Here is a 144,179-nt window from a genome sequence, read left to right on the forward strand (position 1 = left end):
ACTTCTTACATACTTCAGCTTGTTAATCCCTCTCATTGGAGCAGAATTTTTTATTGTTATTTTCTCAACAAATTCTCATTATACTGTTATTTCTTCAATCTGATTTCATTTTAGAGCTGACTGGAGTTTACAGATTTTACTTGCTTCAAGTGCAGAGAATATGAGCATGAATTGCTGTAAGCTGAGGCTTCTTTTGCATAGCAGGATGAAGTTTTTGCTGTGTTTTCCCACAGTAGATCCTCTTGGCTTGAGACTATGCAAAAAAAAAAAAACAAACTGGAAGTGATGATGCTAGATGTCAGGCTGTAATCCTAACTAGAAATGATAATTGGGATGCAAGGTTGGAACAGAAGACACAAAATTGGTGAAAAGTTGAGAGGCATCCTCCTTAAATGATTTTCCTTTTGAGCAGGAGACACGAAGTGCCACCACCTTTCAAGCTGACTGAGCAAAGTGGTGGTTTCTGTCCCACTTTAGTGGTTCCATGCCTATAATTTGGTGTGTGTGTGTGTGTATACATGCAGCTGTGTGGGCACACATGCATACATGTAGCTACATCCAGTTAAATGGTCCAGAAAGAGGTGATTGACCTGCTGTTGTGTATGCTCTCTGTCAGATAGAAGATCTGAACTTCTGTGGCTTTTTCATTAAAGCCATAGATTAGTGTCTTTACCACAAAAACCTCTGTATTGTAATGTAAAAAAAAAAGAGACTTAGAGGTCAAACATTTTTTTTTTTTTATCCTGCACAATGAATGTGTGTTTCTTGCTGTTATTGACCAATATGTTGGTGGAAACCTTTGATGATGCCATTCCAAAACAACTCAGATATTACAACATTTCCAGGCTGGGGAACAAACTTTTCTCATAAGTCATGTGATGTTCAGAGTGCATAGCTAAACTTAGGAGAAGCCTAGTAGGAAAAAACCCTGCCTTATCTAGGGAAAGCCTTGCTGTGGCCTGAGGCTTAACTGTCTGTGAGCTGGTGAGATTAACCCTACTACAGCTGAGAAAAGTGTTCCTTCTTTAAACACATCTGCTCACCTGATTTGAGAGGCCTCTAGAACTCCAAGAACTTGTATCAGTTTTAAAGCCAAGCAAATAATAATTGAAGCCTGAGAATTTGGATGTTAGGTATGTGAGATTGTGGGGGGAGGAAAATTGCAATTGCTACTTATTAGAAATCAGCATGTATAGGAAGGTGCCTTGCTGTACAAATACCTGTATTTCTAACAAAATCTGAAGAGTTTCTCATGCTGGCTTATTTGCAGGTTAGTTATACACGTGTGCTGATCAGGAAAGGCCTTGGACCTATTAGTAAATTCTCCTTTTATGTAAGCACAGTGTTTTATATTTTGTTGGATTTGTAGTGAGGTTATTTTTTGTACGTGTGTTTTGTTTGTTTTCTAGCATGGTGCATTTTTATTCCTAATACACTAGGAAATATCCATATGTCCAACCATAGGTTTTATGGCAATTTTATGGCGAAACAATGTCTCAAAATACCTAAAGAGAAGTGAGGAAGGGTGTTAAAGTTACAGCAATATACAGAAAGCTGCTGTTGAAGCTATCAGCAGTGAATGTGATCCTTGACTGTTAGTGGAAGCAAGGAGATTATTCTTCTTTGAGTCTTGCATTCCGTTCCTGGTGCCTGTACTTGAAGATGTGCAACAAAGATTTTGGAAAACACTTCTAAGATAGGGACCCAACTTAAATCTCCTTAGTGTTTCTCAGTAAACAAAGCAGTAACTTGATTACTATGCATAGCTGCACACTGATAATGGAAGACAAATTCAGATCTGTTTCACTTACTGGCAGAAGAAAGAAAATACTCAGTGACTAGACATTGGTCCTGAGACAGCTGCTAAGAATTCAAACAGAAGGGCTTATGCAGACAGCAACACCATGATCTGTTCCTAACTATTGAGATATGCTTTCAGATAGCTTGGATAAATAGTTGGGCTGAGCAGGAGGAGATGACTGAATGAAGATGACTGGAGGTGCTGAGGATATGTGCAGTTCAGCATTAAGGCAATAGTTTTTGGTGCTTAGACTCTATAATTTGAGCTGACTTCTCCACAGATGGTGTAGCCAGTTACTCTCGGAAGTACTTGCTACTCACATTCCTGTGAACATGTGCTCAGGCATGTATCCAGAAAGTGTCATTTCTGGATTCCTGGCTGATCCCTTGCTCCAGGCAACATGGAACTGAATGCAGGGCAGGGAAGGAATGTCCGCTGTCAAATTCTACCTTCCCCTGGAATTTGGAGTGTAATCTCCTGCTAAGGTCGTTCAAGTGTATTGCACTCATTGTGGGTATTCATGGAATCTTAGACTTCCTTTCCTATTTTTTTTTTCCTTGGATATGCCCTCATTTTACCCAAGGACTGATATGCCTTAATATAGCTGAAGTTTTTGCATTTGATAGGGGATATGTTTTGACTTAAATCCTGTGATACTGTATTTGCACAGTTCTAGAAGCAAGTTCAATGGTTCTTTAAACATATGCATAAACTTCTAAGAATTATTTTATTTCATGATACCACAACTTCAGTTAAAAACCCCACCAACCTACTGAAAGAATTTATAGGATTTGAAGGAATTTTATTGCATTCCTAAAATATCTTGTGAGTGATATTCAGTATGTGTGTGTATGCATACAGAGAAAGAGAGATCTCATACACACAGTACGGAGACATCTTGCCTTCAGATTAGCTTCATTTCTTTTCTGTTTTGTTGTCTTTCTGTCTTCCTAAAGTGCTTGCTGTGTCCTTGGTCAGCATATTTACACACATGTCCTTTTAGTTCCTAACAGCATCTTCCCTGAACAATCTGTTCCTTTTGTGGCAGTGCAGGTGTACTCAGGTGTCTGCACTGTGCGAACCAAGACTGCAGGGGGGAAAACAGAGGGTAGAGGGGGGGAACTCAGGAGCCCTGCCAGCTCTCAAAGCAGTTCTGAGTTGAGTAAAGCCCAAGAACTGGAAGTTCTCTCTGCTTGACTGCTGCAGTTCTGTGTCCAGCACTATGGGAGCTGCTCGTGCCTCACACACATGGCTGCCTCCAAGGACAAACCTGAGATGCTAAGCAAAAGCAGACTTACCCAGAACCTTGGCATTTTCACCTCCAGAGCAGAGAGTGACTGAGAAAATAAAAAGCACTTCTTGAAATCAAAGGAAAACAGTGTTACATGCTTTTCTAGCAAGGCATGTTATGCAGTGTTGCAGTTAGCCTCTCCCCCTGTGAATCTTTAAGCCAGGTGCTGTTTAGTGTCACCAGGAAACAAGCCTATTTTAGTGACCCCTGATAGTTCCTGAGTTGTTTGTACTCCAAGGAACATCTCCCTGCCAACAGCAGCTGCTCAAACTCACTCCTGAAGTCACAGATTGCTGCATTTCAGTGAGCAGTCATCCGAGGTCTGCTCTTCAGAAAGTTGCTCTGCTGATTGTCAGCTGAGAAATAGGAAGCATTTCTTTGGTGTTCTTATTTGCTTTTAGGATAAAGTCTTTATCTCTTGCTTGCCCGCCTCCAAGTGATGCTGTAAAAATTAAGGACAGCTCGGTTGTATGTTAATGAAGTTTGCACTTAGCCTCAGCCTCCTGATCCAAGGATCTTAGATAAGGTAAAAGCAGCATTCAGTGAATTTTGAGAGAAAAGTCATTCTGAGGTTAGGAAGAGCCTATAACAATGCCTTAAACACTTTAGTCTACTGGCCACTTAACTGTAGTAAAAAGCTGATTTTTCTTTTTGTTAGAGCTGAACCAGTGACCCAGTAGAGCAGTCAAGGAGATACTGAAGCTGTTTTACTGTACAGATAAAAAATTTAGGCCATTGCCACTTCACAGTCTTAAAAATCATCCTTTTTCCCTATAGGGAAGGAGTCTTATATTCACATTCCCTCAGATACGATTGTGGAGTTCTCCAGAAGTCTTTTAAAACTTTGATTGTTTGGAAGGTTTTTTTTAATGGGTATCAGTGGTGACTACAAAGCTCCAAGGAGGATAGGATAAAATAAGAGACTTGTGTGGGTTGGCTGATTTTAAAATACCTTTCCTCAACAGTTTAAGTATGTGGCTTGCTGGCAATCCATTTTATAGAGCCTTGCTTCCTAGAAGCTCTAAGTTTAGGAATGCAGCTAATGTGAAATTAAGAGCTGTCCGTGCTTAACACACAGCTAACTATGGAGAAAACCCAAGGAGTACCAGTTGAGCTGGAAGAGACTGGGATAAATATAAACCGAGTGTGATGTGGATGGATGGACTCTGACAAACATGGTGGGTCAATCTTCAGGGTACAGTTTTGTGCTTCACTTGACACCATCTAGGTGTGTGGCAGTGCTGAAAAGGGACTCTCTTGTGCTTCTTCCTGACTCCAACTTTGCTCTTTGGATCAGATCATGAGTTTATCCCTTAAAACAGTTCCAGTTGGCCTGAGTGCTTCTTCAGCTGGTTTGTTTAGTCTGGCTCTAGAGTGACTTGGTCAATGCAGTCAGTACCAGCAAGTTGCTGGGGAAGACGCATGGTATGTCCTGGAAATAACAGTGAACTGCTGGACTGGCTGACTGTGCACCTGCAGTGTATTTCTGTATTTAACAGGAGTCTGGAGGAAACCAGTGTGTGTTCATGTGCATCTGAACTGTGGCTTTTCTGCAGGGGCAGCTGGAGAGGGCAGAGAGCACTGCAGGAGTTCCCAGCCAGCTGCTCAGCCTTCCTGGCTGCTCTGAGTCACCAGCCACGAGTGAGTGAGGCCACAGAAGGGAAGGAAGGAATGCCCTTTGGAGCAGTGGCTGGGGCCAAGGCTGTGTGAGTGTCAGTCTCTGCTCTGCAGCAGGTGAGGTATGCTTGAGTATGTTGTGATTTACCAGCAATGCATGTGGGCAGCAGCTCACAGTGGTGAGTGATGACGGCTTCTGACTCGCCTTGTTTCACAAAGTCCCCGGGGGTGCAGAGGTCTGATTTCACATATTGCAGTTTTTACCAGTGATATTCCTAAATGAACACTTAAAAATTCTGGCTAAAGCTAGGCTTTTATCCCTTAGCCTGAAATCCATTGGCACTAGTTTCTGTTTGCAGAAATTGGTCTGTGCAAATGACAATGTCCAAAGCAGATTGTTAAGTGAAGTGGATGGAGACCTCTCAGAGCTGGTCACCCACTTCAGACACAGAGGAAATTTCAGGAGTTGTCATAATTGACAAAAGATGTCTGACCTCTTCAGAAGGTCTTTCCCTCATTCCACAAGGGAGGAGCAAAAGCAATTGTAATTAATTAGACTAATTATTGCTACTCATCAGTGAAGCTGATATATGTAAGCAGTGAGCTGATCCTCCCTCCAATGTACAAACCCTTAATAGTTTATTTCCTTATCTCTGTCTGTCACCAGTAGTGAATTGATGTGGATTTTCACTCTTGCAGAGGAAAAGGTTTGCCTGACAGCCTTCTCTGCCATGAGAGAGAGATGCAGTTTTCCTTGTTTCTCCTGTTTGTAAGGGTTTAAGTTTTACCGTGGACCAAGTCTTTGTGAGGTGGGTAGGAATTTCTGAGAGTATTAATCCTGACTGCCTGTGGGTAGTACGAGTCACATCATAGATCCACTGGAGAGATTTGTATTTCTGTTAGCATGTGTAAATTAGGTCAAGAACAAAAATATACACTGATTTTCAATTTGGGGGGAATGGGGCAATAAGGATTAACCAGAAGAACAGCTTGAAGGCTGTACACTTAGTTGTATTTCTGGTATTTCAGCCTGACCCTAAAAAAAAGCACCCAATTGTGTTGATTTTCCTATTTAAAACAAAACCAGATAACAATAACAACAACCCTCAAACCCCTAATGCTTTGTTTTGCTGTTCAGAGTTTTAGGAATTCACTATGGTCACACAAAATATTGTTCTGTTTTGTGGAGGGATATTTTTTTTTTTAAAAAAGGAAAAGGGAGGACACAACCCCCATGACTCTTAACTGTGTTGCAATGCTTCCAGTAGTTCAATTTGGCAAGATAACAAAACCAGTGTAGAACTTAAAAGGCAATTAATGCTTTTGAGAAAAAATATTTTTAAATGTGATGCTGGTGAATCTTTTTGTTTTTTCAATTGAACCTTTTTTCAACAAAAACCAGTGTTGCAGATCAGGTACTCATGTTCAGGTCTGCCCTTCAGTGATGTGAGTGTACTAAATGGCAGATGGGAATGTTGATGATTCACTCAATATATTTATGTGTCAACACTACCTCACCAGAAAACAGCTTACCTAGGGGATATGGAACTTAAAATTTGTTTTCAGTGAAGCCTGCTCTGTAGTACAAATACAGTGAGCTCTTGCTGTGAGAAGACAGATGGGAGAGCCCTCTGTGATGCCTGTCTAATCACCTGAGAGGTGCCTTTCTGCTGCTCTTTGTGCTTTCTGGGCACTGCCCTTCCAGTCATGGCTAATAACAGCACTTAGAGGCTGTGCTGGTTTCGGACATCCACTGCCAAGTCAGCCCCTGTTTACCTGTGATGTGGTTTTCTGATTCGTGAGTTCTCACCTGTGTGTGACCACTTATCTCCTTCTGGCAGAGATGAAAATATTCTCTGCTATGAAAAACTGCTGGGAGCTTGACATTCTCTTCCTGCTGTAAATCTTTGACCGCTTCCAGCAGCTTCAAGGCAGCCAGGGAGAAGTTGGCATTGACCACCTCAAATACTCTGCTATGCAATCTGAATAAATTTGAAAAATGCCACTTTTAATCTCTTGAGCTTTTACTTTCAGCTGCTTCTCTACAATCATGATAGCCATAAATCATGTTTAGCCTAATCTCATTCCTCATTTTTATTTTTAGTATATGACTCCAGGAAGTGTGGCTTAAAAAAATAAATTTAAAAAGGGCCAAATGCTCAGTAAAATCTGTCCTTCCAGAAAAAAAAAATTAAAAATCTGTCCTTCCAACAGTATTGTTAGGCGATTCAATTAGTTTTGGTTTGACCTTCAAATGCCCAGTCTTGCTGTGCCTGACATTTTGCCATTCAAGGAGTAAAGGATTATCAGCACAGGAATTTAACAGTAGTTTTACAAGTCAAGTGGCTGCCGCTCCATCCTGTGGGGGGACTTGGGCAGCATTTGTGTGACTTGCAGTTGACAAAAGTTGATGGCAAATTAGCAATTTAAAAATTTATCACTGTAATTATCAACTGTTTTATTTCCTCATCTCCGCCCTTTGGAAGAGATAAAAAACCCCAGCATCCTCTGGTTGTGCTCACAGAAATGATTACAAGTAATAACTTCTTTACTTATTACACTAGAGTATAGAAACACTGAGATCACAGGTGAATAAAAACAAAGCTCATTTTGTCCTTTATCTTTCCTTCAGGAAGACTTTGACCAGCGTTGCAGAGAAGCTGTGGAGCCTGGGTTAGTCACAGCAGTTCAGCTGTTTGGGCAGTGATTCATTTGTACCCATTCTTAGCTCTAGCTGTGGTGTTGATAATGAACAGCTTACAGGCAGAGGTGGAAAGGACTTTGTCCAGCAAGAGAGCAGCAATCTACAGCTGTGCTGCCTGAGATATAATTTGTACACCAGTGATTTGATTACTCAACAGTCTACATGGATTCACAAGCCATTCACAGGAAGTGATTTTCTAAACAGAATGTAGACAAAAGTTTCCTTTAATGGAGGACAAATCCCTGTAACGCTGTAGTAGGGTTGACACAGGACACAGGATCTCTGCCATAGTTTTGTGTTGGACTGCTGTTAAAATGAGGTGCATAATTCATGCTCAGCACAGGCAGTTGAGACCATGACTCATTTGTGCCTCTCTAAAATATTAAAATTCCAGGCCACTTCAATTACAAGCCTGGCAAGACACACAACCTGATACAGTAAAATATTTATCTGTGTTATCCAGGCAATGGCAAAAGAATCCAGTCATTACAAAGAATGCTACTTGTGATTAATTATTTAATTAGTTTCTTTGATCATTTTGGTTACCTAGGAATAGAAGGAGCTGCAGTTGCACGGACATTCCACTTACTAAAGTATTTTGGAGATGCATGAAAGCTTTGTATCTTCAGGAATATAAGCCTTTAAAGTATTTGTGCATGTGTAAGCGACTGTTACTCTGAAGGAAGGTGGAAGATAAGAGAAACTGGACAAACTTACACTTCTGTAACAGCAAAGATTAAAGACGAATTCTAAAAGAGAATCTGAACAAGATCTCGAGGTATTTGAGTTTTGGGGAGGGGGAAATACTAAAAGTGCATTTAATAAATGCACTTAAATAGCACATGTTAAGTAATGAAGCTCTACTGATTAAAGACCAATTTAAATGTTCTTGATGATTAGGTCTAATTTAACAGAATTAGTGCTTCCGAATTGCTAAAACGAGAACCTTGTCCATGAGCATTCCTTTTAATCTGGCTGGTAGCAGTAGATAGATTTTTACGTGCATTGTATCACAGATTCAAAATTCAATTTTTTTGTGTTTATATAGGCAGCCCTGTTGAGCTCTGTTTGCAGACAACAGATGTACTTAGCAGTGGACTTTGCCTGGACCTGAATGCATGCAAATGGCTCTATATGTGAAACTGTAGAATGCACTGAAAAATCTGAGTATTCCGGCTCATGTTTCCCTGCATAATGAAGTCACTGACTAGCATGATCAGATTATAAAAAGTCATCTTTGGTGTTTATATAATACCTAGGTTCAGCTGAACTATTTTTAATCAGGAATTCATATTGTTTATCTTGTATGTTTATTTATATCCTTTCATTGTGCATTTGCATACATTGTGATGACCTTTTGTGGAAACCCTTCAGGGTTTTTATAACAGTTTAGCTGAAATTCGATGTGAACTTAATCAGCTGTTACAGGCTGGGTAGCATCTCAGCAACACAGCTCACAGGGTGCTTCTGTGAACAAGGGTACAGAGAGTTTTTCTGTGATACTCATTGCTTTTCTACTGGAACAGAATGTTAATCCATTTATTTTGTAGGGATATCTCATTTTTCATCTGGTTTTAAAGATGGTGACCAGAGACTGTAGGATTTTGGCAGCTGCTGATCTCTGAGCTGCAGCATTGCAAAATTAAAATTGCAAGTCAATGTTTTTATCTTTTTGTTTTGATCATCCAGTCAAGTAGTGGTGTTTTGTAAGGCCTCTGGCAAATACTGGTGAAGAGTGACTGCTCCTGGGTGTGTTGGTTACAGTAGTGATTTGCAAATCTTCCCGACTTTCTGCAATGGTTAAGACTTCTTCAGAGTGTATTACATAGTGTATTTGAGCAATCTTGATCAACTTTTTTTCCCTGCAATCTGCTGCCTTGATTCTGCAAATTCACAAATGGATTCCATTCAGCTGTATTTTTATTTTTCATCCCTCTCCTCAAGACATAATCCACAGTTTCTAACAGGTTCTCCTGCAGAGCAGTGCTTGCACTCAGTCCTTCCAAATGTACCTAGTGATTCTTTCTGTAACTCCCTGAAGTTATCTTTGCAAAAGTTGTGATGTTTGTGAGTTTCTGTCAGAGAGTAGGAGGAGCAGAATGAACTGGGCAATGCTGTGCATATGTGTGCTGGGGCAGCAGTAGAGATCACCCTGGCTGCTTCACAGTCAGGGGCAGCCTCTGCCTGACCCTGTCTCAGGGCTGCTCCCTTCCCTGCTCACCTTTCACAGCGAAAACTTAGTGGCCAGGAGCAAGTGTGAAGGTGTCTGGCAGCATAATGAATGGCAGAGATTCCTCACCTGGAATGTGAGCCGTTCTGCTGTACATTTGGACATGTGTAATTTATGTTTGCTCATGTAATTTATGTTTGCTCACAGTCTTAGATGCTGCTGCTGCCGTCTAGGAGAGCGGGGCCCAGGGAATGTTTTTGTGCACTCATCTAACGACTGATGTTGGTTTAGGTTTGGGGTTGGTTGGCTGGGGGTGTTGTTTGTTTGTTTTTAATGTGCACCACATCCTTAGGGGAGAGGTGATCAATATTTAAGGAATGTAGCAACTCCTATACTACCTCCACTTGGAGACAGAAGTTACCACAATAAGAGTGTGTGTTGTAGGGAGTGGAATGTGCAATATAATTTACATACTCCAAATTACTGGCCTCCACCCCAACTTGAGACAGCAATAGCTGGTGTGGAACTAGAAGGTATCAAGCCTCTGCTTCCATTCCTCCCTGCCTTCAGGAAAAGAAAGAGCTTATCACTGGGCATGGTAGATACTCCTGGAGATGCTCATGTCTGAGACATTGCCTTGGCCAGGGCTGCTCCCTGCTAGGTTGTCAGCTGGTAATCTCAGGCACCAAGGTAGTCTGGAATTCAAGTACCACCCCATGGTATGTCCTGTTTCTTCACCAGTTCTCTTACTGAGAAGCTGTCACAAATGCACCATAATGTGTTCTCCAACTGTTGTTTATTTTTGTGTTCATCTTTGGTAGCTTTGCCTTGGTAAGAATCTAACTCAGTCAGTCATCACTAAGTATTAACAATGGAAGAGAGGATGCAAGGCTGGGTTTGGGAGGAAAGTTCCTTGGAATATACAAGTACAGAGAAGAGAACATTAAATAGTAAGTTAAATACTGATGCCTACGCTCTGCTGTATCTAGCTCTTTCTCCAGCATATTACTGCTTTGATCCATACTTACAGTTTGCCAATCAAGACACATTTTATAACAAGATAACATTTTACTTACTTTTTCACATTCTTGCTCTGACTGGGACTTTCTGCTTCTCTGTAAATGTTTAGCCTAAAAGGTTTGAATTAATGTCTTCTCTTCAGACAGATGCTGCCATTTAGAAGTGTTATCTGAAAGACATGCAATTAATTCTTGACCTCAATTAAATCAGTACGCCATTCTCACAGCTGAGTGTGATAAGCAGTTATGGTTCTATGATACTGAATTTGCTGTGATGTATCATTTGGCATTAACACAAGGCACATCTTGTTTGATAATTTTTCAGAACCTCAACACATCAGCCTCTTCTGTCTTCTCCTTCCTCCCCCCCTCCAAATCTAATTATAGTGGCTTCCACTGATGTCTGTCAGTCTTGACAATTCTAAGTGGAAGCAAATGGAAAGATCTGAACTTTACCAATAATGAGACTTCATTTATCAATCTCAAAACTGCTTTTAATGCCATTTTTCAACCCTCAAAGCTGGAGATGGATCCCCACCTGAACAACGTGGTGAGTGTCCTGCTCAGAGCCTCCAGCTTCCATTGGAAACCTTGAGGCTGTAGAGCAAGGAGGTGAAAGCTGGGACCTTAGAGAAACTTGCATTTGAGACTGTGAGATGAGGAATAAAACACTGGTAGGTCACTTGGATCGACAAGGGGTTGTACGGCTCCAGAGGAGCTCCATGAAACTGGGACTACTGATATTTCTATATGGAGAAATAGAGATAAGAGTTGAGCAGATGGTTGAAAGGGTTTTTATCTTCCACTTGCATCACTTCTGTTGGAAAAAGGGAATTTCTATTTTGTTTTTACTTTCTTCAATTTTTTTTTTAAATACATAGTACTACAAAAATAGTATTACAGTTATATCTTATCATTAGGAAACTGTATAATTTTGAAACCTTAGTTTTCTTCTGCCTTTTTGTTATGAGACTTAGGCTGAACAAATCAAACTATGTAATCCCTTGTGGTCTGGCTGGATTCATCCATGCCATTAGGATTGCTTTTCTTAGCCACAGTTAACAATGGTGTAATGGATTTTACAACATTTTATTAAGTTGAAATGCATCAATAGCACTAATGATAAACAATTGTGGTATTTCAGGAAGAACAATTTCCAGCTCTTATTGCACATGCCAACCTATGGAGCTTTTGGGCAGCACTTGACTCTGTGGCATAAAAATAGGGAGTAATTGTCCCTTACAAACATGTTTGTGCTGTGGCATAGACTTAAGGAAACTGGTCTTGGATATCTGTGGTAAAAATATATAACAGCATTACTATCATCTAGATGAAAATTCCTCTTTGACTGATGACTTAAGTTTGATGTTGCTTAAGTCTGTGCTGTTGGCTGGTGTAAATCAGGATAAAGTGGTTTGGATTGGCTGTGGGGAGGACAGGAAGGGGCTTTATTGTTAACGCCAATCGTAGGATAGGGTGTGGTGCCTCCCTTCTCCTTCCGAGCACATTGGGCCTGTCCCTGGCTTAGGATGATAATATGAAACTACAGATAAGATGTATAAGGATTTTCTGGAATTCAGCCTTCTCCTGCATCTATGGAAAAAAGAAGGCTTCAGTTAAGACCTAATTGTGGCCTTGCAGTAGCTGAAGGGAGCCTATGAGAACGATGGAGAGGGACTTTTAAAAAGAGTCTGTAGTGACAGGACAAGGGGGAATGGCTTCAAACTGAGTACGTTCAGATAGCAGGAGGAAATTCTTTGCTGTGAGAATGGTGAGGCACTGGCACAGGTTACCCAGAGAAGTTGTGGACGCCCCATCCCTGGAAGTGTTGAAGGCCAGGTTGGATGGGGCTTTGAGCAGTGTGGTCTAGGCAAAGGTGTCCTTACATAGAGCAGAGGGGTTGGACTAAATGATCTTTAAGGTCCCTTCCCATCAAAGCCATTCTGTGATTCTATGATCTCTCCCTGGAGGAAATAGAACCAAAACAGGATATCTCTTAATGCCTAACTCATAGTGTTGTCTACTTTAATTAATTATTACATAACCAGTGCCAACAGTGTCTTTAATTGAAGTTTTCCTAATGAAATTATTAATTGCTGTTAACAGTGGACATCAGTATTCTACACTCAGCAGAGAGACAGCAACAGCAGATTTCAGCAGGTAGCAAGGGTGCAGAGGATGTGGGTAGCTTTAATGCAAATTGTGGTGTGACTTCTTCTTTTGGGTTTCCCAGTGTTGCATTATTTCTTCAGTCAGCTTGAGCTTGTGCAAAAACTGTATAAGCAGCTTGCAACATGGATATGTTCATGACCTTCTTTGGGTAATCAAGTTAAACAGTCTTGAGGAAGCTCAGCAAAACAGTTGCAAAGCTGCACATGGCATCATAAGACAAGGAGGTTGCATGCTGCACTAAACTGGGGGAGGGAAGATGAGGAGTTTTTAAATAGACCTCTGTCCTGATCACATTTCAATGATGGTATTTATCTTACAATACCTGCTTCCTGGAAATGCACAGCGGTCCTTGGATCAGACCTGATTAGTTTGTCCCCAGGTCTTCAGTCAGCTCAAACAGGATGGATCTTTGCACTTTGACCAGTGCTGTTTGAAATTCATTGGAATTCAGCACTGGACAAACAGACTCTCCCACAAAGGCAGCTGTTGTTACATTGGACTCTACTTTCTTTTTGAACTTGAAAATCACCACTTTCCTGAAACATCAATATTAATTTTAGATTGTAAGGATACAGAATTCAACAAACATAAGAAGGATAAAGTAGTGTGAATAACTCTTTAATTTTGTAACAAGCTGTTCACTAGCGATTTAAGTGTGATAATCACATTTAATAACAGTGATAAGTATTTATTTAGTTCTCTTATATTTACAGTTTGATCTACAAACACTGACTTGGTGTTAAGAGTTTACCAAAACCCAAGTAGGTCAGTCTGGTAAATGTTGACTTGAAGTGAACTTGAATGAAAATAAGAGCTTCATCTGATCTTTGTGCAACATATGAGCTTCTTGATCAGGACCATACAGTGAAGTGCTTAGTTTGCCAGTACAAATCGAGAAAAATATTAGAGATTAATTCAGGGCAGTCAAATTCCTGTTTTTTTCTATATATATACTTCTAAAATGGCTAATCACAAAACAGTGTGATAACTAGAAAATGTTAGGAGTCCCATCTGCCTAAAGATGGCTTCATCTCTGTGTTTATTCCATGCTTCCTTATGCAAACTTAATGGGCTTACAAAAAAGTCTTGCAAAGTGCAAGCTTATATAAAATCAGCATGATATCATTGCCTGAAGTAATGAGATTCTGTAGATGGGATTGAATTAAATCAATGTTATGGAAAGAAGATTTCATAACCAAGCTAACAAAGAAGTTAAAGATTAATTTGTTGGAGTAACTCTAGAGCTCCTTTCTTTCAAAAAAATCAACAAACCAACACAAAACAAGATGCCACAGTAATCAAAAGCAAACCCTCAGCTCAAACTTACCTTGGTGACCGTAGTGTCATCGGGGTGAAAAAAGCACCCATGTAACTGAGATGAGAAGCCAGCTTTGTTGTGCTCTATGTAAGCTGCACATTGACTGACACAGGGAGTATGGCAGAAACACATTCCATACAGCAGCAAATGGAAGCAAATGTTGCTCACTGACCACCTGGTTGCATTGTGCTGTATCTGTTATCTATCTTTAATAAAAGGCCTCTGTCAAAGTCTTCAGTTTAGCTTTAATGAGAAATCAGACACCTCAAAACACCTGAATTATTCAGCTCACAATTACAGGGGTTGGTACAAAGACTTTATTATGGTATGAAAAGGCATTCTAATAGCAGGAGCAACCTCTCTGGTTTTTAAGATTATATTGATTTGACCAACTGTGAAATACATTATGAGTAACCTTACCAGGTCTGCATACGAGTTACAGAACATGTAGCTGCAATAAGAGGCCTTATATTCCTCATATGCCGGACCAAGAGTAACCCAAAAAATTATAAATATGATGCATACATCTTATGTAAAACAGATGGAATGGAAAATCCATGAGTGGCATTGTGAGAAGGTTAACAAGCTCTGCCTAAGTGGAAAATTATAAAATTTGCATACAGCTGGTAGAAGAAAGGGAGTGATGGCTACAGCTGCCTTACCTTCTGCTAGTCTTGACTAGCTGGCAAGTTGTTCAAATGTGATATATTCTGGGTTTAGCTTGTCTTACAAATGGTGAAGGTCATGAACAAGATGACTGTACTGTTCTTAATCAGCTCCAAAATTCCTTGATTTGTTCCTGTTATACTGTAGAAAGAATAAGTACATTCAGATAGTAATGTACCCAAATTCTTTTAAGAGATCAGTATAGCCTTCATTGAAGCATTATATGGCTTTGCCCCGCTCTGTAGCTTATACTTAGAGTCTCTTTAGGTTCTTTGTGGTGGCAGTAGTACAGATGCTGGTTATCACACTGCTCTTGTGCCACAAAGGAAGTAAATGCATCTAAAAATAGTTACAAACAAACCCTTGACAAATCCTAAATAACAGAGTACTTCTAAATGTTAGAACATAATCTCCACCTGGAAAAGTTTATGAAATATTGCTTTTTGTGCGACTATACCCAGTAAATCTATTTTGACACTGCCTTGGACTCAGCAAACTATTGGAAAGCACATGATAAATAAAAATCAAGTATTAAATGGGACAAAAATACCTTCCCATAGAGAAAGCCCAACTGTGCTGGCCAATTAAATTGAGCAGCAGCCATCCACCAGCTGGGCTCCATCTGAAATGGAGAGCAGGGAGGATGCAGTACACGTTCTTGACAATCTCACTGCATGAAGACCCAATTTGGTGCAGGACTTAGTAGATGGAGTGATGGGACCACAGCCAGCCCCAGCATTAGATATGAGCTGTCTTCTCCCTTCCCCAATATTTTTGTACACTGATATTTTTGTACACTGATTTTGCCTAGCTTCCCTGTCGCACAGCCTCCTCGGCTATGCCTTGGTTTGCTCTGAGAACACCCCAGAGGCTGTGCGTCAAACTTTATTTTTTAATTTATGTTGGACAGGACTTCAGGCATTGCATCGGAGTTGCCTCACTGGAGCCAGAGTTTCTTCTTCTGTCTGTGTCTAACTGTATAAAAGTCCCTTGGGCAAAATTACAAATGTAATAATGCCTGGTTATAGAATGTTTACTTGGTCTCATTTAGGCTTACAAAATTTTTGGAATGAAATATTAACTTAAAGAGCTATGTAACAATCCAGCTTGCATAATATTTAATGATTTCTAGTTAAAAAAAAACAAACAGCAGCAACAACAACCAAAAACCCATTTCAGGTCAAATGCTGCTACTTGAATCCTACTTTTTATCCACTCAGGAAAAAATACATTTTGTTTAGTCTCTCTTACACTAGCGATAAAAAAATGGCACTAAAACAAATCAAGACCTTAACTGGGCATCCTGCAGTCTTGTTAAACAAGCACTGTCTAAGATCTGATGTCAACTCAAGCTAGTAAAAGGGAGAAGAAAAGTGTGCATTTATCATGAGCCTAAAATTTTTGGTCATGCTTGTGACATTTTCTCTGAGGCCTATATTTTTTTTTTACATGAAAAAACTTAGCCTTTCATCCAAGGGTTTAAATATTAGAGAAAATGAGCAAAAATGACAACCCTGTATTCTAGAGCCAAGGGAACTGGCAAGGCTGCAGCTGGCTGATCTTGGTGAAGGGATCTGGAGGTGCAAGCAAAGGAAGGGAACTTGTCAGGGGGCTGAGATTCAGCAGCTCAATTTTCACATAAATTCAGGAATATGACAAGTGTTAAAGTCAATGCCTCAATTTACTTCCTTTTTAACTTCTGCTTCATGTTACCCTGAAGTGTCCTTAAAATAATTAAAGTTGAAAACAAAAGCATCTTTGACCAAAAGGTCAAATAGGCTGATAACATTTACTTCCTGGAGAGAAATGACAAAAGGCAAGTGGCCTGGGTTTTTACGTTTTGTGTGTGATAAATGAAGGTGAGCCTCCAAAAGGAACTGGTGTGTCTGAAAGATTACTGAAAATAGATCTTTGTAAAAGCATGTCTGCTCTTGGATGACTACGGGAAAGAACATGAGATCAGCTTGCCACTGAAGTTTAAGGGATTTTGACAAGCATACTTCCTCCTGAGGTGCAGCTGGTGGAGATGGAGTAACTGATAGTGGCCTTTAAACTTAAGAATTTACTTGGAGAATGGTAGTATTTTTGCCTCTCTTACAGAAGTTTCTACAGAGTAGAACCTACTGTTACAGAGTATTTTGGAGGTTGAACTGTTGTAATGAAAATCTTAAGTGTTCTGAAGACAGTAATGCAAAAATCTTTCACAACTGGTTATTTGACACTGTAAAGCAGCTCAGAATTGAAGGTTAAATGTAATTTATTTTTTTCCAGATCCTAAAACATCCTTCTTTTTGTGTTTTGGTGTGGGTTTATCTTTTTTTTCCCCTTTCTTTATTGCAGATTATAGAAAACATAGGTTCTTGATGCTTCTTTACACTGTGACTTTTCCAAATCTAATGCTAACTACTTAATTCACTTGAGATGCTTTCTCTATTTATGCTCCCCTGAGTATATTCCCTATTTCATATGAGGCATCTTCTAGCAGCCTGTGCTCTGCACGTTCCCATCTCTGTAGTTCCTCATGGCAGTTTAGTCTACTTTCATGTCTTCCATCCTTCTCCTTTTTTTTTAAATAAAATTTTATATAATTCCCCCAAGTAGCCAGTTGTTATTTCTCAGAGGCTGGAATCAGTAGTTGTTTTCCACTCTGTAGAATTTCTGAGATTTCTCGGAAAATTTATTTTCTTGTCCTGGCCCTCTGTATGACAGAGCTTATGATTTGTAAAGGCCATTTTGCTTTTACTGTCATCAGCACACAAGTGCATCTTCCTAACCTTTTTTTCTCCAACCACATGGCATCAGCAGCTTCAGTTTGCTACAACGACAGCAAGAAGGGAGAGCTGGTTGAATCTGGTCGTGACAAATGAGCAGCTTTTGATTTACCAATCTTTGACCCAGACTGAGGTTCAAAACCATTCCAAAACTTGCTGTTTCCTAACTCCAGAAACCAATCCTTCAGCTAGCTGGTGTTTATAGCTCCAAGCCTAGATTCTACTCTGGCTGTGACTCGTGGACTGCTTGGATGTCTGCACTGCATTTCCTCCTTGCAGCTACACTGGCAGGCAGCTCTAATGCTACAGCAAAGCTGGGATGCAAAGATGAGCCATTGAAGGGCAGAGTATGACAATGACAGTGGCTTAATCACTTCTGGAAGTGTACCCAGGCATGAGGAACATTACCTTCTTCAAAAGGCTTTTGAGGAATTTATGACTGACTCCTGACTGGAATCATGCAGCCAGATCCAGTGTTCTGACCCAGCCTATGCAGTAACCTGTGTACTCTTTAGGATAACTTGTTAAAGTAGTAAAATAAAACAAATGTTTGTTTACTACTATGTCACATTCACACCTCTGAACACACTTTCCCTTCTTACTGGCAGGAATAAGTCTAATCTTCTGTGTTTTTGGTCTGTAGGTTTTTATGAAGGTTAAGTGGGAGACAACTCCAATACTTATTTATCTGCTCCAGCAATCACTGACATTGGTTAATCACTGAATTTTACCAAAGTTCGTACCTGTAGCTACCAGTAAATAAGCATATTAAAATGTATGTAAACTTTAGAGAAATTATTAAAAAGGCCACAAAGTGAGAGCTGCTTATATTAATACTTTACCCTTTTTTAGTAAAAAGATAAACTATATCTAATGAAAGCTCATGAAGCTCAGAGATTGAGGAATGGCTTCCAGAAATTGAAAATCAAAAACCAAAAATCACTCGTGATACTTCTGGGCTTCAGAGTTATTGACCTAATAAAAATTTACTGCTTTTAGTTGTCTCCTTTCTGTTTGCAATAATGGCACACATGCAAGTTTGTACTAGAAAGGATTCTTCAGAGGCTCAGACTGGGTGGCAGAGCTGGCTTCTCAGGAGCAGTAGGGTTATTTGATTGTGCACACTTCCTAGGACTTGGGTTGTCCACGGGAAGGCCAGGAAATGAGGAATAGGGGTGGGTCTTGCTACGAGCTCATTCAGCAGAATGCTAAACCACAGCTTCCTAAGCTCTATGGCAGTCACTGACAAAGAATGAATGCTTTGTACAGCTGCTTCCCCATGTGCAATTCCTTTCTGCAGGATAAATTGCCTAATTCATTACTTGTCTAACATCATTTCTGCAGTCCCTCACTGGATGCATCAGATTTCAGAATAGTGTTCCAAACTGTGCATTATGAATAAAATTAAGATACATAAAATTTTCTATAAATTCATTATAATTAATATTTTTAGCCTAGGAATGATACATAAATTAAGCTTTATTTTGCTGTTGGATGTAAAAAATTAAAACGTATCCTTAATTATGGACTAAAAACTGTCCTTCTACCCGAGGATTCTGGAGCAAAATTTTCCTGAGAATAACTTCAAGTGTATACCCAGAGTGGTTTTTATGAGATATATGGAAAAAAACCCCCCAAACCAACATAAAACTCAAGTTCTACTGATGCTGGTAGCACTTCAGAATGGCTCAAGCTAACTGCATAATGATTACTGAGAACAACTGTCAGGTTTAACCTAGGAATAAAAATAACACAGGCAAAAAACCACCCAGACTTGGGAACACTTATGCAAGATGTGTCCTTTTTATCAAAAAGGTCAGAAGTTTAGTGTTGTTTTGTTTTGCTCAAATAGAACATGATGGTATTATTTGGTTGCTTGCATTTTTAAGTTCTCAAATTAAATTTATCTGCAATAACAACTTTGTTTGCTTCCTGGAATAGAGGTTGGGATTTAATTTTGTTGATGGTACAGTCATCTCTGAAGCCTCATTGTCTAGGAAACAGTAGACTAGCTTTACACATGGCATGGTTAGTATGTGAAAGCACTATGCTTTTCAGTCCACATATTACAATTTGAACATTTTTTTTTCTTTTTTCAGCACAAAAGACCTTCTAGCATGTCTTTTTGTTAAGGTGGTTTCAGCTGCTGCTCTTCCTCAAGAACACAAGCACAGTTAAAATCACTTGCAAAGCCATTCTGCTCAGTGTAAGTATTTTAAGAGTTCAAGTAAGCAGAGAGAACAGCCTGGTCAGGCCAGAGAGGGCTGAAGGAGGTCTGGCAGTGCTCCTCCATCACCACTTCAGCAGTTCCAGGGAAGACAGGAGCAGACCTGTGTCTGAGAGGCACAGTGAACAGATAAGAGGCAACAGTCCTGTATTGCCACAAGGGACAATGCAGTTACACAGAAGGCAAAGAATCCTCACCCTGCAGTGGTTTAGTAAAGGTGCAGGTTCTCTGGATGGGGCTGTGAAGTCTCTGCCCTGAGCTGCTTCAGTGCTGGGGTCAAGTGTCTCTGTAGGCTGGTCACCATCACAGAGTTGGTTTGGAGTTAGATAATGTTTGTGGCTGCTGAGGTGGGATAAGAGAGAAGGAAGAAAACTGGAAAAGTTGATCTATAAGAAAGCATACACAATAGACTTATGACTACAAGGACAAGACAAAACGCAGTTGCTGTCTGGGCCCAAAGGGTCTTTCTGGTGGTGGTGAGGGAATCTGTGGCAGCATCCTCTTCTACCTTCCCCGATTGCCCAACTTTAACCAAAAAACAAGGGTGAGCGAGAGTCGTGGGGCTGAGCCATGCTGCTCCCTGGCCACAGAACCACAGTTCTACGGGATGCACAGGAGCCATCGAATCTAACTCCTGGCCCTGCACAGGACACACCAAGAGTCACACCCTGTGCCTGACAGGACTGTCCAAAAGTTTCTTGAGTTCTGCCAAGCTGGTGCTGTGACCACTGCCCTGGGGAGCTGTTCCAATCACCCTCTGGGTGAAGAACCTTTTCCTTATACCCGTCTTAAACCTCCCTTGACACAACTTGTGGCCGGTGTCGGCCGGCCCGGCTCCGGGACGGGCACAGAAGTCCTGAGGGCTGCCCCGCCTGTGCCCCCTCCGTGGCCGCGGGCCGGCCCGGGATGCGCTGCGGCGGGGGCGGCTGCGCTCCGGCATCCGTCCCGCTGTCTCTGCATGTCCGTCTGTCTGGGTGTCTGTGTGTCTGTCTGTGTGTGTGTGAGAGCGGGAGGGTGCGGGGGCTGCGCGCTGCCCGAAGGGGCGGCGCTCGCTGCAGCGCCAGCCCCGCTCCCGGGCGGTCACGGCGGACGCGGCGGGGGCGGGGAGCGCGGCCCCAGCGCCCGGCATGAACCCGCGTCGGGGGCTCGGAGGCGGCGGCGGTGCCGAGGTACGAACTCCCGCCCCCGGCAGGTGCAGGGTCCTCCTCCCGCCCGCGGCACCGCCTGCCCTTGCGGAGCCGGGGCTCGGCGCGGTCCCGCCCGCGGAGCGCCGAGCCGGCAGGGAGGGGAAGGGTAAGAGAGGGGAGGGGAAGGGAAGGGAAAGCGAAGCGTGCCAGGCCCGGGCGCGGGAGAACCGAGGTGAACCCGCGGTCTGCGCCTGCCCGCCCGGCCCGGCGCTCCCGCCTCCCCCGCGCTCACGCCGCCCGCCCCCCTCTCTCCCTCCGCAGGGAGCCGCAGGGCGAGCAGCGCTGCCGCGGCCGGGCCAGCCACCTCCGGGTCCATGAGCCGCCGCCAGCCGCCGCCGCCAGCCGAGACCGCCGCCGCCGGGCCCAGCTCCCCCAGCCCCGCCGCTTCCGCCGCCGCTCCGCCGCCCCGCCGGAGGTGAGTCCCGCGGCCGGGCCGCCGCCGCCCGCTGCCTGCCCGCCCCGCGGGCCCGGGCTGCTGTCAGCCGCGCCGGGGCGGGGGAGAGGCCGCCGGCAGCCGCCGTAGCGCCCGCCGGCTTTTCGGGGAGGGGGAGATGGAGAGCGGCCGGGAACACGCGTGTGTGCCCCGCCGGGAGTGTGGGCTGGCGTCCCCCGGAGCCCGGGGACGGAGGCGGCGCCGGCCGGAGCCCTCGTGCCCCCGGGGCGGGGGTCGCTGCCTGCCCGGTGACTCACGGCTGAGGCGGGAGCGGGCTGGGGCCGGGGCTGGGGCTGTGCCGGCGCCTCGCCCCCTCGGGGAGTGCTGCCTGTGCCACCTTGTTGTGGCTGTCCCCGCTCCGGGAGCGCTACCTGTGCCACCTTGTTCTCCCTCTGCCCGCAGGACGGTCCCGAGCCATCCGCTGCGAAGAGCATGGCCATGACTCTAGAGCAGGCCCAGAGGGTGGGCTATACCTGCCTGAAAGCACTCCTCAGGTTCGCTTTTATGGTCGCCAATAACCTGGTTGCTATTCCGTCCTACGTCTTGTATTTAATTGTGCTGCAGCCTCTCCGAATATTGGACAGTAAAAGCTTCTGGTATATCGAAGGAGTGTTGTTTAAATGGCTTTTAGCTATGGTGGCTTCCTGGGGCTGGTGGGCAGGATACACAGGTAAGAATGTCTTATTAATTTAAAACATACCAATATGTTAAAAAACTGTTTTCATAAGAGGATGTATAGGGGCATATCTGAATGTAGTAGATATGCAGGATGTTCTTCTTTCAGGTGTCTTACACATGTGTTCCTGGGTTGAGATGCTGTTTACTGAAACGTTTTTTAAATCATAGCTAGAAACTTTATATGTTTTAAGTGTTTTGCAGTCAGTATTTTGTCCTAGTAAAATGGGAAATATGACTTCTTGCTATCCGGTCACGTTATTTTAGTGTTTCATGAAAAAGGTACATTTCCTCTAAAGAGAGTTGATTCGTACTGTGCATGTAGCTGGTAGAACTAAACTTTTCTTATATTAAGCATTTGCATCTTTAAATCATATCCCCTTAGAAATATCAGGAGACAAAGCTAAGAAGTTTGACACGAAGCTCTTCTCAGAAGAGTAGGTCTTCAATTCCTTGCAACAGCGACTGTCTTTTCTGCTGTCTCAGAAGGGAGGGAAACAGAGGGAACCTCTTTCATTCAAGTAGTGATACGGAATATTTCTCAACCGTATGACTCTTCGTTTACTGTTAGCAGAGCTAATTACAGTATCTGTAGGGTTTTTCCCTCTGCATGCTTGCTTTGTGGTTATTACTGAACTTGTTTTTGCTCGTTTAGTATTCATAGGCTCATCAAGGTGATGGACTGAACTGAAATATTAAGGAAGGCTCTGGTCTTGTCCTCGAATGCACTGATTTTCATCCCGGCTACTGCACTTTGTGCAAAAAGCAGCCATCAGTTCTTTGTATGTGCTTTGGAAAGGGAAGAAATGAATCTACTGAGTGCAAAGTATGAGCAGCCCTCCTAAAATTCTTTCCTTCTCTTCTGCCCAGGCTGCATCTGCAGGTCTTGTGTAAACAAGAAAAACAAGGAATGGCAGCACACAGCTCTGGAGTCTGGTCAGACTCCTGATTAGTCAGAAAGTCAGTGTTGACCCAGACGGAGTCTTGTTAGGCAACGAGAGCTGACGCCTCTGTGCCAGTGTGGCTTTTGGTACCCTGTCGTGTGCCTTTCCAAGATGCACAGAGTTTCTGTGGATACTCTAGGTGAGCTTCCCGTTCTTCTTAAGGAGATGGTGGCAGCAGCAGCAGCAAGCTAGACTCTGATCTGTTGGGCTAGAACTGTCGCAGCGTTGCACTGCTTCAAAACTGCCTTGCCTGGTACAGCTCAAGCTTATCCAGATATGCTGTTTAAAAACCTTTTTATATGTTTGCTCATTAAAAGAAGTCCACATGGTGTTTGCAGTGGCAGGTACACTTGTAAAAGTCTGCTTTATGTCGTAAAGTCCAGAGGCCTTCCAGAAGGAAGGATTGACTTTCAAGGTGTCTTGTGTACTATTAATTGGAAATGGGAAAGTTTATGGACATAATGGTGATGTTAAAGTCATACAGCTCATGACCCCGAGGATTCACTGTGTGTACTGAATGTGCTGGTTAAAATTCACTGTCCCATGACAATTTCTGAAAGCTATTTCCTCAGGGTAGTTTTACTGCTGACTGCAGAACTGTGTGGTTTCTTTTGCCTATTGCTTGGAAGGTGGTCTTAGCATGATCTGCATATTCTAGAGTCTTCCTGAAGCATCTGTTGGTTGGTGTTGCTGATGTATCTTGACAAATTGAAATAATTTCTTTTACAGTCTTGAAATGTCTTAGTATATTTGTTTGAAGTATTTATAGACTGCTATTTAGAAGTGTTTTATGGGATGATGTACGGGTACGGAGGCCCTTCTTTTTGCTTTTCACAATGAAGCATGGCTTTTGGGGAGGATTTTGAGAAAATGCTTGTATGAAAGTTAAGTTTAAGTGCATTTTATTTGACTTGAAGGTGTTAACATGTTTTATACTGAAATTATATGAATTAGAACAGTTTATTTCTTTGTCCTTTCTTTAACCTCATCAGTGCTCACTACCACTTGCAGAACAAACCTGGAAAGTCTCTCAGTCTGGCTTCAACATAAGCAGACAGGGTAATCTGTGTGTCTTTTTTCAGATTAATAGATATATTAAAAAGCTGCCAGTAGGTCCCCTGTTTTTTGTACAGTATGACATAACTAACTCAGAACTGAAATACTGCTTTATTAGAATTGATGGCCAGGACTTGCAGTGGTGCGTCTGAAAGAGACATTACTCCGGAATTCTTCTGTTTAAAATTCCAAAAAACCTAAGTCAAAGGTAGGCTTCAGTGTGTTCTATCTTTGCAAAAGTAAATACAAGTTAGTAGGTATGCATGGGTTCATTGAAAATATTAAGGTTTTTTCTTTTGAGTAGTAGAGGAGGTGGTGAGGGGTTTTTTGTTGGTTTGTTCGTTTCTAGGAGGGTAACCATATAAATAAGTTTACTTGCCTTTTAATTGGAGGGAGTGGTCTGTTTCAGTAGTGTTGCAAGTATGTTTTAGTTCTTTAGTTTATTTATTTTTTCCCTTTCCAAGCTTGGGTCATCTCTTGGGTAAGAAGCAACATAAATCATTTGTAATTAGGGACTTAAACTCAGTCTGCAAAATAGATTCAGGGCGGACTTTTTTTGCTCCCGTAATTTGTGTGTGATGTGTAGGAGAAAGCTCGACACTAAATGAAGAGAATATGGTGAGTGCTAGCTTATCCTTCTGGGCTTTGCTGCTGTTGCATAATTGTTGGTATATTTTATTGAATATAGCTGGAAGAGCTGAGGAAGAACTCCTGAGCTATGTCTGCCCTTCTCTTCCTCTCCTCTGTCTAATCCTGGAGGTTTTTGTTCGGGACATAGAGGATTTTCTACAGAAATTACCTGATCTATGTCTGTATCAGTAGCTCTAATCTGTGCTTTTTGATAAATGTAGGTGTTCCTGTTTGCAGATGTACTTGATATTATGTAAAGAGATAGCATATGACTGGACAAGCAAAATAAAGGACTGGGTAGAGAAATTGTAAAGGTCGCTCTCCTCTCCCTAATCTTTTTCTTCTTAAGATGCAAGTATGAGAGAGAACTTGTGCATAATTGGTTTACTTTGATTTTTAAAGGGCAGAGTATGATAAATATCTCTGTTGTTCTCTTGAGCTCCATCGGGTTTCTTACAAAAATGAAAACTGAGTATCTTTTTATGAAGAGTGTACAGACAGTCTCGTTATGTTATTTTATTTTTGTGTGTTTTCAGAAAGGCTTTTTTATAACTCTTCCAAATTTTCTTTTGTAAAAGACTTTTTTTATAAATGCATTGCTCCTGTAGGAGCTGTTCAGCCAGGGCACTTGGAATCTGTATATTAGTGTGATTTGAAAGGCACCTTTGAATAATACTTCTAAATATTTTCCTGCATTTGTTGGAAGATGCATTCTAAATAAAGCAAACTCGAGAGTGCTTGATCCTTTGTTGGCAAGTACCTTTTTCCCCTGAACTGTAATTTGTCATTTAACGTATGAGTACACCAGATAGCACTAAGTGCAGTAGATGGGAGGGAGATGGAGCATGTCTCTGGTGGTGAATTTCTGATGACCTTTTGCTCACCTACAAAACTGGTTTTAGAGCAATCATCTTGCAGATTTCATCTTCTTTAGTCAAGCATTGCAGACTAAGTGTAATATCCATGTACCTAATCAAATCACCAAAAATAGGACTGCTAGAGAGAAGCTTGATTGGTTAATTACACATAAACGAACTGTTTTGCTGCATCTCCTGCTGTCTGAATGCAGGAGTCGGTGGGAGCCTGTGATGGGGTGGTTGCAGTATTGCAGTGAGGAGTCTCTAGGCCAGCAGGATGATCAGCTGGCAGTGCAGTGCTGACCCTCAGGGTGCTGATGTTGTGCTCCAGGCAGCTCGGTCCCTCCGCAGGGCGCGGTGCTTGTGCCCAGCCTGCGCCTCTGGCTGCGGAGGGTGAGTGTCCTCTGGCTGCAGCAATCACCAGCTCTGCTGTCAGCACCAGGGGGGACAGGTCCTGGGCTCTGCAGGCTTGTGTGCACCTGGGGAGAGGGGTTCTTCTGAGCTGTGTCTGGAGCATTTCATACTGCAGCAGCAAAGAGGACACCTTGGCAAAACCTTGTGTTTCAAGCAGTCAGTGAGGTACAGAGTCTTGCAGTAATGTTGGGTAGGTCAGTGGGCTATGGGCAGGTGGGAGAGAGTAACACATCTGTTACCACACTCTTAGTGCTGTGACTGTGCTTGCTGGTGTAATGATGCAGTGCCTAATTAAAAGTAAACCAGTCCTATGGTGTCACTGTTCTGTGTCAGCCAGGGTGGTGACTAATTTTAAAGAGTGTCTGTAAGAATTGTCAGGTTTTGTCAAGTGAGGAGAATTTCTCTTTCTTTCTCCGATCAACTAAGTAAAGAAAAGCTGAGATTGAGATTTTGATTTTTAATTGTCCTCATCTCCTCTGCTCCCAAGTAATTTAGCTTCTTTTGGCTGATTTATACATGTGATTAGGATGTGACCACTCTTTTTTCAGCAGTCATACTTTTTTTTCCCTTCTAATGCAAAATCTTTTTTCCGTTTTATCAGTCAACAGCCTTAACTCCTCTGATCTTCTAAGAATGCAAATATTTTTGTCTTCCAGAACTGTAAAAGACACAGGTGGAGTTGCTGTGACAACACTTCCTTGGTGCAGACAACATTTGCTGTCTGTGCTGCTTCTGATGACAGGTTGGCCCCTCTCCTCAAGCAGGAAGTGCAGCAGAAGCTGAAGGACAGCAGATGAGATAAAGTAAATTCTTTGTCCCATATAAGGCAGGCAGTGTTATTTCAGGAGACCTATCTATGCCTCTAACCCTGCCATTGGTTCTAGTCTCCTCAGTTCCTACAGTCTGATTTTTCACTGGCAGTATTTTGCTTTTGGGTCTGGTCACTACTCTGAAGACTGGGCAGGGAGAGGCATGGGGAAACAACTTCTGGTTTTGAGGTTAAGCAGTGTGTGAAATGGAGGAAGAAAATTGTTCTTAATAATGCTGTTAACGTTTTCTTAGAATGTGCAAAAATACTTGATGTAACTCAGTAGATTTGGGTACTGCATGTAAACTTCTGGTTTATGCTGTGGGCATGCATTGAGTTTCTAGGCAATCTCTGACTTAAATGAAGCTTTCCCTGATGTGTAGGTTATGCTGAGATCAGGCACGACTCTTTGCATTCATTTTGCTGCTTGTAAGAGCAAGTTTGTGTTTACCTTTTGAACTGTCATGATAAGAAAAGGTCAGAGAGTTGAGTGAGGTGGGGACACTGGAGCTGTTTCCGCCATGGCCTCAGAGCAAAGGGCCAGTGCAGCTTTGCATAAGAGAAGGGAAGGTGTGCAGTGAACTTGGTGTCAACTTTTGTGCATGTGATGTGTCTGTAAAGAATGCTGTCCAAAGACCCTTGTCCTTTCCTGATGGCATGAGAAATCACATCAGGAAACCCCATATCTCCTTTTGGGAGCATGGGTTACAACTACCATACTTCTTTGTAGTTCATCTAATGCCAGCAAATGTAATCTAATGTGTCAAAAGCAGTAAAGCTTATAATTCACTTTTTATTGTATCATTTCACTATAAAGGGTAATTCCAAAAGATTAGATAATGAAATATTCTCTGAGTTGTTGTTTTTTGGGCTTTTTTTCAGAAAGCCACTGCCTCCTGGCACAAAGCTTAGAGTAAAATCATACACTCTTGTTTTTGTCGTTTGTTGCTATTTAAGTTCTTTTTAATTTTTGTTTTTTTGGGGTTTTGGGGTTTTTTTCTGCTTTTTTTAGAGCAGGTTAGTCTCTGTTCCTGTTTCACTACTCTGGATAATACAAGAACTATTGCAAGCCTACCAAAGCATAGTAAAGGTGAAATTATTGATGAATACATATACAGAAGGGTGTGATTCTATAATTTTAAGTCCAGCAATGGCTGTGGAATGCTTCTAAAGTAGCTCATTTGCTCACAGCCGAAGGAAAACAAAGTTTTAGGAATTCTGGGTTCCATTCCTCCTTATGGCTGAGTTTGCTATTTTTAGCATGTGTTTTTATCCCTCCTGTAGTTTATCTGGGCCTTTGTTTTTAGCATATCTATTCTCATTAGTCTTCTTACTTTTCCCTTTATTACTGAAGGAATATAGCTAAGAATAACTGAGACATGAGTCTCTGTTCTCTTTACCTTTTCCTGTTCTTCTCCTTGGTGGTAGACTTTTAGGAACCCTGTGAAATAATTACAGGAATGGTTTTGTCCAGCTATGATTTGGACAAGCAAAATCTTGAGAGAGTTAAATACTTTGTCCACAGATTCTTTGCAGTGAAATTTTTTTGCACTTGATCAGTGTCATCATGTGTATTGGAACGTGTCAGAGATGATGCCTTTATGTCAAAGATGCAAATTTTTTCTAACTCTGTTCTAAAGCATGGAAGTTTTAGAGATTTTTCAAGAAAGCTGGATTAAAAAATTGAATGTTTAATGTGGAGAAGAAAACTTATTTTCTCTGAAGTTTTGTTCTGGGAAAATTACTTCTTTAGAATGAGGCTCAAACGGATTAGCAGAATACATCACTTTCCCTTTTTCCCTCATGTGTGAGGGACAGAAAAGTCTTGCCAAAGGTTGCAAGGTTTTAAGGTGCTGAAAAATGGAAGAGTTGTGTAACCTTAATTAGACAGGGTAGTTAGTAAATCCTTTATGGAATATAATCTTAGTGGTGTAACTCTCCAGCGTGAGCTGAGCCAAAGTACAGCTCCAAGATATGTAATCTGCTCATGTTTGTTGGAGTAGGATGTAAACTCTGATGCTGAGAATGGACATGTCAAATGCATGATTGCACAGGCATGGAATTGCACTGCTCTTGCAGCCAGCATGGCTCAGATAATAGTCCAGCCACTTGGTGTGCACTCACTGAAATAAATAAGGCTAATATGTTTGCATTCCCAAAAACGTTCCATGATACCAGTGAGGGATTCTGTGTTTTTCCTCTCCCCCTACAAAGCATTTTGAGCAGGGAGTGCCACGGAAGAAAGCCAGTCCCAGCCTTTCAGACTCATCCTACCACTGCTTCAGTTTTATTGGCCAAATATTCGAAGATGTGTGGTGATCTGGATCACAGCCAGCTCTGGCCCATGCTAAAACTACCCATCCACCCCTTTTTTTGCTGGGTGATGTAGAAGTCCCTAACCCAGTTCCATTTGTGGGTGTGGTGAGAGAAGGTAGGTACACACAGCAAAGACCAAGAGGAAGGAAATGCATCTTTTGGTGGCAGCAGCAGCAGCTTGGGTGTATTTTTTAACTACTGCTTATGGCCTCAATTCAAGAGAGCAGTCCTGTGCAGGATAGGGCTTTAGTATGTGAATGTTACTGAAGTAGACTTCTTCATCTTACAATTTTCTTAACTGGTTGATGTTGTTTAGACTGGAAGAGTGCCTTCTGCCAAATTCTTTTAGAGAAGAAAACTAAGCTTAGGGTGAGAATAAAGGACTAGGATAAACTGAAAACTAGTTCATAAAGAAATAAGGAGACCAGTGGTTCTGCTGCAAGCTCAGCAATGGGGTTTCTCTAAAGTTTTGTATGTGTGCTACTTAAATTTGTCAGCTACAGAGACAATTGTAGAAAACTTCAAAAGTACTTAAGCTGCATGAATAGCCAACACAATGCAGAGGTTGTTTGGTGTTGAACAATATAAAGTAATAAACATTAAAGTAAAGTAGCAGTTTAGGAAATAGATGAGTATTATGGTGGAGAGCTTGGGGAAAATTCTGTCCCAATGAACAATTATACCTTCTGTTATAAAATATATAAGAACAGAATGGAGAATAATACTAAAAAAACAGCAGCGGTTCACCTTCACAGTTCAGTAGTTTTGTCACAGTTATTCTAAAGCTATTGAAGATTTAAGACCTCTCTCTAAGAGTCATCAGCCTCATTAGTTCAGGCTGAAATCAAACCAGAACCATTTCACTCACAGCTAAACTCAAAGTAGAACCAGATTGGACAACTCAGGGACTGAATCTTTTTTATTCTGCCCAGGAAACAATCTCCTTGATTCTCTGTAAAGGAGAAGGGAATTTTTAGTGTCTCAAATAAAAGGTAGAACATTGCAAGTGCAAGTCTATGAGATTTAATAAGATAGCAGTACCTGGAGGTTTAATTTTTTTCTTAAATAATTCCATTATACCTTTTCACAAATGCTTTACCATAGAATGCCAATGGTGTGACTTCTTTTGATTCATACAACATAACCATAAAACTTCTTGTTTAAATGTTACAGTTCTAAAGGGTAAGGAATTCTCCCTTTTTAAGGAGTTTAATGGTTCATAGCTTAGAGACTCACCTCAGTTTTGTAATTTAAGTAAAGGAGGAGAGGAAAGATTAATAGCTTTATTACTGCCTCTCACTTATATGGAACTAAAAATAGGAATGGTGTTCTAAGAGCAAGGGACAGAGCTGCTGCTGTTTGGGAGGACGTGAGTTCAAGAAAGTTGACTCTTTAGGACAGTGGCATGAGTGCTTTTGGATTTGGGGTTTTTTTGGTGGCAAAAGGGAAGACTTTATCTGATTTCTCTTAAAATTTAGTTTAATGAGTTTTCTAGCATCCTGTAGTTATAAGCATGTAGAGTTTCTGTGAAAGTCCATAGTGTCTTTGCTTTCCAGAGCTGAGGGAGAGAAAACCCCGTCAGTATTAAGAACACATACTTTTGGTTAATTTAAGCATCAGTTATGTTTGAATGTGGTGTTTAAGGTGGGCCACCGAACACTATTTTAATGTAATTTTATGACCTGAGTATTTATTACCCGTGTAGATAAATGTGACCATGTTTAAGTATAGTTTCCTGATGAGATTAAGCTACTTGTTTAACAGCTATTCTTTCTCTCACCTCTCCCACACTTCTGATTTGCTTCCTTGCAAATCTGTCTGCAATTGACCAGATGGTTCTGATTTCAGGCATAATTGTGTTCTCATGAGTTGTGTGAAAATTGACAGCTGAGTGGAGGAGAGAGACCCAAGTTTGTGCCTCAGCTGAGGGTAGAACAGGCAGACTCAGCCATTGTATGTCTTGTTTGACATCTGCTGCTTGTTCAAACAGTGCATCAGTGATTCAGGGTTTGCCACAGTGCCAGCATACCTTGTCTGTCCTGTTGGGGAGAAGGAGGTTAGACAGTGGAGTTTTGGGAAATCAGCATTAGTTACTTGTGCTTCTGGAGCGACACATTAACCTGGCAGTGGCAGATGGTGCTGGAAGCAGCATCCTCTCCTGTGGGGCTTAGTGCACTTTGCTTCTCATAGGCTTTTAGATCCAAAAGGCATAGGCAGAAAACTCTTTACTCTAGGGTAAAGGCTAACTGGTAATAAACCTTTATATATTGAGCTTTCAGTACCTTCTACTCTGTATTAAACAGAAGTTCCTGTAGCCTCCTAAAAAGAGGACTGGAAGGACATCAACCTGACTGAAACTCCACCCTGATTTTGATTGGGGTAGTATTAATTTTCCTCTTAAAACCACATCAGACTCTCAAGAAGGAGCAGTGGTGCTCAAATTACTGTAGACGAAAATCAGCTGTGAGTCTGACCCAGGGCCATGTAAAAACATGATGGTCAAGGTATATTTGATTATGTTTGGGAAAACCTGGGAGAGGGCAATGATGTGAGTTGTAAGCAGCTTGGGAGTCTGTCAAGAAGGGTTCTGTACCACTGTTGAACCACTCTTGAAGGCATCACATTAGAAGTGTGGCCACTTGAGTTTTGTATCTGAACCTGTCCTGTTTTGATATGCATAAATATATATATGGATGGCCTGGCAAATCTCCAACTCCAATAGCTGCCAGTTTGCTTTCCAAATGCATTCTTCTTTCTTACCCATTTTTATTTCCTGTGGTTGTCTCTGGCATGAAATTCAGTTGTTGTTGCTTCTGTCAACGGTGTTACTTGGAAATAAATAGAACCATAGCCTGTGTATACATTAATAGAGAATGAAGGACCTCTGAGGCTCAGTTTACATTTGTAAAAATGTTTCCAGATGCAGGCATGGTTAATATAAATGTCTTTTCAACTTCTTGCATGGAGTAGATGACATAAAAAGGAACAAATGAATATTTTTTGTATTTGGAACTCTTCCATTTGTATTATCAAACCTAATACTTTAGTCTTCTAAAGTAGTAATAGAGGAGGGGAATGGGACAGCAGCAAGATCTTTGCCCAGGTAATTCTGTTCTCTGGGTTAATGTCTCAAAACGCTCAAGATGATTTGATGCCTATCTTGGGCTTCTAGAGTTTGACAAGATTTCTGTAGGCTGGAAAAGCACTTCTGTTCCTCCTCTCTTTCAAAGGGAGAAAATACTGAAACATCTTTTTTTTTTTCTTTATTGCTTATATTCTGTTTTGTTTCAACATTCTACTGAACTTTAAAAGCTCAAATGCAGAGCTGAGTTCATCTTACTACAAGTGATGTCACTGTGCATGACTGTTGGAAGGCAAAAGGTTATTTTGGGTGGCTGCTGTGGGAAGGAACTGTAGCAGGTGGCCTCCTGCCTTCTTTTCCAGTCCCATTACCACCCTTTCCTGATATTTTGCAAGAACTGCGTGGTAAATCTGTCTGTCTGGTCACCCACTGGGTCGGATCTGGGGCAGTTTCTTTGAGTGAAGTATGGAGGATTTGGTTGGATAGGTAGAATTCAATGTTTGAATGGTATCTACCAAAGCTCTTACTCTGTGAGAATGCTAGACTTCTGTAGCCTGACTAATTTTTTTTTCTTTTTTTTGCCTAGTTTTCTTTTTGTTTGGAGAAAAAGTTATTTGTAAGACTTTTGGCAAGAGTTTCAGGAGTAGAGTAAGCCAAAGCACTGGTAGCCACAGATCATAACAAGTTGCATTTCAAGGGCTTACAGTGCCCATTGCTACCAACAGACTTACGAGTATTCACACGAATCATTTAATTGTAAAGTAGAAGTTTGAGAGTCATCATATCTTCTTCATTTGTGGCACCCTTCTATATTTGAAATGGAGATGCCCATTTCCACACTGTCTTTCACAAGTCTGTTGTTCAATCCCTTTGTGGGTGCTCTGCAGAGAAACTGCTCTGCACTGAAGTCGTTTTTAATTGAAGTACTCTGAAGTCTGTTCTTTTTCTTTTTTTATTCCCCAATATTTTTCTGCTGTCATTTTCACCATTTGTTCCAAATCTCTAGAAACTTTTTTTTTTAATTATTTGAGCTGTGGAATTCTTTTTTAATGTTAGGAGTGAAAAGAGAAGGAGAAAGAGAAGCCTCAGTTACTGTCATTGCAGCAACATATTTCACAATTTGAGCCTGGGTATTTCATTGAAAGGTGCATTTGGTGCTGGTCTGTGCACCAAGGATGAAGGATAGGTGTTGGAATCATCCACTCAGAATGTTTGAATAAGTTTCTGGAGAGTGACCATTTTATGTTAGTAAAAAGTACTACTGAAGTTCCAAGTAGTGTCTGTTTGCCACAAATCTAGGGTACTTCTTGCAGTTGTCAGCAGGTGTAAGAGGATTATTTGTTTTGTAATAGTAACAGATGCCAGAGAGCTAAACTTTTTGTAAAATTAGGAACAGTAAACTTTCTGCTGCTGCTTTGAAGTACATCAGCTAGAATAATATAATGAGAGAGGCTGTTTTTTCCTGCTAATTACGTAATTTGTGATAGCCTGACTGTGCCATTAAAGGTGTTACTTCTGATGTTGTGGTGGGTTTCTGCTTACTGTCAACCTGAAACCTGGCCACAAACTTCATTCTTAAAAGTTGCTGAACTGGTATAGGATAACCTGGGGCAAATTTAATAAGACGTTTTGTTCTATTATATCATTTATTGTGTCATACCAACAAAAGTAATACTTAAATTCCCAGCTAGAACTGCTGTCATACACATTCCAGCATGCTTTTCAATCCTACTGTGGCCTCTTGTTTTAATAATGGAATTTGCATAAACAGAAACATAAAACTAAATATAGACACTTGCTATTATATTTATTTGCATCATTAGCTTCTAATTGGTTTATGATTAGATGATTTCATTACATTTGTGGTAACTGAACATCATTTCTCCCAGCCTTCCTAAAATCCATTATTTGGAAAAAATTAACCTGGTTTCTGACAAGTCCGAGGGACAGTGTTTTCACAGTTCTTGTTCACGTTAGAACTTCCTTGTTGTAAAGATTGTTTTAGCATGGATGAAAAGTTTTTTTTAAGTCCTTGAATCATAATGGTGGAAACATTTAAAGCTTCTCTTAAAAGGCTTATCCTTATCTGTATCCAGTTATTTTTTGATTCTTTGCAGGGCTTTTAAGTGTCCCCCTGCATGCTGCAGTTGAGAATGTCCAGTGTGTTCTGTGCTGTATGGCCACGCTATTCTGCTGGAACTGGAGGTTGGCACAGGAGTGTGTGGGTGGAGAAGAGAGTAATGCTACAGCTGTTGATTAGTAGCCAGTTTTATGGCTTGAGGATATCGATTTTCAGATTATGCTACATCTGCATTCTCAGTGTTTGTGTGATCATTCAGGCGCTCAGTAGCTGTTTGTTCTGTCCAGACTTGACTAAGTTGGAAAGATTTAAATGGTCAGTGTCCTTCAAGTGGAGACAAGCTCCTCAGTTCTGAGGTCACTATAAGGAGACAACAAATAAATTGGCACAGAAAGACCTTTTGCCTTTCCCATGTAAGCTATTTAACCAAGGTAATCTAAAAGTAAAGGGTTTTCCAAATACATGTGACACTACTTTTGGACAATGGGCTGGGCTGAAAAACATCAGCTATATAACAAGACATCATCATGTCTTGTTGTGGTAACTTAGGCAAAAACTGAAGAGTATGAAGAGGTAACTAAGGTGTCAATTTGGTTTAGGTAAACAGAAAGTAATGATCAGAGCTGGGATATAGGAGTGGTCTTGCCACAGTTAGAATCTTGACTTGCAGTAATAATATTGTTTTCTTGATTGAATCTTCAGCCAGTGATTAAAGTCGTGCAGTTTGCTTCCCTGAGGAGGAAGAGCAGACTAAGATCCGATTTCATTTGTTTGTATTTAATCAATATGACTTATTTAAAGGGTATATGAAATACCATGTTCTTCTGAGCCCAGCTGATTTGAACACTGAGAAAACAGTTGCTTTGCTTAGTAGTGCAATTAGATTTTTTTTTAATCATAGCTTAGATTTAGAAAAGTACAGTCTTAGTCCTTAACTGTTGTCACTCTGGCAGCTTTTCTTGATGTGAACCTTCTTGCTGTAACCCTTGCCTGCACCTGGTCCCAGTGGTGCAGTTCACAGCTAAGCAGTTGAATGCTGAGGGGCTGATCAGGCCTTTTCACCATGCTGTAAATTAGGGTTTGTATCTGGGGAGAGATGAATGCAAACTCTCACTTGCAGTTTCAGGCAAGTTCCACATCTTGAATAAAGAAAAGCAGTGTTTGCTCACTTCCAGTCTGATTGCAGTTTTCTGGTTCCCATATTTCATAAACCTCAAGGCACTTCAGAGATTTTCATGGGTACCAGAAAATCCTTGATGAGTTACCTCTCTAACTATTATGTAAGTGCACTGGAAGAGCTGTGTTTTATCAGTTTCCTAAGAGAAATTGCTTTCTCTCATTTCGCAACCCAGTGACGGTTTCCTGCATTCTGCATGCCTTTTACCTCAAAGTGCCTCTTCTATAGTGCTCTGAAAAGTTTGTGGTCCCAAATCATACAGTAACTTAAAACTTTCTGTGAAAAATGTGTCTTTTCATTGCTGACACCCCTCTCCAGTCCCTTACGCAGTATGTAATAAATAAAATTGACTGAGTTCTGCTGTCCCCAGAAAGACTTGGTATAGCATGGCTTGGGATATTTGTTGGAAAGTTGCTGCATATGACATGTCATTTTTGCAGCAGTTTTTTAGGAAAGTTTTTTAGGAAAAACTTCTGAAAAGCTTCAAGATGCTCTCGTTTCCTTGTTAGTATATTGGAAGCTTGCAATCTGCAAATCATGACAGGAGATGGCCATCTCTTCGTGGGCAGGTTCATTGCTATCTGCCACCAGTTTCTTGCTCTTTAAAGCTGTACTTTCAGCTGGGTTCACTGGAGGATCAGGATTAACTGAGAGCAGAATTTTCTGTATGGGTGGAACTGTGGCTTTCAAAATACCTCAGCTCTTCCTTTTTTTTTTTTTTTTTTTTTTTTTTTTTTCCCCCCGAAGAGTAAATCAGCAATTTTTGCAGAACTTTTTAGTGGTAGAGGTTAACATTAACATCTTAAGTAACATTGAAAACTTTATATAGTCTTTATCAGGATTTGATTTTTGAGCACTTCAACAGTTATCAGTGAATATATTTTAAATTTGTGTAATAAATTTCTTCAAGTCTTACGTATTGCTCCCAGAAGCAACCAGGACTTGAATCTGTCCACTTCAAAAGCAGAAAAATTCATGTAATGTGGATTGCATCCACCTACTTACCTATCTATGATAATAGATGATTTTTTTTCTTTATAGCCATCAGACTCTGCTCATGTTTCATTTTCTAATTGAAACAGCATTACAGATTTTTCCCAATTATTTGTTTAAAGCCTTGCTTTTTCAGTGCAAGTGCAGTGAGTCTGTCCAGTTTCCCCATTATTTCTATTATTATGGACTACACAGTGCAGATCCCATTTCTGTTACAGAAAGAAAAAAATTTGATCCCTGACAGAGTCCTGCAGTTGCAGCTCTGCAGAAGCAGCTGAAGAGTTGAATGGGAGCTGTGGAAGTGCTATGTTCCTGTATAGGGATTTGTTGATTATTAGTTTTGGCCATCTTGTTCTAGGCTGACCAGTTTACATCAGGATTCTCAGAGTGAACAGCTGAGGCTGCAGAGCAGGTTTCAGCTTTTCCCCCACTTTGAAAGAGGAAGTTCTCTCTCTGGAGGAAACAGGCCTGCAATTTCACAAGTCATTTGTTCTGCATAGACCATTACCCTAATGGGTTTTTTCACACATTTAGTTTGGATATACTGTTTTTTGGTGTTGAAGACACAATCTGAAATGTATCCCTTTAGGGCCGAAAACCTTGGCTCTCTTTTCTGGGCATTGTCTCCCCGGGAACCTGACTGGGTTTTGTCTGACTGCTTTAGTCCTGTATCTGTTAGCTTTTTAAGTCTGTATGATATATTAGCTGTACTTTCTGTGCCACCTTAACAATTGAGGCAAGTGGAGTACTTTATGAATGAGTCTTTTTGGCATGACAGGGAGTTTCACATCTGGAAAGGCAAGCAGCAGGATCAAATTAGTAATGCGTACCATTGCTAGTGACTCAAAAGGAAACTGTAGTAATGGTATTGTAGTTTTTTGGTACTGCCTCTGGGTAATTTCTGCTGTCTGGTCAGTTGATTCTGCAAAGACAGCTCAGGTTATTGCTAGGATGCAGTACTTAAATTGTGACAGAGACTGTGCTTTCAGACTGCTCTCTTACTGTCTCTGATTTGCCTTCCCCAAACAAATCCAAAGCCCACTAAAATTTAAGCAGCTGTCACCCTGTTCCTGCCTAAATAGTGGCTCTGTAGTCTCTGTGACACATGGCTACAAAAATTTTGTACTACGGATGTTTAACGTTCTCTTGTACATAAGCTTACGAAAAAGAGTGGGGAGGTTACAGGTTTTTAGCATGTTCTAAACATGTTCTTTAAAAGAACAAAACTCTACACGTGCTGTGCTTTAGAGACCACAACATGCCTAAGTTTGTTTCAGAAAGAAATTCACAGCAATTTTGAAGGTAACCTGGGTGACTCGTACTGGTTATGCTTTTCTTGTTGGGCTAACCAGACTTGCCCAGCAGGTCTTCCAGTGTAGCAAACCACAGTTCTGTAAGGATTCATCCTGGTTCAACTGGTGCTTGTTGCCCCATCATGCCATCTTCTCATAGTCCTGATTGCGCTGGCTTGCCCCTGCTAGTTTTTGGGTTTTTTTTCCACCAGCACAGATTGTCCCATGATGTTGCAGTGACTCTCTTGCTCTTACACTTGAGAAACATAACTTAGGTAACTATTTTAGATAAATATCTTGGATAAAGATAATAAGGGAAATAATTGAGGCCTTCCTGCTGGGGTTTTTTGTTTACTTGTTATTACTCTAAATTTTGTGTTTGAGTAGGTGTCACTAGCTATATCTGAGTATCAAGTAGTAATTTGAATATCTCGGTGTTTGAGTAACTTGAAGTAGCTCAGTTTCAATCTCGCTGCTTACATGTGTTACATTTGTCATGCAGAAAAAAAGTCTCAATAGAGGAGTTCAGTTTTTCCATAATAATGCTAAAGATAAGAATATGTAAATGAAGATGAAGATATCAAGACTTCCTAGTAGTGAACACAATGGCTTATTCTGGCTAAAATGCATTGTTGCCTCAAGCTTCTGGAATTGGTCCTACTTTTTTTCTTGAGTTTGATGATTCTAGATGAATCATAGTCTGCTTGTTTCATATTAAGATTTGAACTAGCTTTCAGATTTATGTCACTGCTGCAGTTCTGCAGCAGTAAGACAGAAAAACATTGCCCGTTTTTATTTGAACACGTGCTTTGTGGTTGTAAAGGCTGTTCCTTCTCATGCTGCAGGATGAAGTTGTAGGTTTTGTTATAGCTGTACATATCCACTAAGAGTTCTGTTAACACTGTGTTTTTCCTCCTGGTGTCAGGCTGTCAGAATTGTTTAGGTTGGAAAGGACTTCTGAGGATCATATAGCTCATCATATAGCTCAAAGCAAGGTCAGTTAGAACAAGTTGCACAAGTTCATGTCCTGTCAGGGTTTGAACAGCTCCAAGGGTGGACATTTCACAACCTCATTGTGCAACCTGGACATGCTATAGTAAAAATGTTTTGATTGTTGGAGGTTTTTTTTGGTCTTGTGTTGAAGTGAAATATCTTTTATTTTTTTATTTCTCTATTACTTCTCAAGCTGTCACTGGACACTGCAGGGAAGAGTCTGGCTAAGTCATCTTTACACCTCTCTCTGTGCCCCTGCCAGGTATTGGCACATGGGTACAATTTTCCCTCTGATGCCTTTTGGTCTTCGGGCTGAGCAATCCCAGCTCCCTCAGCCTCTCCTCCTATGAAATATGCTCTGGTCCCTTAATCATCTCAGTGGCTCTTTATTGTGATTTAACCCCAGCCACCCCCAAGCCCCACACAGCTGCTGGGTTGCTCTCCCCCCGAGCAGAATCTGGCAGAGAATTGAAAGTAAAAGCGACAAAACCCATGGGTTGAAGCGAAGGCGGTTTCATAGGGAAAGCAAAAGCTGGGCACACCAGAAAGCAAAACAAGGAAGTCTTTCTCCACTTCTCCATGGCAGGCAGGTGTTCAGCCATCCCTAGGAAAGCAGGGCTTCATCTTGCAAGTGTTTGCTTGGGAAGCAAGCACCGTCACTCCAAACATCCTGCTTCTTCCCCCTTCCCCCACTTTATGTACTGAGCATGAAGTCATGTGGCATTTTCTGACTTGAATGCAGGAGAGAACAAGTTCTCCAGCTCATGCAGCAGATGGGTATTTTTTATAAGATAACTGTAGTTTTTAAAGGGAAAATAAAGACAAAAGCACTGTAGCATAAAAATATTCCTGCCTGTTGGTGTTTGCTGAGTCAGACCCTGTTTGTCAGCTCTGTTCCTGCTTGCTTAGTGGCACAGCAGTAGTGATGGGCCAGATGAGTATGGGTAAAGTACTGCAGCAACCTGCTGGGTTCAATTTATTAAAAATGCAGAGCCTCAGCCAACTGTTATTTGCTTGAAAGGGTGATAAGGGTAACAATAATAGGAAGCTTTGTATTCGTAGCATATTTTCCTTACCCAGCAGCACCAGTATGTTTTTTTACTAGAGAAAACCAACACTCTTTCCTCCTCTCATGCTCTCATACTTAACCTTTTGCAAAAAAGCACGGTGGAAATGTTGTAGTGAAATGTGTAGTTTATTCCAGAAACGCTGCTTTCAAAGTAGTTTTTTAATTCTGGAAAAGCCAGACTGTTTTTCATAAAGCAGTCTTACAGATAGAGTTTTCTTTGAGATTAGGATATGTTTTGCATTTTAACCATAGTTAAATTGCTAATTAATGTAGTTTCAATATACAGTACACTGAAAAGGACTTCTGAGATACCAGCTTAAGGTAGTCCAACATCAAATTTGCCTCTTGTCAAAAGTGTTACAGGTGAAACCCTGAAATTTTGACATTTGCATTTTAAAACAATGGAAAAGCATTATGTGGATTCAGTATTTAAAGTCATGTGCTTAATTGGTGAGAATCCTTTTTCACTTGTTAAAATTATTCTTGTGGATAAGGAGACCAAAGTACAGGACCCACAGCCTTGTCTGACAACAGGTCTAGTTAAGCAAGTGCTGACCTCTGTGGTGAGAGATAGTCTGGGGTGTTTCCATCATTGTCTCTGACTTTGGACTTGAATCACAGAGTGCAGAGTGATTAAAAACAATTGTATGTCTTGGTTGTCTCTTAAAATTTTCAAATTCATGCTTTCTTTAAGGAAGAATAAAACATCTCTGGACCAAAATTCCATGGGACGTTTTTTCATACAATAGGTCTTGTGGTTAGTGATTGTCAAACGAGGTTTCTTTCCATTGTGCAGGCTTAGTAAGCTGCAAATCTTGTCTTTGTACTATGTAACAACTTAGGTGAGATCCTTCCATTCAGAATCTCTTAGATATTTCTTTTATGAAAATATGACTCTTGGCTTCTGTCACTTATGGCGTTACAACTTTTTGGTCATCCTCAGTGTTTAGAGGCTTTTGACCAGGAAAAGGCAAAAGTTCATCTTTAGCTTACATCCTTTTTTTGGTTTATGGTAATCTTAAAAGACTCTCCTATGAATTTAGTCTTTATTTCATGTTGGAAATAGACATTTTTCAACGTAGGTTGACATTATTTCTTTCCATGCTGTAACTGGGGATGACCAAAATGGTACAGGGTGTCAGCTCTGCACATAAACTGCAGTGGTGGCAGTTAATCCGATGTGTATTTACTCTTGGCTCAGTTCACCTGCCTTTTTAGTGATAGTGTGATAGTGTGCATCTAACTAGGTAACTTTTTGTGTGCCTACTTTAAAACTTGTCACAATAATTTTCAACTTTTAGGCCTGATCATTTGATTGCAGTATCCCTTAATAACCTTTACTTGTGCTGATTTTTTATTTTGATATATTCTTTAATGGTGAGAAAAACTTGCCAGACTACTCCACTATTTTGCTTCTCCTTCTGGACTTCAAACAAACTTTTTTTTTTCTCCTGGCCATTATAACATCTGCAGTATGTAAGGTTTTAGAGCATCAGGATATTAGCTCATGAATGCATTGATGTTCTTCTGGGTGGTTAATGTATTTTATCTGTCACTGGGGAGGAATGTGCTGTTCAGCCTGCTCCTTCTGCGAGTGCTCTGACTCATGAGCATGAGCTACTTCAAAAGGATTTCAGCACTCCATCTCCTTCTTCAGTCTTGCAGTTGCTTTTCTAAGAATAGAAGCAACAAAACAGAGAGTGGAGTTCCTTCTCAGCTGCTACAGTTCATCACCACTGTAGTCATGAAAGCTGACATCAATGGCAGTCTTCACATCTCACAGCTCCCATTTACCTGTGTGGCTACAAACACTGTGGCTTGTACTACTCCGTGGGAGCAGGAACCACCATCTGCAGCTGGGCTTCCAATTTGGATGATCAAAACTATGAGCTGTGGGATTTGGGGTGCTTCTACATTTCAAGCAGTGTTGTGGGAGCAGAATAAAAACACTGAGACCTCCAGAAAGTGTGGAGGGTATGTCCTGTGCAAGACATGTCCTTGTAATACTTAAGATATATTGGAACTCTTCCTCAAATATCTGCTGTGATCATAGCTTGTATATTCTGACACTATCTGTTAATTTTAGAAGTTTTCTCATCATATAAACTGCTTGCTTAATACAACTGCAAAGTGCTGAACCTCTTGAAGTGTATTGCCAGGACTTAAGTCAGTGCTAAGGTTTTGCTGATTATTGATTCTCATTCATGTATGGGTAAAAGGAGCTCTCTCTTCAGCCACGAACGTCATCTCTTGTGCCAATGAATTATAGAACTCAAGTAAACTGTACCCATGAGGTCTTGAAACGTGCACTCCAGGAAAAATAAGTCAGTCTTCAAAAGCAGTCATTGCTAGAGCCTGTTTCCAAAAGGAGCTGCTTCAGGAAAAACATGGTTCTTGGGTTGGTTAGAAAGGCGACAGAGTCAGGGCATCTCTACTGTAATTGTCTCCTTTAATTGTTTTTAACACTTCTGACTGTTGGTTAATTGAATTAAGAGGGTGGGTTGACTTAGGGGATAAATACTACTAAAATGCTCTTGTCCACAAAGCAGATCTGACTTTAAACTGCAGAAGGAGGGAATGGAAGCTAAGAAGAACTGAGAGAAAAAAAAAAAATTTGTGTTGTTTCATACTATGAAGCATAGAGCTGTGCAAAACGGTTGGTTGCAAAAGGAGAAAAAAAAAAAGGATGGTGACTGGGACATCTTAAACCCAGCTTTGGTTTATTAACGTGTATTGTAGGAATGAACTCACTTTGTTTGCAGCCTTCCCTTCCCCAGATGCTGCTCCTCCTCTGAATTTTCTATTTCAAGTGTTCTTCTTCATGGAAATAAACTAACTGCACTGGTAATTTTTTCCTTTATCATCATAAAATTCTGAGTCGAGTTATCTGTAAAGGATGCTCTATTTGTTAGCAAAATCTGGTTTGAAATTACGTGTTTACAACCTAAAGATATGGATATTGTGATAGCCTTGAAATCAACAATACTTCTGTTAGGAAGGGTACATTCTTTAATAGAGAAGGACAGTGTGTTAAGTGAAGCCGTGTTTAATGAGGTGTGATACTGTATGTGTGTTCTTTCCTTCTTTTTTTGTGCTGTATTTTTATTCATCATCTGTACCTCTTGTGTGCTATTAAAAACAAGACATGAAGTCTTCCTTGGCAGTAGGAATTTTGGAAGGAATGGGTGGGATAGGAAAAGCTATTATTCTCTTTCCAGTAGTGCATGTCTGATTTTATGTAGGTGTTTTTAAATACCTTCTGACTCTAAAATACATACTTAATAAGTGTAAAAGACTAACTGTATGATAATTAGCTTAGTCCATTGTTTGTTTTCCTTTTTTTCACTGTAGACAACCACTTCCCAGAGATAAATACCTTAACCTTTTCCTGAAAGGTTAAAAACATCTAAGTAAGTAGCTAACCTCTGGCATCACTTCTGGCATTTCACAATGCCAGCTATCAAAGAATGCCTAAGGAGAGACAAATTAGTTGAACAACTGTACATAGTTACTTCAGTTGAAACATGCTTTGAGGAGTCACTTGTGAATAATAGTGAAGCAAGATAGCAACTTGCCATACATAAATGCTTGAGTAAGAGGGGAAATGTTTAAAACAGAAACCTGGTTGTCAGGCATTAGTCATTGCTGAATACCTAACAATAACATTCTTTGTGCTAGATAGCAGGGTGGCTTTTGAGGAAGGCTCCTCTCAGTAATGCTGTTTATTTGTTGCTAAGGGTTTCCAAGCGATCAGTAAAGGTGATTCTGTTCAGTTCTAAGAGTTGCTAGTCTCCAGCTTCTTGAAACAAGTTTTCATCTTGTGACATGGATGCAAGTGATCAGAAGGGAAAATAAACTCAGGATGGGTCTGAAAAAGCAGGGTCCTGTACCTGGGGAGGAATAACCCTGTGCACCAGCAGCACAGCCTGGGAGCTGGCCTGCTGGAAAGCAGCTCTGCCTAGAATGACCTGCAGGTCCTGGTGGACAGCAAGCTGTCCTTGAGCCAGCAGTGCCTTGTGCCAAGAAGGTGGCCTGGGGTGCATTAGGGAAAGCATTGCCAGCAGGTTGAGAGTGGTGATCCTGCCCCTCAGTTCTGCTCACATTCTTCTTTGTACAGTTCTGGGCTCCTGAGCTCAAGAGAGATGTGGAGCTACTGGAGCTGGTCCAGTGGAGGTCTGCAAAGATGATGCAGGGACTGGAGCAGCTCTCTGAGGAGGAAAAGATGAGAGAGTTGACTGAGAGGAGACCTCATCAATCTACTTAGGTGTCTGAAGGGAGATGACAGAGGATGGACCAGGCTGGGACAAGAGGCAGCAGGCATAAACTGATGCACAAGAATTTCCACCCAAATATGAGGAATAATTTCATTACAGTGCTGTGAGCAGACACTTGAACAGATTGACCAGAGAGGTTGTGGAGTCTCCCTCACTGGAAATATTCACGAACTGTGTGGATGCAGTCCTGTGCTGTGTGCTCTGGGATGACCCTGCTTGAGCAGGGAGGTTGGGCTGCATGAGCAGCTGTGGTGCCTTCCAACCTCAGCCATTCAGTGACTCTGTGGAAAGTTATGCAGTGGAAGTTCTTCTCCAAGTTTCTAGAGAAAGTTGTGAATATTGTGTGGACTCAAGTCTACATAGCAAATAAAGTGGATATCCAAATGAATCACATGTTTACATATACTGTACCTCTTTGGTGATTTGTGTTTCAATAGTTGTGATTAGAATGATTAAGGTCAATTCCCTGACCTTGCTATAAAATGTCAGTTTTTTAAAACTGTGCCTTTTGAATTAATAAATTAGGACTTAAGTTGTTATGAGGCCAAGGAGATCTATGCCAATTCTTAGGGCACACACAGTAGTAAAACTACTGACTATAACAAAGAAGAGATGCTGAAAATTTCAGGGCATTTTTAAAAGTTTTAAAATACAGTATGCAAAATGTAGTGTTCATATTAGCGTCTGGGCAGTTGCACAGATCAGTAGATCGCCATTCTTCCAGGTATATTCAAAACTATGAAATAAAGAAAATAAATCTAATGAATTTTTAGTTAGGTTGGTAGTCCTTTGCTGAGCCTAGTGACATATTGTAATTAAAGTGCTTGAATATTTATTTGTAGCATTACTTCCATGCAGACGGTTACATTAAGGATATGATTGCAAAGTAGTCAAGTGTTCTGAGAACTCTCACCAGCTAGTAATAGTTCAGTAAAAATATGGAAAAAATATATTACTACTTTTCTTTATGCTCTATAAGGATTAGCTTGTAAAAAGCTAAATCTGCAGCTCATTAGATGAAATATTTTCTTGATGTTCTACATCTTGGACTTCTTTTTATGAGAGAAGGATAAATATTTCTGTCTTGGAGCTCATGTAATTGCAAGTAAACTTATCCTTTTCTGGTGAAGCCTTTTGCTCGTAACCTGAAGTCACAAGTGAAGCCTCTCTTACAATTAAGTCACTTCTGTCTTGCCACATTGAAATGATTTTCTGCTCTTTCCTCCCTTTATGTTATTTTACTATGTTAAACTGCATTTGCAGAAGTCTTGACTATTGTCACGCTGTAGACACGGAACTGCTGTCTTTAAAAAATATGCTCTGGCAATAGAAAGAAGCAGTGGAGGAAAGTTTGATGGATCTCAGGCCCCCGAGTGACAGATATTTGACTTTGAGCTGTTTTTTTGTCTTCTTACAGTGGAGCAAAGGAGTGTTGTTGGTTCTCCTTCCATGCAGCTGAGGTTTTGATTCCAGTGTTTCCAGCTGCAGTGGAGGAATGTAATAGTGCAAGTATTTCTTAAAGCAAAAGGTTCTCCTTTGTGTGGGGAGAAAATTGAAGACAAGCATTTCTTTCCCCTTGCTGAATTTCAAGGGACACCATGAACTTAGAATTCTAGAGATTTGAGGGTTTGGGGTTTTTCTTCTTTAAAAACCTGCAGTAAGGGCAGTGTTTTTTCTGTATACTTTTGTGGTTTGCTGTTCTCTTTTCAATCCAGAAATGCTCTGTGAAGGACTTGAACAAAGTGATTCTTTTCTCCTTGATAATCAGGTCAATCAATTGACCATAAAGCGTTATTAAGCACAAGAGACAGCCTGATTGCCTGAGGAGGAATGGCACAGGGGAAGAAGCTGGAGCTGATCCACTGGGATTTGATAACCCACTACCTGTCAGCTGACAGAAGAGCTCACAGAAACGGAGCTGTTAGCCTGGCTGGTTGATAGCTACAATGAGTGGAGTAAATCAGTTGAAGAATTAAATCCAACTTCATTTTTCTTTACCTTGCATTTGGAGTGGGATCACAGAGCCCACCTTTTTACTGCTTCACAGCTGAAACATCTTAGTGCATTGTGAGCTGCTTTTTTGTTTTATACCCTCTTATGTTTAACAGCAGTAGATAAAATCAGTAATGAGAGAAGTTATTTTTCCTATATTTCTTCGACTGGGCCTATCTCAAAGTTTTAAAGTCAGACATTTGTTTTCACCTAGTATGTTAAAAGTATACTTTTTTATAGCAAATTAAGCTTCATAAGTGCTCTTTAGTTGTTTTCAATTGTATGCTGCTTCTCATGGCTTGTGTTTATCAGTCATAACCTTTATTTTAATCCATTGTAAAGTTAAATCTCTGAATCATTTTTGAAGAGCTTCATTTTAAACTGTTCTACAGTTTAAATTATTAGTATTCAATTGCTATGTTCCAGAGAAATATCTACAGTAAAGGAATGCATTTATTTTCTCAGAGTGATCTAGAAATAATGTCGTTTTGTCTGGAAACAATTAGCTAGTTGTGAGAAAAGTGATTTTGTAGATATTTGATATATCTAGTACTTAGTTTTTATTACTTTTAGAAAGCCACAGTTCAGTAAGACTATTATATAGTGACTGCTTAATAGAAACACTGAACTAGTAATTTCAAAGTCAGTATGTAGTTGATTCACTTTAAAACAATTATTTCTTCTTAGTCTCTTGTTATGTAGGATACTGCCATAGTGAGATACGTGAAATATTTGGTAAGGCAGGTGTGCAGTCAACTATGATGCCATGGCCAAGCGTTTCCCAATTTTCATGGAGTTAGAGAGGGCATCACAGGGAACTTGCACATAGTGAGGAGGAGGGATAAATGAGATCTTCCAAGCTCATGGTGAGAAAAATAAGGAAACATCTGTGCTTAGCTTTCCCAGGGAAAGGAGATTGAACATAATGGAATGAGTAGTCCTCTTCACCTTCATATCTCTAGTCTGATGTTATCTACTTATGACCAAATACAGCATTTTATTTTTTTATTTTGTGTTCAAGTCTCAATTCAGTACTAACTTTGGAGCTGTTAGAAAGTAATAAAGTGGCAATTTTCAAAAGCGTGATGCTATCTGATTTCTTTAAGGACGAGCTATGCTTGGATTATTGCTTCTTGTCTTCTGTGCATAGCCTATTACCTTTGCATCAGTTAAACCATCTATTAAAAGATAGATAGCAAAGTAATTGGCCTGTGCTGAGAGTTTTTCACTGCCTGAAGAACTTTTAACAGTACGAAAGAGTCAGCAGTGCAGGAGAAATATTTCCTTTGTTGTCAGAGCTGAAAACAACAGCCAATAGGAGCCACTTAGGGTACAGGACCAACACAGAAAAAGTTATATCCTACATGCATGGGCAGTGCATCTTATTTTTCTTTTGGGACTTCATAGAGCTCCTCTGCCTGTCTATCCTTTCCCTTTACCTGCACTGCAATGTCCATCCCTCTCACTGAAGAAAGACAGACTCTACTCACTTGTCTCTTTGCCCCAGTAGCAGCATTTGACATATTCTGGTCTTTAGTTTACAGCACACATTTCCTAGTATCCCATCCTGTCTTCTTTGGGAGGCAATCTTCTCTTTCTCCACTTAGTTACTTCACGATGATGGAACTATCAATTTTAACTCCTCTTCCGTATCTCAGTGTGGTTTTGATAGTGTGTTGGATGATAAACAACTGTATCTTCCTTCTGACATCATTCTTGCCACTGGAGCATCTGGTCTGTGGTCTACAAAATATTAACTAATAGATTCTGTCATCTGAACAGCATTTTCTGAACCCACTTCCTTGCCTATAGCTAACTCGTTTAGATGTGAATGAATGAGTTTGTTTAGTGTAGCATTTGAAACCTAATGATCCAAATACAGATTTTTTGTTTTGCTTTTACTGGAGTAGAATAATAATAGCGAGTGTAGAAATGAAAAAAGCTTGCTAAGTTTAGAAAAAACAAACAAGCCCAGCCAGCAAAACCCAATAATATAATTGACAATATAATTTTCTTTTTAATCTAATGAGGTGAGATAAATGAATACGAAAGCTGGGTCAAAAAGCTTATGTAATTTTTAGACCCTAAATATAGAATGGTGTAATGACACAAAAAGATCAATCTCTGTGCACATGTTCTGGTAGAGTATTTTTGTTTTGTTCTTATTCTGTGCATGCAATTTCAAACTAAGCTGGATACCCCCTGCTTGGAAAAACAGTCTTGCTAATATTCCTGCCTTATGCTATGTGCCAGTTTAAATTGACAAGTATCATTTAGGTTTTTTATCATTATAGTCTGGGTGTGGGATCGTTTTGTTTTCTTTTGTTGACAGAAAAATTTCCGTGTGCTCATTGTTAAACGTACCTTTTTTTTTTTATTTTTAATAGTAATGGAATGGGGTGATGATGTTAAAGCAGTGTCAGAAGATGAAGCCATGGTGCTGGTGAACCACCAAGCGACGGGTGACGTCTGCACTCTGATGATGTGCCTTCAGGATAAAGGCACGGTAGGCTGCATCCGGGGCAGGGGTGGCTGCTGTGTGTGCTGGGTTCCCTGGGGGCTGCTCGGCCCTGATGGCTCACTGTGGGCTGCCAACCCACCAGGTCATCTCAGCTGGGAGCTTTTTGTTAGGATTTGGGCCGGTGTGACAGTGGCTTGGAGCAGGTATAGACCCTGAGTGTTGTCCTTGGAGAAGGTCAGGTGTGAGCTGAGTCACTGTGCATCCAGTGAAGGTTAACGCAGAGGGAAGCAGATCTCCTTGCAGGAGTCATGTACTTGACTTTTTCCTCTCACCTCATGCCCTTGTGCAACTCAAGCCAAATTTGGTCAGACCAACACAGGTCAAGCTTCTTGGTTAGGACTTTATTCCAGCATGGAATTCTTCTCAGTTAGAGCAAGCCGTGTATGGGATTTTGGTAGGAGGGGAGGGCATGCCAAAGTTAAGCCACCAGCTAAGGTCAAAATTGCTTGAGCTCTTATTTCACAAGCCCTTAAGCACTTCTTGGTGAGAAGTGTAACTAGTGTTAATTGTTTCATGCATTGCTGTTCAGAAAATTCATATGAAAGGAGTGGAGACGAGTATAGGATCTAAACAAGAGATCACATTTATGTACAAACCAGGAAGGAGGAGATGTGTGCATGGTTAGGCTACAAAGGGTGGGAGGCATACCTGTCAAGCTGAAAAAATGCATCAGCTGTATCTTAGTATTGTCTTCTTTCTTGAACTGTCTTAGTGTTGCTTCCTTCATCATACTCTGAAGAAATTAGAACTGCTTTTTGTTACATCTGCACAATTTGTAATTGGCACTGTTTTTCTTAGTGCAAATTAAAATAGTTACAGGTACATTTACCTTTATCAGCGATTTCCCATTTTTTAAAGAAGTTTCCCTTCCTTCCCTTCCTTCCCTTCCTTCCCTTCCTTCCCTTGAGCAGGCTGTTTAAAATTGCTTTTGATTTCTTTCGTTTCTTTGGAATTGAGGGAATTTGGTATATATGGTATTCTGTGCTGTACCCAAATGAGTAAAATGACAGAATAAACTCTTTTAATTCCCTTCATCAAAATTGCACATAGGTCAATCTAGTGGTAAAGATAAGACTGAGGGTGTAGTTCTGTGGCTATGTATGGCATATGATATTGACCCCTAGTTTATAGATGTAAATCTAAATCATGTTTATCCCGTTTGACCTCATAGCTTAAACATTTCAGTCAAGACAGAATAAGTTTCAGTGAATGTAGGAGATGCTAAAAATGGAGGAAGGCATTGAGATCACTAATCTTCATGAAAATTAACTGGGTTTGCATGTTTTCAGAAAAGCAGAAAATCCCTCAAATCATTATTTTTTCCCTTAAGTAGTTGCAGTCATTGCTCTTGCAATGTACATGTCCAGAGCTTAGTACATGTCCAGGCTTTGATGTTTTTAGCTAACAAAGAAATAAAACAATGCGAGTTTCAATAGATGCTTAAAATACAGCATGAGTAGTCCAGGTGGCTGAAAATAATGAGAAAGATCAAGATAGTTTATCTTTGCTAGAACTTGCTGGATCAGGTGCTTTTAAATAGCATGCTTTGTATTTCTAAAGAGTCTTTACTTAGTGTGAATATAAAAGTACTGGAGGAAAAAAAATAAGCCTACCTGTCCATAAATAATCATTATACAGCATGCAAATGCTTAAATTGGTCAGCTTTCCTTAAATCCAGTTTAAACGTTACAAGGAGTCCTTCACAAGCTTGATACTTACCTGTCATCAAGGTTGTAATTTTCAAGAATTTTTTTTTTGTTTAGGAAGGTTTAGCTTGTGCCAGTCTAGAACTTTTGCTTGCTTCTGCCAGCCAGTACAGACCAAAACCAGATGTAATCTGCAAGTGCTTAGAGTTTAATGCTGATTTAAAAAAAAGAAAAAAAAGTCCATTTAAACATCAGAAGTGTTCTATTTAAACTTCTGGATTTTTCTGTGTAGTGAGGCAAACTCATGAGACTGTCTTAAAACTTGACAGTGTTTCCCAAGGGTGGTGTCAGGAACCATGATGGTAATTTTTTCTAGCATTTTATCAATGCTTATATACCAGTGAGAGTGTAGTCTATCTCTTTTAAGTAAATTTAATCTCACAAAGCAGTAAGATAAAATACAGGTGCTGAGATATTTCTGGTTTTTTTAGATTCAGTTACATAATTAAGAAAAAAAAATGATCTCTTATTAGAGAAGTGGAACTTTAGCTAAAAATTAGAATTTTGGTGGAAGGACTGGGGTTGGGATTGGTTCATTAATATTTTATACCATAATATAAGCCAAACAACAAAGTTTCAGGTAAACCATAAGTGACCTCATTACCCTTTTATTAAAGTTTGAGAAATTGTTCCAATTTCTTTGTGAAAATAAGAGTTAAAAAAAAATCAGTAAGTTATGGTCTCGTAAATATTGAAGGTTATATGGTTAACAGAAAGAAGTAGGTTAAAATGCTGCTATTACTGCTTTCTGACTGGATTAGGACTGATAAATACAGGAGTATTTTTCTGATTTGGAACAGAAAGCAGTGCCAGGGAGGGTGCAGTGGAGACAAAAGTGCAGCTTGCAGTGGTTTGCCTGTAGATTTCAAGTCGTTCTTTCTTGGGTTTCATTGTTAACTTAGAGGGGCTTGATACATGAAAATCAGTCTATCCATGTTACTTAATGAAATCTATGTAGTGAAAGGGAGTCGGTGATTAGGAGGCACCTTGATTTTTTTCTTTTTATATAGTTGGTAAAAACTTTTTCTAGTTTCTGAACTTACTTAACCAGGAAGCATGAAGGAAAAAGGACCTGAAGTGGCATCCAAAAGTTCTTTGAAGCCATCAGCAACTATGAATTTGTGTTCAAAACACTTCTGAATGTCTTTGTTTAAACCTCTTTGCAATGCAAGTGGTAAGAAGCTCATCTCCTAAGTGTTGTTTCATTCCTGAGGGTACTAAATAGAGGAGTCACTACATAGAAGAGTTACCAATAAAATTTTGCAGTTTCCTCTATTCTGCCCTTGGTAGCAAAATAAAATGAATATCCATTAGTCTCGTTTCCCTTTTGAATGCAGACAAGATAACTGTGTCCTGTTCTTTGAACTGCAATTTTGATTTGGTATATTAGTATGTGTATATATTAATTCATACATAAAAATACTTTCTCTTTGTACTTCTTACCATTGCCTGTGCTTACAGGCAGATTTAAGATCACTGGGCTCTGAAGTTTCTCTTTGCAGCCCCCACACAGCAGACTGTGTAAGTCTTAGCTATAATTTGCGTGTCACACTTAGCTTTGATAAAATCTCCTCACTCCTCAGAAAGACTGAGGAAGCTCAGGGGTGCTAGTTAGCACTGTGTCACCTAAAACAAGGTGAGATGGACTTCAGACTCTGAAGAGCAGTGATCTACTAAAGAAAAAGGCAGTATTGAGTAGTATGGTAGGGGAGAAGTAGTAGCACTGCTGGGCAAGAGTTCCTCATCCAGGATTGCCATAGAACATCTGGAACCAGTGTTGACTCTCAAAAGACACATTTTCTTTCCAGCAAAGCAGAGTATTAAGGTTGCTTACCTCCTCCAGTAAAATAGATTGTTGGTTTAACTTCTGCTTGATACAACAGAACTACAGTTGTCAAAATGCCAAAGCAGTAGATGAACACTGGCAGGCCTGAGTACTGCTGCAGGCTAAGTCATCATTAGTGAAATTTTGGTGGTGTTTTTATCAAAGGATGTGGTTCCTTACACCAGCCTGTCACCTTTGGGTGTTGAGTGAGCAAGAGCTCATTGTAGTACCTTGAAGAGTGATGCTCTCTGAATGATGCTTTTTCTAGCTCTTGTCCTTAGGGCACACCTTTTTTTGTTTCTTTTCCATAAAGCTTTTTAATTTACTGAAATGGAAAGAATGTTAATGTCTGCAGAGAAGAATTCGGCTTTAAGATCCTCACTTTTTTTTAACACAGGCCTGGAGATAGCTGTAGGATAAACCATTTCACCAATACTAGACTCAAGTAAGGAATTGTATCTAGGAACTGGTTTTTCTTTTGTCACTCACATATACATAGTGTGCCTTTGGTCCTTTGGATGTGTAGCATCTGGTAAGGAATTCCACTGGCAGACAGGAAGGGAGACCAGCATATTATCTTTATTTCTTGGGCTGCTTTCTTTTGTTTGCCTCAAAGTGCGTGAGAAAGATGCAAAGCAGAAAGTGCTTGAAGGATCGTGTGACCACCAGGGAAATGTCACAGGCCTTCATGTTCTTTTTTGATAGTGGTAAATGGAAGAGTACTGTCCTACGTGACTTCAGGTTCACTGAAGTGGCATCAGTCGTGATGTGGCCTCATAACACAGGGAAGAGAAAAGGCAGCCTAGCCTAGGATTGGGAGCACGTAAGAGACACTGGATTTTCCAGTTTTGGAGAGCCACTTCCTACCCCTCTCAAAAACTACATGTAGTAGAGATAGAGGAAAAAGACCCTGTGAGAAAAGAAGATTTTCCCTTCTGTTGTTTACCTTGTTGGGAGTAATTCTCCTATTTTGAATCTCAAAGGACTGAACAGATGAAGTAGCTGCCTTCACTATCTTGTAAGAAGAGATGGTCAAGTGAATCTATGGGCTCAACCTCTGTTTTTGCCTTCCCACTGTGCTGCTTGACTGGGACAAGCAGCAGGATTTGGTTAAATTCTGAGGGATACATGTGGCTGCTCTGCCATGGCTAATATTGTAGAACTGTATATTACATAACAAAAAGGCAGCTGTTTAACCCTACTCTCGAGGGAGAAGCATGGCACCTGTGCTGCTTTATATTTTGGGCACAAAGGACCTTATTTTATTTATTTTCTAGTTTTATGGCTGCTGTAAGAGTGACAAGAATGTGACCACTATATACGTAATTCATAATTCTCTGCACTTGATAATTCACTCATTTTCAAAATTTGTTTTTACTTTTCAGGTTGTCCGTCAGATGATGTGGCTGATGGATCATATTTTTAAGTACACAAACTTTGGCATTGTGTCTCTAATCCATGGAGACTTCTTTATAAGACAGGTAAATGGAAACACATAATAGTGCTTTGATTTATCCTTATATTTGGAACATTGTGGTGTTACGTGACTTACTTATCATCTCCTGGTTGGTTTGCTAAATGAAATAAGTATGCTGTGAAGTAGTAAAATTTATATTTGGGAAGGTCTTTGTTCTGAAGCTACTTCCTTTTCCAAGCTATTTTTATTATTTGCATAGACACAAGTGATTATGGAATCCAGTTGTGAAGGGAGCCCATTATGAGAGAGGTGTACAAGCAAAATTCGTGGGCAGTCCTTTTTATCTCTGTTTCTGAGCACATCTCTCAGCTTTCCTTAGTGACCTTGAAGCCATGCAGAGTCTGTCTGGTTAAGTCAGTGTTCTCATTGCAAAATTTCAAATTAGGAAAAGCAGGACCATCTCTTTTGATGTTGCCATAGTAGTGGATCATTTTAAGGTGGTGATGGACCTGTGTAAATAGTAATTAATTGATTCTTGAAGGTTAATTATTATTTGAGCAGTAGGAAAGAATGTCTCAGAGAGAATTGATGAATTTTCTCATTGCAGAAAAGCAGTTAATTCACTCAGAATGAAATAAAGAAATGCCTAATCACAGCAGTACACAGCTGAAGTGAGATTTCTCACTAGCACTAGAGGCATAGTTAGAAAGCATTAGGGAAAATTAGATAAACCAAAGGTCTCTAGAGACACACAGCTGTGTACTGTGAGAGGATGGATGGAAGGAGCAAGGTTGGATGCTTTGTAAAATATGAATCTGTTCCAATAGGTAGAATTTACAATATGCACATTTTGAGGTACGAAAGGGCTGTCACCTTGTTTGTTATTTCTGAATGTGGGGTTGCAATTCGAGTCACAAAACCAAACCATCACTGAGCTGCAAAAACTAAGGCTTTTCCTCATTTTTATGAAGTGGCTGACACAGACAACATCACAGATACACTGATGTCATTGTGAGTCTAAAGATAAGCCAGTCGACAATAAAATGTTTCTAGGCTGTTGGCCTTTGGGTGTGGCAGAATACTTCATGGGAGTGAGTAATGGTCCTTTGCCTAACTCTAGCAAGGCTCTAGTAACGTTTACATGGTTATTGTTCACTGCTCTTTGTTTAACTACTATGCTATCCTGACTTCCCGTGGTCTGATAAGAAAGGACTGGCTTAACTGAGGACTTTCATATTGCTTTATAATTGCATTAATATGAGCAGGCAGAGCCTTTTCGTTCCCTCTCATATGGTAAGCCAGAAGTAATTGCAATGGTGAGACTTAAACGTAGGAGAAGCACTTTCACAAAACTCACCTTCAGTAGAATAGTCTTTCATTCAACCCCACCCTTTCCCTCTTCCTTCCTCTGACCAAAAAAAAAACACCCCAGCTAACCACCAAACAGTGCAATGTTTATGGCATTTTTGTAGACATTTCAGAGAATTAAAATCACCCCTGCTGAGGAGAGCTTTAAATTTACCCTCTTGTGTCTTTTGAGTGATTTGACAAAGTCACTTTGGAGCACTCAAAAATGCTAATTAATGTAAAGAGATTCCTCTGAAAATTTGGGTAGCTTGGTGCATGTAGAGATGAGAAGAGGAAAGATTGTTCCTGAAGATATTACTGCAGTAATTAAGGACATTTCTTACTGTTCTTAAGTGAAGAAGTTGTCCTAATGCATCAAAGAGGAGAAATGGGTGAGTCATTGGAGCAGGGCAGGTCTGAGTGAGGTCTGTGGTTAACCAGCTGAAGCCTGGTCTGTAGGCCTGCAGTAGGTACTCTGAGAAGAACATTGCTTTTTGTTGTCTCAGGGACTTATTTTTATCTCTGAAAAGAGAGAAACCTTAGAAATATAATAATTATGCCTGATGTTATCTCTTTTAAGCAATCATCTTGTTTAGATAATGTTTTATCCTTGCAGGGGAGAACACACCGTGAACAGCAGCTTGTGTTACTCAAAGAACATCTAGAAAAATATTACAGGAGCCGCAATCGGAAATGGATTGTTTTATTTCCAGAGGGTGGCTTTCTTAGGAAAAGAAGAGAAACAAGCCAGGCATTTGCCAAGAAAAACGATTTGCCATTTCTTAAACATGTCACCCTGCCAAGAATTGGGGCAACACAAGTAATTCTGAAAACGCTTGTAGCACCACAAGAAAATGGAACTCCATCAGGTGGAGATGCTGTGAGAAAAGGTAAAGATCACTATGTGGTTATAAAGCAAATGTCAAAGATTTGAGTGAAGAGAAACATTGTATAGAATTGGTGTCTTCAAATGTCAAGTACATTTATAATGTAGTTTATATAAATGTTTTCATAATTATAGTTCTGCTAACTTTATTTTTGATGTTGAGACAAAAAGCCCACCTTGGTTTTAATTTGATTTAGTCTGTGGTATGGCTGCCTGAGTGCTTGGCTTGGCTCATATGATTGGAGAAGCAGATACTGGAATAAGCACCCAGAGTGAACAAAAAGGTGATCTGCTCCTTTCAGCAAGAATGATGGTTTGCACTGGTTTGTAGCAGCATGGAACTTTAGTAAAAGTATTTCTGGAATATGCTAGCTATGTTCATATTTTTATTCCAGGCTTTAAAAGTTTCTTTGCTTTTTTATCCACTGCTGTATACTTTATTCCTCTTCTTGAACTATTTTCCACTGAGTTCAAGTTCTTCTGTTTTGTACAGGTCTTTGTGTTGCCTGTCCCCGTTGTTGCTGGGGTTAACAGTCACTGATCACTAGATTTGAAGGATTGTTTTGGCTCTCATGTCAGAAGAGCTACGAGAGAATAAGAATATTCCTGCAGCATTCTTGTTCTGGGATTCCTGGGTTGTAGGGGAGGGTATAGCTGGGATATAAATAATGTCTGTAGTTATGGGACATGGTGCTTTAGTCTCTCAGGTTTTAAAATTCTTGGCAGGTTCAAGAGCAGGATTAGATCTTTCTTAACTTCCTTGTGGTTTTCTGTTACTTATTATAGAAACAATGGATTGGGGAGTTGTCACAGTTTATTGATGGGTGGTGCTGGTGTTTCCACAGCCAAATTTTGATAATCATTTCACAATTTGAAACAAAGATCCTTAATAATGAAGCCACATATGCAGAGGACTTTGGATTATTTTCTGTCTGAAGTTCAAATCTCAGGGTTAGCAACGACCCTTGTACAGAAATTGCTTCCAGATTTTTAGTTTTGAAGTTGCTCTTGTCAGCATTGGAAATAAATTGAGATTATGTTCTTGCAGAAGTGAAGGTAGGATTTAAAATGAGCTGAAAATTGAAGCTGTGGAATGCATCAGGGTGTTTCCTATCAGGCTACATTCAAAAAAGAAAGGCTGAAGAAAGCTCTTGTTGTTGTAAAACACTTTAGGTTTAAGAGAGAAACTGAATACCCTGGTCGTTGTTAAAAAATTTGGGGTTTTTTGAGGAGAAAAGGTTGGCCTGTTCCTGTTCTATTCCTTGCTGTCTTAAAAGGTATGGAGAAGAAGAAGTTCTGCAAATCAATTTTAAGTTGTCTGGTTCTGGAGGGAGACCAAAAGTGCTTGTCAAATACCAATTTTATATTTTCCTATTCTTAGGTTGCAATCAGCCTAGCTGAACATCAAATCTGGCTTCTTTTTTTTTTTTTCCTCTTGGAGTGGCATCATTCAGACTCTAGAGAAATGAGCATTTGATAGTAGTTGACCTAACTGGGTACTAAAATAAAGGAATTCTCTCAGAAATAAAATGAAACCATATTGTCCTTCCTACTCAAGGAAAGATAATTGGGCAAAAATAGGAATGAAATGCGTGGGTTTAGCTGTCACTGTTTCATAGTAATGGGCTTGAAAATGTACTAAAAAGGATGGAGAAGAAAAAGTAAATTTTATATGCTAGGAAAAAGTAGTATTTGATACATAGTGACACGGAAGTATTTTATGTCCTCTCTTCTTTTAAGCTCACAAAACTGTTTCTGGCATTGCAAAACTTTCAGAAGTGTATGAATATTAGTTCTTGACTTGTGTCTTGTATAAGAGATTCTTCCTCTAATCTGTTGCTTTCTGAATGCTTTTATTGGTCTTTTTACATATCAGAAAATGTTTGTTCAGTTGAATGAAATATAGTTGTATAAATTGCTATGGTTATATTATAAAGTTAGAAGTCTAACAAAGTTAGTGAATATCTTTACTTTTAATCTCTTCTATCTTTTCCCTTTTTTTAATCACATGAATAACCCATGTCAGTGAAATCAAGCTTCCCTTCTGTTCAGGTGACCTTTGTTGAGCTGTGGGTGCTAGAGCCAGGTAGTGCAGAAAGGTTTTGCCAGTGGCTTGCATAGAGACTGCCTATAAACCTTTTGCACATTATAGCTCTTCTCCTTTGCTTGGGAAGTGGTTTCTTCATCAGAAACATCACACTTGAACGTCACGGTTTGCTGGACATGTTTTTCATCTGCATCACTTCTTGTGCTCTGTACTGTCTTAACAATGTTCCTGGAGTCCTGGCTTGCCAAATTATTCAGCTTACTATAATAAGCTTTCTACTCTGTTATTTATTATTCTCCCTGTCTTTTTGTTTCCACCAGGCTTTGTTGATACTCATGGGAATTCACCTTCCTCTCCCACATGATTTTAGTTAAATTGGTTTATAGATTGACTTCTCCTCATCAAAAATTATGTCTTGTTGAGTTTCCTGGGTAGCTATTTTAATGTTGAGTCATGATACACAGTTCTGTTCTTGACTGCTGTAATTTTATTAGTACTTAATTCATTTTAAATGATCCTTGTAGCTTTTACACCGTTGTAAATTTGATGCCATTCTGCTTTCTCAACTGGGTTGCAAAACTGGGTGAAAGAAGAAAAGATGACAAAGGCAGCTATAATAAAAGATGGTTCGTCCTTAATACAGTGTTATCACAGTTTGACACAAACCAAGTCAGATACAGTTGTTTGATTGTGTCATGCCCCAGCTCCTCAGCCCAGCTGCTTCTGTATGTCACATGTCACTGAAGCTGTGGCCTTCAAGTCCTAGTTCAAGAATTGGGCTAATTGTAGTACAATGCTGCATCATCTGTCGTGCTATAAGGTCTCTAATCTGATTTATGGCATCCTTTTGGAAGAGGTGGGTTTGTGTTGAGAAGTGCAAGGTTCAGTAACCACCCCAAAAATACATTAGTCTTAGTTATGATACTAGTATTCTTAATAACCAATCCCCTTTTCAATTTATTTTTACAGTAGTAATGAACTTCCCACAGTTTAGTAGCTGATTGTTCCTCTGTAAAGTGACAGGAAGAACAAATGTTCCTGAGCTAGACAATTAATACTGTTTGATAGTTCTTGTATTAAACTGATCAGTTCTTTATCAGTGGCTTTTCCAGGATTAGCAGCCTCTGTTGTCTTATTTTTTTCCTCTTAACATTTTTCTTTCATATTTAAAACCCAAGTACCAGCCTTCATCGAAGTGAAGTTTAACTTATTGCTGGTAAATACTAAATTAATGCTAATGAAATGCTTGTTGCTTTGACTGCCTTTTGAAACTCTTGTTTAATTTAACAAAATTATGTAATTGTATTCCTAAATTAATAGAAGGGTGGAAAAACATAGGAAAGGTAGTACAGTCATTTGATAGCATGACCACTGGTTGAAGCTAAATAATAGAGAGAACATAGCTAAGTGGTGTCCCTGAAAAGAGAGTTTAAGGTACTTCTGGTCTCTGATGAAAGCGTCCAGATGGGACAGATGGGCCAGCACTGCTGCCAGCACCAGAAGAAGGTTTTAGTGCAGAATAGAAATTCGGCCAGTATAAAAATACTTGATGAATAGCCATCGTCACCCTAACCCTGTAGTGACCCAGGTGTGTGTTCACAGGAGTATTTCACAGTTTTTGAATTTTTTTTTTAGCACAACACTTAATCTTTTACATGGTTGCAAATACGCTGTTTCTTCAGTTGATAAGAATTGATTTTGTGAGTTTTGGAACTATCAAAATGTTCTGAATGCCAAAACCTGACAATTCAAAGGAGTTTGGAGCTATTGTTCTTCAAAGATGCACATTCCAGAGCTTATTTTTGATCCAACTTGCTCTAGTGTGTTCTTTTAAATTCTGTTTTATTTTACCATGCAGCAATTTTTTTGTCTGATAAGAGGTTGCTATGAGCTTAGTTAGAGCCATGCTGTAATCTTACTTTACTGTTTTCAAATGCAGCAGAGTACATTCAATTCTGATGGTGTTTCTCTGGGAATTTCAGTTTTCACTTGAACTTCCTAATTGATTTTTTAAAAATCAAACATTTTGATTCACTGTTACATGATGAATGTGACTTGAATAACGTGTGAAAAAGTTTTTGATGGTTGTTTTTTTCTTCCCCCTGGGAAAAAAGGTTTCTTGTTTTCTTCCAGGTGGTTTGTTGCGTCAAGGTCTTGCAATGATGAGTCAAGTCTTCAGTCTGAGAGTTAATCTGTGGAGAAAAAAGTTAATTCTGGGGTCAGTGATCCAGCTGATCACACAAGGACAAGTAGAGAACAAAGGACAAGTTAGAAGAAAGGATTGCTGTGCAGGGAGAGCCAACAGCCCTTTGGCTGCATTCAGAGCCGTGCACGTGTTCAGGAAACCACACCTGAACACTGCTGAGCACTAGCTAATACTTTCTTTTTCAAGTACAAGCTGCAGCCCTCAGGTCCACACCTGGCTGGTGCATTCTTTCCCAGTCTGAATCCAGTCTGGCACTGTGACACCATCCAGAGCTCAGCTGGAGGCAGGCTTTCCTGCTGAAACCTATTTGTTTTTTTCACGGGGGTTTGATTTGTTTTTTCTCAGCAGCAGATGCTGCCACTCTGCTGGTGGGTTTGAGGGGTTCTGTACATTATCTGGTCTGGTGTTTACCATGAGTTGACCCCAGGAAATAATAACCCCAGGGAGGACAAAGGGGGGGAATGAAGAGAAGCTCTGAATCCCCATAAATTCGTGGTTGTAGACAGTCAAGTATTTGCTGTGAAAGGACTTCAGAGGATGACAGCTGGAATGCCTTGAAGACTCTGATGATAAATTGTTTCTTAAGTAAATAGAGAGCTACTTTATATCACTATGTCCACAGTGAAGAAAATAGGTGTGAAGATTTGCCTCTGATGATGATTTGGAAAAAAACCCTGAAACTCCAAACAACAAACAAGTTAGGAAGCTGTTGAAATTTTATTTTTGATTTCATTTGTCTAGGCCAGAAAGCTGCTGTTCCATGTGATTGTTCAGTTTTGTATTAGCACTCATAAGGCAGGTATGTACCATTCACACTAAGGTACATCACTGCTGAGTGGTTTGGGTGCTGTTATATAGGGCAGGTGCCTGTGGGCATGTTCAGGAGGTTTATGTGCTATTTAAAAAGAATCAGACTGTTAACATTTTCAAGCAGTTTGAGAAATCTTTATCTTCTACCTGTGCTGGAAGTGACAAGCAGACTGACACCACAGGGAAAAAAAAACAAAACAAACAGTGCTTGGATAGATCAGCTTAAGTATGGCCTCTGCAGCAGCTTCTTCTGCTGAAGTCTCTGACAGTCAGGCTGCTCAATCTTTCAGCAAGTACTAGAAATGAAAGATAAGAGTGTCTTTTAATGGTAGGTAGAAAGGTTGGAAGAGTTTGGCTGTCAGAAAGGTGTGGCTGAATTGGCCAAGCCAAGCTGGGCAAGAGGAGCTCTTGAGCACAAGTATATGCAGCTCCCTGATTTCTCAGGTACAAATGCCAAACCTGAGATTCACACCGTGTTATAACTCATGTCTTTGGTTTGAGCTCCTGTTAATGTGCTCCATTTAAAAAATAATAGGGTTTATTCTTGGTCAAAGGTCTGCTTACACCTGAAAGCAGCATCCTTGGAGATATTTAGGTACCACTCCTTTGTGTTCTGTGCAGTTGTCAGTTTCTTTTCCAGTTTCAGGGTCTGTCAGAATTCCCTGGCTTTAATATAAATTTGCTTATGAGCAGGTTGCAACATAGTATGCAAAACCCCCCACCCAAAAAAAAAAAGTTAGCAAGATGTATTTCAGAATTAATTTTCTTGAATCCTTAGTGATGTAGGATTTTTTGGCAGTCATATATCTTGGATGATTATGTAAGGCTTATTTTAAACCAGAGCATGCACAAATACTGTGATTTGAGAGCACGTGGAAGTAGCTGCACTAACACCTGCTTGCTCTAAAAGGAGGTCTTTAGAGGCTGATGTTACTATCAGAATTTTTTTTTCCTGGCCTGAGGTTTCTGGTGGGCTGTCTTTTTTTCCCCCCCCACCCTGCCTTGAAAAGGTTTGGAGGTGAGTTTGGAGCTGGACTGAGGAATCCAGCAGCTCTCTACAAAAGCAGAAGGTAGGAAATCAACACAGCAGAGAACTGCAGGAGTCTTCCCTTAATGAAGTGCAAACCATTATCCACTGAAAGAACAGCTTTAAATACAGCTAAATATTGAATAAATTATTTTGAAACACTTTACTGTAAATAATAAGAAAATGTGCCCATATTCATCTGGCACTTTTTAATTGCAATTAATGATCTTTGTTGCTTACTCACTTAGGCAATTTAACTTTGGCAATTTACTTGTCTTTCTCCATTCTTGCTTTGCATCTGGGAAAATAATAACTTGAATGACTTTGTTTCAAGATCTTTTTCTAAATTAATACTTCTGTTGATTTAATATTAATTTCATATTGGCTCTTCTCTGATTCATTGCTACTTTTAAAATGAAGCACTCTGTAGTTAGTGCTTTTCTTAAGAGAGACTTGATGAGCACTCTGTCATGATGCTGGCAAGCCTGCAGCCTCCAGTTCTCATTTCAAATGTCTGTCAGGGATTTAAAATACTGTATTTCCAGAAGGTAACACTGAATGTTTCAGCTTGACTTAGGCAGCTCGCCCTGGGTCAAGTTTTGGAATAGCATGTTGCATGCTGCTAAGAACTCATAATCTGAATTTTAGGAAATGCTGTCTAGCCCTGTTGGGGAAGTGCATTTGTAATGAAGCAGTACAGCTCCACTGATGAGCAGACATCAAGACAACACTGTCTGCTCGTTACAATTATTGATAGATACATGTGATAGCATTGCTGTAATTTTCTTTTCACACTTAATTAAATTAAATTAAATGCAGGTCGAAACTTGCCAAGCCAGTCTTTGCATGTACATTCTAGCTGGAGTCAGTAACTGTGGCTTTCAGGGTGCTGCTCAGACTAAGTGCTGCAGATTTCTTCAGGTGTGTGGTGGATCTTTTGTAAAATTAGGGTGGCCACTGTGGGCAAGGCCACACATCTGTCTACCCCAGCATCTTGTCCATGACTCCAGGTGGATTACAGAGGAGGAGTGTGAACACAGCAAACAAACATCATACTTCTCCCACATATTCTCCAAGCTTCTGACAGTTTCCTGTGTGGTGGGTTTCCCGTGCCAGGTGGGGGTTTCTGCCTGGTTAGTTAACACTCCATGTGCTTACTCAGTTTCCTCTTGATCCCAGTTCTTGGCATCCTTGGCATCCTTTAGCAAGAGATTCCCTGTAGTTTTTCCCCCCCATCCCGCACAAAGAATCATTTTTCTGTTTGCTATGAAAACTTTTCCTCTTGGCTGAATTTTGAATGTCTGTTCTTGTATTGAGAAGGATGGTGAACAGTCAATCCCTGTACATGTTCTTGGTACTGACAGCATTCCTGTGAGCCTCTGTTATATTTCTTTTGTGGCATTCTCAGCTGCAGGTTTGAAGAGTATTGTAGTTTGTACTAAAAGCTAACACTTCTTACATGTTCTTGCCCACGGGTCGCTGTTTCTGATGTCAGCTTTTAAAATCCTTAAAGATACTGCCTGATGTGGTGTGAGCATACTGCTGTGCTGGTGTCTCAAGCAGTAAGTGAGCATTACTGTGCTGGCCTGGGCATAACGTGACCTCGAACACAAGACAGCTCCAGAGCAGAGAAGAAAATTGACAGGCTAAACTCAAAGTGCCATCTTGGCAGTGTGCCCTTCCTTCTTGGTTTGCTCTACAGACCTGCTGCAAACCTATGAATTGAAGACATGCCAGAGAGGGGTCATGGCTAGGTTGATTTATGACCTGGACTGTTGCTGGTTGTAACCTATATTCAAATTTTATACAGGGGCATGGAATAGTCTGAGTTGGAAGGGATCCACAGATTTGATTCTCTTGACTCAATAGCAAATATTTTCACCTTCTTTGATCCATTTTTCAGTTTCTAAGTGAGCTGAGCAGCATATCAACATGTACTGGTGCCAGCCTCTCCTGGAACCTTGTGGGTGCAGTATCTTCCCCACTGTGAAAACTGACCAGCTTCTGTTTTTTGCTTTCTTATTCTAATTACACCCTGAATGTGGAGTTTTTCCTCTTTCATCCTGCAACTCACATTTTTAAGAACCTTTGAGGGATCTGCATGACTGTTGCTCCATCAGTGATCTTTTAGAAAGGCCCAGGTGTAAATGTACTTGAAATGCAGACCAAGTAGCTTGGATGCTTCTTTTGGGATTTTTTCCTTTCCCCTGACCTTTGGGCCAGGATGGTCCTGTGACTGTACTCAAACCTGGTGAGTGAACTTGCTCTATTCTGTGTACCACGGTACCTAAGAACAACAGAAATAACCATGAAGTAAGATCTAGGTCTATCTGAAGTTTGTAAGAGTATTTCTGTGCTCTGTAATGAAATCTGGGTTTGATTTTTGATGGTCTTCTTTGTGTCTCATACCTCATGAAGTAATATAAAAATTGAATAACTCTCAAATAAGTGACATAGAATTTCCTTTTTGTTCCTAGAGAGCAAATCCAAAGGCCTCCAGTGGGTGATAGATACAACCATTGCATATCCCAAAGCTGAACCTATAGACATCCAAACCTGGATTCTTGGCTACCGACAACCAACAGTGACACATGTGCATTACAGGTAGGAAATGAACCTGCTCCTCCCACACTGAACTCAAGCATTCACAAATCACTTACGTCATTTCAGGATAGGGGAAATCAGTAGCAGTGGGAGTGGGTTTTTTGTGTCTCTTATTATTTAAGCACAGCCCATCTTTTCTTAAAAAGTTCAGTGACTATTCTGTATCTTAGGACAGATGCTTAAGTTTTGGACTAATGTCCTGTGGTTGAATAGAGTTGTGGGGAATATATCTGAAGGTTAGGTCATCATCTTCTTCACTTCAATGTTAAGGTGCTGGTAAACCCAGCTTGAATTTTTTTTAATTTTGTTTGATGTGATGTGATGACAACTAATTAAAAATCACTGTTGTTAAATAAACAGAATTCCTAATAAAATATTATATTTAACTTTCTGACAAATGCCAGCTTTTTAACTCAAAGAATACTTTAAGTAGTTGAGCAAAGCAACTGGAACAAGCAACTGGAAGAAGTTGCAACTCTCATTGACAGCTAGGATGGGAGACTATTTAAAACTTTTCTCCTCAGCAGTTCTTTCTCTCAAGACCTAAACTGATGGAGAGAGAAGCTGCATTTTGTTTTTAGTATACAGTGATTTGCAAGTCTGAAATCTCCAGGAGTATTTTAACACTTTCCCTATACTAAACAAATTGTGGCATTTTATCCCCAAATCACATTATTTTGTCTTCCTCCCTCTTGATAATTTGGAGAGCTTTTAGACTTTTACAGAAAGCTTTCAAGTATCCTTGTGTGGATCCCCTGGGTGGCAGTTTTAAGTGGGAATGACCTTCTCCATCATCACTGCTGTGTCAGTGTTGTGTGATGCAGAGCTCGCTGGAGCTCCTTTCCACAGCCGTGCTTAAATCTGTCCTTGCTTTTTATAGAAAGCTGCCTTCCAAGTTTCCCTGAAGGTGAACATACTTGCACCCTGATTTATATAAGATAGCATTATATCTGTTGTGCTTTATTCAGGTCACCTTAGTACTCTCTCAGATCTCTGGGATAATTGCAACTTGAATGTATTTAGAATTCTTCTGAAAAGTATTTCAAAATTACTTTCTTTAAAAACAACAGTAAGTTAACGTAAGTTGAATTAATTTCCTGCTTCTAAATGCATATTCAGAGCTATTTTTGATCACGACCATAAATATGATGTAGCCTTTTTTGCATTGAACTTGAATGTTTAAGTTCTTGTAGTGCTGAAATTCTAAGAAAAACATTTGAAATTATTTCTTTTTGGGTGTAAGTTTGTTATTTTCTTCCAGAGGGTCTAAGACACTGGTTTAGACAGGGGCAAGCCTCTCTATTTGACTACTTTATGTATGTTTTTAATAACCTCTGTTTGTCATGGCTGACCCTGTAAAAGCAGTTGAAGTGTGTCCCAAATGGAAAATCACACAGCAACTCGCCCTGGCTGAGCACAGGGTGTGATGGCTCTGAAATGAGACCAGAGTGACTTGGCTTTGGCTGCAGCTCAGCCTGACTCCCAGTCCTGGTAGTTCTGGAGGCACCTGGCACCTACACTGTGAGGTGGGTGCAGGTTGGCACATGGATGTCCTCGAAATTTTCTTTAAATGTACATCAAGTCTGTCTGCCTTGGTATTATACCTCACTTTTTCTGCACTTAGTGCAATAAAATCTTGCTCATTATTTTTTTGTAATTTGGAATGTCTTGGGAGATAACATTTGAAATAGATTTTAAGGATAATTTTTAAATAACTGGGAAGAGAGCACAATAGTTTCTCATGTCATTTCTTTCAACGGAGTTAATAGGAGGGAAAAAAGCACCCCTTTGGAAAAAGCAAAGAATAGTTCTGTCCAGTTGCCATCTGTGCTGTATGAAAGAAGAGTCAGGATTTAAACATGCTTATTCCCTTTTAGAGTAGTCCAGAGAGAGGTATTGATGTATGACAGCAGTGGGGGAAAAAGGAACATTTTCTATGCCAGTCAGACTGGAGCAGAAGAGACTGCAGAGCTGCTTTTGTTCTGGTGGCTCAGTCAGTCCCTTCTGCTATGCCCATTGATCACCACCTGTCTCTTTCTTCCTTACAGACTTCCAAATCTGGTGATTTCCTTTCCTCATAGCCTGGGCCTTTGCTGCAGGATTATTTCTTTTTCATTCTGCTCAGGGAGCAGCAGAAGAGAGCACAGCAAGGAGCCTTACGTTATCATTTTTAGGCGCTTTTCTAGCTGGTGGAAATGGCAGAGAAAGCTTGGTTTAATCCAGTAATCTTTTTTTTTTTTCAAAAGCTCAATTTTGATAATGAGTTGAACCTTGCTTTTCAAACTTCAGTTTTCAGTACAAATGACACAATTTTCAGAAGTTCATAATTAGGCTAAGCTGTGGCCTGATTTTCCTCAGAATGTCAAAAGAAACTTCCCTAGAAAAAACAATGGCCAAGTTTGAATCTGAAAACACAAGGTGTGAGAACTTTACCCCTCTATTGAATAGCTTTTTGACCCTGACTGACTTGTCTCAGAACTTACTGGAAAGTGCTGCAAAACTCACTTTGTTCTCTGAAATATAATAGGAGAATATGTAATGAACTTCCTCCAGGCCAAATGGCACTGGGATTTTTGTGGGAGATATCAATCCATCTGGTGCAAGGCATGTCAGACTAGAGGCATCACTGTAGGACCTGCCTTGTGATGAGTCTGTTGGAAAGGTTTGTCTGCTCTTCTCAAATGCTTTAGGTTTCTGGTTGGGTCATTGTGTGGTGTGTGTTGACTGTAAATCCAGACTCGCCACAATTGCACTCAGCAGAAAGAAGCTGGGTTGTTTGGTGTCTGTGTAGCAAGGCCCCAGACTGGCTGCTGTTCTCAGCTCCCATTTCTGTGCCATGAGTCAAGTTTGGGGTTTATTTCTTTTCTTTTAGACCAGGCATTTGTTTAGCCTGATTGGCTTGGTGTTTCTTAGCTGATCACCAAGTTTCTCTAGCAGTAATTTCTTAGGTGCTGCAGTTCTGCTGCCAAAACCCGAGCCTTGCAAATACAAAATATGAAGTTGGCTCGGTGCTTAGCATCCCCTCAGTCAGGAATGGTGTGAGGCTGGGTTTTTTTGCCTTAGTTTCCCTGCAGGGTGATGCCCTTGAGTGCTGGGCTGTGTCACAGTGACTGTGGTGCAGCAGCCCTGACGTCAGAGCCAGCGCTGACGCAGGGGTGGCCGTGCATGGAGTGCCACACAGGCTGCTCCCAGCTCTGTCACCTTTCTTCTCCATACCAGCTCCTTGCTGTGCTGCTGCTGGCACAAGCTGAGGAAGTTCTATTTTTGTGTCTGCATTGATACAGATTTATTGAAATAAGCCAGGCTCTGAGCTATAAATAAGATGAAATGCATTGTGGTTGCTGAATGAATGCTGCAGAAGGGCATCCCGTTTGGCAGTGTATTTTAATGCACTTTTCTACGCAAGTAACTTATTTTTGGTCGTGCCTGACATCTACCAACAGCCTCCACTGTCCTGGATTTATTCAGAGCCATTGAAGCAGGAAATAATATCATGGAGTAGCGAGTAATACAGAACTTCACGGTAAGACAGGTGATAAATGGCATTTAGTACTTAAAGTGGTAGCCATAAACTTCAGAATTTAAATAAGAATCAGAGGTTGTTTCTCCAGTGAGAACCACTTAAAAGAGATAAATGTTTCTAAATATGCAGTATTTCTGAAAATCCTTTGGTGTCTTCTGAGAAACAGCCTATCAGTAGCTTATTCTCCACAATTCTCACATATGCCAGCAGGTGTTTGGCAGTTACATCTCCTGTTTTTCAAAATCCTTTCTTCTTTCCTGGACTGTCATTTATTCTAATATAATCTGATTTGGGACTAGACACAAATCTGTGTAGTGGTTTAAGAAGTCGCTGTCCCTCAGTCAGGTATCTGGAGTGTCCTGCAGCCGTTGTCACCTTGCAGCTGCCAGGAGGCACCTCCAGCTGGAGGGTAATGCTTCATTACTGGAAAAAGATTCTTCCCAGATTCCCATTGAACTGTGTCCTTATTTCCACCATTGCTTTTCAGTTCCCAGGGGTGCAGCCAGTGCTGCCACTGCTTTTAGCCCCTTCCCTACTTTTCCTGGGGACAGAAAATCAGCTGTTCCTGTGTTGAGAAGCAAAAAAAAGGTATTTCCATTCTGCTTGAATTTTCTGGCCAAGTTCTTATCCAGCCCTGTTAAATTCCTTGTTTGCCACACCAGGAACAAAGATGCTCTTCTTTTAATGCAATGTGAGATTAGTTTTGCCCAAAGGATAGAAAGATCCAAGTACCTCAAAGACTCCAGGAGCTTCAGATGTTACCTGTTGACTTTATTCCTTGCCCTTGGCTGTTCTGTGTGGTGGTATTTTCCTGAGGAGATGAGCAAACTTTGCCTCTAGAGGCATTCCTGATCCTGCATACCCAAAGGTGGAGTAGAGCCAAGGTGATGCTCATGCCTGACTACATGGACACCTGTTTACATATCTCACTGAAAATAAGGACTTGTTTTCTGCATCTTTTTAACACTGGACCTGGCAGATGCCGGCACGCAGTGGCTGGGGATGACCCTGCCCCGTTGGAGCAGTGGCTCTCTGTTGCTGTTTTGGATTGCCTGTGTGGGGAGTTTTGTAACAGTAGACTTGCTCACTCACCTTCCTGAACCCAGTCTCCTTCAAGAGAGTGTTCTTTTAAAACAGATGCCAGCTGAGCCATCTGATGGGCATGGAACCATGGCATTAGCAGTATGTTTAATTTAAATATAGGGGGGGTTAGCTTTGCCTTATCGAGTACAGAAAGGGCTTCTTTCCAGAGTTTGAGGATTTTTTTTTAATATTTAATCTCTAATTTAGATCACTCATTAGTAAGAATGTTCTGCTGGTAAAAATGACTCTGGATAATCTAAAAATACATTTGAAAATGCTTCTAAATACACTAGCACTTACCATTGCTAAATTGTGGCAGCCAGTGCAGCATTAGTGGAAAACCAGTTGTTTTTCAGTCTGTTAATATTTGTTCAAAGTGGGTGTAGCAGTGACTGCTTCTCAGACTTCTGAGCAGCAGAGTTTATATCCAGAGTTTCAAGCATTCTGGCAGTATTATTGATCCACACAAGAGCCTGGATGGATTCAAGCAGAGAAGTGGTGTGCAGTGTTTCCATTAGTCTCTCACAGTGTGGTATCACCTGTACTACTTCACTGCTCCATTAAAATGCCAGCTCAAAAATTGTTTTTAATGGGTATCTTGCAAGATCCTATGATGTTTTCAGACTAGGAGGAATGTTCTTGACAAAACAGAGCTGTTACCCATTAGGTCAGGGAGAAGTGAAGGCAGAGGTGAAGAATATCTTACAGTCTATAATGGAGACCCTGTGAAGCCAGGTAACCCTACACCTCTGTCCTGGGGCAACACACGTTCTCTTAGTTGTGAACCCTCTTAAAACGTGCGTAAGCAAGCATCTGTCCTTCAAAAATACTCTGTGAAACACAATATTCAGTTGCTGAGCCTTTTATCTCTTCACAGCAGATAGGCAGAAGAGAGTAAAAATAGTGCTTGGCAGCTCAGTTGCTTTGGGGACACAGAGTAAGTCTTTCTTAGTGTTCTACCCTCAACAAAATGGTCCTTGCTCCATGGGTGTGTTTTTTACTTGCTGCTACTTGGTTTAATTTTAACCTCTGTACAGCATCTGGACTTCAAGATAAAAGAGTTCTTTATTGTTTGTCTTTGTTCTTAATATTCAGGCTGGAAACTTGAGCTGCTTACTGAAGCACCATTTCATAACATTTGTCTTTGGCCAAAGACTTCCCCTCAAACTCTATCTGAGATAGCAGTTGCTAATTTCTGGTTACCAAGACTGACTTTACATGGAGAACTCCACAGTGTGAGGAAGATGTAGGTGGAATTACTGCAAAGGCTACAGAGATAGCTGAGTTCATGTTGATACCATAGCATGTAAATAAAGTTGTTCATCTCCTTGTATTGAAGTTGTCTCTGTATGCCAAAGCACTGTGATGTGTAATTCATTCCTTAGAGCAATGCTTTGCTGCTTGACTCTACCACTCACAGCTTATTTTTTCATGCATCAGACTGAAAAGAGGAAAGACAAATGATAAATGAACAAAGCTGGCAAAGATATTGAAAACTAACAGCAACAAAACATTCTTCAGAAGGGCCTTATTTTCTTACTCTGACATTCCCATATCTGTCCAGAGACTGCCCAGATGATTGTGGTGTTACTTAAATTTCTTTGCAGTATGATCAGTTAAGACTGCATTGAAAATGAAATGAAAATCCACTAATAAAAATAGAAGCGTGGTGTAAATGAGAAGCTAAGTGGGAGCTCACCTGGAAAAGAAACCTACAGTAAAGGCCTTGCATTTCAGAGTGTGAATTTTTCAGGTTAGCCTGATAGACAAATCTCTTCTGCATTGGCCTGCCAGTACAGCACAGTGGATGTGTAAGTTCTTGTACATATCAAAAAGCACTGGGGGTCTGCTGAGGAGGTTTCACAGTTACTGTAAGATTGGAAATTATATTTTGAAAATAATCCAGTGAGGTCTGGTGGGTTATTTGGGAGTTTTCAGGGTGTGTGTACCACAGTGAATTCTGCCTGTGGTGTCAGCATAGAAGTACCAAAACACTAGCAATTCTTCCACTGGTGTTTTTAAAACAGGGCAGCAATATTTGAGTACTAGGTCAGTTTTCAGTGGAAAATGTGCCTTGGAAATTTCAGACAAGGCTGCCAGCATCCTTTGAAAAGCACAGAGGGCTTGTTTTCTAGGATGTGGAAGAGCTATTGATGCTTAGTGATGTCATTATGTGGCTTCTGCCTGCTGAATTGTTTCTTCAAAGCTGTGAATTAACTTTCTCATTTTTTAATTTCTTTCATTCCTCCTTGGTTTGTATTCTTTCTAGGGATAGTAATATAGTCTGATGGTATTCTATTAAAAAAAAAATAAACAACAAAAAACCCCAGCACCTTAGTAGCTTTTACCAAAAGCTGTAGTACAGATTTGATGGAGATGATGCCAGTGTCTTCTGTGTGGTTCTGGATGGCAGCCTAGAGTTTCTCAGTCTTGTATGCTTAATGCCTCTGTGATCTGTGAGTTGGAGAGAGTGCAAATCATGCAGTTAGATTTATACAAAAGTCTTGTTCTCCCTGTTTTGTGGTGGGCTGTGACAGAAGAGTTTTGTTCTCCACATGCAGAATACATTTACTAGGCTCAATTTGTGTTTGTTTCTCTGATAGGATTTTTCCAGTGAAAGATGTACCTGCAGAGCCTGAAGCTCTCACAAACTGGCTGTATCAACGGTTCATTGAAAAGGAGGATCTCTTGACACATTTCTATGAAACAGGTAGGATGGTACCTAGCAAAGAGAACTGTGCTTTGCTAATGACTTTCCTTACAGGGATCTCAGAATGGTTCAAGAATGTGTAAGCATTCTTCACATGAGGAGATAAAAAGCAGTAAAAATAGCAATAATTGTATGTGGTAAAAAGTATGATTAAAGACTTATCTAGGAAAGGTAAATTACCTAGGCAACATAAGCATTAGGGTAGTGTTTGGAAGCTGTCAAAACATAGCATACAGTTCAGCTGTGCAACGTGCTGCTATGGGATTTCATGGCAAAGATCCATGATTGGAAGGACCTGTGAGGATTCCATGGCACACAGTCTCTGGAGCTGTGATCTGCAGCCCTGTGCATCACAGCTGTTGATGGGAAATGTTCAGTGCCTCAAATCAGCTGAGTTTAGAGTTCCTAACTGTGTTAAATGAAGGCACTTCTTCTAAGAGATGATTTATTGCAAAGGTTGCTTTAATTTAGTTTTGAGTGCTTAATTTATCAATCCAAGTGCTTAAAGAGATTAATAGAATTCTTTAACAACCCAGAGTTGTATTTCATTTTATGAAATGTTGCTGTCACTCAGCCATCATTGATGGCAAAGTTCAGACTCTGTCATATAAATCACATCCAAATGCATATATTGGACTTTATTAGACAAATAACTTTGTGAATATCTTTAAAAATACAAGTGTAGCAAATAGATTGTAAAGAGTTCCTGATTTTGTGCCATTATTTTATGCTATTGAACTAAGTCATACCCAGAAAATCTTAACTAGTCCAGAATTTCTGAGAGTATAATTAATATAATCAGATTTAGTCATTAAAATGCACTTCCAAAACAGGATAATTGGTATTAATTTGCCGGTGCAATCAGTATGAATTAATAAAGATGTATTCTAAATGTAAATGCTTTGACATAGGACCTTATTAGGCATAAATTAGCATAATTTAAAGTTAGTGCCATTTACACTTTTTGAGAACTTGCTTGCATTGCTTTAGTTGGCCTACTGAAAAAGTGCTGCTACAGTTTTGGAAACCCCTTGGAAAGGTCCTGAGGTGGCCTCTGAGGGGAATCCCTGAGGCTGCTCAAGAGGCAGCTTTTTACTCACCTGGTACATTGTCATAAGTGGGTGTGGTTTTAAGACTTAGGGCTGTTTCTATTATTATTAATCATTACTATTGTTATCATTATTATTTTATAATACTGCTTAGGAACTTCTCTCTCTTAATAAAGCTTACTTCATAAAGCTGGAGTAACATTTAATGCTCCACGAAGCTTAAAAAGTTTGCATTGACATTATCGATGGTAAGAATATATTTTCTTGGCTTATTTTTGTTTGGAAAGAGAAAAGAATACAGCAAAATGGAGAAAGAAACAAAGCCCAGAGCATCTAAGTGTCAAGAACTTAAATCACCTGGGAAAAACCTATAACATTAGACCTCTGGAAATCAAACCAAAAGAAAAGTATGCCTAAAATTTGACATGAAACATTTTTACAGGTGCATTTTGTGCACTTCATTTATATAATTAAAACCATTTCAAGTTAATAGCTGTAGGTAACAGAGTCCTGTGTTAGGCAGTTAGTGGAAAACTTGTATTGGTAAGTGCTTGATTTCTCTGAACTCTTCCTTGAAGCCCACAGTAACACAAGTGAGATTACATTTAGCAGGACAAAAACACTCAGGGACTAATTAAGGAAAAAGCCCCAGCCACAAACGAGGCACAGTTGGAAATGAGTGATGGTGTACTGAAGTCATCGTGCTCCTCATTCCCTGTGCTCAGAAGCCAAGTGGTGTGAGGTGATGGAAAAAGGAAGGAATGGCATCCCTAATGCTATGGAAGCATTCTTTGTTGTACCAGATCTGAAACCTCATCTGGAAATCCTGCATACAGGTCCATCATCCCTGTCAAGGAATACAGATTGAACTGGGAAGAGGGACAGATAAATCAGAGCTAAGATTAAGGGGAAGGTGGGGTTATTTCTGTGAAGGACAGCTAAAAGTACTTGGCTTGACTCAGCTGGGAGAGGGAAGGGTCAAAGATGGCTTGGGAGAGGGGGAAGAGACAGCTCTCTGTACCTACCAGGGAAAAAGGAAAGGTATTTAAAACAGAGGTCAGTGTTGGTACAGAAAAACACATGGGCCATGGAAGAGCAAATCCAGCATAGAGTGGACAGATAGAAGCTTAGCTGTGAGTTACTGGGCAATAATGATGTAGCAAATCTGCCCAAGTGTGAAATACCTATCAGGGAGAGGTGGATGGGGCATGATCATCAAGGGTGTTTTTAGGCTTTTTTTTTCATTCTTTTTTTTTTTTTTAATTAAGAGCATTCATGCAGGAAGAAAAGCTTTGTCTCAAATGCTTGATTGCAGTTCCTCCAGTGATTGCACAGAGATAAGCTGCTGATGGTACCTAATTGCCCAAATTGTGTGGTTCCTAAGATTAAAAATTGACATTGCTGCATCTTTACTCTTTGAATCATTAATTTCATGTTCTTGAGAGAAGTTGAGACTCCATAATGCTGCAGCAAGTACATAATCTTCTATGGTATATTCAGAGTTTTATATCCCCTGTTCAGGATTAACAACAACGAAAGTGCTTCATGTCATCAAGTCATTGTGCATCTCAGTGCAGTGTAACACAGATGATTTAATATGCTGATGTAAATATATGCAAATAGCTTGCCTATAATCATAAAGCTCTGATGTATTTGGGCACATTTAATTTAGTGTTGCAAGTCAGAAAAAGTCAAAGCATGGAAAAATCAAATTTTATTGTCAGATGAATCTCTTCCAGTCTTTCCCATCTAAGCAAGGATGTCAGTAAAGAATTTCTGGAAAACTTTATGTTAAATTGTAATGTTTCCTTAGTCAGTATGACTGAGTATTCAGACAATATGTGGAAACTGTTCTTTAAAAAAAGTGTGTGTGTATTTACATTTTCAAGAGGAACCTAAAGAATGTATGTGTGTTGCTTCTTCACAGTGTACAGTATCACCACCAAACAGCTGTAGAGTTTAGTATGGCATCCATTCAGTTTGATCATGGAGATACTAATAAAACTTCAAAAATAACATAAAATTTAGTTGACAGTTGGATCTTTCTGCAAAGGTTGAGTACAGTGATAGCAGCTTCTAAGGAATTGCTTTCAGGGTTATGCTTTAAGTTTATAAGGAAATTAAAACTGTTCTTATTAGTTAAGGGATTGTGTTTTGGTTTGGGATTTTTTTAGTTTCCTGAAGGCTTCTGGAGAATCTTTCATAAATTTGAGAGCATTAGAGCATAGAGCTGTACCCAGTTAATTTCGTGGGCACCATTGCTGGGACAAGCAGTGTGGTAAAGAAGGCTGTCATTCCTGTGCAAAGCATTAAATGTGTTTTCTTTTCTCTTGCAGGAGCTTTTCCACCACCCCAGGGTCAGACAAAAGCAATTTCTCGGGAGATGACCCTCAGTAACCTGTGGCTGGTTGCCATACAATCATTTGCATTTTTGTCAGGAGGGATGTGGTACTGCCTCTTTCAGTATTTGTACCATTGCCTATTTTAAAAGTGGAATGGGACCTGAGGACACAATGGGAATCCAGGCTCTTGCAAATGAGTATCATGTTGTATGTGCAAATGTGAATATTCAAGAGTAAAGGAAAATACTGGATGGACTTTTACCTCTCCTTGGGGGAATTTTAAACTCCACTAAAAGTGAAGATCAGTAACATAGTGACCTGATGATGTATTATTTTAAGAATTGTCTGTATTTTTAAAAATGTATACTCTCACCCACACTTAAGCAAATTCAGCATTTGGACAAAAGGTGCAATCGTACAACCACCGTAGAAGAATGTCTGTGACAAGAAAGCTTTGTCACCACAAGTATTTCTTGGCATTGTAGTTAGAGCTCAGAAAATTCAGCAACTTGTCTCTTCAGTAGTGTGTACAGCATTGGTGTGGTAGAGATTCCTCATTTGCACAACGTGTACTTTATTGCAGCTCATTGTGCTGGAGTCAGAGATCCTCGACAGAGCTGGTGGAGGTGTCTGTGGCTACACACTCAGCAGTTGTTGTACCAGACACATCGATCTAAACCCAACACCCAAATAAGATCCAGTGTCAGGTCTGTCCTGTGAGGAACTGGTCCTCAAACAAGCATTGCAGCATCACAGTGTGATTAAAAGCTGTCCACGTGGGATGAATCAGCCCATCCCTGCTGTGGTCTTGCCATCAGCTCTCTGAGTTCCATGTGCTACCAGTGTCTCGTGTTATAGGAAAACTTGGAAAATACAAAGTCACTCGGTTAAATTCCCTTTTTGTTCAGAATGCAGCTCAACCCTCATCATCAGTTTTGAAAACGCACTTTCAAAAGTGAAAAGTCAGTGAAGGAAAGACAGAACTTAGGGAACAGAGGGAAGCTTTGTTTGTCACGCCTTGGGAGGCAGAGCAATTGTAGCTGTTTCTGAAGGTCTGCTGGTGCTTCTGGTGATCTTTAGCCACCTTTGTATTTTGTATACTGCAGTCCCACCAAGGTGACCTTGGAGTGGTTTATAGAGGCCTTTTTCTCCCCGCTAGTTGCAAGAGTGCTAAATACACTTGTGGGAGAGTTTAAATAATTCAATGCCAACCATCTTAATGTTTTGCTAAGGAGTAATAGAAGAAACTAGTTTCATAAAAAGAAACAATAGGTATAATTGCTATCATAAGTCTGTAGGAAGATACTACTGAAAAAGTAAGTATGGTAAATATTCTGAATAACTACATGGAGGGCAGTATTAATTAGCTCACCACTAAAATTTTACTGCTAAAATCTTACTGGGAGAAGGGGTGGGTTGAACTGAAGGGCAGATGGGAACAGAGGACACTTTCAGATGTGTAGTGCAGGATCCTTTTGAAAGGATGTTGATGTACAGCTGTACTTCTGGCAGGTCTGGTTGGCATTGTGTTTATGTGATTATGCACAGATTTGCGAGAACTGTTCCTAAAATAAAACTAATCTCTCTAAATACAGGCAGGGTAGCCAGAACTTCAGATGTTGGCATACTGCCTTTTACAGAGTAATTTTGTTGAGAACAAAGTAAGCCCTCAGTAGTTTTGGCTCTGAGCTAGCAATATTGATTCCCCTTCTGTCTCCCTCTGCTGCTACATGAATCACAGGAGGTGGTGTGCAGAATACAAAACCTTGCCAGTGTTCCCTTTTGGGGGATGAGGAGCAAAGAGCATACCAAAACACGAGGCAGTGCCAATTTCTCTGGCTTTGTGGAAAAATACCTTGTCAAATATGCCATCCCTGCCTCTCCCCGTGCAGCAGTGTTTGCTCAGTGGGGACGGATGCAGAATGACACACCACAGTAGGGTCCCCTGAAATGTATGTTCCCTCCCTGACTCCACAGGAGACTGGAGGCAAAGTACAGTGGTTGCCAATAGCTTAATGTTTGAGGAAAGATGCTGTTTATAAATATCTCTGCACCTGAATTCTGGTGTAACCATTAAAAAGAGGCAGTTATGCCATGATAGAGAGGGAACCCGTGGAGTTTTTTGTTGTTTCGTGTTGCTCTTGCTGAAGTTCAGCTGATGGAATGAATGTATTTAATCTGCCATTTGACAGGGAGGTGTTGGGGCAGCCCAGCAGTGTTGTCTAAGTGGTTCTTTCTGCTGCCCATGGGACTGACTCTTACAGCTGCAAAAGGCAAGTGGCAAGCTACTCACTGCTGTCCTCCCCCATGTAGTTTGATCAGAACCACAGAGATGCCCAGAGTACAGCTCATTTTATTTTGAGCTAGGACAGACTGGACTTATTGCAAAAAGGGAAGTTTATATAAGCAGATTGCACAGCAGTTACTCACATCAGGAGATTGTTCCTTATAGATCCTGTGAACTCCATGTAAGAGCATCTTGTTTTGTCAAATGCAGTATTTTTCTTTTCCCAGTGGGTTGCAGTCAATAGCAAGTGTTCACGTGCTGCCTCAAGAAATTAGCACTGCACAATAATGTTGCAGACAAGCATTTGATTGATCTGGTCCTGTTCATTTTCACTTTGTTCCTACTCTTGCAAGATGTTTGTTTGCCAGCACTGGTTGTGGTTTCAGTGGGGTGAGGAAATAGTGTCAGGTCCAGGCTTCTCTCCTGCCTGCACTGGGAAATGAGAAGAGTGCCTGACACCGTGGCTCCGTACGGCCGAGTTGCTGTGAGTGACACCAGAATATAAACCATTGGAAAGCAACTCCAAAGGACCCTCCCAGCATGATCCTGGATGCTGCTGCATGAAATGGAATAAATTGGATAAAAGAAGTTTTGCTGTGAAGGGAAAAACATAAAATGGATACAATATGTAGGCAATTCAGTGCTAAAAATACCGTGCTGGTCCAGACTATCTGGAGCTTAGCAGGCGAGTCTGTAAGACATGAATTCCTGTTGGCTGCAGTTCGGTTCTACCTTCTGGCAGTTCTGGATGTAGTGGGCATTTTGCTGCACCATCCATGGGTTGCCTCTTCTGGAGAGTTCAAAATGTTTTTTGATTGAAAGTCATGTTAATGAACCATATAGTTGATCACAAATTTTTATCAGATTGAATTTAGATTCGGGGAAAAATAATGGGAAAATGTGTAAAACGATCAAAAATGAAAAATCCATTAAAAAAAAAAATCTGAAAGCTGTTGTACACAAAAGTGAGAACAGAGCAATGCCAGGGTTGCCCACAAAACATCTCTGGGTTTCTGTGTTTAATTGTTCATAAAGAAGTTGTTACAGTTGAAGTTTTGTCAGTCCTCACGGTTTAGCTTTGCTGCTCTGTGAATCCCACGATGTGAAGAGCACCTGCCCATCCACGCCAAGCAGTTTTTTCAGTGCCCTGGGGTGAGGGTGCCGTCATTTCAGTCTCACTTGGGTTCCACATGTGGTTCTGTTGAGTCTTGCAACTGTGGTGTCTCTTTTTCTTCTTTTTATTTTTTTTCTTTTAAATTGCTGTCACCAGATATTGAAAAGTGAAATTTCAGCTTACCCTGCTTTTCTGGAAAATTAAAAGCTTCCTTCTCCCTTCTCCCCCGGCATCACAAATAAGGTGCATCTTCTAGCAGTAAAAATAAAGTGATCACTGTGGTACTGTTCCTTGTTCACTTGGTTTGCAGATGATGTAACTTTTCTTTGTGTGACACTGCCATAAAGTGCTGTTAACTTTTCTCACCTGTTTGTACCAGATAATAACAGATACCGATCACTGTGTGTGACAGGATTCAACTGCTCCGCTTTGCCTTGATGTAAATTTTGGGACCAAAGGTACCTAAAACTGGGATTTCCAAATCACGAGCCCAGGGTTGGATGCATTCTCTTGACAGTCAGCTGGAGATTTTGTGGTGATCTGATACAATCACACAAAATAATTATACATCTGGGGTTCTGTATTTTTTGGAAATAATGGAGCCATATGAAATAAAGGGTTATTTTGCAAAATTGCATATTTGATAATTTTCACATTTCTTTTAAATAATATAAAGCAACAGTGGGAAAGGCAAAAGGGAAACCATCTTCTGGTTTAAAATGTCTGCATACATTAGAAATGCTTCTGAGCAGCTCTACTTTTTCTGTAAGAGCTGTAGACTGCCTGGCTGTGATAGAAGTCATTAGAAGGATTCTATGCATTTTAAAGTTAGACGTTTTATTTTATCATGAGGTAATGAAGTAATTATTCACTGAACAACTGTCCTATTAAAATGAGTTAGTTCCTTAAAATTACTCCACCGTTATGTTCATATTGTATAATGAACAGGGTTTTTTTTATACCAGTTATCTTCACCTCCAGTTTTCTCCTTCCCTTCTCTGTAACCTCCATTTTTGTTTAGTGTGATAAAATGGATGTGGAAGCCTGGAGTGACTGTCAGTGGTTTTGTAAAGGGTTGGTCATGTTTGGAATTATTTTGCTGAATTTATTTCATTGGAGTTTTTTTTAATAAAATCTTTCCAGCAGCCAAGATGTCTTTCAGAAATGTAGACAGATACCAGAAGCAGCATTTCTGTTTCTTTTCCTTGGGCTGTTTTGGGGGTGGTTTTTTGGTTTTGGTTTTTTTTTTTTCTATGGCAAAAATAGAGTTGCTCTTTTATTAAGACTATTTCATATGCTTCTGATCCTTAATAGACAAGAAGATTTTCTTTGATGGTTGTATTTATTGTGCTTATAACTAATGGTTACACAACCTTTACTGTGTTTACCATAAACACAAAAATAGTCAAATAACGCTTTGGTTCACTGTACAGCTGCAGTGTTAATTTGTGATAGATAACATTGTTTATTAGGAAGGACAGAGACAAATGTTTCAGTGCCAGAAGTGGCAGGAAGAGGAGTGGAGCAGTGGGGGGAGAGGGGGCAGCAGCTTCTGCAGCCCTCCCTTGCTCCAGCACCCACTAGAATCTGTGCCCAGGCTGCAGAGTTCCTCTGCAAGTCGCTGTAGCAGTGAGTCTTCTTGAAGTTTCTGAGAGCTGAGGGCATGCCAAGAGCAGAACCTGAGCCCCCCTGACCCCAGCTGGCCTCCTAGAAGGACGTGACTCCAGCCTTGTTGGGAGCAAGGCTGTCGTCATTGTGAGGTCTGTACGGTTTTAAAGAGGGATCTGTTTTTAAGCAGCTCCAGTTGGGCAGAGCAATGCCAGGTGAGACAGCCCCAGCCATTCTGTGGCCCTGGCACCTCTCACTGGCAATGGCTCTTGGCTCCTGTCACCTCTTGAGTTCACTCTGGGGCCCAGTTCTGCAGCATCTAACAAAGGGAAAGGAACTCCTTAGAGTATCGTGAGACATCTCGCACAATTTCCAAAACAGCACCGTGGTTGTAGTGACGTCTACCTCTTTGTTTCCCATCTGGGTTTTGTCTTGTTTTTCTGTGTGGTGGTTTTCTGTGAGGGGTGGGGGAATCGGGGAGCGGGAGGGAAAACTTGAACTCTGAATATTAAGACACTGGTGGGGGATCCAGTGCTTACCAGCTGTGTTGTCATATTGAAAAAGCCATTGTTTTTAATTCCTGCCTAATATGAAATGTTTGTTTTAAAAAAATCCTTCCTGCTGGAAAGAAAAATGTATTTTTAAAAAGAAAAAACATCCCTCTTGGCTAAGAGAATGTCAGCTGTATGAGTTGTGACCATATCATGACATGCTGATCAGATAAATAAATTTTTATCTCTCAGGACTCGACTGTATTTTTACTGTTGTGGTAACTCTCAGCTTTTTTGAAAGGATGCTCTTCATTCTTGAAGACTGCTAATTTCAGCTGAAACAGCAAATAAAAATGGTGTGTGAATGTTATGTGTACTTACTCGGGTTTACAAAAACCCTTTTTTGTCTCGATTTAACAAAAAAAAAAAATCATCCTGTGGAAAAAAAAGGCTACAGGTAAAAAAACCAGGCACCTGAGGTCATCAGGTGTTACATGCTGCTGCAGTTGCTTTGATATCAAAGGCAAAGAATATGTATCTCCTGGGGGAGGAAAAAAAAAGGTTCTCTTGTTAATACCTTTCTATAGCTAGAATCTGTTAAACTTCCCATATGTCCTTAGGCTCTCAGTGAAATAAGGAAGAAGTCTCTTGGGTCAGTTGTCCATTCTAATGTCAATCTGGTTTTGTACCAGGTTTGACTAAGACTTCTCCATGGGCTTGGAGAAGTGGTGCATCAGGAATTTCAGAGCAGCTAGGTTTGGGATCTGGTGCAGCTGAATAAAGGCTGCCAATATTTTTGCTTAAAAATAAATCACCTAGTTTGTTGTAAATGGTGTTATTGTGTAAGTATTAAAGGCTGATAAGAACAGATAGATAGTGGATTAAAGGTGGCAAGGAGCTTGCTGGATGGTGATGTGTAGATTTTAAGTTTACCTTGGGGAACCTGGGAGTTCCAAAAAAGTGGATGTTGTGAAAGGGATCAATAAGATCAAACTCTGAGTCTATACAAAGAGTGAATAATAAGGTAACCTCAGAAGAGCTCTTCTGTGTGGCTTTGGGAAAAAGCAACACTGGTCTTGCTCAACAAAACTACAGGACTAAGCCAGATGGCAAATGTGGCTCATTATTATATGCCACAATAGAGTTGGTTTATTATAATCTCACTTGAGAACCTGAAAGAGAAGAAGGTCAATTTATATTGAATTACTTTTCAAGAGGAAATTTTTCATTTGCAGTTGGCTAGTATAATTCTGCAGATCTGTTCAACTGTGTACAATATTTTCATAAATTATATGAAATAAACACATTTTTTTAATAACTGATTTGTTGTTAATGAGGACATGTTGCTGAATGGTCCAAGTCAGTGCAGTGTATGTTTGATACTGAGCAAAAGGAAAGGCATCTAGCCACAGGGAACGGATGGCTCCCAGGAAGAGAAATTATCCCAGAAAACACAAGAGTTGAGAGATTCTGGCAACTGAGGGCTGCATCGGCATTTCTGCTGTAAATAAATACATAGAAGTAAATAAAAGGGCAGATTTGACCCTTTGAGCAGATAGGAGCAGAGGGTACTCTGCAACATTACTGAGACCATACATTGAATATTGGCTCAGAGTGGCAAGGCAAGATAGAAAGGAAGAGCCTGGCACTGTGTACCCCCAAAGTAAAGCTGTTGGGTTTTCTACTCCCTCTGTGCTTTTGGCAACACTGAAGATGTTTCTGATATTTTTCTTGTGTTCCCCTCTCTCTGCATTTCTCTTAGGCAGACGTACTGGCTCTTCCTCATCAGTAAGGATTTGAAGAGGAGAAACCCAGAGCTGTTAGGTAGGGGCTGTCCTGCACCTCTGCCTTGAACATCACGAGATGTCAGGCATCCTGAAAGAGAAAACTCCCTTCACTGGATGAGACTGTCATTTTCCTGCACTGAAAAAGCCAAACTTAGAATCTGTTAGAACAGAACTGATGGTTTGGTTTGCTTTTTGGTTTTGGTTTGTTTCTGGTTTGGGTTTTTTTGCTTGGTTGGTTTTGGGTTGTTGTTTTGGTTTTTTTCCACTGCTCTGACTAAATACTCTCTTGCAGCTGGCAAGACCAGTGGAACATTTTATGTGCCATGTTCTGCTCTTGTTAAGCCATGGCCAAATGATTTACAGGACCTCACCTGACAAGCAATTTTAAGAGCCTTCAGAGCTGAACCTTGTATCCTGTGGGGTTGCTTTTCTTGGAAATTCCTAATCCAAAACTGATGACAAAACCAGGGGTGAATAATATTTAGTATTTATTAGAGTCTTAAACAAAGATCTGTTAATTGCCCACAGGCCTGCAGTAATATTTGCTGAAGCAGTGTTGCTTAGTTTTAGCACTGGATTAATTTCTGTAAAAAAATAATTTCTCCCACTTCTGTTTATTCCAATATTAAATGTCGATTCCACTGTCACTTAAGGTGGTAACTGATGGGTTTTCTCACTCCAGCCGTTCCCCTAGGGAAATACTCACAAGATGCAGTTGATGTTCCATGTTTGTACCACAGCTGATCCCTGAAGTTCAGAACAGGCAGCTAAGGATTTGCTAAGTGAGCAGAAGCACCTGCAGGTGAGAGCAGTCACCAGAGGTTGCCTCTAGCACCTGCTCCTGTGAGGCCCTTAGCCAAATCTCGCTGTTTTGCTGACAGAAGGATCTAGGTCAAGATTGATTTTTGGCATTAATCATTGAATAAGCCTTACACACACGAAGTGAAGCTGTACCAACACAACCTCTAAAAGACCCCAAGCAGAAAATTAAAGCGACAAAGTTAATCTGGAAAAAGTTAGAGGAAGAAAGAAATCTTGTCTGCTTAGCTTCTCCAAAGGTCAGGTAAAATACCACTGTGTTATGTGCAAGTACTCAGCAGGTGCTGTCAACCATGGACTCCAGGCTGGAAAAAAGAAGTCTGAAGAGGCAGCAGTTCCATGCAGAATATAATTAACTGAGCCCAGGGAGAGGAAGGGAGGGAAAGCCCCAGCTTGGGCATGTGTTCAGTTCTCCATCCCTCAAGTCCTGAAATCAGAACTGTTGCCTTAAATGTTTTATTACAGAGCTGAAATAGAAGTAGGTACTGTTTAGCCTAATTACAGAGGGAGGTTGTGACCTACATTATGCAGGTAACAAGGCTAAATAATTCATGGGCTTTGGCCCAAACGTCTGTGAAACTTAGAATTTTATTAGCAGCTGGATGGCAAATTCTTTTTCTATGCTTTTACCTTCTCAACGCAACATTTCTGTTTTCTGCTCCAGGCTTACAAACCCCAATTCTGCAAGAAATAGCAATAGATACAATGTCAATTTTTCAGATGAATCATTTGCATCTGTGGAGTAACTATTAAAATGTCTTCCTTTCTTATATAAGCACAGATGATTGGAGCTGCATAGAGAATCAGACCCCAGATATGTCTGAGCCATTATCCTCACACAGCCAGGACAAGTGCCTCAGAGAAAATTGTAAGGATCCCTGGAGTGGACAAGCATCAAATAACCTTGCTATATATAGAAATTTTCTTCCTAACCCTTCCACTAGAAGTTGGCTTATGGCCTGGCCCACTGAAATTTACATCCCTGTTTTGTTTTACTTTTAGTTTACCTCCTCACTGTCAGGGTTTGTTGTTGGTTGTGTTGTTTGTTTTTTCAGTTTTATTTTGTTGACCTGATGGTTTTTGAGCTTGGGAAGGTTGAGTCCTGTGGGCCCCTTGGAAACTCTATCAGAAGTCCACTTTTTTCAGAAAAAGCTTCATTCTTTATAAATCTTCTGGGTTTGCATTGGTTCTTCCTTTCCTCTTGTGTTATGAGAGATTTTTAAAAACTCCCAAACCCTAATGTAGCTTTTCCCCTCTACCTTTCCTGATTTTATATCCTCTGTCAGTCTACTACGACTGAGTTTTTCTCTGAACTATTTAAATTTCTCTTCTCATTGGAGTAGATCCATCACCTGCATAGTTAAGTTCCTTCTGCTTTTTATTACAACATTCAGAGAATTGATTGTCCTATCAGTATAATTTATTTAAATACTTATCCATACAGCCTGATGGTGAGAGGATTAGATTTATTAATGGATTAGTAATTCCCTGACTCCAGTGACACATATAAATCAAACAATAAATAAGTTAGCTGCTACAGAACAAAAATTTGCTGCCAACAGTTTTTAATATCCTACACAAAAATACCCACATTTAATTTTATTGCACAGTGAAGAAGACTAAAAAGATAAAGCTGTTCCCTAAGGTAAAGTGAGAACAGGGAAGTTGCTTCCTTCATATTAATCTGTCTTTCTTTTAAAAAGAAACAGTCAAATGAGGTCAAGTTTACTAAGCTTGTGCTGGTATCTCCCCGAAATTTTTGAGATCCTAGGAGCTGTTACAGAAACCAACAAACTGCTAACCTGAACCAGAGCCACTGATCACGAGCACTTTGGGGAGCTGCCCTATCTCCTAACAGATCTATGAAAAGTTGGCCCCTGATATTTTATTTGTAAATTTCTAATTTGTTATATGTAAATAAATACAAAAATATTCAATGAAGCCAAAGGATAAGGATGTGGAGGAACTCCATACAGGCTCTTGACCTTTATTTTCTGGTTTGCCTTTCTCTCTGCAGCACTTGGTTGTGTAAGGAGGTATTATATATGCTGGGTATGTTAATGCAGGCAGCACAGCCAACCTGAGTGTATTAAGGGTAGAAATCACAAGGTCAGAAGTGCCAGTTGTACTAATTAGTGCAATCCTGACTAAGAACAGTTACATGATTTTATTTTTAATGAGCACAAGGATTATGGGAATTTAGATAGAACAATAATCTATTTTTATCTGGTATTTTGTAAGCTCAGAAGATGAATCAGGAATAAGCTGCATAGTCAGACAGGCCAGAGCTGCAGCTAAATTATCAAAACTGCAGGAACAACATATTTCTTACTTAGAGCACTGCATGGAAGTCTCCAGGTTAGGGCAATAACCCTTACTTGTATGTGTTACAGTGACAAGGTAAAGTATAAGTGTGGCATCCACCTCAGAAATTAGTATAACAAAATTTTTAGGTTTTTTTAACACTTTGGTGTTTGCAAGTCAGGAGGGAGTGGAAATACATTTTACTAGTGGTTAATCATACTTATTTCTTCTCATTGCTGCATCATCTGCTATTAAAGGCTAAGAAAGCTAAAACTGTTGAAAGGAAAAAAATAACAGCAAAAAGGAGTTGTTGGGGTGGGGTTTCCATAAGGAAAACTCCTTTCCATAAGGAGTAGTAGTTTACTTACATGCTTATGTGAATTATATGTTCTGTGTATGCAAAGGCTCTGCACTGGGATTTGCTTACTCTCCTTCCTGCCTTGTGCACTGGCTGCTGGTATTTAAATCAAAAATCAAAGGTGGGGTCTCCTTCTTGCCAGGAAGACATTTGCATTGCTGCAAAGCTGGAGGCAGGCAAAATCAAATCAGTGGGAAAATCAAAACAACTTTCTGTGTCTTGGGAGATGGGAAAGGGGACACGTGGCATTTAAAGCATCATTAAATCAGAAAAGTCTGGGGCTAGAAGGCCAGCTTGTTTCTCCCACTGGGCTCTCTCTAAATGCAGCCTAGCCTGGAACCTGCAACCCACTCAGGTTAAGTGGGTAGGCACAGCATTTGCACTTTTCAGCTTTACATCTGCCATTGAAAGTGTCCAGGACTGGGCTCAGAAAAGTAAAGTGTGACTCTTTCTCTTGTCCTTACAAACCGTAGTAAAACTTTTCATCCTTTTCGCCATTGCTTTTATCTCCACCTGAGCAAAGCCATGTGTATTTTTAGGATGACTAGATCTCATGAGCATACCATCTCCTTGGATATGTAATTCAACAAACTGGCACACTCTGGTAGGTCTCTGTATTCCAGCACATTTTCCAGAGCTGAAAAGATAATGAAATGCACCCTGCTATGCTGTATGAGCTGGTTTAACCATTTGCAATACAAACATTGCTGTGGACAAAATATTTTCTGGTGATTCACCTTAATTGAGAAGGTAGGGTGAGTCCCAGTATCCTGTAGGAATTTGAATTTACAGTTGATAATTTAGAATTTTTTAGGTATTATCTTTTCAAATAGGACATAGAACAGGATTTTTCCCATATCAGAATGTGGCATTAATGTCAGATAAATTTAAATTGGGTCTGATTTAAATTGTGCTGCTCTTAGTCAAGTAAGTTCTCATGGCACTAAAAGTCACTGGGCGATTTAACTTTTGGATGCTATTTCATGCCCAGGTTGTTGTTTTAGGTTGGAAACAAGTTTAAAAGCACCTGGAGAAACTAATGTAAAGGATAACATGAATGTTTCAGCTTGTACAAGGCTTTGGGCTGCTTACTTTTTTGTGTTCCTTGCAGTTTAAGGATTTGCCACAAACAATTGCACAGGCCCAGTTTCCTTAAGATGATAAATCTCTGCTGAACACATCCCAAAATGCAAAATCCTTCCAGAAATTATCTGCCACAGCTAGAGAGAAATGTGCTCTTTGTATCTAATTTCCACTTGAAGGCTGGAGAACATTTCTCAAAGAACACCCCATAGGCACCAGCTGCACCTGGATTGCTCAGTGCCTTTTTGTCTGGTAGTGCAGCTGGACAGTGTTACCTCTCCTGCTGTGGTTCTGCAGAGGCTCAGCTACCTCAGTCCTTCAGGACACTAACTTTCTTCCAACTTGCAGCACCAGGGGAAGTTTCTAGTACTGAAATGTTAAGAGTCCTTCATCCCCTCCAAAAGGAGATATATAAATAAGAGGATTATTACATCTGTGCTGAGATTTTTGGCCGTGACTTGTTTGTTATATAAGATCTGTCAAACTGGTTGCTGTCCCCAGTTTTCTCTGGTGCTGCAGCAGGTTACTAATCATGTTCCATCCCCCTGGACTCCTGGTAGGTATCAGGTGTTTGATAAACTATCAAAGAGATTTACTAGGAAGGCCTGGGCTTCTGTGGCATTGATTTAGCATTGGTATCACTTGCTGTGCTGGCCCAAATAGGAATTTCTCAGGCCAAGATCTGTGGAATCATGAGCTTCTGCTCAAGCAGTGATGGAGATATTTTGCAATAAATGTTTCAGCTAAATAGCCAGTGAGATGCTGCTCTCTTCTCAGCCTCTCTCCCTGCTCACCTGTTGTCCCAGAGCTGGGTAAGAACTCTGATGACAACATTCCATCTGGATTTTTAGCTAAGTAATGGCACTTAAGCCTCAAATGATGAGAAAGCTCACTTACTTATCTCAGGACTGCACCCTAAAACACAGAATATAAAAGAGGCTGCAAGGTGCTACCATTCAGCTGAGTCACAGACCTACAAGAAACACTTAGATATTTAGAGATTGAGATTTTCTTTAACATTTAGACAAAAGTGGAAAGAAAAGGCAGTAAGTGCATATGTGTCAAAATTTAAAAGAGAAGTGGCATTTGATAAGTAAACATGATGAGAGGGATGCACTACATTTTTACACTGTACTAGAAAGTCTTTTCTTCCAGCTTTATAAAACATGAATTCTTATATTTTTATGGGAGGGAGTGAATTACAAAGTAAATGCCTGAGGCTGCAGCTGGGCTGCATGATTGCCTCTCTGGACTGAGACACCCTGCAGAAGAGAACTGTTCAGGCACAATCTCTCAAACCCAGTCACGTCTACATTGCTGGATACTGTTTAAAACACAACCTGCAATCAGTTCCTAGTGCTGCATGCAGTCCATGGAAAGCAGCCTCTGGAGCTACCTGCTCCAGAGGAGCAGTGCCTCTCCACCTCCAGAATCTGGAGTAGCCTCTCCCAGGCTTCCTTAAGGATGGGAGCACTAGGGGTCTTGCTTCGTGGTCATTTCCTGATTTATTTGTGGCAGATGCAGAGCTTACCTTCTACATCTCTCAGTTTCTCTGCCAGTGGTCACCACTACATTAACAAGTGTAGGCAGGTGTTCTGCCTTCAGAGGTTCCATCCAGAGTGTGGCTGACTGGTTTGGACAGGCTCTGATTCCAGTCTGTGTGAACACACAACGCCAAGAATCAAGGCAGCAGAGGGCTGACTAACAGTGCTCATTAGATCTCACAGCACTGCTCTGGGAGGTTTCCAAACAGAGCTACAGGAGGGGAAGGAAAGTTCAATGAAAGAAACAGACTTCAGGACAAGGCTCTGGTGAGCTCGCCACTGAAAATGAAATTATGGGACAAGTACTCGGCACTCACCCTGATGGGGGCTGGTGGTACATTCAGCAGCAATTAAATGCCCCACCCTTCCCTCTTCTGAACCGTTCCTTGTTAGGGGACTCAGTATTTTTATTACAATTTGTCTCTTCCTGCCTTTTCTTCTTTTCTGATATAAACACCTCACTTCTAGGTTGTTCTTTCCAAATGCTGAAGAATTACTTGGCTGAAGCAGTTATTTTGAATGTTAGACATAGGAAACAGCTTGGTAGAAGTAATTACCATAGAATCATTAAGGCTGGAAAAGTTCTTGTGTACTTGCATACAGGCTTGCCATGGTTTAGTTAATTGGCTCAGGCATGTGCAAGCACACTCGTTTAGCTTCCTCCTAGGTCTCCAAGTGCACCAGCTGTAGTGTTGTAAGCACTGCCATGAACTGTGTAGCCCTGTGTATAGGCCAATTTCTCCCGTTTCTCTCCTTAACCCATTGCTGCAGGAGTAGCACCCTGAGTTCAGAGTTTTTGTGATGGTGAAATAGCCTATTCTGACAAGTTGTATCAAGCTTTGAAAACAGATTAGCATAAGCAAGGAGAGATGATTTCATTCTTACTTTCAGGAAGAATGAGAACAATGCCTTAAGAAATCCAGGCTACCTGCTTCTGGGATCCATTTCCATGGGGTGTGTGCTCATCCCTCTGATGCAATGTGTTAACAGGGACATTGATCACTCTAAGCATATGCCTCTCGTCCTTGTTGACAAATGCACACCAATAGATGCTGTGGGTGATGCATCATTATGTAATTGTGCTTGTGGTGCAGACACTGAACCTCCTGTGACATTACAGATCCTGTATTAAAGACAGAAGCAGCTTTGTCCTAAGTATTATTGCTGATGTGAACAGACCCAAACACGAGCAGATGCACTGCTACTACATGCAACTGTGACATTAATAATTTTCAATTTAAAAACAGTGTCTTGTTTAATTTGTTCATAGAGAAAAACCAAATATTTGGGTTCTAAAGATTTTGTACATTAACATCTGTGGTGTATAGAGTTGGTATTAGAGAACTGTAAGATGTACATTAAGAAATATATTTTGACCTTGACTGCTCAGACTTTGATTATTCAACCCTTCCAGTTATTATAAAAGGGGTCAGGTCCTTTTGTGTCTACTAATTAAAATTAAAAGCTAAAATGTTCCAAATTTGTCTGAAACCTCAAACAAATTTAGTATACCAGCAGAGAAGATGAGATTAAAATTGTGGGAAGGAGGAGGGAGAAGAAAATTAATGTCCCAATTCATCAGAATGCTATTGATTTTGACACTGAAATATTGAAGGCTATTTCAATATTTTAAGCAACACATGAAGCCTTGTGGTCACTCTATTGGACTGGCATTGGAACAGCTTTGGAATTTGTTCCCTTCTGGCCTACCAAGTCACTTTGCCTCCCTGTGCTTTTGTGTTCTGCACTGAATAGTACTGACACAAACCTTATGCCCACTCACACCAAAGCTAGCTATTTTCTGCCAGCACAGTATGCTGAATTAGCTTGTGGTGGGATCAAAGAGACACCAGATTCTGTGATTCTGTCTAAAACTACAGAGGTTAGGTAATGGATCAGCATTTCCCACTGGATGTGACCAAAATGACTTTACTCTCACAAACACAGGACTAACAACTCCACTTCAAATGAGGTTTAAATTGGGGTCCTGCACTTTGTGGTATGTCTTCTAAGTTTCCTCTTTTCTTCTGGACGTCCCATGCACCCACAAATTGTGTCCTCAGATCATCTAATCACAGAGACCTTATTTGCAGTCAAAATTACAACTGATTTACTTTGATTATCACTCCAGTACACCAGCACTATTCAAACAATGAATATTAGAGGACATCACAGACAGCAGCAGTCTTCATCTGAATTTTTCATTTAAAAAATGAAACCTTTCATGGAGCTGACTAAGCTGTCTCTGTGAGCCACCAGGAGACAGGATTGATGGATATCATAGGGAGTGTGCAGAGTCAGTGATATGAACCACTGAGAAGCACAGAGCACATGGTCACACCCTTACTGAAGATACTGAGTTAAAGCTGTCAGTTTAGAGCTGTACAGGCCAGCACATCTTAAACAGAAGAATTCAGAGCTAGCTATTGTTAATTAGGAGTCACATAATTATGTAGTATGTTTTTCTATTAAAGACATTAGGGAAGGCTTTTTGGGAAAAGAACTGTATTTTCTGGATTGAACAAGGAAAGTCTCCTCATTCAATCTTGGCTGAGTCATATCCATGTAGTTGCAATATAGTTGGTGTCCTCACACCTGTCAGCTTTCCTGGGTGTTCCTGGTAGCTTAGGTAAAACCACACTCAAATAAAAAACTGAGCTTACCTAGGACCTTGCTAGTGCTAGTGCTGTAAGCACAAATGCATGACACTGTAATTCTCCTAACAGAGTAAGATGTATTAAAATAACTATTTGGACTGTCTGCAGTTAGCCAGGCCAAAGAACAGGCTGCTGCTTCTCCCATTACCTACACAACTTTTATCAGCCTGTGACTTAATGGAATACTGATCTTAAGGCCAAAAAGCTAAATTCAATTGTGAAAACGACAGCTTTAGAATTAGGCTCACTACTTTATATTTTCAAGGCATTAGAAATGTAGTTTATCCATATGTGGCATTTTCCCTCACGAAATTTTAGACAAAATTACGGTCTCTATTCACTCTATTCATAAAATGTGCTATAAGAATTATCTTCAAACCAAAAAGTCTGGGGATATACAGTTTATATAGTTTGCAAATCTATAATGATTATATTAAGATACAAGATTGTTAAATGCTTATCTAGAACATGAAAAAGGATTTAACCCTGTCATGACAACATGGGGAAATGATCTTTAAAACATGTAAATGCCCTAAACTAGTTGTATTGCACTTTATTGCCATGAAATAGAGGGTTGTCTGAGAGACTTGATAGTGCATTTCCATCCTACACATGAGGGGTGGGAGAAATATGCCCAGTTTCCTAAAAGGAGAAGATTTTTGTGGTTGATTAATCTGTTCTTACTCTGCCCCACAGATTTCAGGCCTATTGTCCATCCTCAACTTCATTTAAATCCTGCAAGCGTCATCCTAAGCGGGCTTTTTACTGAAAAAAATAATAGCTACACAGAGGGCAGACTTCCTAGCTTAACAACCCCCATGTGAGAAAAAAAGTGGGCAGAATACAGGCATTTTATTTAACCTGGTCATCTGGCCAGTGTGTGATAGCTGTGGTGACTGCAGTGTGTGCTCTCCATACCTAGTGGGTGTTGCAGGGAACATGCAGCAGAGCTGCTATTAAGGGAGGAGGAAGCTGAGCTCAGGAGACAAAGAACTCAAATCTGTAGGAATCCAGCATTCCCTGGCTCTGTCACTCATACAACAGCTCGAGAGGATTTATCTTCTACACTTCTTTGAGGAATAATTCTTGCCTTGTGCAATAAATTACTACAGGATAAATGTATGAGAATATTAATAATGAAAGCATCTTGCTCTTCTATGCTGCAGCTCATCAAAAGATCAAAATCTTCATCATTACCTGTCTCCTGAGAAGTTTGCAGCAGAGCTCATTTCATTCCAGAGAAGAAGAAGTGACACAGCCCCTGTGCCTGCCCTGCCCGTGGCCGCACAGGAAACCAACAGGGAGGGTTTCAGTAAAAACAAACCACCCACCCCATTTTTATCAGCAGCATGTGGGATAACTGATGTTCCTGTTGTCTGTGTTTTAAGCAAAGGAAGGACTTACTTGACTGTGTTCTGTTTGAGCCTACTGAGATATTTGCTACCTGGAACTGGCAAACATTGTTTATTAGATTAGACTAAGTAGGCGGTGTTGTTATTCTCGTAGAAATCACATTTACAGAACTCTCCTGGAATCATCTTGTTTCCTGAAGCTTTCCAAGTATTATGCTGATACAAATCATAAACCTGATTGTTATACATGATATCTTTTCATGATAGTTGCTGTGATACAGGGCTAGTAACTAAAATAAGCCTACACCAGCTATTCAGAGTGAAGTCAGAGATGAGGCTCCTATTGACTTGAATGGAGCTGAGACTTCGTATTAATACCTTAGTAGATAATTAAGTACTGATTTTACAAATTCAGCTGCTGAGAAATTAAAAGTTAAGGAAATTTCTTTCATCAGCTGGATGGGAACTTGTCCCTGCTTGCAATGCCTGTCCTCACACATCTTGGCATTTTTACCATGGTTGGTTTTCTTCAGTGACCAGCTCCAGCATCTGTCTTTAGCCTGGCTCTCCACAGGAAGGGCACAAACTCATTATGTCCAGCAGGCTGGGATCAAGGAGAGGCCTTGCCCCAGTCACTGGCAGTGAGCCTGGAGCAGCTCTGTGCTGTACTTCCTGTGAGTAAGTGCTGCAGGCTGGGGGGAATGCAGCTCTCTGCTGAGCGGGGATATCCGGCATGGCAGGAGCCAAGCTCCCACAAGGCAGCCTGAAATCACATTTCATTTGAGAAATGGAAAGAGAAGTCCCAGGGAAGTGGTTTTGAGTGCAGTATAAAGATACTGCTGCTCAGTTTTCTTCACCCTATGCCATTCATTATTTCAGGACTTTGACCTCATTCTCAGGGTTGCAAGACCCAAATTACAATGTGGGTGTTAATACATCAAATCATTGCAGATAGGGAGAGGATCCACTTTGATATTGGGTAGTGATTGCAGCCAGTTGTGTCCGTTTTTATAATTATATTGGCCTCAGTGCTATTCATTCTGCACTGATACCTGTGTTAGAAAGAAAGGAACTGCACATATTTTAAATTTAACTTGCACTGGTTTTTCTATTCATGTACACAGAATGCATCCTTCCAACACCAGTTTCTTTTGGGCATTTTAATTAGAAAGAGAGCCAGAAAGAAAATAATAGTCATTTTTGCCTAAGATATTCCATGATTTTAGAAAGGTGTTGGACCACCTTTGAGCTCCACAAATGCATTTCAACCTAAATTAGTTTATGATTCTAGGCCTGACTCCTGTTTAGGCCCCTTCCCATGGACCTGTGTGTGTTATGTACTTTGAAGCCCCTTGCTGATGGGGCTGTTTTGTACCTCCAAGATACAGCTGCTGTATCCAAAGAAGCCAAGTCCAAAGTTGCTGCTGTGCCTGGACAGCAGGGTATATGTGTGTGTACTGTGTATAGGGTTGTTTGCTGCTCAGAGATTCCCTGTAACACCAAAATTTGAGCGGAGATGTGGGGTATGTGTGAAATGAGGACAGGATGACAGTGTTCATAGCAGAAATACCTCACAGTAATAGTTGTCAACTCCATTACTGTCAAATTAATTCTGAATTGTTGCCCATCATACGTTGTTTAGCTTGAGGCAAGTGAAATGGTGGCTTTGCCTCCGTGGCAGAAATGAGAGTAGCTTAGCCCTCCAAGGAGCCATGCAGAGTGGCAAAGGAAATGTCAAATATCATTTGGTCAGAGAGCATTTTTAAAGTCCTCCAAGGAATAGTCCTTGCTCCATACACTTTATCTCCACTAGATGTATGAAACAGAGGGAGCTCTTCATTTAGGAAGTATCAGCTTTCAGACAAAGCTGGGGATGTTTTGAGTTGAGGCTAGGTTTGGACTGAGACAATGTAATTTGATTTTACAGGCCAAATCGGCACCTCCAAGCAACTACGCTTCTTTCTTGAGAGCAGCAAAGACTAGTAGATGGAAAAACAGACTGAAATTCAGCATTAGCAGGCTCAGTTTCTGGATCAACAATTAACTCGGCATGTGACACCAGGCAGGTCGATGGCATTATCAGCACTCCTCCTCTAATCTGGCACAGTGAGAATCAGTGCAGCAGACTTTTTGGTCCAAACCATCTCAATATTTGAACTCTTAGGCAATATCTCAACATGTTTACACACTCTGGGAAGTGAGACTGCACGACAATGAGTGCTAAGGACCTGAATAAATGAAAGATGATCTACTTAGATGCCTAGTTAGAATTTAAATCCCCAAATAAGTTTGTTTCTACTTTTGTAGTGTATTGAACTGTATATAGAGAAAGGAAAAGATAAGGAAAGGCTTAAAACAAGAGAAACTAATTCCTCAGTGGACCTGAATAATTCCCTGGATGCTTTTCTGTTGAGTTGCTGGTTCATTTAATTTTTTTCCCCATCCCTCACAAGAAAAGATCTACAGGAGATTTTCTTGAATCTCCAGGCTTACCAAATTGAAATTTTGTGGAAATACATTGAAGGAGACACTGGGAATGTGCAGTGCAAGTCTGTCTCTGTGAGCCAGGCAGAGATCTTGAGAAAGAAGCTGAGGGTGCTGAGGGAATTGAATGTGACACTCTTATCTAGAAAGCACAATGAAGCTGAGTGCTACCAGACCTATACATTAATTCCAGAACTATCTTAGATGTATGGAGTGTGGAATAACGACCAGACCTTCTGATCTGTGATGATACTGATGAGAATGCTACCGGTACAGAGAGAATTAAATGTTGAAGAGTCGTATACTTGGGGTGATCACACAAAACCTGGATTATTCTCTGAGGTCAAGCAACTGCTGTTGTCACTTAGGGCTTCACAGACTAGTGGTCGTTCTCCATCTTGCAAAGTGACCTTAAAATTGCAGTCAAGAAGGAACTTAGAAATTACAACGACAGACTGCACTAATTATTCTGTTTGTGTACAAGTATTTTGCTACCCATGCATTCTGTGTGCCAGGCTAACAACAGTGCAAGATCCCAGCAGGTGCTGGTGAGAAAACAGGTGTAACGGGTGGGGTAATCTCAAGGAGAGAACAACCCCTGTTGCAAGCTCCTCTGGCAGGGACTTTACGGACTCGACACATTTTGCCCTCTCCCTTGCTTTCTTCCCTGGGCTCACAGCGGTGGCCGTGTGGCTCCCTGTGGCCAGAGGGAGAATTGCTTTTCCTGAGCAATCGCAGTGAAGATTTTATTCGTGGGGTCACTTACACATAATTCTAGGAGGTGATATTGCAATTTTTGACTTTTAAACACTTCAGTCTTATCCATAAAAAGCTTTGGAGCATGACTAATTGATACAATAATCACCTCTTGCAGAGAACACATTAACTCCCTGAACTCTCAGGACTTACAGGATCAGAGAGAATGCTGGAAGTCGCTGAGAAATTGAATTAGCAGAGTCTCAGGATGGCAGGCAGTAAGGGACTTCATGCATTCATATGTGCTGAGGGATGAGCACTGTGCCCCAGGGACCCAGGCAAAGCTGCTGTCTTCACTAGGATTACACCATGTGGGTACTTCCCTAGGGACAAAAGGGAATGAGCTCCAGAGAGCTCTGGAGTCCTGTATCTATTCAAAGTAATATTCTGTGAATCAAATGATCTAATTAACGAAACATGCATTTGACCACAAAAATGTTATGTTATTTTTAGCTGACATTGCAAACCTACATCAGGGTTGCATCTTTTTCTCCCTGAAACTCTGCATCTTTTTTCTCCAAAATTCCTCTATTTCTTCTGCTTTAATTCATCAGTGTTCTGTGTGACTGCTCTTTAATTTTGATTCTCAGAGCCTGTTATGTCTCTTCATTCCTTTCAATGATGAGATAAGCTTCTAATAGAAAGACAGACAAAAGTAATCAGGGTGTCTGAAACAAGTTTTACCCAACATTACAAGTAATATTTTCTTTCTGTTTTCAAGTAGTAAAAGACAGGGCAATTACAGACCAATGTGATCCATAAAATTAATTCAAATCTGGATTTTTATTACAGATTTCCAGGTTTCAAGATGATACTGAAATCACCAAAATGGAAGCAAAATAATCTCAGATTCTGAGCTTCAGTCCCTCCAAAACTGAATGAGGTATCACAGAAATCAGATTTCACATTCAGAAAGAGCAATTCTCCATGGATTTAAACATTTTGTTTGTCACATACCACAATAATTGTTATCACCGTAATTTTGCAGATTTGAGGACTGTGGACTGCCTGAGGTGTCAGCAGCCATTACCCTAAACTGTTTCATGTATACTGCAGCTACTCACAATGGTTCACCCTATTGTGTAGCATCACTGCAACATTTTGTCCCTTTATCTTTTTCCAGAAGGAGGGTAGCAATCTGGAAGAAAAAAAACAAAAAACAATCAAAAGCTGCACAGATGGCTGTTTAACAGCTGATAGGTAGCTGCAGTTGCTGATGTGTATTTTGGAGGTGGCAGACAGCAAGGGCAATGAAGAATTTCTGCCAGCATTTAAAGGGACTCTGCCAGGCCATGAAATAATCCTGATAAAAGAAATACTTATCAATTTTTCCAGCAATAAAACTACTAAAATAGGAAGAAATTCCCCCAAGGACAGAAACATTTCCTTCCTTCCTTCCTTCCTTCCTTCCTTCCTTCCTTCCTTCCTTCCTTCCTTCCTTCCCTCCCTCCCTCCCTGTGCTTTGCAGAAGCTTTCAGAAATTATTACCTTGGAAATAGAAATGTCCCAAGTGTCTTGAAAAAGCTTTTTGCTGTGTCCCACTCTGAATAAACTGTAGTGCCTTTTAGGAAAGAGTTTGGGTTGTGACAATAACCACAGTTCCCATCACGCCAACTTCTGATGGAGTGTCAGTCATGTATCCCTGCAAACTGCAGAAGAGGCCTGCTGTGGAGTTTGACACAGGAAGGAGATCTGCAGTGTCCTTTAGGAAGAGCCTTGGCAAGCACCATGAGACCAAAACTATCAGCAAGTGGTTGTTCATACCCCAGAGTGCTGCTGGCTCAAGGCACAGTCAGCCAGACCAGAACTGCTTCTCATGTTTCCCAGTCATCCTCAGCAGTGGGTTTGGAATGTGGTGTAACAATCAGATATGATTCTGACATCATGCTCTCTCAAACATTAAGCCTTGAATGACAAGGACTGGTGTTGGTTTAGGATGCTGTGTTAGGAGTCCATTCTCACTCAAAATTCAGAGTCATTCCTGATGCATTTAGCCTCTTTTTGCAGTCCTGCTCATTTTATAGGTGCCCTTGCTTTGAGGGTCCACTTTGTGCACAGGCAAGTGAAGCATAGCCATAACCTGTAACTGAGTTCTGTTCCTATTGGGCATTTTCCTTAAGCACTCGGAGGTGCCTCTAATTTCTGATAGTGTAGTCCAGCCTTTCCAGGACAGCCAGACAAAAGATAGCCAGACAAAAATATAGAACTACCCTCTATTGCAGTGACTTTTTTACCCCCTATGGGCTGTCACAGGACTAAGGGCAAATAATTCAACTGGCAGGTAATTCCCTTGGAAAGTCCTGAGTAGAGATCTTCCATGCAGCACATTCTCCCTCTGGTCACGGACACTTCCAGGTAGCTTTTGACATTTTCTGTTGCAGGATTTGCTGAGTGCCAGAATAGCTCCCCTTTGAACATGACAGGAACAGCTTCAGTGACCTGGAAAATCACGATCTGTTTGTCCTCTTCTACTTGGAAGACTGGCCTTGAACTTCCTGTGCTGCCACCAGCAGTTGAGTTTCAGTGTTTGGCAGGTTGTGATAGCACCATGAGCCACAGTGCTCTGACCTTAGTGCTGAGCCTGCCTGGTGCCTGTGGCTACATAGAAACTGCACAAGTTCCCCCATCTCTGATCATAGGTGTCTTTAGCCACCTTGCTCTTTAAATACTTATGTCTAACCACAGTGTTAGCTGATCGTTTCAAATCAGGACAGCTGGAAATAGTTAAACATATATGAGCATGAAAACAAAATTTGCTAAAATGTATCCGTCAATGTGTAAATGTTCTAGAGGCATAGATGGGCTCTGCCTTACAGAAGGGATGTGATGAAGCAGTGAGCTCCTTAAAGAGTTATATGCAGCCAAGTTATTTCTCTTGTGTTATTTCCATTCCTTCTGACCCAGAAAGTCTCTTAGTATCTTAAAAACCAGAAAGTCTTAGAAACCCAGAGATACTGCAATTAAACTGAAATTTAAAAAAAAAGGTATGAAAAAAGGTTTTGAGAGAGAGAAATCCTGGTGAACTGTGAATCCAGCTTAAAAAGCAGCAAATATAGCTTCAGAAGAGGAAGTCTGCTTGATTTTCAGAAGCCACAGCTCTTCTGTGAAGGCTCTGAACTGACTGATGTACTGATGTGGCTCATTTGCCATAGACTGCAACTTTGCTCCCTAAGATCCTATGCACCACTTGAAGACTTCCTAGCCAGCTGCCATTGTCAAACATTTCTTACAGAGAGCACAAAAAATCAAACAAAATATGTTTTGACAAAAAGACCAGCAAAATAGAATCTGAACTATTGTGTCACCGTGGTAGGAAGGTTTCCTGAGTGCACAGACTGAAGGTGGCTCAGAGAGGGGCAAGCTGCCCCATTCCTCTTGCAGGTGACTAGAAGCCTTGTGAATATCAGCACTGTTAAAGCACTTCAGTTTCTTTGCCAGCAGACACAGGGACACACACTTGGTGCCACTGCCACCAACTCGGTCAGAGGATATACCTTTTGCCCTGTTCATCACAGAGGTGCCAAGGCCCCTCTGGGGATTTCACCTGAGAGAGCAGGGAATGTAACTGAGAGCTCTGACCAAATGTCTGTGTACTGATGGTGCTGACCTTATGGCTCAAGAGCTCGGTGTGACTCACCCAAACAATCCTGAGAGGATCACAGAGTGGTTTGAGTTGGAAGGGGGCTTAAAGATCATCCAGTTCCAACCCTCCTGACACAGGCAGGGTCATCTTTCACTAGATTGGTTGCTCAGACCTCCATCCATCTTGGCCTTGAACACTTCTAGGGATGGGGCATGCACTGCTTCTCTGGGCAACCTGCTCCAGTGCCTCACCACTGCCACAGTAAAGAATTTTTTCCCAATAGATAATCTAAACCTGTCCTCTTTCAGTTTAAAGCCACTTTTCCTTGTCCTGTCCCTGTATTTTGTCAGTCCCGAGTTTAAGAGAGAATCTCTTGTGTGATCGATCTCAAGGTCCTCAACACAACTGAAAAAAGAATTACTAAATTCACATACATTAAAATGTTCTTGTTTATACACTCAAAAAAAAATCTGTAAGAAATCCTTCTTTCTTCTCCCAACTTAAAACTCACTGACTGCAAAGCAGAACCTCAGACTTAAGAAATAAGCAGCCCAGATTCCCCTGTGACTTCAAGTGGATAAATCTTTGCCATGTGAAGCGGTCTCACGATCTGATTGTTATGCCCGAGTACAAGGCAAGGCAAGGCAGATTCTGGCAGGGCTCCTCCGTCTCCTCTGTGGACACTGACCTTTCACACTGCGATTTTCTGCACACTACTGAGGCACATGACAAATTTTTGATTTAACAACGTTTTGATTTAGGAAACCCACTGAGAATGTGTGGATTTTATGCAGTGTAAGTGCTTCATTTACTATGTACTTTCCTGAAAACATAGGTTGTCAACATAAAAATGCTAGAAAGCTTTCTTTCATTTTTTGTTCCTCCTACTCTTGTAACTCTCTCTTTTATTCATAAAGCCTTCCACGGATGCATACAACAATTTATTTGGAAGCTTAATAACAGAAATAGCATAGTAGAAAAGACTATTTAACTAGAGGATTCTGAGGAGCAGAAGAGAGTAACAGAAGGATGAATATCCATCTTTGTTTACTGGAAACAAATAAAACCCTGATGACAGTCTCCCTGACACTGCTCTGCCACTTGTGGAAGCAAGGAGAATAGTCCTTAGGTAAGTACACGTTTTTGTTAAAAATGTAAAAGGCATAATACTGTGCATAGTGCATAAAATGTCAGTGATTTTCCCAAGCTGTCAAATTCCTAACATTTCCCTGACTACAATTTATCTCAGAATTTTGGTGACAGGATAATCAGCACAACATTTCAAACCTTCAAAAAATATTTCACAATCTCAAGCCACTTCTTTTTTTCCAATAATTTTTAATGTCAGTATTTTCGACTTTATCATCATGTGATTGAGAATGAAGGCCTCTTGCCTCCAGGATGCTTGTTGGAGCTCCCAGCAAAGGTAGGTGACTGCATTTGCCATCAGCTCCTATGTGCCACCTGCTCCCAGAGGCTCTGCACACTACCACACTGCCTTAGGAGCATCCCTTCCATGTGTACAGAAAGCTGCTGCATTCAGGGAAAGCTGGAGCTGCACATTTTGCAGGTGTGATGACCTGGGAGAGACCTGGAAGAGATTGTGCCATCATTGCTCATGATGCGAATTTAATGTGAATTCTGTGCATTTTTCTCCCACAGGAGAAACAAGGGAGGGAGGAATCTCATCATTGGGATTATATCATGGGTTTGTAGACATTGAGAGTTAGAGAAATAGTGACTGACGTCGTAATGAAAATATCTGTGACAATAATGGTGATGGAAATCTGGTGATGGCTACACTTGAAAAACTTTCTCCCAATATATCTGAAGGGACTGTAAGTACAAATAAATTCATGGGAAAAATCATTTGAGACTGCCTGTTCCACAATAAGAAACTCTAATACTGTTGCTTTTTAAAAAATTAAGCAGCTCAAGTCAGCAAAAAATTTACTTACTGTATCACTCAAAGCATTTTTTGAGCATTTTGAGAACTCCTAGATATGAATTTTAATCTGGAAGGTTTCCCTTTCAAAAGAGGATATATTGAGGCACAGATCCTAAACTTGTCTACTTTCCTAGGAATGACTTAGTAAGCAAGCCAACAAAAATCATGGATTATCATACTAGAATCCTTCCTTAGAGACAATCCCAATTCTTTACATTTTGACTTATTAAGGATTTAAGGTCACTCCATAATTTCAGTTTTGAAATTCTATACACGTCAAATAATCAGTCTTTTAATCAGTTTAAATAGTAGTCTTAAAGACCAATTAAAGCACTTTCTGTTCTTCAGGTTAATGAATCCTATTTTGAAAATTAACATATATATGAAGACATATATAACATATAGGGCTGTTAGTTTCATTACAAGAAAGAGAGCAAAGTAATTACATACTTTCAAAATGTACAGCTGTGCATTGTATTTAAATATTACTTTACAGAACATAAGGAATGGATAATAAAAAACTTGGAGTTAGTAGAATTCATATGCTCCACTCTCTGAATGTTAAAATTTGTTTTTTTTCTTCAGCCTCTTCCTCATGGATTCCCATCCTCTTAGCTTGTTGATTTTACAGTCCTTTGTGTAAAGATTTGACCTGCTGCTGAATTTATTTCAATGGGGGTTTATGTTGTCCTCTTCTGAATGGTGTGTAATGTAAGACCTTCAAGGTACAGCTGCTGCAACAAACTCCCCCACTGGAGCTTGCCTTGCTGCACACATTGCTCTTGGACTCTCCCTTGCCTTTGAACCCAAGCATTGCACAAGATGAAAAACAGGATGGTCTCAATTGCTGTAATTAATGCTGCTAAATTTTGTTATTTGCTATCCCATCCACGGCTGTGTTGTGCAGAATTTCTACAATTGTGTTGTTTCCCTCACAAAGCAGTAGAGGGAAATTTTATCCTCTGGTACTTTTTAGAGTGTTTCTCTCTAATATCCCATTATTTTATATGTTTTTGTTGATCCTGTGTATGATTTTTTTAGTTAACCATAACATTACCAAAAATTATGTTATCTGTGTACAACAGTGCTGGGTAAATATAAAATGTCCATGGACCAAATACGAGAAAGTGAGGGGGAAAACCCCAATGTGCATAAAGACATGAAAGGACAAATGCAACTGAATATTAAAAACCCCAAACTACTTCTGTGGTGAAAGTGAACTCAAATAAAACACTCATTGTCTCACTCACTCTAGTATTTATAACTTCTTTTGTTGTAATGTAAAAATATTTCTAAGATCTCTTACCTGTCTAATACTGAATATTCAACTCCTCCTTTTTTTTGCTAGAAGACTTTGGCACATTTCTGAGATCCTGGACTATGATTTTACATGTCTTTCATCTCTTTGAAAAGAAAAAAAAAGCATTTTTCTTAGCTGTTTTTCTAATTATTTTTATAAAGTGCATTTATTTCTCATTATTAATCATTTTTATGGTTTTATTTTCATTACTTCTCCTACTGAGCTTATTTTCACTTTCTCAATCTGCGCAATCTTCTCTGATTGGAAAACAAAAAATAGCTGCCAGAAACATAACTTAATTTCTTTCAGTACTTTACCACACTTTTTTTGCCATCAATCTGTATAGTTATGTTATGTTGGACTTTCACAGCAAAGTGTTATACATTTATTTTCACCTATTTCCACGTGCAAAAAATAAAGTATCTTTAGAGAAATAGCAAGCTGCCTACCATACTATTTATCTTCAGCACTTAATATTTTGTCAGATAGCTAGGTCCTAGAATAAGAGAAAATGTACTCCTTACAGCACAAAGGACAGATATCATCAACACTGAGAAACTTTGGTGGGCAACTACCAAAGAGTACTTTTAATTTTTAAGTTTTGGGAAATAATTTGTGAAATTTAATGTTAAAAAAAAAAAAAAAAACAACCAAAAAACCCAAGCATAATATCATATTAAAGCAATATTATAAATATGTTATTGAGAACTATTTGCTGGCTTTTGAGGGCCTGAAGTCAGCACATGTATTTTCAGGACTAGAAATCTGAGAGTTGCTCCTGAGCTAGAGACCAGAACTGAAAATACAATATATGACAAAAGAGACCCCCGTTTCAAACTTCATACATATATTTGGAATTATTTGTGTCTGGGTTCACTTGTCCGTATACTAAAGGAAAAAATTTCTTATAATTTTGATAAGTGTGAAAATCAGAAAGAAAGAAAATGGAGTGCCTGTTAAAAATTTTAATAGCCACTTTTATAAATGCACTTTTTTCAAAATTAGCCATCCCGTAATAAGTATAATAAAAAGTAAAATCACTCTGCTTCTGGCTTTTGAAGCATGACATTTTGACGTTTCTCTGATTCAAACCAACATTTCTAAAGAAACTTTTAGGACAGTCCCTAGACAAAACACAGTATTGAAATCCTACTCTATTTCTTTTGAAATATAAATAGAAAGGCTCCCATTGATAACAGTGGGAATGTACGATGACCTTTTGCTAATTTGAAAGTACAGAAGTTTGAAATGGAGATATTTGAAACCAGTAATGAAACTTACAGCCTGAATAATACATACTGTACTGCTTGTCATTTTTATTGTGTAATGCCATAATTTATTCACTACGCTAATGGTGCATGTGAGGATTTTCTTTCAAGGTAACTGAAATCTGTAATGAACACAAACCCTTTAGATCATCCTGTTACTCATTAATTGCAAAACTAAAATGTCTTTATACTGTGGAATTCATTTGCTCATTTTTTCCTGTAACGACCATACATTCTCTACAGATAGAAGTCTATACAATTTTTACAATGGACAGCAGGAGTTTTTGTGCCTCCTGATGATAAAAGTAAAGGTTTCAATTTTTCTAAAGACTAATAGAAGAATATTTCATAAATATTCAGTCATAGCATGACACCTACTCAAACCTATTTCAAAGCTGAAACAAAATTGGGAAATAATTGAGACAGTGTGGAGATGCAAAATGAGGAACTACTCTGTCCTGTTGCTGAATTTCTAGGTCAGGACATACAACTGTTCCCTTTCACACCTGATTCAGGAAAGGTGTCCTTGCCTGTGGTAAGGGCTTGGAACAAGATGATCTTCAGTGTCCCTTCCAGCCCAGGTCATGATGATGCTATATTACTGCAAGTATGTTACACTGCTTTGTTGAAGGAGTTGCTGTTCCAGTCACAGCTACTGTCACACACATAGAGATTAAATTGAATCCAGCACTGCACCTTGGCATCATTCCTTATCATAAATGATGCTAAAAAATACACTACACTCTTCTTAAAATGTATATAATGCTATTAGTATACTGTGGCGTTACACAGTGCCATTTAATGTAACCACAGTATTTGTTGGCTCAATGTTTGGATGTGGTGTGGACCCAAAGTTTACGGTTAAAGCCATTACATTATTTGGTTTGTTTTCAGCAGGTGGTTTGTGTAGGATGTGGCATGCGTGTCCACACGTGGTGGGACAGGAGAGCTGCCATGCCTTTGGTAGCTATTCATGAGCGATTTTTTTCAAGAATTATGAGAAATATTCCACACTGGTTTTAAAGGACAATTTTCACAGAGCATGCTGAGTTGGAAGGGACGCAGAAGGATCATTGAGTCCAACTCCTGGCCCTGCACAGGACAAGCCAAAATTCACACTGTGTGCCTGAGAACATTGTCCAAGAGCTTTCTGAGCTCTCTCAGGCTGGTGCTGTGACCACTGCCCTGGGGAGCTGTTCTGGTGCCCAATTGGAACCCTCTGGGTGAAGAACCTTTTTGTAATATCCACCCTAAACCTGCCCTGACACAGCTTCAGGCCATTCCCTCGGGTCCTGTCACTGTCACCACAGAGCAGAGATCAGTGCCTGCCCCTCCTCTTCCCTACACGAAGCAGCTGTAGACTGCAATAAACCCAGACTACATTTACATTAAACAGCTTAAGTTTTTATCATTTCTGAATAGCAAAAAACCCTCTGCTAAGACGTTCCGACTTTCTGTCGTTATTTATCCAAGAGATGTAAGCACCTCAGGAAAGGCGACGATTTACTGCCATTTTTAATAGAAAAAAAAAAAAAACACGCCGCTTCCTGAGGAGCTATGAATGTGTGACGAATGTGTGACTTATTGACCCCTGCAGGCCCGGTGATTTATCTAACGAGAATGAAGTGAAGGAAAAGGAAGAAAAAGAGGTAGTGTCGGGAAAGAGCTGCGGAGACCCCCTCTCTCCCTCACGCCCGGGCGGGCTGAGGGGGCGGTCCCGCCCCGGTCTCGCGATGGGCACGAGCCCCGCCCCCGGCGCTAACGGCCGTACCCGCCGGGCCTCGCGGGCGCTGTTTACCGCGGCGCAGCCAATGGGCGGGCGGGGCGCGCGGGCGGCGCGGCCAATGGGCGGGCGGGGCGGTGCGTTTGAACGGCGCGGCGCGAGCGCGGGGGCCTGCGCGGCCCGGCGGGGTCTGTGCGCTGCCTGCCATGCCGGGCCGCCCCGACGACTACGAGGTGCTGTTCACCATCGGCGCCGGCTCCTACGGGAAGTGCCGTAAGGTGCGCCGCAAGGCCGACGGCAAGGTGAGGAGGAGGCGGTGAGGGCAGCGCAGCTTTGCTGCTGCCCCGCGTCCCTGCGCGGTACTGGCCCCGCGAGCGAGCGGCTCTGGCTGCCCCTCTTCCCCCTGCGCGGCCCCAGTCACTCCCCATGGTGTTTCTGCCTCCGCAGATCTTAGTATGGAAAGAGCTGGACTATGGCATGATGACGGAGTCGGAGAAGCAGATGCTCGTGTCGGAGGTGAACTTGCTGAGGGAGCTGCGGCACCCGAACATCGTGCGCTACTACGATCGCATCATCGACAGGAGCAGCACCACCCTGTACATCGTCATGGAGTACTGCGATGGGGGAGACCTGGCCAGCTTGATCGCCAAGTGCGCCAAAGAAAGGCACGTGCAGTGTGCTTGTGGCGCGTTCGGAATGTCTTGGACGAGCCTTGGGCAGCCCAGAGACAAGGGAAACTTGTTTTGTAACTTCTGAGCAGTTTCGGGTTTAACCCTTTGGACGCAACAACCCTTCTCGAATGTGGAAGGTTTTGTACAAAGTTACAACAGCCATGGAAACTGTGCTATTGAATGCGTCACCGGATTGGTTGTTGGTGCTGAAGCCTCTCTTGTGAGGCAGAAGCTGTTGAGGGTTTTCTGGTTGAGAAAATAAACCAAGAGGTCACAGCTCTCTTTGGCAGCTTGGTGTGTGGGTTCTGGCCTTCCCCATGAGTAAAATTCCTGGGACCCTGTGTTTTATGAGAACACCAAAACGTGTGGAAGGAAGGAGTGATTTTGAAGGCGATGTGAAAAGCTCTTTTATCTGCCTATATATAGAGCTTGGATAGACATCAAGTTGATAAGGCTTCACCTTGGTCTAATCTTAGACTTAGCATCCTACTTAAGAATAGTGTCAGTTTTTGCATTCTTAGGTCAAGTAGGTACATGACACCACCTCGTTTACTTTGTGAGGATAGTCTAAAACAGTTCTGCAGCTGCCCACCAGCATCAGTATTTTCATTTAAGGAAGTCCATATTAAAAAGTCAGCCCTGTTTTGGCTGTTATTTTATGTTGCTCATCGTTAACAGGTGACAACATATCATGATCAAAGGAACAGATCTCATCAGAAAAGCATCAAATTGATATTTGTGTTGTTAGTAGTGAAAATGCTATGTGTTTGTTAGATGGTTTGGGGGAGGAAGGAAATACTGCAGGGATTCTGCAATGAAAGCCTCCATGTCTTCTAACATATTTGTAGTGACTTTTTTTTTTAAATCCATTTTAAAAGTAGAATATGTAGATGTTGGTGATGGTGGTTATTTCAGTGGTGTTTTATGATAGTAGTATTAAAAAGTTATGGAACTAAAACTGGCAGTAACTAATCAAACTGATGTGTGCTGAGAAAATCCATTAAACAATGTGTTCATTTTTTTCAGGCACTTCTTGGATGAAAGCTTTGTTCTCCGAGTGTTGACTCAATTAACACTGGCCTTGAAGGAGTGTCACAGACGGAGCGATGGTGGAGTCACTGTGCACCGTGACCTGAAACCAGCAAATGTCTTTCTAGATAGCAAACAGAATGTGAAACTTGGGGATTTTGGACTGGCTAGGATATTGCACCATGACACCAGCTTTGCCACAACGTTTGTGGGCACTCCATATTACATGTCTCCAGTAAGACCTCCCTTCTAGACATTATCTTCCCTTTTGCCCCTCCTAGGTGTGCTGTGTTGGTCTCAGAGTCCATGAATGTTTGGGAGGTTTTAATGAAGCCTTATTGGTCTTCTTAAACGCAGGTGACTTTGTTAATAGAGTATATATATTCTGGAGACAAGGTTATTTTGCAGTTATTTTAATCTCCTTTCTTCCCCACACAATCAACTTCCTTCTAATTGCAATTGCTCTTCACTGTATAAATTTTGTTATATTCTTGGGACATTAGAGATGTTGGAGTATGTTGTTCCTGAAAAGGAACAGGGAAGTTAGAGAGCTTTTATACTTTATAGTCTTAAGATAAAGAGCTTATTATCTCCTAATGGTAGGATTTTAAGTTGTAGTGGAAATGAGCAGGAGTGACTTATTTCCCTGATACAGGGCACTTTGTGTGGGGAAGATTAATACTGACTGAAACAGAGTTGCATCAATTAAAGACTGATGCAACACTCTAGTCTTCTACAGTGTAGCACTGCCACAAATAGTTAAAATCCTTCTAGTAAAAGTAGATATGGATATTAAGATGGAATATTAGAAGTTGCTCCAGTAAGCAATGGTTTGTTTCAGGTTTGAGAAGTAGCTGGTTATCTTGCAATAGTGGAACCATGTCTTTGTTAATAAAAAAATGTTAATTGTTCTCCTTTTTAGGAACAAATGAATTACATGTCATACAATGAAAAATCTGACATCTGGTCACTAGGATGCCTCATGTATGAATTATGTGCTCTCTCGTAAGTATGGTAGTGTGATAACAAATGTGGAAACATGACTGCTAATGTAGGTGTGATTATATTTTGTATAGATGAAAGCTTAAAGGTTTCAGAGACTAGCCCTAGGTTTTTATTTCTCTATTGGTCTTGACATTAGGTAGTCAAAACAAACCTTGACTGCGGGGTTTTTTTGTAGTCTGATACTTCTTTTTTCTGAAAATAAATCCTGTAAAACTAGTGAGAAAATCCAAGAAAAACTTTTTTCTTCAGGCCTCCATTTACAGCTTACAACCAAAAGGAGCTGGCAGAAAAGATAAGGGAAGGGAGGTTCAGGCGAATACCATATCGTTACTCAGATGAGCTGAACGACCTTCTCAGGGAGATGCTGAATGTAAAGGTAAGACCCAATTACTAATTTTTCTACCTATAATTTGAGCTACTACTGAAATACTAGTTTTTCTTCTCAATTTTGAAGCAAACCAACCTGAAGTAGTGGTTATCACTTTGTCCCTGGCAGTGTCACTTGTAGAGGAAGGAGGCAGGAGTTGTGCTCTGAGTCCCAGCAGCTCAAGTGTCATGCCAGGGTCACAGGATGCCAAAAGGCTGCCCCAGTCTTGACTTCCGTGAGATTTCTTGACTGCATACTTATTGAGGCCTTATAATTTCAGGGTTAAAATGGTTCCAGTGTGTTTGGAGGCTGGAAGGGAAGGGGCTGTTTTGTCTTCATTTTGGGGTTTGTTTTATATGGTTAATATATAGCTTGTTCTCCCACGGCTGGTGTTGAGATGAACATGGCATGGGACAACAAAGCTGTAACAAGCACCTAAGCCTCCAGCAGGCATTCAGCAGAGTGTTAGCTGAGGAATCTGCTGACAGCTGCCTCTTCAGGCTCAGCCCCCACCCCCTTCTGACTCTGCAAGGAGAGGGTCCCTGGGCTGGGAGGACAGAGTCTTGCAGTTCTGGATCTGAAGGCTGGTAGCAGCCTCTTCTCAGCTTTTATCATCTGGTTGTGCTACTCTTTTCTAACTCCACTTTCCTCCAATCTCTCCTTCACTTAGTAGCACTTCAGCTGGTCTTGCTTGGGAACCTCTGGCCTTAATGTTTCTTTTTACAACCTATTGATAATGTCTTTCCTTTAGGATTACTGCCGACCTTCTGTTGAAGATATTCTGCAGCACCCCTTGATAGAAGCCATGGCGACAGAAGAACAAAAACAGAATCTTGATAGCAGACTCGTGAGATCGTGGGAGCCAGAAAGGGCGCAATACTCAGACGCTGCAATGAATGAGCTGAAACGGAAGGAGCAACAATTACAGGAGCGAGAGCAGGCCATTAAAGAGAGAGAACAACGTCTGGAGCGTATGCTATTCCATTTTGGGAACGGGGTGGCAATGGGATTCTGATTCAGTTGGAGGAAGAAAAAGTAAACAGTTTTCACAACCTTCACTTTAATGTTCTAAGATACTGTAGTCCTGCATTCACCATTAGAATTGTGTCTAAAGATCAAACCAAGAATGCTTAGGGCTTACTCCACTGCACTAGCTTCTGTTTTAAGTTACTAAGATAGAATTGACAGTGTAGATATAGAGGTCTGGTTTGTGAAGATTATTAAACATGAGTGGCAGTAAGGAAAGTATATAGAAATGTAAGGTCTGCACTGTGCAGTGTAGGTTGCTTTTCACCTACTGTGTAAGTAAACAGTGCCTATATTAATATGTAACTTAAGGTGAGCCTGATGCTGGAAAAAAAAATCTTTGAGTAAACTGTCAACTGCTTTTATAAAAGCTGCACTCCACAGACTGTGAGTCTATAGGTGGCTGGTTCTCAGGTGTTGGCATTTCCTGCCCACATAAAAGATGTTTCTGCATATGCAGTAGGCTCTGCAATACAGTTTTTAACCATATGTTTTTATCTGAGCCTGAATAACAGCTACTACAGTTGTAAGCAGGATGTTTAGTCATAGCTGAATTATAATATCTGATATATAAATATTTAAATCTAGTGTCATGTGTGCCATGAGTTAATGTGCAGGATAGAAAGTTGCTGTCTCTTTGTTGTTGCAGATACATCAGAGTTTGGGACAGAAGTGTGCCGGGCATTTCAGAGTACTTGTCAGTGCTTTATTAGTGCATTGATAAAGGTGTATCTACACAGCAGTTACCTTTGTTTAGTGCCATAGAATCAGAAGTGTGGGTGCATCTGACTGGCTGTTACTGCTGTCTTTCCCTGTAAGAGAAGCTCACCATGCACAGTCACTAACATTTATATGTTCACTCTGCATACTACCATATTTCTACTTCCAGAGAAAGAACGGGAGCTCTGTGTTCGGGAGAGACTGGCAAAGGACAAACTTGCTAGGTATCTTACTAACCTATAATAGTCTATATTAGAAACTCTACAGTCTTACAACAAAAAGCTTAAACTTCTCTTCCCAAACCAGAGCTGAAAGCCTGATGAAGAGGTGTAATCCCCGCAAGCAGCAGCAGGAGGTAACATGCGCGGAAGGTCCAGGTATGCAAATAGTCAAGAAGGCGTTTGCACAGGTCAATATAGGCTGGTGTGAGCAGAAGAAAGCCCCTGGTGCTCAGCGTGCTCGCCACAGTCCCCTTGGGGCAAGGCAAAGCCCAGTTATGGCTGCGTGGTTGAGAAGAGACTTTTGATTTTTCTGCTTTGCAAAAGGACTTAATGAGTGATGCTCAGCCATAGGTCTGAGTTAGCACTGTTTGCACTGCAGTCTTGTGCTGTCTGGGAACTTAGACTCTTGTGGTGAGCTAAGGGAAGTGCCTCGTGACCCAGACCTTTCTCAGAACTGCACTTATTTTATATATGGATGTTTTTTTACAGACCTTTGATTTAGTTAATTTTAATAAAATTGCATATGTCTAATAAATTCAGCTTTCATTAAATTTCCAGAAGCTTCAATGTGGGAAATACTATTTTTGCAAGGGACCCAGCTGTGACTGATGGGTGCATTATATAAACTGAAGAGTATACACTGCTATTATAGAAAGAAAGAAGAACACGTATTTGAAAATGTGCTAAAATACTTCCTGACTGCCTCTAGTCCAATCTGTTTTACAGTAGCATTTTATATTCACTTTGCCCTTGGTTGATATCTTTGCTATCATAAGGGTATCATCTATTAATTGTTCCTATCTTTTATTATTAAAAATAATATTCGAGTATCTAAATGCCTCTGTCAATAGCGGTAGGAATAGTGAAGGGCTGGGTCAGAAGTAGTACTCTAGAGCAAAGACATGTGAACATGCTTTAACATGCAATAGCACTCTCTTCATTTAGTTTTGGGTCTGATAAAGCAAGATAAGCATGTCAGTGCCTCCAAAGCAAATAAAACTGAAGTAGCTTTTTTTTTTTTTTCAAGAAATGCCTATCAAATCAGGAAAGGACACAAGTTTAAATGCCCCTAGACAAGTGAGGGCTCCTTGAGCTGTTTCTAAGATTTCTGTCAACTTTGAGAATTCCACCTGTCTCTCAACATCTTGTCTGACATTGACACATTAAAGAATTTGAGAATAAACTTGCTTTTGGCTTTCTGATGTCGCATCTAAAACTGGATGACTGAAGGCAAATGAGCTTCAGCTCTTACTTCTGTTCTCTTCTGCACTTCCCACCCCTTTACATGCTATTTTGACCTTACCAGGCATATTAGTTTTTGAGGACAGGGAAAACAAGTTTGGGTGGTTAATACATCAAGTTAGATCATGCAGCAAAGTGAACATAGTTATTATGAAACTGACCAAATCTTGCATTATCTGTAGAGCATGTGATTTCCTGCTCTTCTATTTCATTCCATGGTGCTCTTGTAACACTGTTTCTAAAATTATGCCTATTCTCATACAACTGGACCAAGTGCTTCTCTAATAGAGTGGTACCAAGATTGCTTGCTTTTATTTTCAGTTGCTCAAATACTGCTGTATTTTTCACAACTGGATTGCATCTCACACATCTCTTAGATCCATAACTTCTCCTAGAAGTCCACTGGGTGGTTCACTTGACAGTAAAATGGAATACCAGAAATCCTCCTTTTTAAGACAGTGTCCTAGACACTGCCCTATTTTTGCGGGGATTTTCTGATTCTTAGTGAACCATTTAATGTCAAAACAGACCTGACTTACACTAATGAAGCTAAAAAATGCTGAAATATTTGCTGGCTTTTAAAATTCCTTCTTGCTCTTTTGTGTTTATTGCATTCTTGCTGTAGCCTCATAAACTGACAATTAAGGCTTCAGTGTTAAGATTAGTATAGTTAGACCTTTGATTAAATAAAAATCACACCTTAAGTTTGGCCTTGTGAAGTTGGCTCTTATGCAAGGCAGCTCAGCTGTTTCAATAGCTTTTGATGGCAGTTTTTCTACTCTTGAGTCATTAACTGCCTTTTGATAGTGGCATTGCTATAGGATACACTATGAAAATTCCTATTCTGGAGGCTGCAGTGCAAGTACCTTGTTAATTTTTAATTCACCTGAACTCATTACTCATCAAATCAGAGCCTAATTTGTACCCCAGTGACTTAATACAAGGCTAGAGTTGGAACAAAATGGGTAAAGTACAAAGACCACTGGACAGGTTGTCTGCCCCTGCTGTGAAGCAAAGAAGGTTTTTTCAGTAGCTGAAAAAAAATTAAAAGGCTGAAAAGCTGAAAATTCATTCTGCATTTTCTTTTGGAACTGGCATATGTTACTGTTTATTTAATTCCTGTCCTTCAGAAGAAACATCCTGTCTTCTTAATCAACTAATCTTTCCTAAAAACTACTCTGGCATATTTCCTCTTACCACCATCATTTTAGATGCTTGTTTTCAATTTCTTTCTCAAAAAATGGAAAAGAATTGTTGCTATTAACTGAGATGCATTTCATTAGATCGCTTAAAGCCATAGGTAGATGACAAAATGGGCACCGGGGTTAAAAGCACTAAATGCTGGAAGATGCACTAATGCAGTACTTTCTGATTTCTTAAGATAACGCACTCCCGCTTCCCCTTTCTACAACCAAGAAGAACTCACTCCTTGATGGAAGTGAAGAGAAAGCTGTGCCTCCTCATAATATGGAAAACTATTTCCTTTCCAAAGGGAAAAACTCTGATCTCAAAAGCCGTCTATATGCTGCAAATCTCCGGGCTCAAGCGCTGGCTGAACTGGAAAAAAGCTATCAACTAAAGAGCAGACAAATCCTGGGCATGCGTTAAAACTGTAACAGATATATTTATCTTTGAAAAGAAGATTAAATGTATAGGCAGATACTTGTGCCTCCCTCTCTTAAGCTAGAACCTACTGAAAAATTATTTTAACAGTTGTACAAACTCGTAGTTTATGATAGGTAGTTTATGATAAATGCATAAGATGCTATATTATGAAAATAGGTACTTTTGATACCAAATAAAACAAACTGGATTGATTGTATTGTTAAAGAAAAATATTTTGGTCCTCCTGTTTACCATACTTACTCTTCTGAAAATATAAGGAGTCAATATATATAAATTATTTGTTTAAAATCTGATGTGAAAATCTTTTCAGCTGAAAAATGTACAGATCCAGAGTCTGTAGGTTAAAATGATGCTGTATGTAATGCACAGTTTTTGATAAAGGAGTGTTTATATTCTGTATATGTGGGAAAACAGCGCCTTCTTTTCTGCACTTGTAAATATTTTTTGACAAAAGAGCACGAAGATTTTATGCATCTCTTCCTACTAAGTTAGTGCCCTATCAAAGCAGCTTACTTTTAATGTTATGTTTTGACTAATGAGTGGGATGGATAACATAATTTTGAGTTTATATTCCTTTCTGCCTGAGCAGCTGAATGCCTTGTCCATCCTCTTACAAGGCCTGTATGGCATTTGAAATAACACCTCCTATGCCTTGCCTTGAAACTGTGGCATAAACTGAGCCCCTGAGACTGCTGGCCAGGATGGGACACCATCTAGTATATCAGCATCTGTGCTTTGGGGTGGGACACTTGTCCTTTAAGTAGTAAGTGTGTATTTTCTTGAAACTTAGGAGCTATCTCCATCTTACCCTCAACAATTCTTTGCTGGTGCAGGAGTTGCTTACTTAAGGTGGTATGTTTCATGCACTCAGACTCGTGAATTTTAAAATATTCTTTGAAACTGTTGTGTCTGGCATATCTTTTCTATAAATATTTTTTTTTCTTTCTGGATTGAAATTCCATAAAACATATATTCTTAGAAAACAGCTTGTCTTCAAAACATTTGTTTCCTTATTGGGCTATGAATGTTATCTGAGGATATATGCTAGATGGTTTTTACTTCATAAGAGAGAATCTTCTTTGAAACATCAATTTAATTTTATATACTAGATTATCTTAAGGGTCTCTTCCAACCCAAATGATTCGCAGATAAAGTAGATTCTTAACAACCCAGCAGAACTTAACATTTGCTCGCAGAGTGATTTCTGTTTTCACCACAACCTTTGCTTAAAAGAATTAGGTGTGACTATTTCATTTGCTAATCTAAAACTACCAACATTTTGGTGGTCATTCCCCAGCACTAGGTGTGGTGGGAGTGTGCCATGTGGATCAGTGCAGCTTTCCTCTGCATTCTTTCATATTTCTGAAGCTTCTCAGACATATATGGAGGGGAATTCCATCCTTTGTCACCATGTTTGCACACTCAGGTTTTTCTGTTCTGTGCCTCAGTCACTGCACTGCACTGCAATGCAGTTCTGGCCTTCATGTGGATCTTCATGGCTTAACCCATAAAACACTAAAGGGTAAGATAAGCAGTGGTGTTAGTGCAGTCAGAAAAAATACGAAGGATTCAAGAATGTTTTGTCTGTAAAATGCAGGTGTCAGGGAAAGGAGGAAAACAAGCAGCCAGGAAAAAAAAGTAATACTGATTCGTGAAAGACCATATTCATAGAGTCACTGAATGGTTTGGGTTGGAATGGAGCTTATGGATCATCTGGTTCCGACCTCGCTGCTATGAACACTTCACTAGACCAGGCTGCTCAGAGCTCCATCCAGCCTGACCTCTGAACGCTGCCAGGGACCATCCAGGAAACACCCACAACTTCTCTGGGCAACCTGTTCCAGTGCCTCACCACCCTCACAGCAAAGAACTTCCTAGAATCTAATCTAAACCTACCCTCTTTCCATTAAAAGCCGTTCTCCCTTGTCACAACATGTTCTTGTAAATAGACTGTCATCGTTTTTGTGGGTTCCGTCCAGGTTCTGGAAGGCCACGCTTAGGTCACCCCAAAGCCTTCTCTTCTCCAGGCTGAACAGCCCCAACTCTTAACCTTTCCTCATAGAGGAGATGCTTCACCCCTCTAATCGTCTTGTGAAAGGGCGGGTGTTTACAAATGCTTTGCTTTTAACACGACCACAGTAAGAAAATGGCTTGAGAGTATTTTTTTTGTCTTGGGACACACATTTCTGCATTTAAAAGTAAAATGCCTTGAGAGAGCACCGTCTGTGGCTTTCCTCTTTCTTTAATTCTCTAGTAACCTCAAGATGGCACTGTTGCCTTGTCATTTATAAAAACTTCCTCTATTATACGTTCATCCAAAATATAGTATCTTATTTGCATTTATTTTTACCTGTTTTGTTCTAAGCACGTTGCTGCAAGATGCTGACTTTCTTTGGCTACGGATGCTTTAGTACTTGCTGGTGCAATTAATTATAATTATCTCCGATTTGCCATTTTGCATCTTTTATGCATGCATTATAAAAATAGCTGAATCAAAGTCCTGGTTAACAACTACACTGTCATGAATCCGAAATGCTACAGAGTGCAAACTGGATCAATCACAATGGCAGTAATAAATGAGAACAGCTTAGGTTACAACTGTACATTAAGCTGTTTAACTGCATTATTTACAGTGTCTTCTTTTTGAAGTATTATCACTCTAAGATGATAAATGCAGTATTTCTTGAGGTTTGTGAAATAAGAACTTCCTACCAGTACGTGTCAAACCTAGTGAAAGGCATCCTGAAGACAGTCTTCATTCTCTCTCAGGATTTTTGCTTTGGAGTCCGGAAATCCACATTTTCCTACAAGGGCATAATTGTTTTTCCAATAGAACGTGTGTAGCATTGGAATCACACTCAGGATGCAATTTTCAAACATATTTGGGAAATAGAATATTCACAAATATAACATCTATGGGGATGGTGACTGTTTATGGAGTGCTTCCAAAATACTGTCTTCCATCATCATGCTGATGGATATATTAATGTCTTAGGGAAAGGAAGTATGTACATATGCATATAGTACAGTTTAAGCCTTACAGGATGATAATAATGGTGTACACTGTGGAATGTTGTGAGAGAAATTAATTAATGTTTAATACAGATGTCAGGAATTCTAATAATATGATTAGTTGTCAGCATCTCTGATATTGCAGAGGTTTTATATGCATAAGAACATCAGGGATAGCCTGGAGGGGAAGTTGCATCATCTTTGAAAAATACAGACCAGTCTCCCGACTTTCAGCAGTGAGGCTCTGTCCTCTCTGCAGCCAGTTGAACAGCACTTAAAGAGTGTGAAAGTGCTAGCCAGCTGGGCAGATAAAAAAATTAATGAAAATCAGACATAAATATAGAGGACCATCAAGCTTCTTCGTAAAAGTGGGATATTCCACTTCTGAGTCTCTGTCTCTTTGGGTCCCTATGGAAAGTGTGGCCTCTGCACCCCAGAAGGGTCTTCTCTACGGTGGTAAATCTGCATTTCTCCAGCTGTGGAAGACCTTTGGCTGTTGCTCATCACCCATTCCAACAAAGGGACGTGGAAAATATGTGGGGGGACCACGATGCCATCAGTGGAGCTGATGCTGTGCCAGAGATCCAGTACTCCCCGCATGGGGTGTTAATAAAGTCTAGGTGTACTAGTAAATAAAACCTCAAAAGCACTATCTGACTGCCAGAACCTACTGTCCTCTGCCGTGTTCTCCACCTCCAAAAAAAGTAAAACAGTAGTAGCAGCAGTACCAGGTTTTCATCCAGCTTTAGTGGTTTAGCCTTCAGTGTTTGCCATAGATTGCCAGGAGTTTATGGCTTACAGGGTATCCCTGTGGTCCAGGGCCTATGGTTTATTGATCTCTGTGTTCTCCTGCACGCCTCCTGCTTTTTTCATTTAGGATTCATTGCCTATATTTAGTGTTTTGTGGTTTGCTAGAGTAAATTATAAACTCCTGAAAGATACAATTCTTAAATTCTCCCCCTGAAGTAAAATTTATAATCTTCTAACCACTGCACAGGGTTCATCTCTTTGTGGTCTGTGTTTATTGACACTGGGACTCCTCTTAGTTTATCTAATGAAGTCCACAGAATGGATCACACACGAGTGAGGGAAGGGGTGGATACATGGGGAAGTGTCAGGTGTAAACCCAGGGTAGGCATTTCTCTTCACGAAGAGCTCCTAGGCAAAGAAAGGAGAGGCAAGAAGAGACTTCCCTGTCTCCCACAATCCCCTTCTTCCTTCGGTATCCATTTTCCAATCAATACAAACGATAGTTTATTTGATCACTTTCATGCCAGGACACACTAGAACATTCCAAGCCGAACCTTGCTAGAGTCTAGCTCTGCCCAGCCATTTTGCAGGGGTTACAGGTGGAAGATGAACAATTTGGGCAGTTTTTTGCCACTTCTGATTTCCTCCCAGCTTTCACAGGGTGAGAGCTCTGTCCCTGCAATCCACTTCCTTTTCACATTCACACATGAACTGCCTCGGTGGCAGTTCAGGGTCACTGAAGTGGCTGCTGCAGTTTGAAACAGGGGCTGTTGTTTCATTCTTTGGGTTACCTAACCCCCTTATCTTCAATAAAGCTGGAGAGCAAGGAGACAAAAACATTGCCTTGGAGGAAGGAGACCAAAAGCATAAAGTTTATTTTTGACCACGAATAAAGTGTTTCATCCTCATAAAAAGCATTTTCTCCTAACCCCCTCCCTTCAAACTCAGGCTGAGTGATGATATTTTGATGTGGTGAGGTGCTGGCACTCCAGTGAGATGGAGAGAAGACAGAAACTGCTGATCAGTGGGAGAGAACTCCACCCTCTCCCAGTGTTCCCAGTGCTCAGACCACACTGAGGCTGCTCAGAGCTGCACCCAAATATCCTAATCTATTCTACATTTTGCAGACGAGCAGGACAGAAGGATATGTGTTACCTTCTCCAGAGGTGAAAGAATGGGATGCTTGTGTGCCACCTTGCATGCTCCCAACACTGTGCTGTGAAGCCAGGTACCCACCCTGGGACTCCTGTGCTGTGAAGAACAGCCAGTCCCGGATAATGTCCTCGTTGTTGTTAACAGGAAGGTCCCCACACACCATGTGGTAGAGCAGCATGTCCAGGGACTGGATCATCCCCAAATGGCCACGGTAGCAGTGCAAGCAGACCCACTCTGGAGGGCTGTGCTTCGGCATTCCTGCAGGACACAGGCACAGCTCATCAATGATGCTGCTCCCTCAGCCCGTCCTTTGTTCAGGCATCCCTGGGGATGCCAGGGCTGCACTGGTGGCACAAGGCACACCCACTGCCTTCTCACCAGCACCTGATTCTTGTTTGCATACTTTGGGTAGTGAAAGAAAGCCTCTGGTGCTGGAAGAGGACAGCTGAGGAGGGAAAACCCTGCCTGTATCCCCTTAACCTCTACACCTGTATTGCCAAGATATCAAATATCATAGGCTAAAGCTGAAAAAGGGAGTAGAACAGCCCAAATCCTTCTGCGACTGAAAACAAAGACGGAATCCCTGTTCTCCCAGGACATTCCAGTGCACACTGGATGCTCCATCACAAGGTCAAAGACGTCAGGGAGCTCGAACCGGTCCAGGAGCCTCACCTGGACGCCGTAGTCCCGGTTCCAGGCTCGGGCGGGACGGCGATGCTGCCCCGGGGGTCCGGATCCCCCCCTCGCCCCCCAAAGGGGGTGCCCCGTGTCCCCCTGCTCGGCCCCGCCAGTGCTCGGCATTCCCCGGGCACGGATGCTCCACGGTGACCCCGCAGCGTCCCGGGGAGAGCCCGGCGGAGCTGGGAGGGATGAGCGGGATAACGAGAGGAGACAGAAAACCGCTCGGGAGAATCACTGCTCCTGCTGCTGATGCTCTATTGGTCACTTGCTTTCTAAAAAATGCTTTCTTTCTTTTTTTTTTTCAGTTCATATTCCATCTTCAAAGCCACTTTCCTGGAAGTGAAGTAGCGCTTGCTGCCTAGGTCAGTTCTAAGCTCGGGTTATCGCCGTGATTTGCAGCATTTGCACGTGGCCTGCCAAATTTGCATTGCCTCAGTTGCATGCAAGGCTCGCTGTCAGAAATAGAAATTGATTCTAAAGGCAGGTCCTGCCCCTGCATCTCTTACCGAGCTTTTCCTCCACATCTTCAGCTTGGGAAAACTCACAACTTTCTCAAAAAACCCCCAAAACATCCCAACCAAAACCTTCAAAACCAACCAACCCAAACCCAAAAGAGAAAACCCAACCAACCAAAAAAGAGCCACCTCCATCCCTCCCTCAAACCCCTCACCTTTAGAAAATGGGATTGAAGAATAACTGTGCTATAGTGAAGTAATTTGAGATCTGTCCATATTGAATAATGCCATTTAACTTTTCCTAATTAGTAGTGGATAAGATACACTGTACGCAAACAAATGGTACAAAGCTGGAGAAAAAATGTGCATATTTTGCATGGATTTATTACTGTTATTATTATAAAAATATGTACTACCAAATATGCTGCCAACTTCAGTCCTAATTCAGTATCCTACAGTATCGGGCTGCGAATGACTATTTTTTAGTGATCTTACAGTAGAATCACCAATTGTTCTCTTACAGAAAATCAGAAGCATCGACAAAGAAAGCACTGAATAAAATCGAGTCTTTGCAGTGGCGAGAACAGCTTCCACTCTATGCAGACACGGAATTGTCTCCCACTCTCCTTGTTAGTAACCAAACACAGAACAATGATCGTCTTCCCCCATTTACACGCTCATTCTCCCTGGTGACTCAGCCTGGAAGAATAGGAGCTGCTCACTTCTTTAATGCCAGCAGGACTCCTTACCGTGCTGTAAATCCTCCTGTGCTGTGCCAGCCCCAGCAGCGCTGAGGAACGGGACATGTCCCCAACTGCATTATGACCCACAATTAGCAGTGAGGTCCCTTCCTGTCCTTGGCAAGTAATAAGTAATAATAAATGCATGAAATAAGCATGAACAGAACATATAATACATAATATTAAATTTTGTGTATAAATACAGAACATATACATGCAAATATTAAAATACAAAATATAATGTCTAATAGAGACATGTATGTAATGTAAATATATAATATAATAAAGAATTAAATAAAGGCATGCACTAGACATTTCTCAGCCCGGGAGATATTCTAAGGAAATCCTTATTTAGGACTTGAATTTAGGCAGTGAGTTTTTGGTCTGTTTTAAGCATGTAGCTAGAAGAAACAACCCCATGCTGATACGTTGTCTTTGCACAGCTATTGGATCCCTCTCAACACACCAACACAGGCCACAAAGTAAACTGAAAATGTCTCTGTGGCAACATCCAACCTTATAATTTTATTTCTTAAGTCAAGCCCAGTAACTGATGGGAGGAATTTCACTCTGAATTAACAGGATGAGCCTGTCAGTATGTGCACCCAGTGCTTTGTTCCTCATCTAGGTTGCTCAGAGTAATGTCACTCTTGCTTATGTGTTTTATGAAGTGGTTACTTCTCCAAGAAAGAGGAAGAATAATTTAAAGTAATTTTACCTAGATTACTGAGGAGGTATCAGAAGACTATATTTGATATGCTTTCCATTTTTAAAATTTTGTCTAAGCTACTTGTCCCTTGGTATGGGAGGGAGAGTGGTTGTTCACACAACGATAATTTATTTACAGGTACTTGGGGTTCCACTGTAATTTCCCTGTGATGGTTAGAAACATTAACCCTAATTCAGCATTATTGGAAGCAAAGGGTTTCCATGTAATTGCCTTTTCAAAGCATGTGTTGTAATTGGGAATTATAATTTAGTACCCATTTCACGATGACATCTTCCTCTGTGAGTTATGGAGAAACTTTTTATAAAAATTTGGGCTTAACATCATAATAAATAGTCCATTGACCCCTTTAGCTGTTCATTAGGGCCATCTCTTTGCAGTGTATTATTTCTGGATTTTCTCTTATATTGATCCTCATTAATACTTTATTTATCTACTTCTGAAACATTTCCAGTGTGTGGAGCTGAGTGATTGGGGCTGCTCTTGCCAGAAGACACCGGCAGCCAGGAGATAACCTGACTGCAGGGCTGAGATACTGAGGAACGAGATGGCTTCCCCACAGCCTGAAACCTTTCCAGCACGGCTGGATAGATTTCAAGAAGACAGCACACAATTTAGGCAAGAGTCCCTGATGTGAGAATCTCTGGGTCAGGGTTCAAAGTTATATCAAAGCCACAGGTCCTAATGATCAGCCTTTGAGCAATGATTTCAGAACATGCCCTTGAGATTTTCTTTAAATTTTCTTTCATCTCCCTTAGAGCATCTGCAAAGGATGGGGAACTCCTAAGAAAACCTGTCCTTTTTCACAAAATATAAATCCTACTAAGAACTATTGTGGTAAAAGCTGTTGACAAATGGATTTCCCTCATCCCCTGCTGATAAGTCCTTTAAGTTTGAGGCATGAGTGACATCAGAAGAATGACAGTGTGGGGGCTCCACAGCTCTGGGAGACATCTGCCATGCCAGACACTGATGAACTGAGGTCTGCAAGCTACCAAGGAAAACTGCTGCAGTAGGAGAAGCGAGGGCAAGATTATTAGGTTTTGTCCTTGGATGGTAAATGCAGGAGGAATTCTGGTCCTGTGGGAGCCATTGATGCTATTGTGGCCTGGGCTGCACACAAAGTCCTGTCCTTTTGATTTAGAGTGTTTATTTGTTTCCAAATCTCTTTCCCCACCATCCCTCATTTCTACACTCGGGATGATTCAGTGGAGTAAAGCCACATGGATATAACACCCATCCAGCAAAAACACTTGAGGACACACTTTAAGCTGAGCAAGTGTTTTATTACTTCCTGAAGAAGAATGTTTTTATGAAGTGATACCCCTATGTTTATTACAAATAATACGTCTTATAAACAAATCATTTTAACTAAAGGGAAACCCGTAGAAACTGCCCCTGTTGCCCAGCAATCAAATGAGGCTGGCAGAAGGAAGCAAGAACTTTGGAATTAACAGAAATAACTAATTCTAACTCTGCCAATTACTTGCTTTTGATTTTCTTTTCCCTCTTGGTGTCTTTGTTCCTTTGTTTGTTTGCTCCATTTCCTTTGTACTTTTCAGTCACACTGTTGTTGCTTTTTTTTTACTGGAACAAATAAAACCCAGAAAATTACATTGTTTGTTTGACCACTGTGCTGAGAAAAGGGCTGAGGAACTCTGTTCACTGAAACCATCAGGGTAAATAGATAGCAGCAGAGAAATAAGTGTGCTCAGTGCAGGCCAGTGTTTACCTTGGGTGTCTGCATATTCTTTTGATGTGAAAGGAGCATTGTACTCTCGGTGTTTGCCACAGAAGCATTTCTCCAGCAGTAAAACTGAGAAAGCAGGTTTAATCATTAGCTGGTTTGCACCTTGGTGGCTTCAAAAGGCTGTGTGGAGACCTTGCAGATCATGGCACTCAGGCACACCCAAAGGCTGTGCAGGCAGGCTTGGAAGGAGGAGCAGGAGGTGAGCATTGCCCTGAAAGGCTCCAGCTGTCACAGATAAACAGCTGTGCAGGAGTGGGGAAGGGCAGCTGGCAGCAGGGCTGCAGGAGGGAGGCTCCCCGGGCACATGGGCTATCCTGCTGGTCCAGAGCGTTCCCTGGCTGGGTGCAGAAGACAAGATAGAAACAGGCAAGTGGGCTGCCTCCAAGTTTGGGGTTAGTTACACTGGGGCTGTCAGTCAGAGGGTACAGCACTGGGCTCCTGTAAGAGCTTGTTCCCTGCCATGGCCAGGCCGGGCACTGGGATTTGGCTGCCAGAGATCCACATCCATAGGCTGGGATCTGTGTCACCATTCCCACCACACAAGCGGGCTGTGTGACACAGTTACAGCAGGTCAGAGAGAGACTAAGGAGGCCACGAGGACTGAGAATGTCAGGAGGATGCTGTGGTATGTGGGTTTAGGATGAATCACCTCAGCAGAGGGAAGGCTCACTCATGCTACACGCCCTGCTAGGAAGTGCTGGGCTCTTGCTGCCCTGACTGCTGGATGAGGCCAGAGCCAATGCCAGGAATCCATCAGGAATGACGATGGTGAATTATAATGACAGAGACCAGCTCCTCCTCTCCCTCCTGAAACATTTGCCAGCCCACACAGTGCCTGCATGTTGCCATACAGAAGATCTCAGGAGCGGCCACACGTGCACACCCAAATCCTTGTTCACCCACACAGTGTCCTAGAGGGCAATCCACTGGAATGGTTGTCTCCCATGGAGGACTGTGCTACAACTCCTTGGGGAAATGTCAACACACAAACACTATTGGCTGACTTTCTGTGTGCTTATGGGCTGTAACCAAGCCTAAGCTTCCGTGAATCTTTCTCCATGAAACATTTTTCCTACTCAGGATTAGATACAAAGGTGCTGGGTATAATTATCAGCAACACTTTGCTTTGAAGACCAATTTGAAAAAGATCTAATTAATTGATTTTTAACAATTAGTATCTATCTGTAAGTGTTTTGATAATGCCTATTGTGATTTTATATCACTACAGCGCTATAAAATGCATACACTGGAGCTTTAACAACACTGGCACGCTATGCTACTGCTCCTCAAATAAATATTTTGCTTATTTATATCTTTCCCTTTTTACAAGGACAATATCTTTCTGTAGCAGGATTTCCAAGAAAGAGATAGGTCTTGGTTTATTTAATTGGCAAAGGCACAAAGTTTGTTTATTTTATGTGGCTAATAAAAAACTTAATAAGCATATTCCTAGAACTTTAGTTGGCACTGTCCAGGATCCTAAGGTTATACAGTTTAACTGCAGCTTTTTACACAAGAGTTTGACAAATGACAGGAAAAAAGACCTTTGTCCTCACAGTTAACTAACCAGATAATATACATTGTTAGTCAACAAGGGAGACAGAACACGTATTTCACAAACAGATTACTTAGAAACTTGACTGACAAGTCCTTCCTGGGACAGCCACTGTCAATGCTGGATTTAATAAGTGCTTTGTCATCTTAGCAGTAATGGAAATGGGTTCCCTCCATTGGCTCTGCAGCTACTGTAGAACATCATTTAATCCACACATGCCAATCTGAACCCCAAATATTCCCCAAATATTAAGGCAGAAACATCTGGCTAGATATAAAGCAAGTTAACACAAACCTTGCAAGAAGCAATATTCACAGTCACTGCTTTGCTATGCAAATAGCCATTGATAACGAGCTGTAGAGAATTAGCTCATAAGATCTGGGTGAAGGTGTTTTGAAAACTTATGCCCCAAGTGAGGCTCCTCCATGTTTAATCACCTACATAAATGACCTGCTTTTAAAAGCAGCCACCCCTTATGTTTGCCTCTGAGGGAACTGTCAACTGCCCAGGACTGATTAAATCAAAACACCTCCGCTGTGCCTGTGAATTTCAATTTGGAGACACAGCCTTGAACATCACATTTCTAGCATATTGGTATAACCATTGGTATTGGCAGGACAGGCAACTGGATTCCACTCTTCCTGCTCAGTTTGTGTCATTAAAAAAGTCGCTTAGTTCATGCTCTTTAAGGTAAGAATAAGGAAAATCCTTGTTTTATAGGGGGCAAAACTAACAGTGGGGGCAGGAGTCACTTCATTAACCACTGACCTAATCTCCAAGCAATTCACACCAGGCTTTCTTTATATTCCAGGACAGAAAAGCCCACTCTAAGGATGGAATTCGGCTAATCAAGTACATAGCACTGTAAGAGGAGATAAACCACGTTGCAGACTCCACTGAAAAAGCTGATTAGATCTCTGCTGACTCTAAAGGGAGACTGGTGATCACAAGATGTTTGTGCATCAGCTACCAATTCCCAAACATGAATTCCTCCCTTATAGTCCAGTTGAGCCTGTGGTTTCATGACCAGCATCAGTGGATGCCAGTATATGGTCACATACTTTTCCCTGCCCCAATCACATGGTCCTGTGTGTCAGCTCTAGCAATCCTGCTGCCCTAGGTAAATAGGATTAACGTGCTGAACTGGCTGAAAAGCAATGAAGATGAAAAATAATTTGGGTTTTGTTGCACTGGCAGGCAAAGCTGATGCCCCTCATGGCATCACACGCCCTAATTGATAGATCTGAGGCCTGGTTGGGAGCAGGAATATAATTTCTGAGAGGGACTTGCAAGTGGCTCCTTTTGGCACCAGCTATTACTTGGACCAGCTTAACTTGAGAACAAAATGGCCTCTGTAGAAGGCAGCTAGGAAAATTAATAGATGCAGTCACAGAACATAAACTTAACATGTCTATGTTTACTGCCTTGGGATATGATTTGACAAACATCAAATATAATTGATCCTTAAAAAGAGGATCATGTCTCCATCCTTATGTAAAGGGCACATGTGGTGTCTGGGAAAAGCAGCAGTGTCCAGCAGGTCTCAGAGCTGGGATTGCAGCACATTCCAAGTCAAAATATCAGTATTTATTGTGTAATAAAGGCAAATTCATCCACCTCAAGCTGACACAGTAAATATCCAACACATAAATGGTAAAATGATGAGTATGCTATTGTTCAGGCACTTCAATGACTTTACATACTTTTGTCAGGACAGGAGGCTGCAGCTCTTGCCTGGTGTGGTTGTGGCAGTAGGAGCAGAGTGTGGGTAGGTGGAAACACCCGGAGTACCTGGGCTGCCAGGGAAGGTGAGCCTGAGGCTGCCCTCCAGAGCAGACCTGCTGGCGCCGGGTCAGAGCAGGAGCCCGTCAAGGTGTGCTGCACAGGGGCCCGAGCGTGCCCTGCCCATCCTGTGCCACCAGGCTCTCTGCCCTGCTGCAGGCAGGCCTGCCTCCCACAGCAGAAATGATAGGATGTGCTGTATCCTGTGCTCTTGGCCGCTCCAGGAAGCAACCTGTAAACTCTGCATATACACAGCCAGGGGGATGGCTTCCTTTCCAATCTGCCTGGGGATCTTCCTCTTCTGGTACCGTGTTCTTACAGAGCCTAGCTCAGTCGCTGGGACTGAGGTCTTTGCACAGTGTGCCCTTGATGTCACTGAGCTCCCAGGCGACATGGGGATAAAACCAACATAGCTCCATTCCTCAGGGCAAAATGTGCCACCAAAGGGCATTGCTTCCTTGCAGCACTGCATGGAACACTGCAGCCTCCCACGACGCAGAGCTGCACTCGTTGAACTAGTTTTGAACTGCCTTTTCCAATGCCAGTACATGCACGTTTATGAGTTCCTACAGTATTAACTGTTCCTGTAGGGACTTACCTCAAAGGACCTGAGTGATCTTCTTCCAACAAGAGACCACCTAGAGATCCTTCACCAATGAAATCCAGCATCCTACTGTGACAGAGGAAATCCCTGCCCCCAGTTAACCAGCTCGGGCACCTGAAAGTACTGTGAGCTCTCTGAAAGCACCCGATACTGTAAATAGGTGTAGCAGGGACCACGGTGATTAGCACATAGTGTCTGTCCTCAGCAATTACCCATTGATTCGTTGATACTCATTACCATGGCTCCAAGGGAATTGGTTTGTTCTCATGTTCTTTCTAAAGATAATAAAAGGCAGAGCTTAACAGTATGATTTATTAAAAACGCCGTATGAAGGACAATAATTTATTTCTGTAATAATTTAAAATGTTATGAACCAATCAGATGCAAAGAAATTTTTTCACTCGAAAATTCCATATTTACAGAATTTTCCCATCCCTGCTGAATCATTGTTACTCTTTCCACCAGAGAGCCACACTGTGTGCAAAAGTGAGTAACACTGTAAGTTCTCCTGCCTTTTTTCCTTTAATGATTAATATGGTGATGATTTTTCTAGTTGGATCCACTCAAGCGCTAGCTGAATAAGGCTTTAACTCTAACTAATACCTTATCAGTATCAATTTCACAGCTCATTAGAGCAACTGTTTTGCCTGCCTACTTGTGGATTTTAGGAAAATACGATTTCTATCATAAGCAGACAAATTGGTAATCAAGACAGCCAGGAAATGCTCTTTAGTCCACTGAAAAGGGCACGTCTGTTCATTAGAAACAATTATAGATTGGCCGCACAGTTAATTGTGCCCGAAGTTCTGGAGCAGTTACAGGATACTGAATGCCATTGAATCAAGTGAACAGCTTGAAAGTAAAAATGAAAAATAAAGGAAAGATCAAAACTGGACATAAGAAAGGCATATTTTAAAAATCAGCTGCTTCTTCATTAGGGAGAAAATGTTTTGGAAGGGAAACAAAAAGGGTTTTTGATCTGCTTTGCAAGGTTCAGAAGTATAGCAGATGATATACAGATCCCCTCAACTTGCCTGGAGTTCTGCCACCGACTTCCAAAGAGCCCAGATTTCACAGATGCAGTGACCAGGTAGAAGAAGAAATCTCTTTATAGAGCAAGGTGTCCTTCATTTCCCATCTCAGTGCCAATTACTGCTATAGCCTTTCTTTACATGTCACAAACAAAAGCATGTAAGCACATGCCTAACTCGCCTCTGTTCAAAGAAGGACTTTTAATTAACTGCAAACACACGTCTAACTTTCCTTGATAAAGTTGCTTTCCTGAACCAGTGCATAAGAGTGAATCCAACCTAGAGCTATGTGAACAGTAATACCCACTTTTCATTTGTGTTGTTTTTCATTACAAGGAACAACCTTTTTTGATGCAAGGGAGCTGGACAGTGAGTGCTTCTGTTGGCTTTGGTGTTGCCGACTTCATCTGATTTGAAGAAACCTTGTAAGGACAGCTACCAGAGAGAGAGAGAGAGACACTGCCTGGGAGAAACGCAGCCTAAAATGAACACTGACAGCCTTGAAGTGGAACAGACAGATGGAGACATGTTTGCCACAGTCCCACAGGCCCTCATTAAAAGCCGACAGGTCTGATGACTGCACAGAAAGGGGAAGAGTTAGGCGTTAAAAGGAGGCAGTGTGCTCTGTAATATGTGACTGCACCCGTGGTTCATAGGCAGGGTTTCACCTTTTCCAAGTGGAAAGGCACAGAGTGATGAAGAGCCCTGCGTGGTCGAGATCTCTCCACTCGCAACCCTGCGCAGAAATTCAAAGGGAAAAAGCGGTGACTTTATTTACTCAGCAAACATGCTGAGTAATAGCAAAACTCCCAGCCAAAGTCCTGTTCTTCCCACAGCCCTCGGCTGGCTCAGGAGAGCCCAGCAGGAGCTGGTACAAAACGTTTTGCTGCAGGACAGGTGACAAGCAGCAGCTCTCTGCTCAGACCTGTCACCTGGCTCCCTGGCTCTGGGGGGGGAGGAAGCTGTGTGCCAGACATCCACAGCTGCTTCTCCCCTTGGAACACAGAGCATTTATGGTAAGTAAACAGATTTTAGATGTGGGTCCTTCCACATCTGTGGACCGGAAGCTGAGCCGAGAAAGAATTCTTTGAGTCATGAACAATGCCTGGAAGCCTAAAAAATAAATTTAAAAAAAAAAAATCCAAAGTCCTCCCTACTCTGAAGACAAAGTATTCTCCCTAAAAGCATAAGCAAGAACATTGTGTTTCCTGTAAAACACCACTGAAGGTTTCATTAGGTACCTGTATCAGTCACTTTCCCATTAATCTTAAAATTGATGATGTTGCCAGATGGACAGCCCTAAGTTTAGGAACTATCTCTGTTCCTCTTGGCTGCTGGTGTATGGTAATACAATAGAAAATCCTGGAAACTGCAGCGTACAGCCCACTGGTTTACAAGAAAGAGTGTGGGGAAGAGGTAGCAGTGTGAAATCCTGTGTGGTCCAGCTGCTGGTCCATGCCTGGCACGTCTGGCAGCAGGACTGGGCTGCCAGAATGGGGGATCATTCATCAAAGTCCCTGTGTTTGAAGCCTATGGAGACAACAGTGGCTGGGTCAAAACTGTACGCCCAGCCCTATTCATCAGGGAGCAGTGGAAGGCCTCAGGAACAATTTTTCTTCCCTGCCTAGGAAGAAACCACGCCCTCCCATTCTCCTGGGGTATATGGTCCATGTCTTGTGGCTTTTGGCCCCAAGTAGAATTAAGCATTCAGCCTGGTATAGCAGGACAAAAAGCTGTCCCTGGACATGGCTAAGGATCAACAAGATGCCATCCTGTAAGAGAAACGCTGCACCACACTGACCGGTGGTGTGGATACCCTTGAGCAGATCAGGAGGTCTCACAGTGAACAAACACTAAAAGGATCACAAATTAATCTGGACTTTGTTTGCATACCAAGAAAGAAGCCCAAAAAGCCGTTTAAGTCTCCTCCTTAAATCAGGCAAAGCTCTTGACACAGTTTATAATGAAGTTTTATTCATAAGGGTTCTACTGATATTGATATCCTATTTATTTCTCTCAGGAGGGGACTGAGCACTTTTAATCAAGAAAATCTTGATGATACCCCAGTGGCAACCAACTAAAACCCAGTTTCACTAATTCCTGAAGCTGAGCCAATGAAAGACACCAAGTTTGTTGTTCTCCCTTCCTTGCTAAATTCCATTGGATTAATAGCAATCCCTGTAAATGATGACCCACTTCACCTGCAGGAATTAAAAGAAGTTTGAGCTGCACCAGTTTCTTTGACCCATATATCCTAAATTTGGGCAATTCTTCCTTGTTAACTAATGGCCTTGTGTGGGAGTGAGGACGACACAACATGGGCATGTTCCAATTCCACGTGATTGCTGTTCAGCTTCCTGGTTATTTACTTCTTAGCAAGTGACGTTAGGGCATACGGGAAGCCAGGCAGGCAAGGAGAAGTTTATAGCAATCTAATTGCTGACTCCCTTTACAATGGCCATTAAATAACTCTGTGTAGGCTGTTACCGCTACTTCCAGGGTACAGCACACCTAGATTTTGACACAATGATACTCTCACAGAAAACAGGGCTCAGGGTCACAGGTCAGCACAGCAGTGTCTGTGGTGCCCAAGACAGCTCTGTCATGTCAGGAAGGTTAAGCAAAGGTGAGGGGATGGCACATATGGGTAAGCGTGGTATCCAGGTGTGGGCTCAGGGGGAAGGAAGCCTGTCCTGAATCACTGCTCTCAGTTATTTCATTGACAACGCTTTCCTTGTGGACACGTGAGCATCTTCTGTCATTTTACTGCCGAAATGAAGTCAGGACTTTTGCACAGTCCCTGAATCACAACCTCTTTGAAATCGCCAAGTACAGGAGCAACATTTTGCATTCTGGCCAGGTCTTCCATCTCAGGGCACCATTTGTCTTCCTGCCTCGATGGGTCCACACACACAGCTACAGCTCTATAGACAGCTGCAAAGAGCTAGGGCTGCTGCCTCCTCTCCAGCTTCTTTCACATTCTTCCTCTCACTGCTGTGCTTGTTGGTTCCCTGGAACACAGTGGGCAAAGTAAGAGGTCAGCTCTGCCTTTTTGTAACTTTGGCTATTTTTTTTTTTTTTTTTTAAATTTAGTGGTTACGCTTCTGTGATTTTTCTGGATGTCTCCAAACACGCTGCTTTCCCTTTCCTAACTACAAGTTTAACAAACCAAACAGTGTCCAGGGACTGACCTTTTACATAATTTTCATATGCATTTTTACATAGCATTTACATACTTTTGCTATATTATTATAAAACTATTATTATAAAATTTGATAATGATTATTTAATATTATAGCCATTATTATATTATTATTTTATTAATAGGCTATTATATTATATAGCTTTTCAAAACTCCAAGCAAAACTTCTTTCTTCTTCTTTTCCAGTTATTTTAGCCGCCGTGTCCGCACTCATCTTACTGCCCTCAGCGTCACGAACAAGGAGAAGAATTAAACAGAAACCCCGCCGCAAAAAGTCGCAAAAAAAGCGCAAATCCCCCCGAAATCCCGGCTCAGGCCGCGTGACGTCACAGCGCCCCTCACGCAGGCCCCGCCCCGAGGCCCGCAGGGGTAGCCCCGCCCCCGGGCGCGCGCGGGGCCGGGGCCGTGTGAAGCGCACCTTTTGCACGAGTCCCGCTCGCCGCGGGCGGGGCCTGCGGGGGCGGGGCGGGAGGGGAAAGCCGGCGGGACGAGCCAATGGGAGTCCGCCGTCCCCCGGCGCGTCACCCGTGGCCCCGCCCACTCCCCGTTTCAGGCGAGGGCGGGCGGAGCGGGGCGGCCGCGGCTCGCTGGGCGTTACCGGGCGGGGGCGGGGCCCCGCTGTCGCGAGGGCGCGCGGGCCAATGGCGAGCGGGGCCGGGCGCGGGGGCGGGAGGGCACGGCCGGGCGGGCGGGGCGCGCCGGCCAATGGGGCGCGGGCGGGGGCGGGGCCGAGGCGGCGCTCGGGTTCCGTGTGAAAAGAGTGAGGGGGCTCGGGTGCAAAGTTTGCTCGCCCGGCGCCTGCGGAGGGAGCGGTGGCGGCGGCGGCGCGGCGGGAGCGGAGCGCAGCGCAGCGGCCGCCCGAGCGCTCGGGGCTCCGACCGCCCGCCGCGCTCCTCGCGCCCCCGCCGGGGCAGCCGCGATGTGCGGGGGGATGGCGGCGCAGGGTCCGGGCGGGCCGCGGTGCTGGCAGAACCGGCGGGCGCGGTTGCTGTGCATGCTGGCGCTCACCTTCCTGTTCTTCGTGGTGGAGGTGGCGGTGAGTCGCATCACGTCGTCGCTGGCCATGCTCTCCGACTCGTTCCACATGCTCTCCGACGTGATGGCCCTGGTCGTGGCGCTGGTGGCCGTGCGCTTCGCCCAGCGCACCCGCGCCACCAAGAAGAACACGTTCGGGTGGGTGCGGGCCGAGGTGATGGGCGCCCTCGTCAACGCCGTGTTCCTCACCGCCCTCTGCTTCACCATCCTGCTGGAGGCCATCGAGCGCTTCACGGAGCCCCACGAGATCCAGCAGCCGCTGGTGGTCATCGCCGTGGGGGTGGCGGGGCTCATCATCAACCTGCTGGGGCTCTGCCTCTTCAACCACCACGGCGCCGGGGGCCACGGGCACGCCCACGGCCACGGGCACTCGCACAGCGGCCGGCAGCAGCACCCCCGCGGCGGCCCCAAGCCCGAGCAGCCGCCGGGGGACGCGGAGGCTGCGCTGCACCGCGAGGAGACCAGCACCTTGGTGGAGAACTGCAGCGGCTCCAACGGAGTCGGCCAGGAGAAGCTGGGTAAGCCCCGCGGGCTAGCGCCGCTGCCCCATGCCCGCGTGGAAAAGCGGGAGGGGTCCTTTCCCCGAGTAGGGCGGTGGCCGTCCTGGTCCCACCTGGTGCGGGCTCTGTGAGGACCATCTGTCCCCACTCCTGAGAAAGAGGCGAGAAACTTTCTTAGCTGCTCTTGGGGCACATGGCTGTCGCACCTCTTCCTCACGCCTTTCCTTCGGATGCGCTAAGCTGCATGTTTGTCTTGCAGACAGAGTGTAAAAGAATCTTAGGGTAAAGCAGTTTGCCCTGGGTGAAAAGTTGGTTCTGCAAGGGGAGGCTTTGTCCCACATGACAGGCGTTTCTTGCCTAGCGACACGAGCTGTCACAAGACGCTCTCCTAATGCCATCCGAACTGGCTGCACATCAAATGGAGCGCGGCTCAGTGCCTCGGTCCCGACAGCTGCATTGCTCCATTGGGTCAGTTATCAGCTACCTGGGAAGCTACGCTGCATCTAAACCAAACATGCTGAAGTCTATTCCACTGCAATGTTGTGCTTCTTCATAGCTTAGGTGTTAATAGGAAGAAGTCTTGGAAATTGCCAGTCAGAACTGTGGAAGCCAGAATGTGGAGCGTGCTGGTGTCAGGGCACATGTGTGGTGTCTTGGAATAATTTTTCTTTAGCTTTCTAAAGCATGCGCCTTCCCACTCAACCTGCACACATTTAAAGACATACATTTAAAATCTTCCCTTCCCAATTGTGGTTAAACTATTTCGTGGAAGGAATTTCTTGGGTTATTTTTTAGAAGCCCGGATAGTTCATTTTGAAGCTGCTTGGTCAAAGCCAAGCATGCTAGCGGAGTGAAAGGTGTGTGTGACTGCCACTTCCCTTTTCCTAGTGCATTCTTGTCACCAGAACGAATGGACTTCAGGCTTTGCAACCAATTTCTCTCTTTCAGGGTGACATCTGCAGACCATTGTTTTAGCTTAAAGGGAGTTTTACTTGCTGGGAGTGATACTTTGCTACAGTTTCAGGTTTTCTGTGGTCAGAGGTTCCAGTACACATTTGAGAAACTTAGTTTCTGCTTCTCCGACTCCGTGTTGGCTTTTGGAAAGAGAGGTTTTCAAGAGGATAGGAAAGTTCTTCTGAATGCACTACACCATTTTCTTGACCACTAATAAGCTCTTAATGTTGGTTTAGTTCCAACAAAGGTATCCCAATAATTCATTTCAAACAATGTAAAATTCGCTTAACCCTTGGTCTCATACATATCTTGGCTTGGAACTATTCTTTAATTGTGAAAAGTTGTGCTTTTAGCCAAGTTTTGGACTAGTTAGAGCAAAAGGTTATGGCATAGATTAAAATGCATATTGTTGTGAGCTAGCTTGTCTGGAATGTCTCATGGATGTGCTTCTGGCAATAACAAATAATTTGTTGTGGGTATTTAGGAGGTAATAGGGCATAATTTTGGTCACAGTGAAACTTTGAAATAAGTTTGTGTTTCCTTCTGTGCCCTGTCATGATTATGTAATGGATGGAGCTATTCATAGTTTGCCTATGGAAAAGTTACAGGTAAAGGTGATTGGAGACTTGGGAGAAGATGTAAGATGTAGAGATGAAGACAAAGGTGGTCTTGTGCCTTCATTGGGAATGGCAGAGTGAGATAGTCCTGATTTCCTAAGGTGGTAAAGTAGGCATTAGTCTTAGGGGCTAGTCCTGCGCAGGCATTTCTATGGATGCACTTTATGTAAAATAATCAGTTTATTGTTAGATTTCAATGAACATATTTCAAATGGACATGTTTTAACCATTTTCCATTAAAAAAAAGTTCAAGGGCTTTCTGGAACTATATTTCCTGTTACCCATTCTTACAGATAGCTGTACTGACTTTTCAGATCTCCATTCTTCCAAGCACTTGTTACAAAGTAGAGCGTTCCTCTTTCCTTGCTTTCATTATGGACCTTGAGATCTGAACTCTGTAACCTGAGATATTTCCCTCTAATGTATTTACTTCTCTGGAAAGTTACTGGTCCCATGTTCCATAACTCCTAGAGGTAGTGTGGAAAATGTAGCTGGAGCTTCAGGGCAGAAGCGTACTGGATGAGGTCACGAGCTGGGGCTTGGAACTCAGCCTTGGTAGGAGCCCACTCCTTCAGAGAGGAGAGGACTTGTGTGCACTCTGCAATTGCAGAATTGCAGCCACAAGGGCAGAACAGCAGAAGCTGCACGTCTTATTAACGTGTTAATGTTTACAAAGCTCTGAACTCAATAACCTCAGAAGCAGTAAGAGCTCCTTGTTTCAGTTTGTCGGGCCAGGGGCCAGTGCCTGTTGCATTTCTTTAGCACTGGAAGTATCCAAAGAAGAACTTCTGAAGAAAAGTAGGCGTTTAATCATGTACAATTCTCTCCATTGTGAACACTGGGAGATGATTCTCTTTGAGAAAGGATTCTTCTTTGTAACAATGTGTGTATTTATTCCCATGTAGCTGGTTAGCTGTGTTGGAGTGGTAAATATTGCAGACAGTTGTGAGAAAGGAGGGCGCTAAAATGTTAATTTTTGCACAATCTATGACCTATGACTTTGGACATCACAGGCTGTATGTCACTCAACAGTTATATGCCACTTGCATAAAAAGATATAATTTTACTATTTATTCATTTATTCTGAAATATAAATAACAGTAGTTCATTTCCTCAGAGAGTTTCAATGATAACTTACACTGCTGTATAGTCAATTCTGCTGGTAAAGTCTGCTCTTTAGACCTAAAATTTCTGATTTCAGCTGATTGTATCTCATGGTCCTGCTAACTCCATGGAAGAACTTCCTTTTCCTTGAATTCAGAAGCCTCTTGAAAAGGCATTGGCAAACCTGTAAAGAAGCTGCTACACAGCTGTATTCATACAGCTTTTGAGCTTCCAGCTTCAAATTTTAATATGAAATAGCAATGCAGTGCTGTGGTTAAAGATGGATTTTAGCAATGTGATCACTCTATTGGTGTTTCAAAAGAAGGAAGAAATGTGACTAACTGAGCTACGTAAACCAGCTTTTTTACATATCCTCTGTAGTTCTGCATTTTGTTTAAGAAACAAGCAGTGAATAGGCAAATGGTTAAACAGCTGGAAAAGGTGAAAGTAGTTTTTCAGTAGAGTAAGTTAAAACTTCATTCTTTGCCACTCTACATCTTTAATCTCCATGTAGAAACAGTTGCCTTCTAGATTATTTAGATCACTTATTGGGAAAACGGAATTTTCCTCAGCCAGAGATGATGTTGCTAAGTGTGTGGGTTGAGTTGCTTTTTGATTTCATACTCAGTGTGCCATGCTTTCCATTGGATATGATTTTATAAGGAGTTAAAGTAACATGTTGTATTATAGCTCCTGCCTAATTGTTTTATTATTTTCTTGTCAGGTGATATGAAAGATGACCTGAGTGACGTACAAGTGAATGGGAATGCTGGCCATTATCCTCTAGATGAAGAGGAAGTTGAAGAAGACTCTAGTGCACAACTTAACATGCGTGGAGTTTTTCTGCATGTTTTTGGAGATGCCTTAGGTTCAGTAATTGTGGTAGTGAATGCCTTGCTCTTTTATGGCTTGTGGAATCCATGCCCTGAAGATGGGCCTTGCTTTAATCCATGTGTCAATGATCATTGCATGGAAAATGCTACTTTATCCCAAGCATTTGGCAGAGCTAACAAATCCGAGCAAGAGAGCATTACGGTGGCTGGTCCTTGCTGGTTGTTATACTTAGATCCTGTCCTCTGTTTGATTATGGTCTGTATACTCCTTTACACAACTTACCCGTTACTTAGGGAGTCAGCCCTCATCCTTCTACAGACTGTTCCCAAACAAATAGACGTCCATTCTTTGAACTCAAAGTTACGTACCCTCGAAGGAGTCGAAGCAATCCACGAATTACACATTTGGCAGCTAGCAGGCAGTAGGATCATTGGCACTGCTCACATCAAGTGTCCTGACCCTTCCACGTACATGATGGTGGCCAAGCGCATCAAAGAGATCTTTCACGACGAAGGGATTCATGCAACTACCATTCAGCCTGAGTTTGCCAGCGTTGGCTCCGAGTCAGGGAGAGGGAAATGCGAGTTGCCTTGCAGGACTCAGTGTGCTTTGAAGCAGTGTTGCGGAGCAGGAGAAGATAGTACTGCAAAGAAGACAGAAAAATCCTCGTCACTTAGTATTTCTTGTTCAGAAGTTGTCATTGAATTTCCGAAAACGAGGAGGACTAAGTCGGAGAGCATCCCTTCAGTGAAGCTGGAGGCCAACACCGATCAGAACGAGCAGTTTGAGTCATCTTTGTAACTCCCTGAAGGGTGCTACCTGAGTTGTGGAGACTTTGTTAACAGCCGTGTTGCAAGAGGAAGAGACAGACATTTGAGATGCAATTTTGCCAAATAGTGTAATTGCTGAAGTCCTTGTTCTTGTCATATTGCTAAATATAGAATGCTTGTTTTAAAGAATATAATGTCACTGTCATGATACAATGTGTTTGTGTTGACTTTGTTTGACTGAGACAGACAGTGCACCCATGCTGTAACACTTCAGAAAACCAGTTTCAACATTTCAGCAGAGACACTTTTTGCTGTGCTTCAAATTAAGATACCTTTTTCCAGTGAAAAGGTATTTGAGGGATAAGCATGTAGGAACTCAATTTGTGTTACAGATTTCTTGGACCTACTTTTTCATTTAATATTTGATTTGTAGATATCTTAATATATTGTTTATTTAGAAGCCCTAAGAAAACCAAAGTTCATAGAACATTTAAAAAATATATACTAAAAACTGGAAACCACTTTGCAGTTTCACGTATTTTTCCTAAAGTTATGTAATAATAATAAAAATGTGAAGGCTTTTCTAATAAATTTATCGCACAGCATATTTTAAAGACAACATCATGTGATTGTCAGAAATTGTCCCCTCTTCTTCTGGTAAGGTAGCGAGGTAATTGAAAACAACAGATGTGAAAGGGTTTTTTCCTGTCAGAATGGCAGTTCGAGCTACTGTATACTGCTCTGTGGTCAAGACATGAGACTGGTCGATGAAGTAACACTTCATACACATAAATGCACAAAGACTTGTACATTTTATGGATTTTCTGTTTTTTTTCCCCCTTACTTCCAAGTTGGTTCTGGTCATGAAAGTCTTTGGGGTTTAAAGAACCCTTGACTCAACAGTGCTATGAATAAATATTTAGCTGATGCTGAGTTTACGAAGATAAAATAATTAGTTCTGTCAATAAGTGCTCTATTGGGGAAGGTCTGCCAAGCACCGACAACATAAGTCCTGCTTTCAAGCACAGACAGCAGCTCCCCAACAAGTAATGTAAGGGTGCATTTTGCCTCTAGCTGAGTGTGTCTGTAAACACTTGCAGTGATTTCAGTCCTGGCCCCCCACCGTGTCCTCAGGAGCCCTCCACTGACTTTTGAGGAAGTGGTGCAGGGAGTAAGATTTCATTCACTGTATTTCACACTTTGAGATGTTTATGTATCACATAATTTCACTTACTCAGTATCTGAATCTATGGTTTAAAATATTGACTCAGTTAACTGACAACTGGCTCTAAAGAAGCTGTTACAGTGTGCTGCCAGCTTACACCTTAGGAAAGGAGAAACTGCTCTGTGGACTCTGTGAGTTTGGCAGAGATGAGAGGAGAGTTGAAAGATAAAACATACAAGAAATCTAATCTAAAACCCTGGCCCTTTTGATCCACTCTCACATTGTATACAGGAACTAATGTCTTGCGATTAATGGATTGCTCCTGTGTGCAAAACTGGAAAACAACTCAGATCTTCCATTCTTTGCTCTATGACTCTGGACATGATAAACACTTTGCCTCAGTGTCCCTGTTTTCAAATGGGGATAATACCTACCTCACAGGGGTGTTGTGAGGCTTAACTATTGTGTGAAGAGCTCTGAGATCTGTTACTGGAAGGCACTGGAAAGAGGATAAGATTACCTGGCATTTACTACTTCTGCAAATGTATTGCAATACGTAGGCACAACCAGAGGGAACTGAGGATAGTTTTGGCCTTATGAAATTATTTGATGCTGTGGTTTTCAGGTTTTTAACAGTATTTAAATATAGATTTTTTTAAAAAGAATGTTTTGTTAGTGAAGGGAATGTAGCTTTGCCTCCAGATACAGAACACCTCCCTAGTTTGCATTTCTAATTTGTGTCTTGTATCATAATTGCTCCTAAATAGTACAAAAAATAGTCCTGCTGCTTGGATTGGCCCGAGTCATGTTAGTGGTCTTACCCAAGCTCTCAGCAGAGCATTGCAGTCAACTCTTGATTATCCATGGGTGGATTACCAGTGTTGTGCATTACCTGTGCAGTCTGCGGAGCCAAGACCAGCCCTATTTCACTCCATGCTCTGGCCAGGTGCTGGGTGCCAAAGCAAGGAAAGGTGGAGGTGCTGGCTCTGCTTCCAGCGAGCCCCATCACAGGCCACATTGCTGGGCTGCAGCACAGCACTGCCCGAGGGTTTTGCCCCTTGGCTGCTCAGATGCATCTGCAGGAAGCTGTGGGCTGTGGATGGGTGGACTCGGCTTTGTGCTGGCTTGGGATGGTGGTGCATCGCAGCCACCAGCATTGCTCATCTTTTTCTGTGTTTATGCTTGTTGTATAGTCTCATAAACTAACTTAAATATGTTAATATAGTATTTATATATGTTTTTGGGTTTTCTGAATTATCTGAACTCTTTTTTCTGTTACCTGTATATGATCTAGAGTTGACTGTTAAATGAGATCTTGTATGAGACTACGTTTGCCGAGTATGCTACCACTGCTACTATACTACAAAGTATTAACCAAGTAAATTTTGAAATGAACAAAGTACTTTTTTTTTTTTAATGTGTATCCTTGCTTTCTATGGTAAACTTTCACTAATTATTTTAATCACTAGTTTAAAATTCGTCTCAATAGTATGAATTGTTGAGGTTTTGCCATATATCATTAATGCACCATAGAACTACCGTTCCTTAGTTTATTTTAAAAAATACCAACAAATCAAACCATGGTAGCACTGAGAAGTGATTGACTTCTCTGCTGTTGCTCTTGTTAAAAGAGAGCAACTAGTAAGTCATAACAGTTACCATCGTTGGTCTTGGTAAATGCATCTGAATAGAGGGAATTGTAGTTACTAAATTCCATTTTAATCTATTTAATTTTTTTTTTTTGTGCCAGAAGTAATATTTTTCTATTTCTGTGTCCATTGCAGGCAATGGCTAGCTAAAAAGACAAAAAGCTCTCCCCCTCATTTTTTAAGTATCAGGACAGGGTGCAGAGGTGATGCATGATGGTGATGATGATGGGGGGAAAAGGGGAAGTTGCATGGCCTCTCTGTCATGTGCCCTGTTGCACATGCAGCACCAGCTGGTGTTACTAGGGCCCTTTGGTCTCCTTAGCCCTTGATGGTAAACCCCCTGAAATAAAGTAAGGTCAAGGTGGTGGCTGTGCAGCAGCAGCAACACAATTTCTCCATTCTGGCTGTAGGAGACTCGACTGTAGCCCGCTAGCTTGTGAAACAGCTAGATTTTTAAAAATGTCTGGGGTTATACAGACTTGATTTGTTCAGAAGATCGTAGTTTAAGAATACTGAGAGCGTTCAAAAGCACTGCACAGTCTCTCTTTATTTTCTTCTTTTTTCCACAAAGCATGAAACTAGTGAATCTCATGTAAGTGAACACTGCAGTGGTGGGGAGCTAATTGTATTGTGTATCACATTCCTGAATTTTAAAAATAAAAACAACTATGGAACACTGATTTTAAGGAAGAATTAAGTTTGTACTTCAGTGTCTAGATTGTTTAGGCTTCGGATTAAATGTGTCAGAGATGTACCAAACATCACTGGATGAAATATTTTACCCTTACTACATGTCTCATCCAGGAACGTGCTATTTTAGAATCACTTCCTAGATTATATCTGCACCTAAGATGCAGTGCAGAACTGATTCAGACACTCAGTGGGCTAGCCACAGTACCATCAGTCTTCCTTTTTAGCAGAGTAAATTGTTTCTGTGGAACCCCTAATAATTGTAGCTCGATTGCTTTCAACACCCAGTGTGGGCTTTGGTAATATCTGTAGTTGCCACATCGCAGTGTGTGGTATGGACATACACAGAGTTATGTAAAAGAACCAGCCCCAACTTGTGACTTCCCCAAAAGTCATGGCAAGGGCTCAGACCTGAAAATTTTTGTATTCTTAAATAGTTTCATCAGGCTGACGAGTACTTACTTGCACGCCAGGAATTACTTGTGGGAGTGAGTCCAAAGCTTCTGCCAGTGTAGCCTGGCTTTTAAAGAAAAAAGTACCTGGATTTTATGGATGTATTAAAATCAGGACTGCTATGATATTTCTAAATTTGCTGTAGAAATACTGTCAGTTTGGTATAATTCCAGGATTTATTCCTTTTCCCCATTCTCCAGAAAGAAAGAGAAAAAAATCCCACTGAGTGTCCTGACACTTGTTAACAAGTTTAGTTACACTGATGTTACTGTTAGCTTCTGAAATCAGGCCATCTGAATTTATTGAACACTGCCTGGTGGAGTTTGGGGAGGAGGGATAAAGATTCTTGCCATTCTCCTTCCCCTGCCCCCTGCTTTGGCTGCACTTTCTAATCTCTTCAGCTATGGAGAGACCGGGGGGATGGAGGGGGTGAATTTTGTAGCTAGATGTTCCGAGTTCCACATGGAGGGAATGGGAAATACTGCTAACTATATTTAAAAGCATATAAATATGCTCTGACTATTTTAGTTCCATAGCATAGCATCAGTTACACCCTTTTTAGGTATGCATTTAAGTGGTTCTGGTCCACGGTATCTTTGGCTTTTCCTTTCTCTGCTAGGCAGAAAAAAGTGGATGCTCCATTTGCCTGAGCTAAAGCCAGAGTTGACAATTTTCCAAATCAAATGTAGCTTTGCTGATAACAGAAGGTCTGATTATTCCTTGTGACCTTTGCTTTGTGTGGTTAGCTGCCTGTGAGGTATAGCACCATGTTTTAGCAGGCTCACATTTATATTTTTTGCACTCACCGTGTTGTCTAAGTAGTTGAAAAGCAAAACCACAAAGCTGAAAAATATCTTTCATCTGTGTGTCTCCAAAAAGCACATGGGATTAATTTGGCTTCTATTTTTTTCATGTCCTGGATCCTGTTTCTGAACAATGTTAAAATATAATTGGCATAGCTTGTTAACTGATGATATTTCTTTTTGCCTTCTTTTAAAATAAATAATTCTTTTTTTTTTTTTGGGGGGGGGGGTGGTTTGTTTGTTTGGTTTGGTTTGTTTTTAAGTATTAAAGTTCTGAGAAAATAAATGGAGCTCTTGACTATCAAATAGTTTTAGTTGAATTTTCTTTCTCAGATCAGCTCCCAGGAAGGAATCTAACTAGTAGAAACCACCATCTCCCAGAACATAAAAAAAAAAGATGAAAAGAGCACAAATAGAGGAGGTGGAGGTTAGTAAATGGGCTTTACAGTCCTGGCCTCTGTCTGGGTTTCAGGTGCAATTAAAAGAATAGTGCTTAGTTCTAGTATTGTGAAGAGTTAATTATGCAAAAGGCATTTTTTTATCTCAAAGGAAAACAGCTTTTGAAAAGAATAAAATCTTCTTGACCTGTTAATTGACCATGCTTAAATATCCGGCATAAGGGTCAATAAGGTAGGGTTCCTAATAGGACTCTATACTGTTATTTCAATGTCTTTGGAAGAAAGCTGCTTTAGAGCAGAAGATGCTTTGGTGCTTTTCGGCTTCATTTGTTTCAATTCAGAAACACTGCAGTTTGCACAGTTTTTTGGGAGAAAAGGATTGACTGCAGCTGCCAGCACTAGTACTGAGGAGGGCAGGATGGTGACCAATACCTGCTTCGAGCTGTTAATACAAGCTTGCAGTGATGAGTTCGTTTTGGAGCCCTCCTTTTTCTGCTTCAAGAGGGAAAAGTGATTCCACATTATCAGTTATATGTGCAGGAGGGCATGTTTGGTTGTGCTGTAAGCACTGCATGTGAGCTTGAGCTTTGCCATTTTCCAAAGCAGCCTCTACCTCTTCATGAAAAGATGTGATTTGAATTACTATGAACATCCTTTATGAGACATGCTGGTGTGGGAATTTTAAATTAGCAGGAAGAGAAGCTTCAGGTCTATACTTTCGCTACACAAATCTTCCCCCGTGTCATTCCTAGACCTCCTACCCCAGATAGTTGCCTGACCACAAGGACCAGATCCAGCTCCCAGAACAACTCCTTGCTGCTTTTCCACTGGAAGACCTAATGCCACAGGAGAAGGATGGGATGGGAGTGTCTGAGTCCAGGCAGACAAGCACTTTCAGCAGGCACCTTCTCAGGCTGATCTGTGCTAGCATCCCAAACCTGGCATGAAAGCCTTGCCACCGAAACTTTGGCTAGCATTTATATATATATTTGTGATTTGGTTTATCCTTTTTTTTTTTTTTATGACAATCAACACAAACCTTAATGTATTGCTGAGACCAAATGGCAATCCCCATCCCCCATCACCCAAGCTCTGTTTCTAGTTACAGCATTGGTCGGCTTCCCAGTGTTTCCCTCCTGCACCAGCTCCTGCAGCTAAGAATAGCCCTGGTGATGCTGTGGAACAGGATGTGCAACCTGCTGGGCTTCCTGCATTTGTGCTCATGTTGCTGGCCTGGGCTGAAGTCTGTCCTCATCTTCCCCTGGACTCACTAGGTGAATTTGTTAGATTTTATTTCTTGGATTAGGTTTGCTGTGGGTTGGCCCACACTTGTTCCAGTTGCATTCTGTGCTCTAGGCAACTGCATTCTGCAGTATAGGCAAGACCTCAGCCGAGGGAGATACTTGCTGCCAGTCTTTGGTGCTTCAGAGCGTGTTTGCTGAGTGTAAGTGGATGCTGCTGGCCTGCTGCAGACCTGGATTCAAGCTTCACTGCTTGGTTTGATGTTACCGTGTGATCCCTGTAGCTGAGGGTGCAGCGAGTACAGCACAGCGAGTCTGCAGGTAACTGGGTCACTGCTGCTTACCTGAGCTAGGTGCTCATATCCTAGTTCAGGAGTGAACAACACTCCCACAGATAAAAGCTGCACATATTGCTATACCCTCAAGATTTTTTCATTAGGCAGTGCTGACTGGAGACTCAGTCCATTGTTTCATCCTGTGCTGCCCTGGGCTCTCTCTCAGTCAGTTGCAGACAAGCATGTTTTTCCTTGAGAAAGGAATTCTGTGAATTAGCAAAATGTGGGCGATGATTTTCACTTGTATTTTTGTGGGCATGTGGGAAGGTTCTGACCCAAATGGATGGGGTTGGTTCTGCATGCTTCCAGCTGAGTGTTAGGAGGGGTTGGGCGTAACTACCAGGTAAAATCTAGGCTCAAGTAGTTAGTCCTAAATATCTATACCAGCAGAGGTCTTAGACTTCTGTGTCACGCTAGTTTGAAGAGATTTTCTCTTCACATTGCTGTTCAAAAAGAAAAAGGGAGAGAACTGTGTTTGACTATCACAAGAATTATTACCCAGCCTTGGTAGGTGTGTTTTCCAGTTTGCTGAAAACCTCCCTGCATGCAGCAGCAGCACCGTAGAGACACTGACGAGTTAGTCGGCAAGTTATTGCTAAAAAGGAGGTGTTTGGTACATATGCTTGAGCTTGCAAGTAGAATGACACTTGGCACCATAATGTCCCAGTTATCTTTTTCTGAAG

At 41.2% G+C, this 144,179-nt stretch overlaps 3 protein-coding genes across 4 annotated transcripts; all 3 read left to right on the forward strand.

Annotated features, from left to right (window-relative positions):
* The first annotated feature begins 21,238 nt into the window (after positions 1-21,238).
* LPGAT1 (lysophosphatidylglycerol acyltransferase 1) lies at positions 21,239-80,885 on the forward strand. Of its 2 annotated transcripts, XM_014876881.2 has the most exons (8): positions 21,239-21,358; positions 21,779-22,046; positions 48,416-48,534; positions 53,466-53,561; positions 55,461-55,734; positions 64,298-64,424; positions 71,634-71,740; positions 75,126-80,885. In XM_014876881.2, the coding sequence occupies exons 2-8, from the start codon at positions 21,809-21,811 to the stop codon at positions 75,275-75,277; spliced, it is 1,113 nt and encodes a 370-aa protein (XP_014732367.1). In that variant the 5' UTR covers positions 21,239-21,358; positions 21,779-21,808; the 3' UTR covers positions 75,278-80,885. The 2 variants fall into 2 exon arrangements, with proteins under 2 accessions (XP_014732367.1, XP_014732368.2); XM_014876882.2 differs by lacking the exons at positions 21,239-21,358; positions 21,779-22,046 and adding an exon at positions 22,987-23,134.
* A 24,852-nt stretch (positions 80,886-105,737) lies between these two features.
* NEK2 (NIMA related kinase 2) lies at positions 105,738-114,487 on the forward strand. Its single transcript, XM_014876937.2, has 9 exons — positions 105,738-105,899; positions 106,045-106,262; positions 107,295-107,532; positions 108,220-108,302; positions 108,552-108,678; positions 109,421-109,640; positions 110,585-110,639; positions 110,722-110,792; positions 113,260-114,487. The coding sequence occupies exons 1-9, from the start codon at positions 105,804-105,806 to the stop codon at positions 113,484-113,486; spliced, it is 1,335 nt and encodes a 444-aa protein (XP_014732423.1). The 5' UTR covers positions 105,738-105,803; the 3' UTR covers positions 113,487-114,487.
* A 17,216-nt stretch (positions 114,488-131,703) lies between these two features.
* Positions 131,704-140,256, forward strand: SLC30A1 (solute carrier family 30 member 1). The gene is made up of 2 exons (XM_014876924.2): positions 131,704-132,501; positions 135,883-140,256. The coding sequence occupies exons 1-2, from the start codon at positions 131,868-131,870 to the stop codon at positions 136,791-136,793; spliced, it is 1,545 nt and encodes a 514-aa protein (XP_014732410.1). The 5' UTR covers positions 131,704-131,867; the 3' UTR covers positions 136,794-140,256.
* Positions 140,257-144,179: the final 3,923 nt, after the last annotated feature.

This window comes from Sturnus vulgaris, chromosome 3 (assembly GCF_052056855.1).
Source record: "Sturnus vulgaris isolate bStuVul1 chromosome 3, bStuVul1.hap1, whole genome shotgun sequence".
NCBI lineage: Eukaryota > Metazoa > Chordata > Aves > Passeriformes > Sturnidae > Sturnus > Sturnus vulgaris.

Bases quoted from the DNA above. Each gene is read 5' to 3' on its own strand.
- SLC30A1 (XM_014876924.2), top strand. From the start codon at position 131,868: ATGTGCGGGGGGATGGCGGCGCAGGGTCCGGGCGGGCCGCGGTGCTGG. The intron at 132,502-135,882 runs GTAAGCCCCGCG...TTTTCTTGTCAG, and splicing joins AGTCGGCCAGGAGAAGCTGG to GTGATATGAAAGATGACCTG.
- LPGAT1 (XM_014876881.2), top strand. From the start codon at position 21,809: ATGGCCATGACTCTAGAGCAGGCCCAGAGGGTGGGCTATACCTGCCTG. The intron at 55,735-64,297 runs GTAAAGATCACT...TTTTGTTCCTAG, and splicing joins TGGAGATGCTGTGAGAAAAG to AGAGCAAATCCAAAGGCCTC. The intron at 64,425-71,633 runs GTAGGAAATGAA...TTTCTCTGATAG, and splicing joins GTGACACATGTGCATTACAG to GATTTTTCCAGTGAAAGATG.
- NEK2 (XM_014876937.2), top strand. From the start codon at position 105,804: ATGCCGGGCCGCCCCGACGACTACGAGGTGCTGTTCACCATCGGCGCC. The intron at 108,679-109,420 runs GTAAGACCCAAT...TCTTTCCTTTAG, and splicing joins GGGAGATGCTGAATGTAAAG to GATTACTGCCGACCTTCTGT. The intron at 110,793-113,259 runs GTATGCAAATAG...TGATTTCTTAAG, and splicing joins AACATGCGCGGAAGGTCCAG to ATAACGCACTCCCGCTTCCC.